Source organism: Syngnathus floridae, unplaced genomic scaffold (assembly GCF_059516105.1).
Source record: "Syngnathus floridae isolate MCC-2025c unplaced genomic scaffold, RoL_Sflo_1.0 HiC_scaffold_42, whole genome shotgun sequence".
NCBI lineage: Eukaryota > Metazoa > Chordata > Actinopteri > Syngnathiformes > Syngnathidae > Syngnathus > Syngnathus floridae.
Window position 1 is genome coordinate 65,038 of NW_028284071.1, and position 144,179 is coordinate 209,216.

Here is a 144,179-nt window from a genome sequence, read left to right on the forward strand (position 1 = left end):
TGTTGATTAAAAAAGAAAACTTGATGTAACTCTACTTTTAACTGCCGTTTCAGATAGATTTGGAATTGCATCACATCCAATTTTGCCTAGAGCGTACACGGTAAGTAACACTCGTTGTGTTTAAGGAGATTTACGTTTGTAATAGCAGAAGTGTAGCCGCGTTGCGTTGTACGTGTGAATGTTGGTCCAGGCGAAATGTTAATGTTTAATTTCATTCCTTTAGGTTCCACGGTGTTTGTTGGCTGCAAGTTTTCCACTGCAAGAAGAGGCTCATATCATTGACCAGGAGCGAGCTACAATGGTGAGTAGCCATAACATTTATGTTAAACACTTCCTATTTCATGTCTAACAGTACTTGATTTAACAAATAACCATAAATAAATACAGTGTGGGCACTGAAGTTAACATATGTGATTATACTGCCTAATCTGTCACCGAGTAGATTGTTGCAAAGTAATATAAGATCCAAAGTTGTAATTCAGAATAGTTTTCAAAAGAAGGCCATTAGAATTATATACAAGTCTGATTACCCTGAACAAGCTATTAATTAAATCACAAATTCTTCAATTCAAAGATTTGGTAGATTATCAGACAAATAATGTCTAACAGTAATTGATTTAACACATCACGATAAGTAGATTGAGTGTGGGCACTCTCAAGTTAACATATATGATTATACTGCCTAATCTGTTACAGAGTATGTTGTTGCCAAGTAATGTAGAATAGATCCAAAGTAGTAATCCAGAATAGTTTTGAAGAGGCCATTAGAATAATAAACAAATCTGATTACCTTGAACATAATAACAAGCTAAGTGTTTAATATGTCCTATGAAGTCAAAATTGGGCACCATCATGTGGTGAAATTTGGAATTGCATCACATCCAATTTTGCCTGGGAACAAACAGATTAAATAAATCTTAGTTTTGAATAAGCCACTCCTTCTCAAACAAGTAAACTCTGCCCATTTCGCGCAGTAGATGTTCTGTTAATATCTAGTATTTATACAAAGTCATAATTTAAATTGCTTTCAACCTTCATTCATCGGTTCAACCAACATTACTCGCTCTTATTACCAACTTGTATTGATTTAACTAAGCATTTAATACTTCCTATCAGGTCTCAAATCGAGATTTGGCAAAATACAATTTCAGTAAATCCAATTTTGCCAGGGAACAAAAATAGATTAAATAAACTAAATAAGTCCTCTTCCCATTAAATAAATCAGAAAAGTCTGTCTTGTAACCAGTCCTCTTCAAACAAGTAAAGTCTGCCCATTTTGTGCCGTAGATTTTGTGTCTATGCCTAGTATTTAAACAAAATCATAATTTAAACGACTTCTTTCCTTCATTCACTTTGGAAATTTGGAATTGCAGCAAATCGAATTTTGCCAGGGAACAAAAATAGATCAATTAAACTAAATAAGTCTTCTTCCCATTAAATAAATTAAAAAAGTCTGTCTTGTAACCAGTCCTTTTCAAACAAGTAAAGTCTGCCCATTTTGTGCCGTCGATTTTGTGTTTATGCCTAGTATTTATACAAAATCATAATTTAAAGGACTTCATTCCTTCATTCACTTTGGAAATTTGGAATTGCAGCACATCAAATTTTGCCTGGGAAGAAAAGTAGATTAAATAAATTTAATAAGTCTTACTACTTCCCATTAAATAAATTAAATACGTCTTACTTGTTTCCACTCCTTTTCAAAACAGTAGTTTAAAACGAGGGCCCTTCACTCAATCTTTAACCTCAACCCCGCACGTTGTGTTGTATCTGTGAATGTTGGTTGTGGCCAAATGATAGTTTTCTTTCATTCGTTTAGGTTCCAAGAAAACTTGATGTAACTCTACTTTTAACTGCCGTTTCAGATAAGCGGGTATTACGTCGCAGTCATGTGCCGCGGATATGACGTAATTGCCGGAACCTCCGCCAAAATTCAAATCTGTTGGCGCGATGGCCGTGAGCCACTGAGCAGCGACGATTATCAACAGAAATATCTTTATTTTCTGCTTGCAACTGGACCGTCTAGAGCGTACACGGTAAGTAACACTCATTGTGTTTAAGGAGATTTACGTTTGTAATAGCAGAAGTGTAGCCGCGTTGCGTTGTACGTGTGAAAATTGGTCGAGGCGAAATGTTAATGTTTAATTTCATTCCTTTAGGTTCCACGGTGTTTGTTGGCTGCAAGTTTTCCACTGCAAGAAGAGGCTCGTATCATTGACCAGGAGCGAGCTACAATGGTGAGTAGCCATAACATTTATGTTAAACACTTCCTATTTCATGTCTAACAGTACTTGATTTAACAAATAACCATAAATAAATACAGTGTGGGCACTGAAGTTAACATATGTGATTATACTGCCTAATCTGTCACCGAGTAGATTGTTGCAAAGTAATATAAGATCCAAAGTTGTAATTCAGAATAGTTTTCAAAAGAAGGCCATTAGAATTATATACAAGTCTGATTACCCTGAACAAGCTATTAATTAAATCACAAATTCTTCAATTCAAAGATTTGGTAGATTATCAGACAAATAATGTCTAACAGTAATTGATTTAACACATCACGATAAGTAGATTGAGTGTGGGCACTCTCAAGTTAACATATGTGATTATACTGCCTAATCTGTTACAGAGTATGTTGTTGCCAAGTAATGTAGAATAGATCCAAAGTAGTAATCCAGAATAGTTTTGAAGAGGCCATTAGAATGATAAACAAATCTGATTACCTTGAACATAATAACAAGCTAAGTGTTTAATATGTCCTATGAAGTCAAAATTGGGCACCATCATGTGGTGAAATTTGGAATGGCATCACATCCAATTTTGCCTGGGAACAAACAGATTACATAAATCTTAGTTTTGAATAAGCCACTCCTTCTCAAACAAGTAAACTCTGCCCATTTTGCGCAGTAGATGTTCTGTTAATATCTAGTATTTATACAAAGTCATAATTTAAATTGCTTTCAACCTTCATTCATCGGTTCAACCAACATTACTCGCTCTTATTACCAACTTGTATTGATTTAACTAAGCGTTTAATACTTCCTATCAGGTCTCAAATCGAGATTTGGCAAAATACAATTTCAGCAAATCCAATTTTGCCAGGGAACAAAAATAGATTAAATAAACTAAATAAGTCTTCTTCCCATTAAATAAATCAGAAAAGTCTGTCTTGTAACCAGTCCTCTTCAAACAAGTAAAGTCTGCCCATTTTGTGCCGTAGATTTTGTGTCTATGCCTAGTATTTAAACAAAATCATAATTTAAACGACTTCTTTCCTTCATTCACTTTGGAAATTTGGAATTGCAGCAAATCGAATTTTGCCAGGGAACAAAAATAGATCAATTAAACTAAATAAGTCTTCTTCCCATTAAATAAATTAAAAAAGTCTGTCTTGTAACCAGTCCTTTTCAAACAAGTAAAGTCTGCCCATTTTGTGCCGTCGATTTTGTGTTTATGCCTAGTATTTATACAAAATGATAATTTAAAGGACTTCATTCCTTCATTCACTTTGGAAATTTGGAATTGCAGCACATCAAATTTTGCCTGGGAAGAAAAGTAGATTAAATAAATTTAATAAGTCTTACTACTTCCCATTAAATAAATTAAATACGTCTTGTTTCCACTCCTTTTCAAAACAGTAGTTTAAAACGAGGGCCCTTCACTCAATCTTTAACCTCAACCCCGCACGTTGTGTTGTATCTGTGAATGTTGGTTGTGGCCAAATGATAGTTTTCTTTCATTCGTTTAGGTTCCAAGAAAACTTGATGTAACTCTACTTTTAACTGCCGTTTCAGATAAGCGGGTATTACGTCGCAGTCATGTGCCGCGGATATGACGTAATTGCCGGAACCTCCGCCAAAATTCAAATCTGTTGGCGCGATGGCCGTGAGCCACTGAGCAGCGACGATTATCAACAGAAATATCTTTATTTTCTGCTTGCAACTGGACCGTCTAGAGCGTACACGGTAAGTAACACTCATTGTGTTTAAGGAGATTTACGTTTGTAATAGCAGAAGTGTAGCCGCGTTGCGTTGTACGTGTGAAAATTGGTCGAGGCGAAATGTTAATGTTTAATTTCATTCCTTTAGGTTCCACGGTGTTTGTTGGCTGCAAGTTTTCCACTGCAAGAAGAGGCTCGTATCATTGACCAGGAGCGAGCTACAATGGTGAGTAGCCATAACATTTATGTTAAACACTTCCTATTTCATGTCTAACAGTACTTGATTTAACAAATAACCATAAATAAATACAGTGTGGGCACTGAAGTTAACATATGTGATTATACTGCCTAATCTGTCACCGAGTAGATTGTTGCAAAGTAATATAAGATCCAAAGTTGTAATTCAGAATAGTTTTCAAAAGAAGGCCATTAGAATTATATACAAGTCTGATTACCCTTAACATAACAACAAGCTATTAATTAAATCACAAATTCTTCAATTCAAAGATTTGGTAGATTATCAGACAAATAATGTCTAACAGTAATTGATTTAACACATCACGATAAGTAGATTGAGTGTGGGCACTCTCAAGTTAACAGATATGATTATACTGCCTAATCTGTTACAGAGTATGTTGTTGCCAAGTAATGTAGAATAGATCCAAAGTAGTAATCCAGAATAGTTTTGAAGAGGCCATTAGAATAATAAACAAATCTGATTACCTTGAACATAATAACAAGCTAAGTGTTTAATATGTCCTATGAAGTCAAAATTGGGCACCATAATGTGGTGAAATTTGGAATTGCATCACATCCAATTTTGCCTGGGAACAAACAGATTAAATAAATCTTTGTTTTGAATAAGCCACTCCTTCTCAAACAAGTAAACTCTGCCCATTTCGCGCAGTAGATGTTCTGTTAATATCTAGTATTTATACAAAGTCATAATTTAAATTGCTTTCAACCTTCATTCATCGGTTCAACCAACATTACTCGCTCTTATTACCAACTTGTATTGATTTAACTAAGCGTTTAATACTTCCTATCAGGTCTCAAGGCAAGATTTGGCAAAATACAATTTCAGCAAATCCAATTTTGCCAGGGAACAAAAATAGATTAAATAAACTAAATAAGTCTCCTTCCCATTAAATAAATCAGAAAAGTCTGTCTTGTAACCAGTCCTCTTCAAACAAGTAAAGTCTGCCCATTTTGTGCCGTAGATTTTGTGTCTATGCCTAGTATTTAAGCAAAATCATAATTTAAACGACTTCTTTCCTTCATTCACTTTGGAAATTTGGAATTGCAGCAAATCGAATTTTGCCAGGGAACAAAAATAGATCAATTAAACTAAAGTCTTCTTCCCATTAAATAAATTAAAAAAGTCTGTCTTCTAACCAGTCCTTTTCAAACAAGTAAAGTCTGCCCATTTTGTGCCGTCGATTTTGTGTTAATGCCTAGTATTTATACAAAATCATAATTTAAAGGACTTCATTCCTTCATTCACTTTGGAAATTTGGAATTGCAGCACATCAAATTTTGCCTGGGAAGAAAAGTAGATTAAATAAATTTAATAAGTCTTACTACTTCCCATTAAATAAATTAAATACGTCTTACTTGTTCCCACTCCTTTTCAAAAAAGTAGTTTAAAACGAGGTCCCTTCACTCAACCTTTAACCCTATTTATTCACCTTCTAGGCTAAGTGTTAAAGGCTAAGTGTTAAAGGCTAAGTGTTAAAGGCTAAGTGTTAAAGGCTAAGTGTTAGAGGCTAAGTGCCAGAGGCTAGGCGCCAGAGGCGAGTTTTTGTGGGCTGAAGTTTTAGTGGGGTTAGTGTGAATACAATCCAAAAGAATACAACAGAATACAATACAATAGAATATAATACATAGATTAAATTCAATAGCTCTTACTACTTCCCATTAAATAAATTAAATACGTCTTACTTGTTCCCAATCCTTTTCAAAAAAGTAGTTTAAAACGAGGGCCCTTCACTCAACCTTTAACCTCAACCCCGCACGTCACATTGTGTTGTATCTGTGAATGTTGGTTGTGGCCAAATGATAGTTTTCTTTCATTCGTTTAGGTTCCACGGTGTTTGTTGGCTATGTTTTCCACTGTCAGAAAGATGAAAATACAAAGTACAACGCTTGGACGTGGGCGAAGACGTCACCGGTGAGTCCTTCCTTCCTATTTATTTACCTTCTAGATGCTAGAGGCTAAGTGTTAGAGGCTAAGTGTTAGAGGCTAAGTGTTAAAGGCAACACAATACGAACAACACAACACAATACGAACAACTCAACACAATATGAACAACACAATATGAACAACACAACACAATACGAACAACACAACACAATACGAACAACACAACACAATACGAACAACACAACACATTACGAACAACACAACACAATACGAACAACACAACGATACTGCACTGAACAACACGATACCGCACTGAGAAACACGATACCGCACTGAACAACACGATACCGCACTGAACAACACCATGCCGCACTGAACACCATGCCACACTGAAAGACACCATGCCGCACTGAACGACACCATGCCGCACTGAAAGACACCATCCCGCACTGAACACCATGCCGCACTGAACAACACCATCCTGCACTGAACAACACCATCCCGCACTGAACAACACCATGCCGCACTGAACAACATTATGCCGCACTGAACATTATGCCGCACTGAACAACACCATGCCGCACTGAACAACACCATGCCGCACTGAACAACATTATGCCGCACTGAACAACACCATGCCGCACTGAACAACACCATCCTGCACTGAACAACACCATTCCGCATTGAACACCATGCCGCACTGAACAACACCATCCCGCACTGAACAACACCATCCCGCACTGAACAACACCATGCCGCACTGAACAACATTATGCCGCACTGAACAACATTATGCCGCACTGAACAACACCATGCCACACTGAACAACACCATGCCGCACTGAACAACACCATGCCGCACTGAACATTATAACGCACTGAACAACACCATCCCGCACTGAACAACACCATGCCGCACTAAACAACATTATGCCGCACTGAACAACATTATGCCGAAATGAACAACACCATGCCGCACTGAACAACACCATGCCGCACTGAACAACACCATCCCGCACTGAACAACACCATGCCGCACTGAACAACACCATGCCGCAATGAACACCATCCCGCACTGAACAACATTATGCCGCACTGAACAACATTATGCCGCACTGAACAACATTATGCCGCACTGAACAACATTATGCCGCACTGAACAACATTATGCCGCACTGAACAACATTATGCCGCACTGAACAACACCATGCCGCACTGAACAACACCATGCCGCACTGAACAACACCATGCCGCACTGAACAACACCATGCCGCACTGAACAACACCATGCCGCACTGAACAACACGATCCCGCATTGAACAACACCATGCCGCACTGACCAACACCATCCTGCACTGAACAACACCATCCCGCACTGAACAACATTATGGCGCACTGAACAACATTATGCCGCACTGAACAACACCATGCCGCACTGAACAACACCATGCCGCACTGAACAACACCATGCCGCAATGAACAACACCATCCCGCAATGAACAACACCATGCCGCACTGAGCAACACCATGCCGCACTGAACAACACCATGCCGCACTGAACAACACCATTCCGCACTGAACAACACCATGCCGCACTGAACAACATTACGCTGCACTGAACAACACCATGCCGCACTGAACAACACCATGCCGCACTGAACAACACCATGCCGCACTGAACAACACCATGCCGCATTGAACAACACCACGCCGCATTGAACAACACCATGCCGCACTGAACAACACCATCCTGCACTGAACAACACCATGCCGCATTGAACAACACCATGCCGCACTGAACAACACCATCCTGCACTGAACAACACCATCCCGCACTGAACAACACCATCCCGCATTGAACAACACCATCCTGCACTGAACAACACCATGCCGCACTGAACAACACCATGCCGCACTGAACAACACCATTCCGCACTGAACAACACCATGCCGCACTGAACAACACCATCCTGCACTGAACAACACCATCCCGCACTGAACAACACCATCCCGCATTGAACAACACCATCCTGCACTGAACAACACCATTCCGCACTGAACAACACCATGCCGCACTGAACAACACCATCCTGCACTGAACAACACCATCCCGCACTGAACAACACCATCCCGCATTGAACAACACCATCCTGCACTGAACAACACCATCCTGCACTGAACAACACCATGCCGCACTGAACAACACCATGCCGCACTGAACAACACCATGCCGCACTGAACAACACCATGCCGCACTGAACAACATTATGCCGCACTGAACAACATTATGCCGCACTGAACAACATTATGCCGCACTGAACAACACCATGCCGCACTGAACAACACCATGCTGCACTGAACAACATTATGCCGCACTGAACAACACGATCCCGCATTGAACAACACCATCCCGCACTGAACAACACCATGCCGCATTGAACAACACCATGCCGCACTGAACAACATTATGCCGCACTGAACAACATTATGCCGCACTGAACAACATTATGCCGCACTGAACAACATTATGCCGCACTGAACAACATTATGCCGCACTGAACAACATTATGCCGCACTGAACAACATTATGCCGCACTGAACAACATTATGCCGCACTGAACAACATTATGCCGCACTGAACAACACCATGCCGCACTGAACAACACCATGCCGCACTGAACAACACCATGCCGCACTGAACAACACCATGCCGCACTGAACAACACCATGCCGCACTGAACAACACGATCCCGCATTGAACAACACCATGCCGCACTGACCAACACCATCCTGCACTGAACAACACCATCCCGCACTGAACAACATTATGCCGCACTGAGCAACACCATGCCGCACTGAACAACACCATGCCGCACTGAACAACACCATTCCGCACTGAACAACACCATGCCGCACTGAACAACATTACGCTGCACTGAACAACACCATGCCGCACTGAACAACACCATGCCGCACTGAACAACACCATGCCGCACTGAACAACACCATGCCGCATTGAACAACACCACGCCGCATTGAACAACACCATGCCGCACTGAACAACACCATCCTGCACTGAACAACACCATGCCGCATTGAACAACACCATGCCGCACTGAACAACACCATCCTGCACTGAACAACACCATCCCGCACTGAACAACACCATCCCGCATTGAACAACACCATCCTGCACTGAACAACACCATGCCGCACTGAACAACACCATGCCGCACTGAACAACACCATTCCGCACTGAACAACACCATGCCGCACTGAACAACACCATCCTGCACTGAACAACACCATCCCGCACTGAACAACACCATCCCGCATTGAACAACACCATCCTGCACTGAACAACACCATCCTGCACTGAACAACACCATGCCGCACTGAACAACACCATGCCGCACTGAACAACACCATGCCGCACTGAACAACACCATGCCGCACTGAACAACATTATGCCGCACTGAACAACATTATGCCGCACTGAACAACATTATGCCGCACTGAACAACACCATGCCGCACTGAACAACACCATGCTGCACTGAACAACATTATGCCGCACTGAACAACACGATCCCGCATTGAACAACACCATCCCGCACTGAACAACACCATGCCGCATTGAACAACACCATGCCGCACTGAACAACATTATGCCGCACTGAACAACATTATGCCGCACTGAACAACATTATGCCGCACTGAACAACATTATGCCGCACTGAACAACACCATGCCGCACTGAACAACACCATGCCGCACTGAACAACACCATGCCGCACTGAACAACACCATGCCGCACTGAACAACACGATCCCGCATTGAACAACACCATGCCGCACTGAACAACACCATCCTGCACTGAACAACACCATCCCGCACTGAACAACACCATGCCGCACTGAACAACATTATGCCGCACTGAACAACATTATGCCGCACTGAACAACACCATGCCGCACTGAACAACACCATGCCGCACTGAACAACACCATCCCGCACTGAACAACACCATGCCGCATTGAACAACACCATGCCGCACTGAACAACACCATCCTGCACTGAACAACACCATCCCGCACTGAACAACACCATGCCGCACTGAACAACATTATGGCGCACTGAACAACATTATGCCGCACTGAACAACACCATGCCGCACTGAACAACACCATGCCGCACTGAACAACACCATGCCGCACTGAACAACATTATGCCGCACTGAACAACATTATGCCACACTGAACAACACCATGCCGCACTGAACAACACCATGCCGCACTGAACAACACCATGCCGCACTGAACAACACGACGTCGCACTGAACAACACGACGCCGCACAGAACAACACGACGCCGCACAGAATAACACAATACCGCACAGAACAACACAATACCGCACAAACAGTTTTAGATATTACGTCGCAGTCATGTGACGCGGACATGACGTCAATAGGCGGAACTCACGGCAAAATTATAATCCGTGGGCGTGGCTTGCAACAGGAAGTAGGAAAGCGGCAATTCTGGCAAACAAGACACAGCGGTTAGTAACACGATGACTAACAAGGCAAATATTTTTGTTTTCAGCTTGCAACTTGACCGTCTAGAGCGTACAAGGTAATTACAACTGGGTTTTTTTAGCCCTGAAAAGCGAGGGAGTGTGGCGTTTGGGAGGAATGTCGAACTCGGCGTCTGCTTCCAGCCACAGACGCCAAATTTCGACGATTATTTCGACTGGTCAACGGTTGTAAATTATTGCGTTGACTAAAAACTTTATTTAACTCTACTCTTAACTTTGCCGTTTCAGATATGCGGGTATTACACCGCGGAAATGACGTCAATAGGCTGAACTCTCGCCAAAATTCAAATCTGTGGGCGCAATGGCCTTGAGCGAGACACCGGATACAAACACGACGATTATCAACAGAAATATCTTTATTTTCTGCTTGCCAGTGGACCGTCTAGAGCGTACACGGTAAGTACAACTCATTGTGTTTAAAAAGATTTACGTTTGTGTAGTTTGCGTTGCGTTGTATCTGTGAATGTTGGTTGAGGCTAAATGTTAATATTTAATTTCATTCCTTTAGGTTCCACGGTGTTTGTTGGCTGTATGTTTTCCACTGCAAGAAGAGGCTCGTATCATTGACCAGCAGGAGCTACAATGGTGAGTACCCCTTTCGTCTTCCATTTATGTTAAACACTTCCTATTTCATGTCTAACAGTACTCGATTTAACAAATAACCATAAATAAATACAGTGTGGGCAGTCAAGTTAACATATGTGATTATCCTGCCTAATATGTTTATCACAAATATGTCACTAATCACTAATATGTTTATTTGTTTATCACAACACCTTTGGACCTTCAGCAATCGATTATTTCCCTTCATCTACATAGAGACAGAACGATGGTGTCTTAAACATCTCATTCATTTCACCAAATAACTTCACGCAGGTGGATAACGGCCGTCTCGGTCACGCTATGTTGCGTGATGCAGTTTTGAGGAACCAAATGCATTTATTCAATGAATAAGTCAAGCTAGTTCTATGTTTATGATGTTGTAAGTTACGGTACCGATTGAAGTTGAGTTCGAAGCCAGTGGAAAACAGCGCTGCGTTTGTGCTCTCCAGGTACAAATGTTGTGATCTCTGACTGACGACCGGGCGAGACTCGAGTAAGAGATGTCCAAACGAGCTCCGGCAGGGCGGGCCAAGGCGGAGCGAACGGACGCCCTTCAGGCCGCCAATGACGAGCTGAGAACCAAACTGATGGACGTCCAGTTAGAACTTCAGCAGGAGAAGAACAAGGTGAAAACCTCAACAGACAGACACTGCCTGCCTCCCTGCCTGCCTCCCTGCCTGCCTCCCTGCCTGCCTCCCTCCCTCCCAGTTTTCCCGATGTAGATTAGACATGCGTGTGCCATGACTGTGTCAGCCTACATCAACAAATGCACCGAGGACGTCAGCACCACTAAGAATATCATCACCCGGGGCAACCAACGACCCTGGATGACTGAGGAGGTACGTCAAACGCTACGAGCGCGGAACTCTGCCTTCAAGTCTGGCGACAAGGAGACACTGAGGACAGCGAGAGCCAACTTGAACCGTGCCATCAGGATAGCGAAGCGAGACCGCAGTCGAAAATTTCAGGATCGTTTCCACGACGTCAAAAACATCAGGAGTATGTGGCAAGGCATACGGGCGATTACAGACTACAACTCACCCTCCCCCCCCCCGGTGGGTGTAGTTGATGCTGACTTTCTAAATGGTCTAAATAACTTCTTTGGGAGGTTCGAGGCACTAAACGGCACTCCAGCAGTTAAAACTGTCCCCCATCAGGAAGAGGAGGTACTCTGCCTTGACTCCGCCGATGTGTTGAAGACCCTGAGGAGAGTCAACCCCTGTAAGGCCCCTGGCCCCGACAACATTCCTGGGCGTGTGTTCAGGGAATGTGCAAGTCATCTGGCTGGGGTCATCACAGACATTTTTAACACCTCGCTGGGCCAAGCCACAGTGCCGGCGTGCTTTAAGACTGCCTCCATCATTCCGGTGCCGAAGAAACCTCAAATCACCTCATTTAATGATTACCGGCCTGTTGCACTGACTCCGGTTATGATGAAGTGCTTCGAAAGGCTGCTTAAAGGTCACATCGTTTCCAGACTCCCCCTATTATTTGACCCGTTCCAGTTTGCCGACCGGCAAAACCGCTCCACTCAGGACGCCATCTCCTCCGTTCTTCACCTGAGCCTGGCTCACCTGGAGGAGAAGAACACCCATGTGCGGAGGCTGTTCCTGGACTTCAGCTCAGCGTTTAACACCATCATCCCACAGCATCTGGTAGGAAAATTGGAACACCTGGGCTTCAACACCCCCCTTCGCAACTGGCTGCTAGACTTCCTCACCAACAGACCTCAGTCAGTCCGGGTCGGACAGAACACCTCTGATGTCATCACCCTCAGCACAGGCTCCCTTCAGGGCTGCGTCCTGAGCCCCCTGCTGTGCACCCTGATGACACACGACTGCGTCCTCAGGTTCACCACCAATCACATCGTGAAGTCAGCAGACGACACAACGGTGGTGGGGCTCATCAGAGACAACAACGACCTGGACTACAGAGAGGAGGTGGAGCAGCTGGTGGGCTGGTGCAGAGAAAACAGCCTGATCCTGAATGAGGAGAAGATGAAGGAGATCATCGTCGACTTCAGGAAAAAACAGCCTCACCACGCTCCACTGATCATCAACAGCTCAGCTGTGGAGGTGGTCAGCACCACCAAATTCCTGGGGGTCCACATCACAGAAGACCTCACCTGGACTATGAACACTACGGCACTGGTCAAGAGGGCACAGAAGCGCTTGTACTTCCTGCGGAGGATGAGGAGAGCCCACCTGCCCCCACCCATCATGAGGACGTTCTACAGGAGCACCATAGAGAGCATTCTGACAAGCTGTCTCTCTGTGTGGTGTGGAGGCTGCACCGCCTCCGATTGGAAGAACGTGAGGAGAGTGGTGAGGACAGCAGAGAGGATCATAGGGGCTCCTCTTCCCTCCATTCAGGACATTTCATCTCAGCGCTGCATGTCCCGTGCCCGTAACATCATCAATGACCCATCACACCCCCACCATGGACTGTTCTCCCTGCTGCCCTCTGGGAAGAGGTTTGCAGCATCCGCTGCAGGTCCACCAGGTTCTGCAACAGCTTTTTCCCTGCTGTCATCAGACTGTTGAACACTAGAACTGTTGAGCTCTAAACTGAACTCTGCATCACACATTCACAGAACTGTACTTTATGACACTACGGACCTCTATCTTGCACTATCTCGCACTACCAACTTTACTGAACTTGTATAAACCCTTTAAATAGAAGTTTAATACATGGTTTAGCATTCCTCTGCACACTCTTGAATACTGTTTTGCCTACTTGCACTATTGCATAATTATCACTGCTGCACTTTATACTTATTTTTAATATATATATATATATATATATATATAGTATATATGTATATATATATATTTTCATAGGATATGTTACTTCTATTCAACTGCAATATCACTACTTTGTTGTAAGACGTATGCAACGGAATTTCGTTTTGTATGCACCATGTGCAGACAAGATGACAATAAAGTTTGTCTAAGTCTAAGTCTAAGTCATGTCAGGTCAGCTGTCTGGAGAGAGAGAGAAGTCAGGACCTGCGGGCGGAGCACCACCGTGCCACCGCCGCCATGACGGAACTCAAAAGCAAACTCCATGAGGAGAAGCAGAAAGAGTTAGCCATTACCAGGGAGACATTACTGCGGCAGCATGAAATGGAGCTGATGAGAGTGATCAAAATCAAAGATGGAGAGATCCAGCGACTGAATGCCTTGGTCCTCAGCCTGAGGGACGGCTCCATGGACAAGGTGATCCGCTCTATCCGTGTCTGACTATCCGCACGCCACGTCGGGCTTCGATGCGGCCGCTACCGTATTGTGTAGCTTGTCCCCAGTAAGCGTCGCGGCGCTCCGTTGCGGTCTCAACGGCCCGGTGTGGCGCAATGTCTGCTCAGGTGAGGAGGGGGGGCGCTTTGCTGGCGGAGGTGGAGGAGACGCGGCGGTGTCGGGAGACCGAGCGGTGTCGCCTCCACCAGGAGCGCGGAAGAAGCCCTGGCAGCGGCCCAGCAGGCCTGGCAGTCCCGAGCGGCCGAGCTCCGATCGGCTCATCACCAGCATCGGGAGGAGCTGAGCCGAACCAAGAGAGACTGCGAGAGGGAGATCCGCCGACTGGTAGGACTGATCAGATGCGCGGTGCGTGGCTATGTTCCCAATTTCGTTGTATACCTGCAGTGCAATGACACCTAAGGCATTCTATTCTATTTCACAAGAAGAAAATGTCCGGTTGCTCGCTTCGCTTTTGTCACAGCAAAGGTGTTCTAGTCGATTCAAGAAAAAAATTGGCCGGTTGCTCTCTTTGTTTTTGTCACAATTCTGGCAAATGAGTTTGCCCGCCTGCCTGAGCGCTCCCCGTTTGTACATCCAGACGGATGAGATCAAGCTGAAAGACAGAGCGGTTAGTGTTTTGGATGAAGCCCTGGGGCCGGCCACGTCCACCGCCTTCAGCTGCAGACTCAGGCTGCCGAGCAGCAGATCGCTGCCCTGAGGGATTCCCAAAGGGCGGGCCTAAACTACCCTGGAAGTGGGGTCAACGCCGCTACTAGCAATCCTCTTCATTGCGTAAGCCACCTCATCACACACTTGCAGTACGCATGACTTAGTTCGTTGCTGGAGGAAGGTAGCACAAAAACAGTTTTGAACTTTGAACGAGTGCTTGTGTGTGTGTGTTGCGGGGCGTTTTCAGTCTCAGGAGGATCGGGACACGCGACGGTTTCATCTGAAAATCGCTGAGCTCAGCGCAGTCATCAGGAAACTGGAGGATCGAAACGCCCTGCTTTCTGAAGAGCGCAATGAACTGGTAATTTATTGACGGCACGCTTGAAGGTTTGCGCTACGTTTGATGCGCGCCATCCAGCGAGGCACCCATTGCGCTTGCTTATTAGTTGAGCGGCGCGGCGAGTCGGTTGCCTGGTAGATGTCTTTTATTGGGAGCCAAAGCCACGATTCCGTTCAAACCGATGCAAAAGGAATGGATACGTTCTGGCCCGCGTGTTGTGCGTCTTTCACATCCCGCACTTCATGCTTGCAGCTAAAGCGACTGAGAGAAACAGAAAGCCAGTTTCTGCCACTCCTGTACAAAAACAAACGCCTGAGCAGGAAGAATGAAGAACTCTCGCTGGTGCTGTGTCGCCTTGAAAACAAAGTGCGCTTTGTCACCCAGGAGAACGAGGAGATGGCAAGCTTGGTAAGTCGACGCGGACAACGGCGGCGTGCCAACAGAGTCCACTGCATTTGTGTTCCACAGAGAAGGCCTAGTTCGCTCAATGACCTGGACCGCGGTTGCGGCCAGCAGGACGGTGAAATGGAGTTCCTTCAAGTTGTGGAGCAGCGGCACATCATCGACGACTTGTCCAAGGTCTTCAGGCAGGCGACTCGGTGCACGTACGGCAGCGCCGCGCTCGCTCGCTGTCGCCAGGAAACCTTTTCCGTCCAAAGCTTGGCCGGCGGCCGCCATCCAAAAAATTGGCCCCTTAAATTCCGACCTTTCAAGCAGGAGCATTGTGCGCACGCGTTTGAACACGCTTTAGACTTGTTTTGCCGTTTTCAGCGGCTCAAAGCTCCCGTTTTGTCAGCGCCTTTGCCACTCGCTGTGCGCTGAAAACGACGGACTTGCCCGGCTGCTCAGCCCGTCAACCATGAGCCGCGAGCGCGACGTCATTGTCCGTAGGCAGCTAGTGGCAAAATGCACCCTGTTAGAGTTGCGCTCGCTCCAACTTATTTTGCAAGAACCACACGGGAGACAAGTAAGTTCTTTTGGACACCTGCAGGTGGAGAGTCCATCCGTTGTACGAATGAAGTCTGACTCTCGGCTCCTGCACGAGCATTTTAATTAAGAGAAACAGGGTGGGTGTAAGAGTGGATTGAATAGAGGAAGCCCTTGACCTCTAGTCAAAACATAGCAAGGGGTGTTTTACGACTTTGTGTAGGAAGGGATAAGCGATAGGGATAAATAAGGGATAAATAATATTATTTATTACAGGTCGCAGTCAAAGTCAAAGCAACACAATGATACGATAAAGATAATCTGGAAAACCCTGACACACCCTGTAGTTGTCACTTTTGGAAAAGACGAGCGTCCCTCCAATCATCGCCGGTGACGTGTTTTTCAGGCTCTGGAGACAGGAGCTCATGTCAGAAATGTCATTGTGAGTCGCGTTTGTTTCTGCGCCGGAGCCGTTCGTTCCCTTTGCATCCAAAGAATCTCAAAGGCGGATTATTTGTGTCGACAGGAGAGAGATTTGCTGCTACGATACCGACGTCGAGAATCTCTGAGGAGGAACAAAGCGTGAGGTCCTGCAAGGTGAGTCTGTTTGTTTGCGGCTGCTTGGTGTTGCGCAAGATGAAATGGCCTTTTTCTCGCTATCGTTCCTCTCGTCGATTCATCGTGAGGTGTCGCTTCAGTTTGTTCAGAGAGATGTTTGCTTCCGCGCCCGCAGGTCATCGAAACATTTTACGGCTACGACGAAGACGTGTTGGTGGACTCGGACGGATCGTCCTTGTCTTTTCACACCGACAGAACCCCCGACACGGAACCCGAAGAGGTAGCCCGCCATTTCTGCCAGCGTATTGGCACCAAACATTCCTCTTCAGCCTGGAATCGGACTCGTCTTTGCGTCGCGGGTGCTTTGTCGCCGGTCTGACTGATTCTGGTACTAGTGCTGTGTTGCATTGGTGTGTGCATGAAGAGGCGGAGCTTCGCTACCGCCAGCTGACGCAAGAATATCAAGCGCTGCAACGAGCCTACGCTCTGCTAGCCCAGACCAGCGAAAGGGGACTACGACGCCGAGAAGGAGATCAAGGTGGCGCCCCTTCCCGCAACCCCCGGCCGGGTCGCAGCCTCCCCGTTCTCACCCAGCCTCGGGTGTTCTCTGGTCTGAAAGGAGGAGGAGGAGCCTCCCTCCTCCTCCTTTCAGACCAGAGAAAAGCTGATGGTAGAAATGGGTCACTATCAAAGCAGAGTAGCAGATCTGGAGTCAGCGCTGAAGCAACAAGGACAGGTAAGCTCATCAATGAGCACACCTTTTTCTCAGACAAAATAGCTACATTCTTCAGTCACTCATCCGTCTGGCATTACTGGACCAACCCCCCCCCCGAACGTGGCTGGGAAAATGCGGAGAAAAGCAAATGTCATTTTCCAGTCAACCAAAGAATTTGTGGATGAAAATGACACAACATTCCAAAGCTGTCCACGCGTTTGTCTCTTCTAGAATGTCAAGTGGGTGGAGGAGAAGCAGCTGCTGCGTCAGAGCAATCAGCAGTTGGCCGAAAAGGTGACGGAAAGAAAGGCGCTGGGCGGAGTCGCTTGGCGTCACACCTGTCGGGAAGCCCCGCAGATGAGGTCTGACTGTCTTTTCAGGTCAGGCGGATGGAGGCGGAAGAAGCGCGTCTGAAAGAGCACATCCAGGATATCCGAGACCAAAACGAACTGCTTGAGTTCCGCATCCTGGAGCTGGAGGTGGGAAGACTCGCACAAGCGTGTTGAGGCCAGAGATGTGACGGACGGACGGACGGACGGACGGACGGATGCATGCCTCTGCCTTTCAGGAGAGGGAGTGGCGCTCCCCCGTCTTGAAGTTTCTGCAAGTCCGTTTCCCAGACGGCCTCAGCCCTTTGCAGATCTACTGCGAGGCCGAGGGCGTGAGCGTACGTAAGGCGTCCCTCGCAACCCTAACCTTAACCCGAGGTCCCAGAACACCTTACATTGCTCCTTGCGCCTTTCCCCCGGACATCGTCATCAGTGATCTGATGAAGAAGCTGGACATCCTGGGCTATAACGCCGTAAGTGTATGTCGAACTCCTTATGTTCGCACTCCACGAGACTCGGCGGCTCAAATGTGACTTTTGGAAGGCTTTGCGCTGAAAGAAGCTTGTTGACGCTGTGCCTTTGGGCTCTTGCAGAATCTCACCAACGAGGAGCAGGTGGTCGTGATTCACGCCAGGACCCTTCTCACCCTAGCCGAGAAGGTAACGCGCACGTCCACGCACGCTCTCGCATTCTGCTTATGTGACAGCAGCCTTTCCTCAGTGGTTAGAATACATCAAAGTGACCAAGTCAGCACTTCAACAGAAGATGTTGGACATTGAAAGTGAGAAGGTAGACAGACACGCGACATCAGCCAAGGGGAACTCCGGCAATGTGCCCCAACAATTCTGACCTTGAGCTGTGCTAGGATATGTTCTGCAAGCAGAAGGGCTACCTGGATGAAGAGTTGGACTTCAGGAAGTGTTCCATGGACCAGGCTCATAAGGTAAGCCGCCCTCAAATCTCCCGCCGGACCACTGATGGACGAGGATTGCGGCCCAGAGGATCCTGGAGCTGGAGGCCATGTTGTACGAGGCGCTACCGCAGCGGGACTGCCCCGCCACGGACGGCGAAAAAGCCAGCCACGCTGGCGTGAATGACGTGCTGACGGCGGATCAGAGAGAAGAGCTTAGGAGCGCCGTGGACCAATGGAAGCGAGCCCTGATGTGCGAGTTGAGGGAGCGCGACGCTTGCATCCTCCAAGAGAGAATGGATCTGCTGCACAGCGCGCAACAGGTAAGGGCCCAAAGCCAGCCCGGCACTTACTTGCACGCTTACTGGCTTTTGAATGCCACTTTCCATTTGTCCGTCCTAGAGGAACAAAGAGCTGAAAGAATTCATCGAAGCTCAGAAGAGACAAATCAAACAATTGGAGGAGAAGTTTCTGTTTCTCTTTCTATTCTTCTCCTTGGCCTTCATTCTGTGGCCCTAACACCAGCTGGTGAGTGAGCTCCAGCGGCACCGCACTCGACACCTCCGATACACTGCCAGCCGGTCTCAGACGTTGGCAGACGCTCCGATGCCAACGTATACCCCCCGCCACGGTGACAGAGGCACCGCGTCACACCGGCGCTCATCCAATCAGAAGGCAGGAAAAGCAAATTCACATGCAGGGCACTTTTGAACCAGAAGAGAGCGCCACAAAAAACGGTTGTTGCCCCAAACGCGCACTAAAAAGGGTCAGAATAACAAGAGTCCCACTGGCCAGCCGGGGCCACCCGTCCAGCTGTTTCTTCAGGGGGGAAAAAAATTGGAGTCACCGGTGAGTACATTTTGCATTTAGTTCTGCTTTTCTGCTTCTGTCTTCAAGTGTGTGGCATCCTGCGATCAAAGAGTCAGCCAACCCCAAAGCGGTTGACCTCAACGTCCCACCACCATGCCTACCAGAGCAGGTGACGTGATGCTTTGGACATCCTTCCGTCTCAGATGCCCAAAAGTACTCTTTGCCACATCTGCGGCAATACGGTGTCTTTTCAAAGGTGCAAATAAATCCAGCGTGGGCGGAACACGCACGTCTTCGGTTTTTCCCGCTTTGTTTGTGTGACAGCTGTTGTGAAAATTTTATACAAATAAAGTTGTATAGTACAGGTTTGGCCAAGCCGCAACTCCCGAACCGCATGCGGCTCTTTTATGTTCATATCAACATTTGTGTGTGTGTGTGTGTGTGTGTGGGGCGGGGGGGGTTGTGCGTGTTGTGCGTGTTGGCTTCACTTGAGTTCAATTTGGTATTTTGGTCAAAAGCGCATGTGGTGAAATTCCACAAAGTAGGATGGGCAAACACATTTCTTTAAACTATGAGTGTCAATTGGGCTCTCGAAATGGCAGGGAAAAGATGCACAGCAAAACGAAAATACGTAGATGAACACAGGACGTTTTAATCAGAGTGGGAAAGTTTCTATTTTTTGTTGAACGTGATGGCAAACCATTCTGCCTGATATGTCAGACCTCAGCGCATTTCAAAGATTCAAATCTTCAGCGCCATGCACTTCAGCTCACTCCATGCTAACATTGATCAGGCGTCGAACCCGCATCATCATGCTTAAGAGGTGGCCATGCTAACCAGTGCGCCATTATGTCAACGCATAATAACTAAGTCTACTGGTCAAAACAGCGGTTACTATATGACGTCGCTACGTCGTGGTCACGTGACGCAGACAAGACGTCAATGGACGTGGGCAGAGTTAACTTGTTTAAAAGGGAGTAGGCAGAAGAAATATTTAATTTATTTAAATCTATTTTGAGTGCACACCATTATGCCAATGCATAACAACTGTAAATCTACTAAACAAAACAGCGGTTGCTATATGACATCTGCCACGTCGTGGTCACGTGACATACGTGACGTCGATGGGCGTAACTTTCGCCGGAATTCAAATCCGCGGGGAGAGTTAACTTGTTTAAAAGAGAGTGGGCAGAAGAATTATTTAATTTATTTAAATCTATTTGGTGTGTGCGCCATTATGTCAATGCATAACAACTGTAAGTCTACTAAACAAATCAGCGGTTGCTATTTGACGTCTGCCACGTCGTGGTCACGTGACGCGGACGTGACGTCGACGCCTACTTTACATCCCACCGATCACAGGACTCCTCGGCTGCATAACCGTGCCCCCTTCCCAACCAATCGGATTTGCTATACGCGAAAACGACGCCAATGGAAAGAGCTTCCGCCCAAATTTAAATCCGTGGGCGTGGCTCGCAGCGGGAAGTAGGAAAATGGCGGCGATGTTGACAAAGACACAGCGGATGGTAACATACGACTAACAAGAGAAATATTTTTATTTTCTGCTTGCAACTGGACCGTCCAGAGCGTACACGGTAAGTACAACTCATCGTTTTTAAAAAGAAGTACTTTTGTTGCCCTGAAAAGCGAGTGAGCGTGGCGTTTGTGGGGGACGTCGAATTTCGACGATTCTTTCTGGTCAACGGTTGTAAATGATTGTGTTGATTAAAAAAGAAAACTTGATGTAACTCTACTTTTAACTGCCGTTTCAGATAGATTTGGAATTGCATCACATCCAATTTTGCCTAGAGCGTACACGGTAAGTAACACTCGTTGTGTTTAAGGAGATTTACGTTTGTAATAGCAGAAGTGTAGCCGCGTTGCGTTGTACGTGTGAATGTTGGTCCGGGCGAAATGTTAATGTTTAATTTCATTCCTTTAGGTTCCACGGTGTTTGTTGGCTGCAAGTTTTCCACTGCAAGAAGAGGCTCATATCATTGACCAGGAGCGAGCTACAATGGTGAGTAGCCATAACATTTATGTTAAACACTTCCTATTTCATGTCTAACAGTACTTGATTTAACAAATAACCATAAATAAATACAGTGTGGGCACTGAAGTTAACATATGTGATTATACTGCCTAATCTGTCACCGAGTAGATTGTTGCAAAGTAATATAAGATCCAAAGTTGTAATTCAGAATAGTTTTCAAAAGAAGGTCATTAGAATTATATACAAGTCTGATTACCCTGAACAAGCTATTAATTAAATCACAAATTCTTCAATTCAAAGATTTGGTAGATTATCAGACAAATAATGTCTAACAGTAATTGATTTAACACATCACGATAAGTAGATTGAGTGTGGGCACTCTCAAGTTAACATATGTGATTATACTGCCTAATCTGTTACAGAGTATGTTGTTGCCAAGTAATGTAGAATAGATCCAAAGTAGTAATCCAGAATAGTTTTGAAGAGGCCATTAGAATGATAAACAAATCTGATTACCTTGAACATAATAACAAGCTAAGTGTTTAATATGTCCTATGAAGTCAAAATTGGGCACCATCATATGGTGAAATTTGGAATTGCATCACATCCAATTTTGCCTGGGAACAAACAGATTACATAAATCTTAGTTTTGAATAAGCCACTCCTTCTCAAACAAGTAAACTCTGCCCATTTTGCGCAGTAGATGTTCTTTTAATATCTAGTATTTATACAAAGTCATAATTTAAATTGCTTTCAACCTTCATTCATCGGTTCAACCAACATTACTCGCTCTTATTACCAACTTGTATTGATTTAACTAAGCGTTTAATACTTCCTATCAGGTCTCAAATCGAGATTTGGCAAAATACAATTTCAGCAAATCCAATTTTGCCAGGGAACAAAAATAGATTAAATAAACTAAATAAGTCCTCTTCCCATTAAATAAATCAGAAAAGTCTGTCTTGTAACCAGTCCTCTTCAAACAAGTAAAGTCTGCCCATTTTGTGCCGTAGATTTTGTGTCTATGCCTAGTATTTAAACAAAATCATAATTTAAACGACTTCTTTCCTTCATTCACTTTGGAAATTTGGAATTGCAGCAAATCGAATTTTGCCAGGGAACAAAAATAGATCAATTAAACTAAATAAGTCTTCTTCCCATTAAATAAATTAAAAAAGTCTGTCTTGTAACCAGTCCTTTTCAAACAAGTAAAGTCTGCCCATTTTGTGCCGTCGATTTTGTGTTTATGCCTAGTATTTATACAAAATCATAATTTAAAGGACTTCATTCCTTCATTCACTTTGGAAATTTGGAATTGCAGCACATCAAATTTTGCCTGGGAAGAAAAGTAGATTAAATAAATTTAATAAGTCTTACTACTTCCCATTAAATAAATGAAATACGTCTTACTTGTTTCCACTCCTTTTCAAAACAGTAGTTTAAAACGAGGGCCCTTCACTCAATCTTTAACCTCAACCCCGCACGTTGTGTTGTATCTGTGAATGTTGGTTGTGGCCAAATGATAGTTTTCTTTCATTCGTTTAGGTTCCAAGAAAACTTGATGTAACTCTACTTTTAACTGCCGTTTCAGATAAGCGGGTATTACGTCGCAGTCATGTGCCGCGGATATGACGTAATTGCCCGAACCTCCGCCAAAATTCAAATCTGTTGGCGCGATGGCCGTGAGCCACTGAGCAGCGACGATTATCAACGGAAATATCTTTATTTTCTGCTTGCAACTGGACCGTCTAGAGCGTACACGGTAAGTAACACTCATTGTGTTTAAGGAGATTTACGTTTGTAATAGCAGAAGTGTAGCCGCGTTGCGTTGTACGTGTGAAAATTGGTCGAGGCGAAATGTTAATGTGTAATTTCATTCCTTTAGGTTCCACGGTGTTTGTTGGCTGCAAGTTTTCCACTGCAAGAAGAGGCTCGTATCATTGACCAGGAGCGAGCTACAATGGTGAGTAGCCATAACATTTATGTTAAACACTTCCTATTTCATGTGTAACAGTACTTGATTTAACAAATAACCATAAATAAATACAGTGTGGGCACTGAAGTTAACATATGTGATTATACTGCCTAATCTGTCACCGAGTAGATTGTTGCAAAGTAATATAAGATCCAAAGTTGTAATTCAGAATAGTTTTCAAAAGAAGGCCATTAGAATTATATACAAGTCTGATTACCCTGAACAAGCTATTAATTAAATCACAAATTCTTCAATTCAAAGATTTGGTAGATTATCAGACAAATAATGTCTAACAGTAATTGATTTAACACATCACGATAAGTAGATTGAGTGTGGGCACTCTCAAGTTAACATATATGATTATACTGCCTAATCTGTTACAGAGTATGTTGTTGCCAAGTAATGTAGAATAGATCCAAAGTAGTAATCCAGAATAGTTTTGAAGAGGCCATTAGAATAATAAACAAATCTGATTACCTTGAACATAATAACAAGCTAAGTGTTTAATATGTCCTATGAAGTCAAAATTGGGCACCATCATGTGGTGAAATTTGGAATTGCATCACATCCAATTTTGCCTGGGAACAAACAGATTAAATAAATCTTAGTTTTGAATAAGCCACTCCTTCTCAAACAAGTAAACTCTGCCCATTTCGCGCAGTAGATGTTCTGTTAATATCTAGTATTTATACAAAGTCATCATTTAAATTGCTTTCAACCTTCATTCATCGGTTCAACCAACATTACTCGCTCTTATTACCAACTTGTATTGATTTAACTAAGCGTTTAATACTTCCTATCAGGTCTCAAGGCAAGATTTGGCAAAATACAGTTTCAGCAAATCCAATTTTGCCAGGGAACAAAAATAGATTAAATAAACTAAATAAGTCTTCTTCCCATTAAATAAATCAGAAAAGTCTGTCTTGTAACCAGTCCTCTTCAAACAAGTAAAGTCTGCCCATTTTGTGCCGTAGATTTTGTGTCTATGCCTAGTATTTAAACAAAATCATAATTTAAACGACTTCTTTCCTTCATTCACTTTGGAAATTTGGAATTGCAGCAAATCGAATTTTGCCAGGGAACAAAAATAGATCAATTAAACTAAATAAGTCTTCTTCCCATTAAATAAATTAAAAAAGTCTGTCTTGTAACCAGTCCTTTTCAAACAAGTAAAGTCTGCCCATTTTGTGCCGTCGATTTTGTGTTAATGCCTAGTATTTATACAAAATCATAATTTAAAGGACTTCATTCCTTCATTCACTTTGGAAATTTGGAATTGCAGCACATCAAATTTTGCCTGGGAAGAAAAGTAGATTAAATAAATTTAATAAGTCTTACTACTTCCCATTAAATAAATTAAATACGTCTTACTTGTTCCCACTCCTTTTCAAAACAGTAGTTTAAAACGAGGGCCCTTCACTCAATCTTTAACCTCAACCCCGCACGTTGTGTTGTATCTGTGAATGTTGGTTGTGGCCAAATGATAGTTTTCTTTCATTCGTTTAGGTTCCAAGAAAACTTGATGTAACTCTACTTTTAACTGCCGTTTCAGATAAGCGGGTATTACGTCGCAGTCATGTGCCGCGGATATGACGTAATTGCCCGAACCTCCGCCAAAATTCAAATCTGTTGGCGCGATGGCCGTGAGCCACTGAGCAGCGACGATTATCAACGGAAATATCTTTATTTTCTGCTTGCAACTGGACCGTCTAGAGCGTACACGGTAAGTAACACTCATTGTGTTTAAGGAGATTTACGTTTGTAATAGCAGAAGTGTAGCCGCGTTGCGTTGTACGTGTGAAAATTGGTCGAGGCGAAATGTTAATGTTTAATTTCATTCCTTTAGGTTCCACGGTGTTTGTTGGCTGCAAGTTTTCCACTGCAAGAAGAGGCTCGTATCATTGACCAGGAGCGAGCTACAATGGTGAGTAGCCATAACATTTATGTTAAACACTTCCTATTTCATGTCTAACAGTACTTGATTTAACAAATAACCATAAATAAATACAGTGTGGGCACTGAAGTTAACATATGTGATTATACTGCCTAATCTGTCACGGAGTAGATTGTTGCAAAGTAATATAAGATCCAAAGTTGTAATTCAGAATAGTTTTCAAAAGAAGGCCATTAGAATTATATACAAGTCTGATTACCCTTAACATAACAACAAGCTATTAATTAAATCACAAATTCTTCAATTCAAAGATTTGGTAGATTATCAGACAAATAATGTCTAACAGTAATTGATTTAACACATCACGATAAGTAGATTGAGTGTGGGCACTCTCAAGTTAACAGATATGATTATACTGCCTAATCTGTTACAGAGTATGTTGTTGCCAAGTAATGTAGAATAGATCCAAAGTAGTAATCCAGAATAGTTTTGAAGAGGCCATTAGAATAATAAACAAATCTGATTACCTTGAACATAATAACAAGCTAAGTGTTTAATATGTCCTATGAAGTCAAAATTGGGCACCATCATGTGGTGAAATTTGGAATTGCATCACATCCAATTTTGCCTGGGAACAAACAGATTAAATAAATCTTAGTTTTGAATAAGCCACTCCTTCTCAAACAAGTAAACTCTGCCCATTTCGCGCAGTAGATGTTCTGTTAATATCTAGTATTTATACAAAGTCATAATTTAAATTGCTTTCAACCTTCATTCATCGGTTCAACCAACATTACTCGCTCTTATTACCAACTTGTATTGATTTAACTAAGCGTTTAATACTTCCTATCAGGTCTCAAGGCAAGATTTGGCAAAATACAATTTCAGCAAATCCAATTTTGCCAGGGAACAAAAATAGATTAAATAAACTAAATAAGTCTTCTTCCCATTAAATAAATCAGAAAAGTCTGTCTTGTAACCAGTCCTCTTCAAACAAGTAAAGTCTGCCCATTTTGTGCCGTAGATTTTGTGTCTATGCCTAGTATTTAAACAAAATCATAATTTAAACGACTTCTTTCCTTCATTCACTTTGGAAATTTGGAATTGCAGCAAATCGAATTTTGCCAGGGAACAAAAATAGATCAATTAAACTAAATAAGTCTTCTTCCCATTAAATAAATTAAAAAAGTCTGTCTTGTAACCAGTCCTTTTCAAACAAGTAAAGTCTGCCCATTTTGTGCCGTCGATTTTGTGTTAATGCCTAGTATTTATACAAAATCATAATTTAAAGGACTTCATTCCTTCATTCACTTTGGAAATTTGGAATTGCAGCACATCAAATTTTGCCTGGGAAGAAAAGTAGATTAAATAAATTTAATAAGTCTTACTACTTCCCATTAAATAAATTAAATACGTCTTACTTGTTCCCACTCCTTTACAAAAAAGTAGTTTAAAACGAGGTCCCTTCACTCAACCTTTAACCCTATTTATTCACCTTCTAGGCTAAGTGTTAAAGGCTAAGTGTTAAAGGCTAAGTGTTAAAGGCTAAGTGTTAGAGGCTAAGTGCCAGAGGCTAGGCGCCAGAGGCGAGTTTTTGTGGGCTGAAGTTTTAGTGGGGTTAGTGTGAATACAATCCAAAAGAATACAACAGAATACAATACAATAGAATATAATACATAGATTAAATTCAATAGCTCTTACTACTTCCCATTAAATAAATTAAATACGTCTTACTTGTTCCCAATCCTTTTCAAAAAAGTAGTTTAAAACGAGGGCCCTTCACTCAACCTTTAACCTCAACCCCGCACGTCACATTGTGTTGTATCTGTGAATGTTGGTTGTGGCCAAATGATAGTTTTCTTTCATTCGTTTAGGTTCCACGGTGTTTGTTGGCTATGTTTTCCACTGTCAGAAGGATGAAAATACAAAGTACAACGCTTGGACGTGGGCGAAGACGTCACCGGTGAGTCCTTCCTTCCTATTTATTTACCTTCTAGATGCTAGAGGCTAAGTGTTAGAGGCTAAGTGTTAGAGGCTAAGTGTTAAACACAATACGAACAACACAACGATACTGCACTGAACAACACGATACCGCACTGAGAAACACGATACCGCACTGAACAACACGATACCGCACTGAACAACACCATGCCGCACTGAACACCATGCCACACTGAACAACACCATCCCGCACTGAACAACACCATGCCGCACTAAACAACACCATGCCGCACTGAACAACACCATGCCTCACTGAACGACACCATGCCGCACTGAAAGACACCATGCCGCACTGAACGACACCATGCCGCACTGAAAGACACCATCCCGCACTGAACACCATGCCGCACTGAACAACACCATCCTGCACTGAACAACACCATCCCGCACTGAACAACACCATCCCGCACTGAACAACACCATGCCGCACTGAACAACATTATGCCGCACTGAACATTATGCCGCACTGAACAACACCATGCCGCACTGAACAACACCATGCCGCACTGAACAACATTATGCCGCACTGAACAACACCATGCCGCACTGAACAACACCATGCCGCACTGAACAACACCATGCCGCACTGAACAACATTATGCCGCACTGAACAACACCATGCCGCACTGAACAACACCATCCTGCACTGAACAACACCATGCCGCACTGAACAACACCATGCCGCACTGAACAACACCATGCCGCAATGAACAACACCATCCCGCACTGAACAACACCATGCCGCACTGAGCAACACCATGCCGCACTGAACAACACCATCCTGCACTGAACAACACCATGCCGCACTGAACAACACCATTCCGCACTGAACAACACCATGCCGCACTGAACAACATTACGCTGCACTGAACAACACCATGCCGCACTGAACAACACCATGCCGCACTGAACAACACCATGCCGCATTGAACAACACCATGCCGCATTGAACAACACCATGCCGCACTGAACAACACCATCCTGCACTGAACAACACCATGCCGCATTGAACAACACCATGCCGCACTGAACAACACCATCCTGCACTGAACAACACCATCCCGCACTGAACAACACCATCCCGCATTGAACAACACCATCCTGCACTGAACAACACCATGCCGAGCTGAACAACACCATGCCGCACTGAACAACACCATTCCGCACTGAACAACACCATTCCGCACTGAACAACACCATCCTGCACTGAACAACACCATCCCGCACTGAACAACACCATGCCGCATTGAACAACACCATCCTGCACTGAACAACACCATCCTGCACTGAACAACACCATGCCGCACTGAACAACACCATGCCGCACTGAACAACACCATGCCGCACTGAACAACACCATGCCGCACTGAACAACATTATGCCGCACTGAACAACATTATGTCGCACTGAACAACACCATGCCGCACTGAACAACACCATGCCGCACTGAACAACATTATGCCGCACTGAACAACACCATGCCGCACTGAACAACACCATCCCGCACTGAACAACACCATGCCGCATTGAACAACACCATGCCGCATTGAACAACACCATGCTGCACTGAACAACATTATGCTGCACTGAACAACACGATCCTGCATTGAACAACACCATGCCGCACTGAACAACACCATCCTGCACTGAACAACACCAACCTGCACTGAACAACACCACCCCGCACTGAACAACACCACCCCGCATTGAACACCATCCCGCACTGAACAACACCATGCCGCACTGAACAACACCATTCCGCACTGAACAACACCATTCCGCACTGAACAACACCATGCCGCACTGAACAACACCATGCCGCACTGAACAACACCATGCCGCACTGAACAACATTATGCCGCACTGAACAACACCATGCCGCACTGAACAACACCATCCCGCACTGAACAACACCATGCCGCATTGAACAACACCATGCCGCACTGAACAACACCATCCTGCACTGAACAACACCATCCCGCACTAAACAACACCATGCCGCACTGAACAACATTATGGCGCACTGGACAACATTATGCCGCACTGAACAACACCATGCCGCACTGAACAACACCATGCCGCACTGAACAACACCATGCCGCACTGAACAACACCATGCCGCACTGAACAACACCATGCCGCACTGAACAACACCATGCCGCACTGAACAACACCATGCCGCACTGAACAACACGATCCCGCATTGAACAACACCATCCTGCACTGAACAACACCATGCCGCACTGAACAACACCATGCCGCACTGAACAACACCATTCCGCACTGAACAACACCATGCCGCACTGAACAACACCATCCTGCACTGAACAACACCATCCCGCACTGAACAACACCATGCCGCATTGAACAACACCATGCCGCACTGAACAACACCATCCTGCACTGAACAACACCATGCCGCACTGAACAACACCATGCCGCACTGAACAACACCATGCCGCACTGAACAACACCATGCCGCACTGAACAACACCATGCTGCACTGAACAACATTATGCCGCACTGAACAACACGATCCCGCATTGAACAACACCATCCCGCAGTGAACAACACCATGCCGCATTGAACAACACCATGCCGCACTGAACAACACCATGCTGCACTGAACAACATTATGCTGCACTGAACAACACGATCCTGCATTGAACAACACCATGCCGCACTGAACAACACCATGCCGCACTGAACAACACCATCCTGCACTGAACAACACCTTTCCACACTGAACAACATTATGCCGCACTGAACAACACCATGCCGCACTGAACAACACCATGCCGCACTGAACAACACCATGCCGCACTGAACAACACCATGCCGCACTGAACAACACCATGCCGCAATGAACAACACCATCCCGCACTGAACAACACCATGCCGCACTGAACAACACCATCCCGCACTGAACAACACCATCCCGCACTGAACAACACCACCCCGCACTGAACAACACGATCCCGCATTGAACAACACCATGCCGCACTGAACAACACCATTCCGCACTGAACAACACCATGCCGCACTGAACAACACCATGCCGCACTGAACAACACCATGCCGCACTGAACAACACCATGCCGCACTGAACAACATTATGCCGCACTGAACAACATTATGCCGCACTGAACAACACCATGCCGCACTGAACAACACCATGCCGCATTGAACAACACCATGCCGCACTGAACAACACCATCCTGCACTGAACAACACCATCCCGCACTGAACAACACCATGCCGCACTGAACAACATTATGGCGCACTGAACAACATTATGCCGCACTGAACAACACCATGCCGCACTGAACAACACCATGCCGCACTGAACAACACCATGCCGCACTGAACAACATTATGCCGCACTGAACAACATTATGCCGCACTGAACAACACCATGCCGCACTGAACAACACCATGCCGCACTGAACAACACCATGCCGCACTGAACAACACGACGTCGCACTGAACAACACGACGCCGCACAGAACAACACGACGCCGCACAGAATAACACAATACCGCACAGAACAACACAATACCGCACAAACAGTTTTAGATAATATTACGTCGCAGTCATGTGACGCGGACATGACGTCAATAGGCGGAACTCACGGCAAAATTATAATCCGTGGGCGTGGCTTGCAACAGGAAGTAGGAAAGCGGCAGTTCTGGCAAACAAGACACAGCTGTTAGTAACACGATGACTAACAAGGCAAATATTTTTGTTTTCAGCTTGCAACTTGACCGTCTAGAGCGTACAAGGTAATTACAACTGTTTTTTTTTAGCCCTGAAAAGCAAGGGAGTGTGGCGTTTGGGAGGAATGTCGAACTCGGCGTCTGCTTCCAGCCACAGACGCCAAATTTCGACGATTATTTCGACTGGTCAACGGTTGTAAATTATTGCGTTGACTAAAAACTTTATTTAACTCTACTCTTAACTTTGCCGTTTCAGATATGCGGGTATTACACCGCGGAAATGACGTCAATAGGCTGAACTCTCGCCAAAATTCAAATCTGTGGGCGCAATGGCCTTGAGCGAGACACCGGATACAAACACGACGATTATCAACAGAAATATCTTTATTTTCCGCTTGCAAGTGGACCGTCTAGAGCGTACACGGTAAGTACAACTCATTGTGTTTAAAAAGATTTACGTTTGTGTAGTTTGCGTTGCGTTGTATCTGTGAATGTTGGTTGAGGCTAAATGTTAATGTTTAATTTCATTCCTTTAGGTTCCACGGTGTTTGTTGGCTGTATGTTTTCCACTGCAAGAAGAGGCTCGTATCATTGACCAGCAGGAGCTACAATGGTGAGTACCCCTTTCGTCTTCCATTTATGTTAAACACTTCCTATTTCATGTCTAACAGTACTCGATTTAACAAATAACCATAAATAAATACAGTGTGGGCAGTCACGTTAACATATGTGATTATCCTGCCTAATATGTTTATCACAAATATGTCACTAATCACTAATATGTTTATTTGTTTATCACAACACCTTTGGACCTTCAGCAATCGATTATTTACCTTCATCTACATAGAGACAGAACGATGGTGTCTTAAACATCTCATTCATTTCACCAAATAACTTCACGCAGGTGGATAACGGCCGTCTCGGTCACGCTATGTTGCGTGATGCAGTTTTGAAGAACCAAATGCATTTATTCAATGAATAAGTCAAGCTAGTTCTATGTTTATGATGTTGTAAGTTACGGTACCGATTGAAGTTGAGTTCGAAGCCAGTGGAAAACAGCGCTGCGTTTGTGCTCTCCAGGTACAAATGTTGTGATCTCTGACTGACGACCGGGCGAGACTCGAGTAAGAGATGTCCAAACGAGCTCCGGCAGGGCGGGCCAAGGCGGAGCGAACGGACGCCCTTCAGGCCGCCAATGACGAGCTGAGAACCAAACTGATGGACGTCCAGTTAGAACTTCAGCAGGAGAAGAACAAGGTGAAAACCTCAACAGACAGACACTGCCTGCCTCCCTGCCTGCCTCCCTGCCTGCCTCCCTGCCTGCCTCCCTCCCTCCCAGTTTTCCCGATGTAGATTAGACATGCGTGTGCCATGACTGTGTCAGCCTACATCAACAAATGCACCGAGGACGTCAGCACCACTAAGAATATCATCACCCGGGGCAACCAACGACCCTGGATGACTGAGGAGGTACGTCAAACGCTACGAGCGCGGAACTCTGCCTTCAAGTCTGGCGACAAGGAGACACTGAGGACAGCGAGAGCCAACTTGAACCGTGCCATCAGGATAGCGAAGCGAGACCGCAGTCGAAAATTTCAGGATCGTTTCCACGACGTCAAAAACATCAGGAGTATGTGGCAAGGCATACGGGCGATTACAGACTACAACTCACCCTCCCCCCCCCCGGTGGGTGTAGTTGATGCTGACTTTCTAAATGGTCTAAATAACTTCTTTGGGAGGTTCGAGGCACTAAACGGCACTCCAGCAGTTAAAACTGTCCCCCATCAGGAAGAGGAGGTACTCTGCCTTGACTCCGCCGATGTGTTGAAGACCCTGAGGAGAGTCAACCCCTGTAAGGCCCCTGGCCCCGACAACATTCCTGGGCGTGTGTTCAGGGAATGTGCAAGTCATCTGGCTGGGGTCATCACAGACATTTTTAACACCTCGCTGGGCCAAGCCACAGTGCCGGCGTGCTTTAAGACTGCCTCCATCATTCCGGTGCCGAAGAAACCTCAAATCACCTCATTTAATGATTACCGGCCTGTTGCACTGACTCCGGTTATGATGAAGTGCTTCGAAAGGCTGCTTAAAGGTCACATCGTTTCCAGACTCCCCCTATTATTTGACCCGTTCCAGTTTGCCGACCGGCAAAACCGCTCCACTCAGGACGCCATCTCCTCCGTTCTTCACCTGAGCCTGGCTCACCTGGAGGAGAAGAACACCCATGTGCGGAGGCTGTTCCTGGACTTCAGCTCAGCGTTTAACACCATCATCCCACAGCATCTGGTAGGAAAATTGGAACACCTGGGCTTCAACACCCCCCTTCGCAACTGGCTGCTAGACTTCCTCACCAACAGACCTCAGTCAGTCCGGGTCGGACAGAACACCTCTGATGTCATCACCCTCAGCACAGGCTCCCTTCAGGGCTGCGTCCTGAGCCCCCTGCTGTGCACCCTGATGACACACGACTGCGTCCTCAGGTTCACCACCAATCACATCGTGAAGTCAGCAGACGACACAACGGTGGTGGGGCTCATCAGAGACAACAACGACCTGGACTACAGAGAGGAGGTGGAGCAGCTGGTGGGCTGGTGCAGAGAAAACAGCCTGATCCTGAATGAGGAGAAGATGAAGGAGATCATCGTCGACTTCAGGAAAAAACAGCCTCACCACGCTCCACTGATCATCAACAGCTCAGCTGTGGAGGTGGTCAGCACCACCAAATTCCTGGGGGTCCACATCACAGAAGACCTCACCTGGACTATGAACACTACGGCACTGGTCAAGAGGGCACAGAAGCGCTTGTACTTCCTGCGGAGGATGAGGAGAGCCCACCTGCCCCCACCCATCATGAGGACGTTCTACAGGAGCACCATAGAGAGCATTCTGACAAGCTGTCTCTCTGTGTGGTGTGGAGGCTGCACCGCCTCCGATTGGAAGAACGTGAGGAGAGTGGTGAGGACAGCAGAGAGGATCATAGGGGCTCCTCTTCCCTCCATTCAGGACATTTCATCTCAGCGCTGCATGTCCCGTGCCCGTAACATCATCAATGACCCATCACACCCCCACCATGGACTGTTCTCCCTGCTGCCCTCTGGGAAGAGGTTTGCAGCATCCGCTGCAGGTCCACCAGGTTCTGCAACAGCTTTTTCCCTGCTGTCATCAGACTGTTGAACACTAGAACTGTTGAGCTCTAAACTGAACTCTGCATCACACATTCACAGAACTGTACTTTATGACACTACGGACCTCTATCTTGCACTATCTCGCACTACCAACTTTACTGAACTTGTATAAACCCTTTAAATAGAAGTTTAATACATGGTTTAGCATTCCTCTGCACACTCTTGAATACTGTTTTGCCTACTTGCACTATTGCATAATTATCACTGCTGCACTTTATACTTATTTTTAATATATATATATATATATATATATATAGTATATATGTATATATATATATTTTCATAGGATATGTTACTTCTATTCAACTGCAATATCACTACTTTGTTGTAAGACGTATGCAACGGAATTTCGTTTTGTATGCACCATGTGCAGACAAGATGACAATAAAGTTTGTCTAAGTCTAAGTCTAAGTCATGTCAGGTCAGCTGTCTGGAGAGAGAGAGAAGTCAGGACCTGCGGGCGGAGCACCACCGTGCCACCGCCGCCATGACGGAACTCAAAAGCAAACTCCATGAGGAGAAGCAGAAAGAGTTAGCCATTACCAGGGAGACATTACTGCGGCAGCATGAAATGGAGCTGATGAGAGTGATCAAAATCAAAGATGGAGAGATCCAGCGACTGAATGCCTTGGTCCTCAGCCTGAGGGACGGCTCCATGGACAAGGTGATCCGCTCTATCCGTGTCTGACTATCCGCACGCCACGTCGGGCTTCGATGCGGCCGCTACCGTATTGTGTAGCTTGTCCCCAGTAAGCGTCGCGGCGCTCCGTTGCGGTCTCAACGGCCCGGTGTGGCGCAATGTCTGCTCAGGTGAGGAGGGGGGGCGCTTTGCTGGCGGAGGTGGAGGAGACGCGGCGGTGTCGGGAGACCGAGCGGTGTCGCCTCCACCAGGAGCGCGGAAGAAGCCCTGGCAGCGGCCCAGCAGGCCTGGCAGTCCCGAGCGGCCGAGCTCCGATCGGCTCATCACCAGCATCGGGAGGAGCTGAGCCGAACCAAGAGAGACTGCGAGAGGGAGATCCGCCGACTGGTAGGACTGATCAGATGCGCGGTGCGTGGCTATGTTCCCAATTTCGTTGTATACCTGCAGTGCAATGACACCTAAGGCATTCTATTCTATTCTATTTCACAAGAAGAAAATGTCCGGTTGCTCGCTTCGCTTTTGTCACAGCAAAGGTGTTCTAGTCGATTCAAGAAAAAAATTGGCCGGTTGCTCTCTTTGTTTTTGTCACAATTCTGGCAAATGAGTTTGCCCGCCTGCCTGAGCGCTCCCCGTTTGTACATCCAGACGGATGAGATCAAGCTGAAAGACAGAGCGGTTAGTGTTTTGGATGAAGCCCTGGGGCCGGCCACGTCCACCGCCTTCAGCTGCAGACTCAGGCTGCCGAGCAGCAGATCGCTGCCCTGAGGGATTCCCAAAGGGCGGGCCTAAACTACCCTGGAAGTGGGGTCAACGCCGCTACTAGCAATCCTCTTCATTGCGTAAGCCACCTCATCACACACTTGCAGTACGCATGACTTAGTTCGTTGCTGGAGGAAGGTAGCACAAAAACAGTTTTGAACTTTGAACGAGTGCTTGTGTGTGTGTGTTGCGGGGCGTTTTCAGTCTCAGGAGGATCGGGACACGCGACGGTTTCATCTGAAAATCGCTGAGCTCAGCGCAGTCATCAGGAAACTGGAGGATCGAAACGCCCTGCTTTCTGAAGAGCGCAATGAACTGGTAATTTATTGACGGCACGCTTGAAGGTTTGCGCTACGTTTGATGCGCGCCATCCAGCGAGGCACCCATTGCGCTTGCTTATTAGTTGAGCGGCGCGGCGAGTCGGTTGCCTGGTAGATGTCTTTTATTGGGAGCCAAAGCCACGATTCCGTTCAAACCGATGCAAAAGGAATGGATACGTTCTGGCCCGCGTGTTGTGCGTCTTTCACATCCCGCACTTCATGCTTGCAGCTAAAGCGACTGAGAGAAACAGAAAGCCAGTTTCTGCCACTCCTGTACAAAAACAAACGCCTGAGCAGGAAGAATGAAGAACTCTCGCTGGTGCTGTGTCGCCTTGAAAACAAAGTGCGCTTTGTCACCCAGGAGAACGAGGAGATGGCAAGCTTGGTAAGTCGACGCGGACAACGGCGGCGTGCCAACAGAGTCCACTGCATTTGTGTTCCACAGAGAAGGCCTAGTTCGCTCAATGACCTGGACCGCGGTTGCGGCCAGCAGGACGGTGAAATGGAGTTCCTTCAAGTTGTGGAGCAGCGGCACATCATCGACGACTTGTCCAAGGTCTTCAGGCAGGCGACTCGGTGCACGTACGGCAGCGCCGCGCTCGCTCGCTGTCGCCAGGAAACCTTTTCCGTCCAAAGCTTGGCCGGCGGCCGCCATCCAAAAAATTGGCCCCTTAAATTCCGACCTTTCAAGCAGGAGCATTGTGCGCACGCGTTTGAACACGCTTTAGACTTGTTTTGCCGTTTTCAGCGGCTCAAAGCTCCCGTTTTGTCAGCGCCTTTGCCACTCGCTGTGCGCTGAAAACGACGGACTTGCCCGGCTGCTCAGCCCGTCAACCATGAGCCGCGAGCGCGACGTCATTGTCCGTAGGCAGCTAGTGGCAAAATGCACCCTGTTAGAGTTGCGCTCGCTCCAACTTATTTTGCAAGAACCACACGGGAGACAAGTAAGTTCTTTTGGACACCTGCAGGTGGAGAGTCCATCCGTTGTACGAATGAAGTCTGACTCTCGGCTCCTGCACGAGCATTTTAATTAAGAGAAACAGGGTGGGTGTAAGAGTGGATTGAATAGAGGAAGCCCTTGACCTCTAGTCAAAACATAGCAAGGGGTGTTTTACGACTTTGTGTAGGAAGGGATAAGCGATAGGGATAAATAAGGGATAAATAATATTATTTATTACAGGTCGCAGTCAAAGTCAAAGCAACACAATGATACGATAAAGATAATCTGGAAAACCCTGACACACCCTGTAGTTGTCACTTTTGGAAAAGACGAGCGTCCCTCCAATCATCGCCGGTGACGTGTTTTTCAGGCTCTGGAGACAGGAGCTCATGTCAGAAATGTCATTGTGAGTCGCGTTTGTTTCTGCGCCGGAGCCGTTCGTTCCCTTTGCATCCAAAGAATCTCAAAGGCGGATTATTTGTGTCGACAGGAGAGAGATTTGCTGCTACGATACCGACGTCGAGAATCTCTGAGGAGGAACAAAGCGTGAGGTCCTGCAAGGTGAGTCTGTTTGTTTGCGGCTGCTTGGTGTTGCGCAAGATGAAATGGCCTTTTTCTCGCTATCGTTCCTCTCGTCGATTCATCGTGAGGTGTCGCTTCAGTTTGTTCAGAGAGATGTTTGCTTCCGCGCCCGCAGGTCATCGAAACATTTTACGGCTACGACGAAGACGTGTTGGTGGACTCGGACGGATCGTCCTTGTCTTTTCACACCGACAGAACCCCCGACACGGAACCCGAAGAGGTAGCCCGCCATTTCTGCCAGCGTATTGGCACCAAACATTCCTCTTCAGCCTGGAATCGGACTCGTCTTTGCGTCGCGGGTGCTTTGTCGCCGGTCTGACTGATTCTGGTACTAGTGCTGTGTTGCATTGGTGTGTGCATGAAGAGGCGGAGCTTCGCTACCGCCAGCTGACGCAAGAATATCAAGCGCTGCAACGAGCCTACGCTCTGCTAGCCCAGACCAGCGAAAGGGGACTACGACGCCGAGAAGGAGATCAAGGTGGCGCCCCTTCCCGCAACCCCCGGCCGGGTCGCAGCCTCCCCGTTCTCACCCAGCCTCGGGTGTTCTCTGGTCTGAAAGGAGGAGGAGGAGCCTCCCTCCTCCTCCTTTCAGACCAGAGAAAAGCTGATGGTAGAAATGGGTCACTATCAAAGCAGAGTAGCAGATCTGGAGTCAGCGCTGAAGCAACAAGGACAGGTAAGCTCATCAATGAGCACACCTTTTTCTCAGACAAAATAGCTACATTCTTCAGTCACTCATCCGTCTGGCATTACTGGACCAACCCCCCCCCCCCCCCCCCCCGAACGTGGCTGGGAAAATGCGGAGAAAAGCAAATGTCATTTTCCAGTCAACCAAAGAATTTGTGGATGAAAATGACACAACATTCCAAAGCTGTCCACGCGTTTGTCTCTTCTAGAATGTCAAGTGGGTGGAGGAGAAGCAGCTGCTGCGTCAGAGCAATCAGCAGTTGGCCGAAAAGGTGACGGAAAGAAAGGCGCTGGGCGGAGTCGCTTGGCGTCACACCTGTCGGGAAGCCCCGCAGATGAGGTCTGACTGTCTTTTCAGGTCAGGCGGATGGAGGCGGAAGAAGCGCGTCTGAAAGAGCACATCCAGGATATCCGAGACCAAAACGAACTGCTTGAGTTCCGCATCCTGGAGCTGGAGGTGGGAAGACTCGCACAAGCGTGTTGAGGCCAGAGATGTGACGGACGGACGGACGGACGGACGGACGGATGCATGCCTCTGCCTTTCAGGAGAGGGAGTGGCGCTCCCCCGTCTTGAAGTTTCTGCAAGTCCGTTTCCCAGACGGCCTCAGCCCTTTGCAGATCTACTGCGAGGCCGAGGGCGTGAGCGTACGTAAGGCGTCCCTCGCAACCCTAACCTTAACCCGAGGTCCCAGAACACCTTACATTGCTCCTTGCGCCTTTCCCCCGGACATCGTCATCAGTGATCTGATGAAGAAGCTGGACATCCTGGGCTATAACGCCGTAAGTGTATGTCGAACTCCTTATGTTCGCACTCCACGAGACTCGGCGGCTCAAATGTGACTTTTGGAAGGCTTTGCGCTGAAAGAAGCTTGTTGACGCTGTGCCTTTGGGCTCTTGCAGAATCTCACCAACGAGGAGCAGGTGGTCGTGATTCACGCCAGGACCCTTCTCACCCTAGCCGAGAAGGTAACGCGCACGTCCACGCACGCTCTCGCATTCTGCTTATGTGACAGCAGCCTTTCCTCAGTGGTTAGAATACATCAAAGTGACCAAGTCAGCACTTCAACAGAAGATGTTGGACATTGAAAGTGAGAAGGTAGACAGACACGCGACATCAGCCAAGGGGAACTCCGGCAATGTGCCCCAACAATTCTGACCTTGAGCTGTGCTAGGATATGTTCTGCAAGCAGAAGGGCTACCTGGATGAAGAGTTGGACTTCAGGAAGTGTTCCATGGACCAGGCTCATAAGGTAAGCCGCCCTCAAATCTCCCGCCGGACCACTGATGGACGAGGATTGCGGCCCAGAGGATCCTGGAGCTGGAGGCCATGTTGTACGAGGCGCTACCGCAGCGGGACTGCCCCGCCACGGACGGCGAAAAAGCCAGCCACGCTGGCGTGAATGACGTGCTGACGGCGGATCAGAGAGAAGAGCTTAGGAGCGCCGTGGACCAATGGAAGCGAGCCCTGATGTGCGAGTTGAGGGAGCGCGACGCTTGCATCCTCCAAGAGAGAATGGATCTGCTGCACAGCGCGCAACAGGTAAGGGCCCAAAGCCAGCCCGGCACTTACTTGCACGCTTACTGGCTTTTGAATGCCACTTTCCATTTGTCCGTCCTAGAGGAACAAAGAGCTGAAAGAATTCATCGAAGCTCAGAAGAGACAAATCAAACAATTGGAGGAGAAGTTTCTGTTTCTCTTTCTATTCTTCTCCTTGGCCTTCATTCTGTGGCCCTAACACCAGCTGGTGAGTGAGCTCCAGCGGCACCGCACTCGACACCTCCGATACACTGCCAGCCGGTCTCAGACGTTGGCAGACGCTCCGATGCCAACGTATACCCCCCGCCACGGTGACAGAGGCACCGCGTCACACCGGCGCTCATCCAATCAGAAGGCAGGAAAAGCAAATTCACATGCAGGGCACTTTTGAACCAGAAGAGAGCGCCACAAAAAACGGTTGTTGCCCCAAACGCGCACTAAAAAGGGTCAGAATAACAAGAGTCCCACTGGCCAGCCGGGGCCACCCGTCCAGCTGTTTCTTCAGGGGGGAAAAAAATTGGAGTCACCGGTGAGTACATTTTGCATTTAGTTCTGCTTTTCTGCTTCTGTCTTCAAGTGTGTGGCATCCTGCGATCAAAGAGTCAGCCAACCCCAAAGCGGTTGACCTCAACGTCCCACCACCATGCCTACCAGAGCAGGTGACGTGATGCTTTGGACATCCTTCCGTCTCAGATGCCCAAAAGTACTCTTTGCCACATCTGCGGCAATACGGTGTCTTTTCAAAGGTGCAAATAAATCCAGCGTGGGCGGAACACGCACGTCTTCGGTTTTTCCCGCTTTGTTTGTGTGACAGCTGTTGTGAAAATTTTATACAAATAAAGTTGTATAGTACAGGTTTGGCCAAGCCGCAACTCCCGAACCGCATGCGGCTCTTTTATGTTCATATCAACATTTGTGTGTGTGTGTGTGTGTGTGTGTGTGTGGGGGGGGGGGGGTTGTGCGTGTTGTGCGTGTTGGCTTCACTTGAGTTCAATTTGGTATTTTGGTCAAAAGCGCATGTGGTGAAATTCCACAAAGTAGGATGGGCAAACACATTTCTTTAAACTATGAGTGTCAATTGGGCTCTCGAAATGGCAGGGAAAAGATGCACAGCAAAACGAAAATACGTAGATGAACACAGGACGTTTTAATCAGAGTGGGAAAGTTTCTATTTTTTGTTGAACGTGATGGCAAACCATTCTGCCTGATATGTCAGACCTCAGCGCATTTCAAAGATTCAAATCTTCAGCGCCATGCACTTCAGCTCACTCCATGCTAACATTGATCAGGCGTCGAACCCGCATCATCATGCTTAAGAGGTGGCCATGCTAACCAGTGCGCCATTATGTCAACGCATAATAACTAAGTCTACTGGTCAAAACAGCGGTTACTATATGACGTCGCTACGTCGTGGTCACGTGACGCAGACAAGACGTCAATGGACGTGGGCAGAGTTAACTTGTTTAAAAGGGAGTAGGCAGAAGAAATATTTAATTTATTTAAATCTATTTTGAGTGCACACCATTATGCCAATGCATAACAACTGTAAATCTACTAAACAAAACAGCGGTTGCTATATGACATCTGCCACGTCGTGGTCACGTGACATACGTGACGTCGATGGGCGTAACTTTCGCCGGAATTCAAATCCGCGGGGAGAGTTAACTTGTTTAAAAGAGAGTGGGCAGAAGAATTATTTAATTTATTTAAATCTATTTGGTGTGTGCGCCATTATGTCAATGCATAACAACTGTAAGTCTACTAAACAAATCAGCGGTTGCTATTTGACGTCTGCCACGTCGTGGTCACGTGACGCGGACGTGACGTCGACGCCTACTTTACATCCCACCGATCACAGGACTCCTCGGCTGCATAACCGTGCCCCCTTCCCAACCAATCGGATTTGCTATACGCGAAAACGACGCCAATGGAAAGAGCTTCCGCCCAAATTTAAATCCGTGGGCGTGGCTCGCAGCAGGAAGTAGGAAAATGGCGGCGATGTTGACAAAGACACAGCGGATGGTAACATACGACTAACAAGAGAAATATTTTTATTTTCTGCTTGCAACTGGACCGTCCAGAGCGTACACGGTAAGTACAACTCATCGTTTTTAAAAAGAAGTACTTTTGTTGCCCTGAAAAGCGAGTGAGCGTGGCGTTTGTGGGGGACGTCGAATTTCGACGATTCTTTCTGGTCAACGGTTGTAAATGATTGTGTTGATTAAAAAAGAAAACTTGATGTAACTCTACTTTTAACTGCCGTTTCAGATAGATTTGGAATTGCATCACATCCAATTTTGCCTAGAGCGTACACGGTAAGTAACACTCGTTGTGTTTAAGGAGATTTACGTTTGTAATAGCAGAAGTGTAGCCGCGTTGCGTTGTACGTGTGAATGTTGGTCCGGGCGAAATGTTAATGTTTAATTTCATTCCTTTAGGTTCCACGGTGTTTGTTGGCTGCAAGTTTTCCACTGCAAGAAGAGGCTCATATCATTGACCAGGAGCGAGCTACAATGGTGAGTAGCCATAACATTTATGTTAAACACTTCCTATTTCATGTCTAACAGTACTTGATTTAACAAATAACCATAAATAAATACAGTGTGGGCACTGAAGTTAACATATGTGATTATACTGCCTAATCTGTCACCGAGTAGATTGTTGCAAAGTAATATAAGATCCAAAGTTGTAATTCAGAATAGTTTTCAAAAGAAGGTCATTAGAATTATATACAAGTCTGATTACCCTGAACAAGCTATTAATTAAATCACAAATTCTTCAATTCAAAGATTTGGTAGATTATCAGACAAATAATGTCTAACAGTAATTGATTTAACACATCACGATAAGTAGATTGAGTGTGGGCACTCTCAAGTTAACATATGTGATTATACTGCCTAATCTGTTACAGAGTATGTTGTTGCCAAGTAATGTAGAATAGATCCAAAGTAGTAATCCAGAATAGTTTTGAAGAGGCCATTAGAATGATAAACAAATCTGATTACCTTGAACATAATAACAAGCTAAGTGTTTAATATGTCCTATGAAGTCAAAATTGGGCACCATCATATGGTGAAATTTGGAATTGCATCACATCCAATTTTGCCTGGGAACAAACAGATTACATAAATCTTAGTTTTGAATAAGCCACTCCTTCTCAAACAAGTAAACTCTGCCCATTTTGCGCAGTAGATGTTCTTTTAATATCTAGTATTTATACAAAGTCATAATTTAAATTGCTTTCAACCTTCATTCATCGGTTCAACCAACATTACTCGCTCTTATTACCAACTTGTATTGATTTAACTAAGCGTTTAATACTTCCTATCAGGTCTCAAATCGAGATTTGGCAAAATACAATTTCAGCAAATCCAATTTTGCCAGGGAACAAAAATAGATTAAATAAACTAAATAAGTCCTCTTCCCATTAAATAAATCAGAAAAGTCTGTCTTGTAACCAGTCCTCTTCAAACAAGTAAAGTCTGCCCATTTTGTGCCGTAGATTTTGTGTCTATGCCTAGTATTTAAACAAAATCATAATTTAAACGACTTCTTTCCTTCATTCACTTTGGAAATTTGGAATTGCAGCAAATCGAATTTTGCCAGGGAACAAAAATAGATCAATTAAACTAAATAAGTCTTCTTCCCATTAAATAAATTAAAAAAGTCTGTCTTGTAACCAGTCCTTTTCAAACAAGTAAAGTCTGCCCATTTTGTGCCGTCGATTTTGTGTTTATGCCTAGTATTTATACAAAATCATAATTTAAAGGACTTCATTCCTTCATTCACTTTGGAAATTTGGAATTGCAGCACATCAAATTTTGCCTGGGAAGAAAAGTAGATTAAATAAATTTAATAAGTCTTACTACTTCCCATTAAATAAATGAAATACGTCTTACTTGTTTCCACTCCTTTTCAAAACAGTAGTTTAAAACGAGGGCCCTTCACTCAATCTTTAACCTCAACCCCGCACGTTGTGTTGTATTTGTGAATGTTGGTTGTGGCCAAATGATAGTTTTCTTTCATTCGTTTAGGTTCCAAGAAAACTTGATGTAACTCTACTTTTAACTGCCGTTTCAGATAAGCGGGTATTACGTCGCAGTCATGTGCCGCGGATATGACGTAATTGCCCGAACCTCCGCCAAAATTCAAATCTGTTGGCGCGATGGCCGTGAGCCACTGAGCAGCGACGATTATCAACGGAAATATCTTTATTTTCTGCTTGCAACTGGACCGTCTAGAGCGTACACGGTAAGTAACACTCATTGTGTTTAAGGAGATTTACGTTTGTAATAGCAGAAGTGTAGCCGCGTTGCGTTGTACGTGTGAAAATTGGTCGAGGCGAAATGTTAATGTGTAATTTCATTCCTTTAGGTTCCACGGTGTTTGTTGGCTGCAAGTTTTCCACTGCAAGAAGAGGCTCGTATCATTGACCAGGAGCGAGCTACAATGGTGAGTAGCCATAACATTTATGTTAAACACTTCCTATTTCATGTGTAACAGTACTTGATTTAACAAATAACCATAAATAAATACAGTGTGGGCACTGAAGTTAACATATGTGATTATACTGCCTAATCTGTCACCGAGTAGATTGTTGCAAAGTAATATAAGATCCAAAGTTGTAATTCAGAATAGTTTTCAAAAGAAGGCCATTAGAATTATATACAAGTCTGATTACCCTGAACAAGCTATTAATTAAATCACAAATTCTTCAATTCAAAGATTTGGTAGATTATCAGACAAATAATGTCTAACAGTAATTGATTTAACACATCACGATAAGTAGATTGAGTGTGGGCACTCTCAAGTTAACATATATGATTATACTGCCTAATCTGTTACAGAGTATGTTGTTGCCAAGTAATGTAGAATAGATCCAAAGTAGTAATCCAGAATAGTTTTGAAGAGGCCATTAGAATAATAAACAAATCTGATTACCTTGAACATAATAACAAGCTAAGTGTTTAATATGTCCTATGAAGTCAAAATTGGGCACCATCATGTGGTGAAATTTGGAATTGCATCACATCCAATTTTGCCTGGGAACAAACAGATTAAATAAATCTTAGTTTTGAATAAGCCACTCCTTCTCAAACAAGTAAACTCTGCCCATTTCGCGCAGTAGATGTTCTGTTAATATCTAGTATTTATACAAAGTCATCATTTAAATTGCTTTCAACCTTCATTCATCGGTTCAACCAACATTACTCGCTCTTATTACCAACTTGTATTGATTTAACTAAGCGTTTAATACTTCCTATCAGGTCTCAAGGCAAGATTTGGCAAAATACAGTTTCAGCAAATCCAATTTTGCCAGGGAACAAAAATAGATTAAATAAACTAAATAAGTCTTCTTCCCATTAAATAAATCAGAAAAGTCTGTCTTGTAACCAGTCCTCTTCAAACAAGTAAAGTCTGCCCATTTTGTGCCGTAGATTTTGTGTCTATGCCTAGTATTTAAACAAAATCATAATTTAAACGACTTCTTTCCTTCATTCACTTTGGAAATTTGGAATTGCAGCAAATCGAATTTTGCCAGGGAACAAAAATAGATCAATTAAACTAAATAAGTCTTCTTCCCATTAAATAAATTAAAAAAGTCTGTCTTGTAACCAGTCCTTTTCAAACAAGTAAAGTCTGCCCATTTTGTGCCGTCGATTTTGTGTTAATGCCTAGTATTTATACAAAATCATAATTTAAAGGACTTCATTCCTTCATTCACTTTGGAAATTTGGAATTGCAGCACATCAAATTTTGCCTGGGAAGAAAAGTAGATTAAATAAATTTAATAAGTCTTACTACTTCCCATTAAATAAATTAAATACGTCTTACTTGTTCCCACTCCTTTTCAAAACAGTAGTTTAAAACGAGGGCCCTTCACTCAATCTTTAACCTCAACCCCGCACGTTGTGTTGTATCTGTGAATGTTGGTTGTGGCCAAATGATAGTTTTCTTTCATTCGTTTAGGTTCCAAGAAAACTTGATGTAACTCTACTTTTAACTGCCGTTTCAGATAAGCGGGTATTACGTCGCAGTCATGTGCCGCGGATATGACGTAATTGCCCGAACCTCCGCCAAAATTCAAATCTGTTGGCGCGATGGCCGTGAGCCACTGAGCAGCGACGATTATCAACGGAAATATCTTTATTTTCTGCTTGCAACTGGACCGTCTAGAGCGTACACGGTAAGTAACACTCATTGTGTTTAAGGAGATTTACGTTTGTAATAGCAGAAGTGTAGCCGCGTTGCGTTGTACGTGTGAAAATTGGTCGAGGCGAAATGTTAATGTTTAATTTCATTCCTTTAGGTTCCACGGTGTTTGTTGGCTGCAAGTTTTCCACTGCAAAAAGAGGCTCGTATCATTGACCAGGAGCGAGCTACAATGGTGAGTAGCCATAACATTTATGTTAAACACTTCCTATTTCATGTCTAACAGTACTTGATTTAACAAATAACCATAAATAAATACAGTGTGGGCACTGAAGTTAACATATGTGATTATACTGCCTAATCTGTCACGGAGTAGATTGTTGCAAAGTAATATAAGATCCAAAGTTGTAATTCAGAATAGTTTTCAAAAGAAGGCCATTAGAATTATATACAAGTCTGATTACCCTTAACATAACAACAAGCTATTAATTAAATCACAAATTCTTCAATTCAAAGATTTGGTAGATTATCAGACAAATAATGTCTAACAGTAATTGATTTAACACATCACGATAAGTAGATTGAGTGTGGGCACTCTCAAGTTAACAGATATGATTATACTGCCTAATCTGTTACAGAGTATGTTGTTGCCAAGTAATGTAGAATAGATCCAAAGTAGTAATCCAGAATAGTTTTGAAGAGGCCATTAGAATAATAAACAAATCTGATTACCTTGAACATAATAACAAGCTAAGTGTTTAATATGTCCTATGAAGTCAAAATTGGGCACCATCATGTGGTGAAATTTGGAATTGCATCACATCCAATTTTGCCTGGGAACAAACAGATTAAATAAATCTTAGTTTTGAATAAGCCACTCCTTCTCAAACAAGTAAACTCTGCCCATTTCGCGCAGTAGATGTTCTGTTAATATCTAGTATTTATACAAAGTCATAATTTAAATTGCTTTCAACCTTCATTCATCGGTTCAACCAACATTACTCGCTCTTATTACCAACTTGTATTGATTTAACTAAGCGTTTAATACTTCCTATCAGGTCTCAAGGCAAGATTTGGCAAAATACAATTTCAGCAAATCCAATTTTGCCAGGGAACAAAAATAGATTAAATAAACTAAATAAGTCTTCTTCCCATTAAATAAATCAGAAAAGTCTGTCTTGTAACCAGTCCTCTTCAAACAAGTAAAGTCTGCCCATTTTGTGCCGTAGATTTTGTGTCTATGCCTAGTATTTAAACAAAATCATAATTTAAACGACTTCTTTCCTTCATTCACTTTGGAAATTTGGAATTGCAGCAAATCGAATTTTGCCAGGGAACAAAAATAGATCAATTAAACTAAATAAGTCTTCTTCCCATTAAATAAATTAAAAAAGTCTGTCTTGTAACCAGTCCTTTTCAAACAAGTAAAGTCTGCCCATTTTGTGCCGTCGATTTTGTGTTAATGCCTAGTATTTATACAAAATCATAATTTAAAGGACTTCATTCCTTCATTCACTTTGGAAATTTGGAATTGCAGCACATCAAATTTTGCCTGGGAAGAAAAGTAGATTAAATAAATTTAATAAGTCTTACTACTTCCCATTAAATAAATTAAATACGTCTTACTTGTTCCCACTCCTTTACAAAAAAGTAGTTTAAAACGAGGTCCCTTCACTCAACCTTTAACCCTATTTATTCACCTTCTAGGCTAAGTGTTAAAGGCTAAGTGTTAAAGGCTAAGTGTTAAAGGCTAAGTGTTAGAGGCTAAGTGCCAGAGGCTAGGCGCCAGAGGCGAGTTTTTGTGGGCTGAAGTTTTAGTGGGGTTAGTGTGAATACAATCCAAAAGAATACAACAGAATACAATACAATAGAATATAATACATAGATTAAATTCAATAGCTCTTACTACTTCCCATTAAATAAATTAAATACGTCTTACTTGTTCCCAATCCTTTTCAAAAAAGTAGTTTAAAACGAGGGCCCTTCACTCAACCTTTAACCTCAACCCCGCACGTCACATTGTGTTGTATCTGTGAATGTTGGTTGTGGCCAAATGATAGTTTTCTTTCATTCGTTTAGGTTCCACGGTGTTTGTTGGCTATGTTTTCCACTGTCAGAAGGATGAAAATACAAAGTACAACGCTTGGACGTGGGCGAAGACGTCACCGGTGAGTCCTTCCTTCCTATTTATTTACCTTCTAGATGCTAGAGGCTAAGTGTTAGAGGCTAAGTGTTAGAGGCTAAGTGTTAAACACAATACGAACAACACAACGATACTGCACTGAACAACACGATACCGCACTGAGAAACACGATACCGCACTGAACAACACGATACCGCACTGAACAACACCATGCCGCAGTGAACACCATGCCACACTGAACAACACCATCCCGCACTGAACAACACCATGCCGCACTAAACAACACCATGCCGCACTGAACAACACCATGCCTCACTGAACGACACCATGCCGCACTGAAAGACACCATGCCGCACTGAACGACACCATGCCGCACTGAAAGACACCATCCCGCACTGAACACCATGCCGCACTGAACAACACCATCCTGCACTGAACAACACCATCCCGCACTGAACAACACCATGCCGCACTGAACAACATTATGCCGCACTGAACATTATGCCGCACTGAACAACACCATGCCGCACTGAACAACACCATGCCGCACTGAACAACATTATGCCGCACTGAACAACACCATGCCGCACTGAACAACACCATGCCGCACTGAACAACACCATGCCGCACTGAACAACATTATGCCGCACTGAACAACACCATGCCGCACTGAACAACACCATCCTGCACTGAACAACACCATTCCGCATTGAACACCATGCCGCACTGAACAACACCATCCCGCACTGAACAACACCATCCCGCACTGAACAACACCATGCCGCACTGAACAACATTATGCCGCACTGAACAACATTATGCCGCACTGAACAACACCATGCCGCACTGAACAACACCATGCCGCACTGAACAACACCATGCCGCACTGAACAACATTATAACGCACTGAACAACACCATCCCGCACTGAACAACACCATGCCGCACTAAACAACATTATGCCGCACTGAACAACATTATGCCGAAATGAACAACACCATGCCGCACTGAACAACACCATGCCGCACTGAACAACACCATCCTGCACTGAACAACACCATCCCGCACTGAACAACACCATGCCGCACTGAACAACACCATGCCGCACTGAACAACACCATGCCGCAATGAACAACACCATCCCGCACTGAACAACATTATGCCGCACTGAACAACATTATGCCGCACTGAACAACACCATGCCGCACTGAACAACACCATGCCGCACTGAACAACACCATCCTGCACTGAACAACACCATCCCGCACTGAACAACACCATGCCGCACTGAACAACATTATGGCGCACTGAACAACATTATGCCGCACTGAACAACACCATGCCGCACTGAACAACACCATGCCGCACTGAACAACACCATGCCGCAATGAACAACACCATCCCGCACTGAACAACACCATGCCGCACTGAGCAACACCATGCCGCACTGAACAACACCATCCTGCACTGAACAACACCATGCCGCACTGAACAACACCATTCCGCACTGAACAACACCATGCCGCACTGAACAACATTACGCTGCACTGAACAACACCATGCCGCACTGAACAACACCATGCCGCACTGAACAACACCATGCCGCATTGAACAACACCATGCCGCATTGAACAACACCATGCCGCACTGAACAACACCATCCTGCACTGAACAACACCATGCCGCATTGAACAACACCATGCCGCACTGAACAACACCATCCTGCACTGAACAACACCATCCCGCACTGAACAACACCATCCCGCATTGAACAACACCATCCTGCACTGAACAACACCATGCCGCACTGAACAACACCATGCCGCACTGAACAACACCATGCCGCACTGAACAACACCATGCCGCACTGAACAACATTATGCCGCACTGAACAACACCATGCCGCACTGAACAACACCATGCCGCACTGAACAACACGATCCCGCATTGAACAACACCATCCTGCACTGAACAACACCATGCCGCACTGAACAACACCATGCCGCACTGAACAACACCATGCCGCACTGAACAACACCATTCCGCACTGAACAACACCATGCCGCACTGAACAACACCATCCCGCACTGAACAACACCATCCCGCACTGAACAACACCATGCCGCATTGAACAACACCATGCCGCACTGAACAACACCATCCTGCACTGAACAACACCATGCCGCACTGAACAACACCATGCCGCACTGAACAACACCATGCCGCACTGAACAACATTATGCCGCACTGAACAACATTATGCCGCACTAAACAACATTATGTCGCACTGAACAACACCATGCCGCACTGAACAACACCATGCTGCACTGAACAACATTATGCCGCACTGAACAACACGATCCCGCATTGAACAACACCATCCCGCAGTGAACAACACCATGCCGCATTGAACAACACCATGCCGCACTGAACAACACCATGCTGCACTGAACAACATTATGCTGCACTGAACAACACGATCCTGCATTGAACAACACCATGCCGCACTGAACAACACCATCCTGCACTGAACAACACCTTTCCACACTGAACAACACCATGCCGCACTGAACAACATTATGCCGCACTGAACAACACCATGCCGCACTGAACAACACCATGCCGCACTGAACAACACCATGCCGCACTGAACAACACCATGCCGCAATGAACAACACCATCCCGCACTGAACAACACCATGCCGCATTGAACAACACCATGCCGCACTGAACAACACCATCCCGCACTGAACAACACCACCCCGCACTGAACAACACGATCCCGCATTGAACAACACCATCCCGGACTGAACAACACCATGCCGCACTGAACAACACCATTCCGCACTGAACAACACCATGCCGCACTGAACAACACCATGCCGCACTGAACAACACCATGCCGCACTGAACAACACCATGCCGCACTGAACAACATTATGCCGCACTGAACAACACCATGCCGCACTGAACAACACCATCCCGCACTGAACAACACCATGCCGCATTGAACAACACCATGCCGCACTGAACAACACCATCCTGCACTGAACAACACCATCCCGCACTGAACAACACCATGCCGCACTGAACAACATTATGGCGCACTGAACAACATTATGCCGCACTGAACAACACCATGCCGCACTGAACAACACCATGCCGCACTGAACAACACCATGCCGCACTGAACAACATTATGCCGCACTGAACAACATTATGCCGCACTGAACAACACCATGCCGCACTGAACAACACCATGCCGCACTGAACAACACCATGCCGCACTGAACAACACGACGTCGCACTGAACAACACGACGCCGCACAGAACAACACGACGCCGCACAGAATAACACAATACCGCACAGAACAACACAATACCGCACAAACAGTTTTAGATAATATTACGTCGCAGTCATGTGACGCGGACATGACGTCAATAGGCGGAACTCACGGCAAAATTATAATCCGTGGGCGTGGCTTGCAACAGGAAGTAGGAAAGCGGCAGTTCTGGCAAACAAGACACAGCTGTTAGTAACACGATGACTAACAAGGCAAATATTTTTGTTTTCAGCTTGCAACTTGACCGTCTAGAGCGTACAAGGTAATTACAACTGTTTTTTTTTAGCCCTGAAAAGCAAGGGAGTGTGGCGTTTGGGAGGAATGTCGAACTCGGCGTCTGCTTCCAGCCACAGACGCCAAATTTCGACGATTATTTCGACTGGTCAACGGTTGTAAATTATTGCGTTGACTAAAAACTTTATTTAACTCTACTCTTAACTTTGCCGTTTCAGATATGCGGGTATTACACCGCGGAAATGACGTCAATAGGCTGAACTCTCGCCAAAATTCAAATCTGTGGGCGCAATGGCCTTGAGCGAGACACCGGATACAAACACGACGATTATCAACAGAAATATCTTTATTTTCCGCTTGCAAGTGGACCGTCTAGAGCGTACACGGTAAGTACAACTCATTGTGTTTAAAAAGATTTACGTTTGTGTAGTTTGCGTTGCGTTGTATCTGTGAATGTTGGTTGAGGCTAAATGTTAATGTTTAATTTCATTCCTTTAGGTTCCACGGTGTTTGTTGGCTGTATGTTTTCCACTGCAAGAAGAGGCTCGTATCATTGACCAGCAGGAGCTACAATGGTGAGTACCCCTTTCGTCTTCCATTTATGTTAAACACTTCCTATTTCATGTCTAACAGTACTCGATTTAACAAATAACCATAAATAAATATAGTGTGGGCAGTCACGTTAACATATGTGATTATCCTGCCTAATATGTTTATCACAAATATGTCACTAATCACTAATATGTTTATTTGTTTATCACAACACCTTTGGACCTTCAGCAATCGATTATTTACCTTCATCTACATAGAGACAGAACGATGGTGTCTTAAACATCTCATTCATTTCACCAAATAACTTCACGCAGGTGGATAACGGCCGTCTCGGTCACGCTATGTTGCGTGATGCAGTTTTGAAGAACCAAATGCATTTATTCAATGAATAAGTCAAGCTAGTTCTATGTTTATGATGTTGTAAGTTACGGTACCGATTGAAGTTGAGTTCGAAGCCAGTGGAAAACAGCGCTGCGTTTGTGCTCTCCAGGTACAAATGTTGTGATCTCTGACTGACGACCGGGCGAGACTCGAGTAAGAGATGTCCAAACGAGCTCCGGCAGGGCGGGCCAAGGCGGAGCGAACGGACGCCCTTCAGGCCGCCAATGACGAGCTGAGAACCAAACTGATGGACGTCCAGTTAGAACTTCAGCAGGAGAAGAACAAGGTGAAAACCTCAACAGACAGACACTGCCTGCCTCCCTGCCTGCCTCCCTGCCTGCCTCCCTGCCTGCCTCCCTCCCTCCCAGTTTTCCCGATGTAGATTAGACATGCGTGTGCCATGACTGTGTCAGCCTACATCAACAAATGCACCGAGGACGTCAGCACCACTAAGAATATCATCACCCGGGGCAACCAACGACCCTGGATGACTGAGGAGGTACGTCAAACGCTACGAGCGCGGAACTCTGCCTTCAAGTCTGGCGACAAGGAGACACTGAGGACAGCGAGAGCCAACTTGAACCGTGCCATCAGGATAGCGAAGCGAGACCGCAGTCGAAAATTTCAGGATCGTTTCCACGACGTCAAAAACATCAGGAGTATGTGGCAAGGCATACGGGCGATTACAGACTACAACTCACCCTCCCCCCCCCCGGTGGGTGTAGTTGATGCTGACTTTCTAAATGGTCTAAATAACTTCTTTGGGAGGTTCGAGGCACTAAACGGCACTCCAGCAGTTAAAACTGTCCCCCATCAGGAAGAGGAGGTACTCTGCCTTGACTCCGCCGATGTGTTGAAGACCCTGAGGAGAGTCAACCCCTGTAAGGCCCCTGGCCCCGACAACATTCCTGGGCGTGTGTTCAGGGAATGTGCAAGTCATCTGGCTGGGGTCATCACAGACATTTTTAACACCTCGCTGGGCCAAGCCACAGTGCCGGCGTGCTTTAAGACTGCCTCCATCATTCCGGTGCCGAAGAAACCTCAAATCACCTCATTTAATGATTACCGGCCTGTTGCACTGACTCCGGTTATGATGAAGTGCTTCGAAAGGCTGCTTAAAGGTCACATCGTTTCCAGACTCCCCCTATTATTTGACCCGTTCCAGTTTGCCGACCGGCAAAACCGCTTCACTCAGGACGCCATCTCCTCCGTTCTTCACCTGAGCCTGGCTCACCTGGAGGAGAAGAACACCCATGTGCGGAGGCTGTTCCTGGACTTCAGCTCAGCGTTTAACACCATCATCCCACAGCATCTGGTAGGAAAATTGGAACACCTGGGCTTCAACACCCCCCTTCGCAACTGGCTGCTAGACTTCCTCACCAACAGACCTCAGTCAGTCCGGGTCGGACAGAACACCTCTGATGTCATCACCCTCAGCACAGGCTCCCTTCAGGGCTGCGTCCTGAGCCCCCTGCTGTGCACCCTGATGACACACGACTGCGTCCTCAGGTTCACCACCAATCACATCGTGAAGTCAGCAGACGACACAACGGTGGTGGGGCTCATCAGAGACAACAACGACCTGGACTACAGAGAGGAGGTGGAGCAGCTGGTGGGCTGGTGCAGAGAAAACAGCCTGATCCTGAATGAGGAGAAGATGAAGGAGATCATCGTCGACTTCAGGAAAAAACAGCCTCACCACGCTCCACTGATCATCAACAGCTCAGCTGTGGAGGTGGTCAGCACCACCAAATTCCTGGGGGTCCACATCACAGAAGACCTCACCTGGACTATGAACACTACGGCACTGGTCAAGAGGGCACAGAAGCGCTTGTACTTCCTGCGGAGGATGAGGAGAGCCCACCTGCCCCCACCCATCATGAGGACGTTCTACAGGAGCACCATAGAGAGCATTCTGACAAGCTGTCTCTCTGTGTGGTGTGGAGGCTGCACCGCCTCCGATTGGAAGAACGTGAGGAGAGTGGTGAGGACAGCAGAGAGGATCATAGGGGCTCCTCTTCCCTCCATTCAGGACATTTCATCTCAGCGCTGCATGTCCCGTGCCCGTAACATCATCAATGACCCATCACACCCCCACCATGGACTGTTCTCCCTGCTGCCCTCTGGGAAGAGGTTTGCAGCATCCGCTGCAGGTCCACCAGGTTCTGCAACAGCTTTTTCCCTGCTGTCATCAGACTGTTGAACACTAGAACTGTTGAGCTCTAAACTGAACTCTGCATCACACATTCACAGAACTGTACTTTATGACACTACGGACCTCTATCTTGCACTATCTCGCACTACCAACTTTACTGAACTTGTATAAACCCTTTAAATAGAAGTTTAATACATGGTTTAGCATTCCTCTGCACACTCTTGAATACTGTTTTGCCTACTTGCACTATTGCATAATTATCACTGCTGCACTTTATACTTATTTTTAATATATATATATATATATATATAGTATATATGTATATATATATATTTTCATAGGATATGTTACTTCTATTCAACTGCAATATCACTACTTTGTTGTAAGACGTATGCAACGGAATTTCGTTTTGTATGCACCATGTGCAGACAAGATGACAATAAAGTTTGTCTAAGTCTAAGTCTAAGTCATGTCAGGTCAGCTGTCTGGAGAGAGAGAGAAGTCAGGACCTGCGGGCGGAGCACCACCGTGCCACCGCCGCCATGACGGAACTCAAAAGCAAACTCCATGAGGAGAAGCAGAAAGAGTTAGCCATTACCAGGGAGACATTACTGCGGCAGCATGAAATGGAGCTGATGAGAGTGATCAAAATCAAAGATGGAGAGATCCAGCGACTGAATGCCTTGGTCCTCAGCCTGAGGGACGGCTCCATGGACAAGGTGATCCGCTCTATCCGTGTCTGACTATCCGCACGCCACGTCGGGCTTCGATGCGGCCGCTACCGTATTGTGTAGCTTGTCCCCAGTAAGCGTCGCGGCGCTCCGTTGCGGTCTCAACGGCCCGGTGTGGCGCAATGTCTGCTCAGGTGAGGAGGGGGGGCGCTTTGCTGGCGGAGGTGGAGGAGACGCGGCGGTGTCGGGAGACCGAGCGGTGTCGCCTCCACCAGGAGCGCGGAAGAAGCCCTGGCAGCGGCCCAGCAGGCCTGGCAGTCCCGAGCGGCCGAGCTCCGATCGGCTCATCACCAGCATCGGGAGGAGCTGAGCCGAACCAAGAGAGACTGCGAGAGGGAGATCCGCCGACTGGTAGGACTGATCAGATGCGCGGTGCGTGGCTATGTTCCCAATTTCGTTGTATACCTGCAGTGCAATGACACCTAAGGCATTCTATTCTATTCTATTTCACAAGAAGAAAATGTCCGGTTGCTCGCTTCGCTTTTGTCACAGCAAAGGTGTTCTAGTCGATTCAAGAAAAAAATTGGCCGGTTGCTCTCTTTGTTTTTGTCACAATTCTGGCAAATGAGTTTGCCCGCCTGCCTGAGCGCTCCCCGTTTGTACATCCAGACGGATGAGATCAAGCTGAAAGACAGAGCGGTTAGTGTTTTGGATGAAGCCCTGGGGCCGGCCACGTCCACCGCCTTCAGCTGCAGACTCAGGCTGCCGAGCAGCAGATCGCTGCCCTGAGGGATTCCCAAAGGGCGGGCCTAAACTACCCTGGAAGTGGGGTCAACGCCGCTACTAGCAATCCTCTTCATTGCGTAAGCCACCTCATCACACACTTGCAGTACGCATGACTTAGTTCGTTGCTGGAGGAAGGTAGCACAAAAACAGTTTTGAACTTTGAACGAGTGCTTGTGTGTGTGTGTTGCGGGGCGTTTTCAGTCTCAGGAGGATCGGGACACGCGACGGTTTCATCTGAAAATCGCTGAGCTCAGCGCAGTCATCAGGAAACTGGAGGATCGAAACGCCCTGCTTTCTGAAGAGCGCAATGAACTGGTAATTTATTGACGGCACGCTTGAAGGTTTGCGCTACGTTTGATGCGCGCCATCCAGCGAGGCACCCATTGCGCTTGCTTATTAGTTGAGCGGCGCGGCGAGTCGGTTGCCTGGTAGATGTCTTTTATTGGGAGCCAAAGCCACGATTCCGTTCAAACCGATGCAAAAGGAATGGATACGTTCTGGCCCGCGTGTTGTGCGTCTTTCACATCCCGCACTTCATGCTTGCAGCTAAAGCGACTGAGAGAAACAGAAAGCCAGTTTCTGCCACTCCTGTACAAAAACAAACGCCTGAGCAGGAAGAATGAAGAACTCTCGCTGGTGCTGTGTCGCCTTGAAAACAAAGTGCGCTTTGTCACCCAGGAGAACGAGGAGATGGCAAGCTTGGTAAGTCGACGCGGACAACGGCGGCGTGCCAACAGAGTCCACTGCATTTGTGTTCCACAGAGAAGGCCTAGTTCGCTCAATGACCTGGACCGCGGTTGCGGCCAGCAGGACGGTGAAATGGAGTTCCTTCAAGTTGTGGAGCAGCGGCACATCATCGACGACTTGTCCAAGGTCTTCAGGCAGGCGACTCGGTGCACGTACGGCAGCGCCGCGCTCGCTCGCTGTCGCCAGGAAACCTTTTCCGTCCAAAGCTTGGCCGGCGGCCGCCATCCAAAAAATTGGCCCCTTAAATTCCGACCTTTCAAGCAGGAGCATTGTGCGCACGCGTTTGAACACGCTTTAGACTTGTTTTGCCGTTTTCAGCAGCTCAAAGCTCCCGTTTTGTCAGCGCCTTTGCCACTCGCTGTGCGCTGAAAACGACGGACTTGCCCGGCTGCTCAGCCCGTCAACCATGAGCCGCGAGCGCGACGTCATTGTCCGTAGGCAGCTAGTGGCAAAATGCACCCTGTTAGAGTTGCGCTCGCTCCAACTTATTTTGCAAGAACCACACGGGAGACAAGTAAGTTCTTTTGGACACCTGCAGGTGGAGAGTCCATCCGTTGTACGAATGAAGTCTGACTCTCGGCTCCTGCACGAGCATTTTAATTAAGAGAAACAGGGTGGGTGTAAGAGTGGATTGAATAGAGGAAGCCCTTGACCTCTAGTCAAAACATAGCAAGGGGTGTTTTACGACTTTGTGTAGGAAGGGATAAGCGATAGGGATAAATAAGGGATAAATAATATTATTTATTACAGGTCGCAGTCAAAGTCAAAGCAACACAATGATACGATAAAGATAATCTGGAAAACCCTGACACACCCTGTAGTTGTCACTTTTGGAAAAGACGAGCGTCCCTCCAATCATCGCCGGTGACGTGTTTTTCAGGCTCTGGAGACAGGAGCTCATGTCAGAAATGTCATTGTGAGTCGCGTTTGTTTCTGCGCCGGAGCCGTTCGTTCCCTTTGCATCCAAAGAATCTCAAAGGCGGATTATTTGTGTCGACAGGAGAGAGATTTGCTGCTACGATACCGACGTCGAGAATCTCTGAGGAGGAACAAAGCGTGAGGTCCTGCAAGGTGAGTCTGTTTGTTTGCGGCTGCTTGGTGTTGCGCAAGATGAAATGGCCTTTTTCTCGCTATCGTTCCTCTCGTCGATTCATCGTGAGGTGTCGCTTCAGTTTGTTCAGAGAGATGTTTGCTTCCGCGCCCGCAGGTCATCGAAACATTTTACGGCTACGACGAAGACGTGTTGGTGGACTCGGACGGATCGTCCTTGTCTTTTCACACCGACAGAACCCCCGACACGGAACCCGAAGAGGTAGCCCGCCATTTCTGCCAGCGTATTGGCACCAAACATTCCTCTTCAGCCTGGAATCGGACTCGTCTTTGCGTCGCGGGTGCTTTGTCGCCGGTCTGACTGATTCTGGTACTAGTGCTGTGTTGCATTGGTGTGTGCATGAAGAGGCGGAGCTTCGCTACCGCCAGCTGACGCAAGAATATCAAGCGCTGCAACGAGCCTACGCTCTGCTAGCCCAGACCAGCGAAAGGGGACTACGACGCCGAGAAGGAGATCAAGGTGGCGCCCCTTCCCGCAACCCCCGGCCGGGTCGCAGCCTCCCCGTTCTCACCCAGCCTCGGGTGTTCTCTGGTCTGAAAGGAGGAGGAGGAGCCTCCCTCCTCCTCCTTTCAGACCAGAGAAAAGCTGATGGTAGAAATGGGTCACTATCAAAGCAGAGTAGCAGATCTGGAGTCAGCGCTGAAGCAACAAGGACAGGTAAGCTCATCAATGAGCACACCTTTTTCTCAGACAAAATAGCTACATTCTTCAGTCACTCATCCGTCTGGCATTACTGGACCAACCCCCCCCCCCCCCCCCCCCCCCGAACGTGGCTGGGAAAATGCGGAGAAAAGCAAATGTCATTTTCCAGTCAACCAAAGAATTTGTGGATGAAAATGACACAACATTCCAAAGCTGTCCACGCGTTTGTCTCTTCTAGAATGTCAAGTGGGTGGAGGAGAAGCAGCTGCTGCGTCAGAGCAATCAGCAGTTGGCCGAAAAGGTGACGGAAAGAAAGGCGCTGGGCGGAGTCGCTTGGCGTCACACCTGTCGGGAAGCCCCGCAGATGAGGTCTGACTGTCTTTTCAGGTCAGGCGGATGGAGGCGGAAGAAGCGCGTCTGAAAGAGCACATCCAGGATATCCGAGACCAAAACGAACTGCTTGAGTTCCGCATCCTGGAGCTGGAGGTGGGAAGACTCGCACAAGCGTGTTGAGGCCAGAGATGTGACGGACGGACGGACGGACGGACGGACGGATGCATGCCTCTGCCTTTCAGGAGAGGGAGTGGCGCTCCCCCGTCTTGAAGTTTCTGCAAGTCCGTTTCCCAGACGGCCTCAGCCCTTTGCAGATCTACTGCGAGGCCGAGGGCGTGAGCGTACGTAAGGCGTCCCTCGCAACCCTAACCTTAACCCGAGGTCCCAGAACACCTTACATTGCTCCTTGCGCCTTTCCCCCGGACATCGTCATCAGTGATCTGATGAAGAAGCTGGACATCCTGGGCTATAACGCCGTAAGTGTATGTCGAACTCCTTATGTTCGCACTCCACGAGACTCGGCGGCTCAAATGTGACTTTTGGAAGGCTTTGCGCTGAAAGAAGCTTGTTGACGCTGTGCCTTTGGGCTCTTGCAGAATCTCACCAACGAGGAGCAGGTGGTCGTGATTCACGCCAGGACCCTTCTCACCCTAGCCGAGAAGGTAACGCGCACGTCCACGCACGCTCTCGCATTCTGCTTATGTGACAGCAGCCTTTCCTCAGTGGTTAGAATACATCAAAGTGACCAAGTCAGCACTTCAACAGAAGATGTTGGACATTGAAAGTGAGAAGGTAGACAGACACGCGACATCAGCCAAGGGGAACTCCGGCAATGTGCCCCAACAATTCTGACCTTGAGCTGTGCTAGGATATGTTCTGCAAGCAGAAGGGCTACCTGGATGAAGAGTTGGACTTCAGGAAGTGTTCCATGGACCAGGCTCATAAGGTAAGCCGCCCTCAAATCTCCCGCCGGACCACTGATGGACGAGGATTGCGGCCCAGAGGATCCTGGAGCTGGAGGCCATGTTGTACGAGGCGCTACCGCAGCGGGACTGCCCCGCCACGGACGGCGAAAAAGCCAGCCACGCTGGCGTGAATGACGTGCTGACGGCGGATCAGAGAGAAGAGCTTAGGAGCGCCGTGGACCAATGGAAGCGAGCCCTGATGTGCGAGTTGAGGGAGCGCGACGCTTGCATCCTCCAAGAGAGAATGGATCTGCTGCACAGCGCGCAACAGGTAAGGGCCCAAAGCCAGCCCGGCACTTACTTGCACGCTTACTGGCTTTTGAATGCCACTTTCCATTTGTCCGTCCTAGAGGAACAAAGAGCTGAAAGAATTCATCGAAGCTCAGAAGAGACAAATCAAACAATTGGAGGAGAAGTTTCTGTTTCTCTTTCTATTCTTCTCCTTGGCCTTCATTCTGTGGCCCTAACACCAGCTGGTGAGTGAGCTCCATCGGCACCGCACTCGACACCTCCGATACACTGCCAGCCGGTCTCAGACGTTGGCAGACGCTCCGATGCCAACGTATACCCCCCGCCACGGTGACAGAGGCACCGCGTCACACCGGCGCTCATCCAATCAGAAGGCAGGAAAAGCAAATTCACATGCAGGGCACTTTTGAACCAGAAGAGAGCGCCACAAAAAACGGTTGTTGCCCCAAACGCGCACTAAAAAGGGTCAGAATAACAAGAGTCCCACTGGCCAGCCGGGGCCACCCGTCCAGCTGTTTCTTCAGGGGGGAAAAAAATTGGAGTCACCGGTGAGTACATTTTGCATTTAGTTCTGCTTTTCTGCTTCTGTCTTCAAGTGTGTGGCATCCTGCGATCAAAGAGTCAGCCAACCCCAAAGCGGTTGACCTCAACGTCCCACCACCATGCCTACCAGAGCAGGTGACGTGATGCTTTGGACATCCTTCCGTCTCAGATGCCCAAAAGTACTCTTTGCCACATCTGCGGCAATACGGTGTCTTTTCAAAGGTGCAAATAAATCCAGCGTGGGCGGAACACGCACGTCTTCGGTTTTTCCCGCTTTGTTTGTGTGACAGCTGTTGTGAAAATTTTATACAAATAAAGTTGTATAGTACAGGTTTGGCCAAGCCGCAACTCCCGAACCGCATGCGGCTCTTTTATGTTCATATCAACATTTGTGTGTGTGTGTGTGTGTGTGTGTGTGGGGGGGGGGGGGGGGTTGTGCGTGTTGTGCGTGTTGGCTTCACTTGAGTTCAATTTGGTATTTTGGTCAAAAGCGCATGTGGTGAAATTCCACAAAGTAGGATGGGCAAACACATTTCTTTAAACTATGAGTGTCAATTGGGCTCTCGAAATGGCAGGGAAAAGATGCACAGCAAAACGAAAATACGTAGATGAACACAGGACGTTTTAATCAGAGTGGGAAAGTTTCTATTTTTTGTTGAACGTGATGGCAAACCATTCTGCCTGATATGTCAGACCTCAGCGCATTTCAAAGATTCAAATCTTCAGCGCCATGCACTTCAGCTCACTCCATGCTAACATTGATCAGGCGTCGAACCCGCATCATCATGCTTAAGAGGTGGCCATGCTAACCAGTGCGCCATTATGTCAACGCATAATAACTAAGTCTACTGGTCAAAACAGCGGTTACTATATGACGTCGCTACGTCGTGGTCACGTGACGCAGACAAGACGTCAATGGACGTGGGCAGAGTTAACTTGTTTAAAAGGGAGTAGGCAGAAGAAATATTTAATTTATTTAAATCTATTTTGAGTGCACACCATTATGCCAATGCATAACAACTGTAAATCTACTAAACAAAACAGCGGTTGCTATATGACATCTGCCACGTCGTGGTCACGTGACATACGTGACGTCGATGGGCGTAACTTTCGCCGGAATTCAAATCCGCGGGGAGAGTTAACTTGTTTAAAAGAGAGTGGGCAGAAGAATTATTTAATTTATTTAAATCTATTTGGTGTGTGCGCCATTATGTCAATGCATAACAACTGTAAGTCTACTAAACAAATCAGCGGTTGCTATTTGACGTCTGCCACGTCGTGGTCACGTGACGCGGACGTGACGTCGACGCCTACTTTACATCCCACCGATCACAGGACTCCTCGGCTGCATAACCGGCCCCCTTCCCAACCAATCGGATTTGCTATACGCGAAAACGACGCCAATGGAAAGAGCTTCCGCCCAAATTTAAATCCGTGGGCGTGGCTCGCAGCAGGAAGTAGGAAAATGGCGGCGATGTTGACAAAGACACAGCGGATGGTAACATACGACTAACAAGAGAAATATTTTTATTTTCTGCTTGCAACTGGACCGTCCAGAGCGTACACGGTAAGTACAACTCATCGTTTTTAAAAAGAAGTACTTTTGTTGCCCTGAAAAGCGAGTGAGCGTGGCGTTTGTGGGGGACGTCGAATTTCGACGATTCTTTCTGGTCAACGGTTGTAAATGATTGTGTTGATTAAAAAAGAAAACTTGATGTAACTCTACTTTTAACTGCCGTTTCAGATAGATTTGGAATTGCATCACATCCAATTTTGCCTAGAGCGTACACGGTAAGTAACACTCGTTGTGTTTAAGGAGATTTACGTTTGTAATAGCAGAAGTGTAGCCGCGTTGCGTTGTACGTGTGAATGTTGGTCCGGGCGAAATGTTAATGTTTAATTTCATTCCTTTAGGTTCCACGGTGTTTGTTGGCTGCAAGTTTTCCACTGCAAGAAGAGGCTCATATCATTGACCAGGAGCGAGCTACAATGGTGAGTAGCCATAACATTTATGTTAAACACTTCCTATTTCATGTCTAACAGTACTTGATTTAACAAATAACCATAAATAAATACAGTGTGGGCACTGAAGTTAACATATGTGATTATACTGCCTAATCTGTCACCGAGTAGATTGTTGCAAAGTAATATAAGATCCAAAGTTGTAATTCAGAATAGTTTTCAAAAGAAGGCCATTAGAATTATATACAAGTCTGATTACCCTGAACAAGCTATTAATTAAATCACAAATTCTTCAATTCAAAGATTTGGTAGATTATCAGACAAATAATGTCTAACAGTAATTGATTTAACACATCACGATAAGTAGATTGAGTGTGGGCACTCTCAAGTTAACATATGTGATTATACTGCCTAATCTGTTACAGAGTATGTTGTTGCCAAGTAATGTAGAACAGATCCAAAGTAGTAATCCAGAATAGTTTTGAAGAGGCCATTAGAATGATAAACAAATCTGATTACCTTGAACATAATAACAAGCTAAGTGTTTAATATGTCCTATGAAGTCAAAATTGGGCACCATCATGTGGTGAAATTTGGAATTGCATCACATCCAATTTTGCCTGGGAACAAACAGATTACATAAATCTTAGTTTTGAATAAGCCACTCCTTCTCAAACAAGTAAACTCTGCCCATTTTGCGCAGTAGATGTTCTGTTAATATCTAGTATTTATACAAAGTCATAATTTAAATTGCTTTCAACCTTCATTCATCGGTTCAACCAACATTACTCGCTCTTATTACCAACTTGTATTGATTTAACTAAGCGTTTAATACTTCCTATCAGGTCTCAAATCGAGATTTGGCAAAATACAATTTCAGCAAATCCAATTTTGCCAGGGAACAAAAATAGATTAAATAAACTAAATAAGTCCTCTTCCCATTAAATAAATCAGAAAAGTCTGTCTTGTAACCAGTCCTCTTCAAACAAGTAAAGTCTGCCCATTTTGTGCCGTAGATTTTGTGTCTATGCCTAGTATTTAAACAAAATCATAATTTAAACGACTTCTTTCCTTCATTCACTTTGGAAATTTGGAATTGCAGCAAATCGAATTTTGGCAGGGAACAAAAATAGATCAATTAAACTAAATAAGTCTTCTTCCCATTAAATAAATTAAAAAAGTCTGTCTTGTAACCAGTCCTTTTCAAACAAGTAAAGTCTGCCCATTTTGTGCCGTCGATTTTGTGTTAATGCCTAGTATTTATACAAAATCATAATTTAAAGGACTTCATTCCTTCATTCACTTTGGAAATTTGGAATTGCAGCACATCAAATTTTGCCTGGGAAGAAAAGTAGATTAAATAAATTTAATAAGTCTTACTACTTCCCATTAAATAAATTAAATACGTCTTACTTGTTCCCACTCCTTTTCAAAACAGTAGTTTAAAACGAGGGCCCTTCACTCAATCTTTAACCCCAACCCCGCACGTTGTGTTGTATCTGTGAATGTTGGTTGTGGCCAAATGATAGTTTTCTTTCATTCGTTTAGGTTCCAAGAAAACTTGATGTAACTCTACTTTTAACTGCCGTTTCAGATAAGCGGGTATTACGTCGCAGTCATGTGCCGTGGATATGACGTAATTGCCCGAACCTCCGCCAAAATTCAAATCTGTTGGCGCGATGGCCGTGAGCCACTGAGCAGCGACGATTATCAACAGAAATATCTTTATTTTCTGCTTGCAACTGGACCGTCTAGAGCGTACACGGTAAGTAACACTCATTGTGTTTAAGGAGATTTACGTTTGTAATAGCAGAAGTGTAGCCGCGTTGCGTTGTACGTGTGAAAATTGGTCGAGGCGAAATGTTAATGTTTAATTTCATTCCTTTAGGTTCCACGGTGTTTGTTGGCTGCAAGTTTTCCACTGCAAGAAGAGGCTCGTATCATTGACCAGGAGCGAGCTACAATGGTGAGTAGCCATAACATTTATGTTAAACACTTCCTATTTCATGTCTAACAGTACTTGATTTAACAAATAACCATAAATAAATACAGTGTGGGCACTGAAGTTAACATATGTGATTATACTGCCTAATCTGTCACGGAGTAGATTGTTGCAAAGTAATATAAGATCCAAAGTTGTAATTCAGAATAGTTTTCAAAAGAAGGCCATTAGAATTATATACAAGTCTGATTACCCTTAACATAACAACAAGCTATTAATTAAATCACAAATTCTTCAATTCAAAGATTTGGTAGATTATCAGACAAATAATGTCTAACAGTAATTGATTTAACACATCACGATAAGTAGATTGAGTGTGGGCACTCTCAAGTTAACAGATATGATTATACTGCCTAATCTGTTACAGAGTATGTTGTTGCCAAGTAATGTAGAATAGATCCAAAGTAGTAATCCAGAATAGTTTTGAAGAGGCCATTAGAATAATAAACAAATCTGATTACCTTGAACATAATAACAAGCTAAGTGTTTAATATGTCCTATGAAGTCAAAATTGGGCACCATCATGTGGTGAAATTTGGAATTGCATCACATCCAATTTTGCCTGGGAACAAACAGATTAAATAAATCTTAGTTTTGAATAAGCCACTCCTTCTCAAACAAGTAAACTCTGCCCATTTCGCGCAGTAGATGTTCTGTTAATATCTAGTATTTATACAAAGTCATAATTTAAATTGCTTTCAACCTTCATTCATCGGTTCAACCAACATTACTCGCTCTTATTACCAACTTGTATTGATTTAACTAAGCGTTTAATACTTCCTATCAGGTCTCAAGGCAAGATTTGGCAAAATACAATTTCAGCAAATCCAATTTTGCCAGGGAACAAAAATAGATTAAATAAACTAAATAAGTCTTCTTCCCATTAAATAAATCAGAAAAGTCTGTCTTGTAACCAGTCCTCTTCAAACAAGTAAAGTCTGCCCATTTTGTGCCGTAGATTTTGTGTCTATGCCTAGTATTTAAACAAAATCATAATTTAAACGACTTCTTTCCTTCATTCACTTTGGAAATTTGGAATTGCAGCAAATCGAATTTTGCCAGGGAACAAAAATAGATCAATTAAACTAAATAAGTCTTCTTCCCATTAAATAAATTAAAAAAGTCTGTCTTGTAACCAGTCCTTTTCAAACAAGTAAAGTCTGCCCATTTTGTGCCGTCGATTTTGTGTTAATGCCTAGTATTTATACAAAATCATAATTTAAAGGACTTCATTCCTTCATTCACTTTGGAAATTTGGAATTGCAGCACATCAAATTTTGCCTGGGAAGAAAAGTAGATTAAATAAATTTAATAAGTCTTACTACTTCCCATTAAATAAATTAAATACGTCTTACTTGTTCCCACTCCTTTACAAAAAAGTAGTTTAAAACGAGGTCCCTTCACTCAACCTTTAACCCTATTTATTCACCTTCTAGGCTAAGTGTTAAAGGCTAAGTGTTAAAGGCTAAGTGTTAAAGGCTAAGTGTTAGAGGCTAAGTGCCAGAGGCTAGGCGCCAGAGGCGAGTTTTTGTGGGCTGAAGTTTTAGTGGGGTTAGTGTGAATACAATCCAAAAGAATACAACAGAATACAATACAATAGAATATAATACATAGATTAAATTCAATAGCTCTTACTACTTCCCATTAAATAAATTAAATACGTCTTACTTGTTCCCAATCCTTTTCAAAAAAGTAGTTTAAAACGAGGGCCCTTCACTCAACCTTTAACCTCAACCCCGCACGTCACATTGTGTTGTATCTGTGAATGTTGGTTGTGGCCAAATGATAGTTTTCTTTCATTCGTTTAGGTTCCACGGTGTTTGTTGGCTATGTTTTCCACTGTCAGAAGGATGAAAATACAAAGTACAACGCTTGGACGTGGGCGAAGACGTCACCGGTGAGTCCTTCCTTCCTATTTATTTACCTTCTAGATGCTAGAGGCTAAGTGTTAGAGGCTAAGTGTTAGAGGCTAAGTGTTAAACACAATACGAACAACACAACGATACTGCACTGAACAACACGATACCGCACTGAGAAACACGATACCGCACTGAACAACACGATACCGCACTGAACAACACCATGCCGCACTGAACACCATGCCACACTGAACAACACCATCCCGCACTGAACAACACCATGCCGCACTAAACAACACCATGCCGCACTGAACAGCACCATGCCTCACTGAACGACACCATGCCGCACTGAAAGACACCATGCCGCACTGAACGACACCATGCCGCACTGAAAGACACCATCCCGCACTGAACACCATGCCGCACTGAACAACACCATCCTGCACTGAACAACACCATCCCGCACTGAACAACACCATGCCGCACTGAACAACATTATGCCGCACTGAACATTATGCCGCACTGAACAACACCATGCCGCACTGAACAACACCATGCCGCACTGAACAACATTATGCCGCACTGAACAACACCATGCCGCACTGAACAACACCATGCCGCACTGAACAACACCATGCCGCACTGAACAACATTATGCCGCACTGAACAACACCATGCCGCACTGAACAACACCATCCTGCACTGAACAACACCATTCCGCATTGAACACCATGCCGCACTGAACAACACCATCCCGCACTGAACAACACCATCCCGCACTGAACAACACCATGCCGCACTGAACAACATTATGCCGCACTGAACAACATTATGCCGCACTGAACAACACCATGCCGCACTGAACAACACCATGCCGCACTGAACAACACCATGCCGCACTGAACAACATTATAACGCACTGAACAACACCATCCCGCACTGAACAACACCATGCCGCACTAAACAACATTATGCCGCACTGAACAACATTATGCCGAAATGAACAACACCATGCCGCACTGAACAACACCATGCCGCACTGAACAACACCATCCTGCACTGAACAACACCATCCCGCACTGAACAACACCATGCCGCACTGAACAACACCATGCCGCACTGAACAACACCATGCCGCAATGAACAACACCATCCCGCACTGAACAACACCATCCCGCACTGAACAACACCATGCCGCACTGAACAACACCATGCCGCACTGAACAACACCATCCTGCACTGAACAACACCATGCCGCACTGAACAACACCATGCCGCACTGAACAACACCATGCCGCACTGAACAACATTATGCCGCACTGAACAACATTATGCCGCACTAAACAACACCATGCCGCACTGAACAACACCATCCTGCACTGAACAACACCATTCCGCATTGAACACCATGCCGCACTGAACAACACCATCCCGCACTGAACAACACCATCCCGCACTGAACAACACCATGCCGCACTGAACAACATTATGCCGCACTGAACAACATTATGCCGCACTGAACAACACCATGCCGCACTGAACAACACCATGCCGCACTGAACAACACCATGCCGCACTGAACAACATTATAACGCACTGAACAACACCATCCCGCACTGAACAACACCATGCCGCACTAAACAACATTATGCCGCACTGAACAACATTATGCCGAAATGAACAACACCATGCCGCACTGAACAACACCATGCCGCACTGAACAACACCATCCTGCACTGAACAACACCATCCCGCACTGAACAACACCATGCCGCACTGAACAACACCATGCCGCACTGAACAACACCATGCCGCAATGAACAACACCATCCCGCACTGAACAACATTATGCCGCACTGAACAACATTATGCCGCACTGAACAACATTATGCCGCACTGAACAACACCATGCCGCACTGAACAACACCATCCTGCACTGAACAACACCATCCCGCACAGAACAACACCATGCCGCACTGAACAACATTATGGCGCACTGAACAACATTATGGCGCACTGAACAACACCATGCCGCACTGAACAACACCATGCCGCACTGAACAACACCATGCCGCAATGAACAACACCATCCCGCACTGAACAACACCATGCCGCACTGAGCAACACCATGCCGCACTGAACAACACCATCCTGCACTGAACAACACCATGCCGCACTGAACAACACCATTCCGCACTGAACAACACCATGCCGCACTGAACAACATTACGCTGCACTGAACAACACCATGCCGCACTGAACAACACCATGCCGCACTGAACAACACCATGCCGCATTGAACAACACCATGCCGCATTGAACAACACCATGCCGCACTGAACAACACCATCCTGCACTGAACAACACCATGCCGCATTGAACAACACCATGCCGCACTGAACAACACCATCCTGCACTGAACAACACCATCCCGCACTGAACAACACCATCCCGCATTGAACAACACCATCCTGCACTGAACAACACCATGCCGCACTGAACAACACCATGCCGCACTGAACAACACCATGCCGCACTGAACAACACCATGCCGCACTGAACAACATTATGCCGCACTGAACAACACCATGCCGCACTGAACAACACCATGCCGCACTGAACAACACCATGCCGCACTGAACAACACGATCCCGCATTGAACAACACCATCCTGCACTGAACAACACCATGCCGCACTGAACAACACCATGCCGCACTGAACAACACCATTCCGCACTGAACAACACCATGCCGCACTGAACAACACCATCCTGCACTGAACAACACCATCCCGCACTGAACAACACCATGCCGCATTGAACAACACCATGCCGCACTGAACAACACCATCCTGCACTGAACAACACCATGCCGCACTGAACAACACCATGCCGCACTGAACAACACCATGCCGCACTGAACAACATTATGCCGCACTGAACAACATTATGCCGCACTAAACAACATTATGTCGCACTGAACAACACCATGCCGCACTGAACAACACCATGCTGCACTGAACAACATTATGCCGCACTGAACAACACGATCCCGCATTGAACAACACCATCCCGCAGTGAACAACACCATGCCGCATTGAACAACACCATGCCGCACTGAACAACACCATGCTGCACTGAACAACATTATGCTGCACTGAACAACACGATCCTGCATTGAACAACACCATGCCGCACTGAACAACACCATCCTGCACTGAACAACACCTTTCCACACTGAACAACACCATGCCGCACTGAACAACATTATGCCGCACTGAACAACACCATGCCGCACTGAACAACACCATGCCGCACTGAACAACACCATGCCGCACTGAACAACACCATGCCGCAATGAACAACACCATCCCGCACTGAACAACACCATGCCGCATTGAACAACACCATGCCGCACTGAACAACACCATCCCGCACTGAACAACACCACCCCGCACTGAACAACACGATCCCGCATTGAACAACACCATCCCGGACTGAACAACACCATGCCGCACTGAACAACACCATTCCGCACTGAACAACACCATGCCGCACTGAACAACACCATGCCGCACTGAACAACACCATGCCGCACTGAACAACACCATGCCGCACTGAACAACATTATGCCGCACTGAACAACACCATGCCGCACTGAACAACACCATCCCGCACTGAACAACACCATGCCGCATTGAACAACACCATGCCGCACTGAACAACACCATCCTGCACTGAACAACACCATCCCGCACTGAACAACACCATGCCGCACTGAACAACATTATGGCGCACTGAACAACATTATGCCGCACTGAACAACACCATGCCGCACTGAACAACACCATGCCGCACTGAACAACACCATGCCGCACTGAACAACATTATGCCGCACTGAACAACATTATGCCGCACTGAACAACACCATGCCGCACTGAACAACACCATGCCGCACTGAACAACACCATGCCGCACTGAACAACACGACGTCGCACTGAACAACACGACGCCGCACAGAACAACACGACGCCGCACAGAATAACACAATACCGCACAGAACAACACAATACCGCACAAACAGTTTTAGATAATATTACGTCGCAGTCATGTGACGCGGACATGACGTCAATAGGCGGAACTCACGGCAAAATTATAATCCGTGGGCGTGGCTTGCAACAGGAAGTAGGAAAGCGGCAGTTCTGGCAAACAAGACACAGCTGTTAGTAACACGATGACTAACAAGGCAAATATTTTTGTTTTCAGCTTGCAACTTGACCGTCTAGAGCGTACAAGGTAATTACAACTGTTTTTTTTTAGCCCTGAAAAGCAAGGGAGTGTGGCGTTTGGGAGGAATGTCGAACTCGGCGTCTGCTTCCAGCCACAGACGCCAAATTTCGACGATTATTTCGACTGGTCAACGGTTGTAAATTATTGCGTTGACTAAAAACTTTATTTAACTCTACTCTTAACTTTGCCGTTTCAGATATGCGGGTATTACACCGCGGAAATGACGTCAATAGGCTGAACTCTCGCCAAAATTCAAATCTGTGGGCGCAATGGCCTTGAGCGAGACACCGGATACAAACACGACGATTATCAACAGAAATATCTTTATTTTCCGCTTGCAAGTGGACCGTCTAGAGCGTACACGGTAAGTACAACTCATTGTGTTTAAAAAGATTTACGTTTGTGTAGTTTGCGTTGCGTTGTATCTGTGAATGTTGGTTGAGGCTAAATGTTAATGTTTAATTTCATTCCTTTAGGTTCCACGGTGTTTGTTGGCTGTATGTTTTCCACTGCAAGAAGAGGCTCGTATCATTGACCAGCAGGAGCTACAATGGTGAGTACCCCTTTCGTCTTCCATTTATGTTAAACACTTCCTATTTCATGTCTAACAGTACTCGATTTAACAAATAACCATAAATAAATACAGTGTGGGCAGTCACGTTAACATATGTGATTATCCTGCCTAATATGTTTATCACAAATATGTCACTAATCACTAATATGTTTATTTGTTTATCACAACACCTTTGGACCTTCAGCAATCGATTATTTACCTTCATCTACATAGAGACAGAACGATGGTGTCTTAAACATCTCATTCATTTCACCAAATAACTTCACGCAGGTGGATAACGGCCGTCTCGGTCACGCTATGTTGCGTGATGCAGTTTTGAAGAACCAAATGCATTTATTCAATGAATAAGTCAAGCTAGTTCTATGTTTATGATGTTGTAAGTTACGGTACCGATTGAAGTTGAGTTCGAAGCCAGTGGAAAACAGCGCTGCGTTTGTGCTCTCCAGGTACAAATGTTGTGATCTCTGACTGACGACCGGGCGAGACTCGAGTAAGAGATGTCCAAACGAGCTCCGGCAGGGCGGGCCAAGGCGGAGCGAACGGACGCCCTTCAGGCCGCCAATGACGAGCTGAGAACCAAACTGATGGACGTCCAGTTAGAACTTCAGCAGGAGAAGAACAAGGTGAAAACCTCAACAGACAGACACTGCCTGCCTCCCTGCCTGCCTCCCTGCCTGCCTCCCTGCCTGCCTCCCTCCCTCCCAGTTTTCCCGATGTAGATTAGACATGCGTGTGCCATGACTGTGTCAGCCTACATCAACAAATGCACCGAGGACGTCAGCACCACTAAGAATATCATCACCCGGGGCAACCAACGACCCTGGATGACTGAGGAGGTACGTCAAACGCTACGAGCGCGGAACTCTGCCTTCAAGTCTGGCGACAAGGAGACACTGAGGACAGCGAGAGCCAACTTGAACCGTGCCATCAGGATAGCGAAGCGAGACCGCAGTCGAAAATTTCAGGATCGTTTCCACGACGTCAAAAACATCAGGAGTATGTGGCAAGGCATACGGGCGATTACAGACTACAACTCACCCTCCCCCCCCCCGGTGGGTGTAGTTGATGCTGACTTTCTAAATGGTCTAAATAACTTCTTTGGGAGGTTCGAGGCACTAAACGGCACTCCAGCAGTTAAAACTGTCCCCCATCAGGAAGAGGAGGTACTCTGCCTTGACTCCGCCGATGTGTTGAAGACCCTGAGGAGAGTCAACCCCTGTAAGGCCCCTGGCCCCGACAACATTCCTGGGCGTGTGTTCAGGGAATGTGCAAGTCATCTGGCTGGGGTCATCACAGACATTTTTAACACCTCGCTGGGCCAAGCCACAGTGCCGGCGTGCTTTAAGACTGCCTCCATCATTCCGGTGCCGAAGAAACCTCAAATCACCTCATTTAATGATTACCGGCCTGTTGCACTGACTCCGGTTATGATGAAGTGCTTCGAAAGGCTGCTTAAAGGTCACATCGTTTCCAGACTCCCCCTATTATTTGACCCGTTCCAGTTTGCCGACCGGCAAAACCGCTCCACTCAGGACGCCATCTCCTCCGTTCTTCACCTGAGCCTGGCTCACCTGGAGGAGAAGAACACCCATGTGCGGAGGCTGTTCCTGGACTTCAGCTCAGCGTTTAACACCATCATCCCACAGCATCTGGTAGGAAAATTGGAACACCTGGGCTTCAACACCCCCCTTCGCAACTGGCTGCTAGACTTCCTCACCAACAGACCTCAGTCAGTCCGGGTCGGACAGAACACCTCTGATGTCATCACCCTCAGCACAGGCTCCCTTCAGGGCTGCGTCCTGAGCCCCCTGCTGTGCACCCTGATGACACACGACTGCGTCCTCAGGTTCACCACCAATCACATCGTGAAGTCAGCAGACGACACAACGGTGGTGGGGCTCATCAGAGACAACAACGACCTGGACTACAGAGAGGAGGTGGAGCAGCTGGTGGGCTGGTGCAGAGAAAACAGCCTGATCCTGAATGAGGAGAAGATGAAGGAGATCATCGTCGACTTCAGGAAAAAACAGCCTCACCACGCTCCACTGATCATCAACAGCTCAGCTGTGGAGGTGGTCAGCACCACCAAATTCCTGGGGGTCCACATCACAGAAGACCTCACCTGGACTATGAACACTACGGCACTGGTCAAGAGGGCACAGAAGCGCTTGTACTTCCTGCGGAGGATGAGGAGAGCCCACCTGCCCCCACCCATCATGAGGACGTTCTACAGGAGCACCATAGAGAGCATTCTGACAAGCTGTCTCTCTGTGTGGTGTGGAGGCTGCACCGCCTCCGATTGGAAGAACGTGAGGAGAGTGGTGAGGACAGCAGAGAGGATCATAGGGGCTCCTCTTCCCTCCATTCAGGACATTTCATCTCAGCGCTGCATGTCCCGTGCCCGTAACATCATCAATGACCCATCACACCCCCACCATGGACTGTTCTCCCTGCTGCCCTCTGGGAAGAGGTTTGCAGCATCCGCTGCAGGTCCACCAGGTTCTGCAACAGCTTTTTCCCTGCTGTCATCAGACTGTTGAACACTAGAACTGTTGAGCTCTAAACTGAACTCTGCATCACACATTCACAGAACTGTACTTTATGACACTACGGACCTCTATCTTGCACTATCTCGCACTACCAACTTTACTGAACTTGTATAAACCCTTTAAATAGAAGTTTAATACATGGTTTAGCATTCCTCTGCACACTCTTGAATACTGTTTTGCCTACTTGCACTATTGCATAATTATCACTGCTGCACTTTATACTTATTTTTAATATATATATATATATATATATATATAGTATATATGTATATATATATATTTTCATAGGATATGTTACTTCTATTCAACTGCAATATCACTACTTTGTTGTAAGACGTATGCAACGGAATTTCGTTTTGTATGCACCATGTGCAGACAAGATGACAATAAAGTTTGTCTAAGTCTAAGTCTAAGTCATGTCAGGTCAGCTGTCTGGAGAGAGAGAGAAGTCAGGACCTGCGGGCGGAGCACCACCGTGCCACCGCCGCCATGACGGAACTCAAAAGCAAACTCCATGAGGAGAAGCAGAAAGAGTTAGCCATTACCAGGGAGACATTACTGCGGCAGCATGAAATGGAGCTGATGAGAGTGATCAAAATCAAAGATGGAGAGATCCAGCGACTGAATGCCTTGGTCCTCAGCCTGAGGGACGGCTCCATGGACAAGGTGATCCGCTCTATCCGTGTCTGACTATCCGCACGCCACGTCGGGCTTCGATGCGGCCGCTACCGTATTGTGTAGCTTGTCCCCAGTAAGCGTCGCGGCGCTCCGTTGCGGTCTCAACGGCCCGGTGTGGCGCAATGTCTGCTCAGGTGAGGAGGGGGGGCGCTTTGCTGGCGGAGGTGGAGGAGACGCGGCGGTGTCGGGAGACCGAGCGGTGTCGCCTCCACCAGGAGCGCGGAAGAAGCCCTGGCAGCGGCCCAGCAGGCCTGGCAGTCCCGAGCGGCCGAGCTCCGATCGGCTCATCACCAGCATCGGGAGGAGCTGAGCCGAACCAAGAGAGACTGCGAGAGGGAGATCCGCCGACTGGTAGGACTGATCAGATGCGCGGTGCGTGGCTATGTTCCCAATTTCGTTGTATACCTGCAGTGCAATGACACCTAAGGCATTCTATTCTATTCTATTTCACAAGAAGAAAATGTCCGGTTGCTCGCTTCGCTTTTGTCACAGCAAAGGTGTTCTAGTCGATTCAAGAAAAAAATTGGCCGGTTGCTCTCTTTGTTTTTGTCACAATTCTGGCAAATGAGTTTGCCCGCCTGCCTGAGCGCTCCCCGTTTGTACATCCAGACGGATGAGATCAAGCTGAAAGACAGAGCGGTTAGTGTTTTGGATGAAGCCCTGGGGCCGGCCACGTCCACCGCCTTCAGCTGCAGACTCAGGCTGCCGAGCAGCAGATCGCTGCCCTGAGGGATTCCCAAAGGGCGGGCCTAAACTACCCTGGAAGTGGGGTCAACGCCGCTACTAGCAATCCTCTTCATTGCGTAAGCCACCTCATCACACACTTGCAGTACGCATGACTTAGTTCGTTGCTGGAGGAAGGTAGCACAAAAACAGTTTTGAACTTTGAACGAGTGCTTGTGTGTGTGTGTTGCGGGGCGTTTTCAGTCTCAGGAGGATCGGGACACGCGACGGTTTCATCTGAAAATCGCTGAGCTCAGCGCAGTCATCAGGAAACTGGAGGATCGAAACGCCCTGCTTTCTGAAGAGCGCAATGAACTGGTAATTTATTGACGGCACGCTTGAAGGTTTGCGCTACGTTTGATGCGCGCCATCCAGCGAGGCACCCATTGCGCTTGCTTATTAGTTGAGCGGCGCGGCGAGTCGGTTGCCTGGTAGATGTCTTTTATTGGGAGCCAAAGCCACGATTCCGTTCAAACCGATGCAAAAGGAATGGATACGTTCTGGCCCGCGTGTTGTGCGTCTTTCACATCCCGCACTTCATGCTTGCAGCTAAAGCGACTGAGAGAAACAGAAAGCCAGTTTCTGCCACTCCTGTACAAAAACAAACGCCTGAGCAGGAAGAATGAAGAACTCTCGCTGGTGCTGTGTCGCCTTGAAAACAAAGTGCGCTTTGTCACCCAGGAGAACGAGGAGATGGCAAGCTTGGTAAGTCGACGCGGACAACGGCGGCGTGCCAACAGAGTCCACTGCATTTGTGTTCCACAGAGAAGGCCTAGTTCGCTCAATGACCTGGACCGCGGTTGCGGCCAGCAGGACGGTGAAATGGAGTTCCTTCAAGTTGTGGAGCAGCGGCACATCATCGACGACTTGTCCAAGGTCTTCAGGCAGGCGACTCGGTGCACGTACGGCAGCGCCGCGCTCGCTCGCTGTCGCCAGGAAACCTTTTCCGTCCAAAGCTTGGCCGGCGGCCGCCATCCAAAAAATTGGCCCCTTAAATTCCGACCTTTCAAGCAGGAGCATTGTGCGCACGCGTTTGAACACGCTTTAGACTTGTTTTGCCGTTTTCAGCAGCTCAAAGCTCCCGTTTTGTCAGCGCCTTTGCCACTCGCTGTGCGCTGAAAACGACGGACTTGCCCGGCTGCTCAGCCCGTCAACCATGAGCCGCGAGCGCGACGTCATTGTCCGTAGGCAGCTAGTGGCAAAATGCACCCTGTTAGAGTTGCGCTCGCTCCAACTTATTTTGCAAGAACCACACGGGAGACAAGTAAGTTCTTTTGGACACCTGCAGGTGGAGAGTCCATCCGTTGTACGAATGAAGTCTGACTCTCGGCTCCTGCACGAGCATTTTAATTAAGAGAAACAGGGTGGGTGTAAGAGTGGATTGAATAGAGGAAGCCCTTGACCTCTAGTCAAAACATAGCAAGGGGTGTTTTACGACTTTGTGTAGGAAGGGATAAGCGATAGGGATAAATAAGGGATAAATAATATTATTTATTACAGGTCGCAGTCAAAGTCAAAGCAACACAATGATACGATAAAGATAATCTGGAAAACCCTGACACACCCTGTAGTTGTCACTTTTGGAAAAGACGAGCGTCCCTCCAATCATCGCCGGTGACGTGTTTTTCAGGCTCTGGAGACAGGAGCTCATGTCAGAAATGTCATTGTGAGTCGCGTTTGTTTCTGCGCCGGAGCCGTTCGTTCCCTTTGCATCCAAAGAATCTCAAAGGCGGATTATTTGTGTCGACAGGAGAGAGATTTGCTGCTACGATACCGACGTCGAGAATCTCTGAGGAGGAACAAAGCGTGAGGTCCTGCAAGGTGAGTCTGTTTGTTTGCGGCTGCTTGGTGTTGCGCAAGATGAAATGGCCTTTTTCTCGCTATCGTTCCTCTCGTCGATTCATCGTGAGGTGTCGCTTCAGTTTGTTCAGAGAGATGTTTGCTTCCGCGCCCGCAGGTCATCGAAACATTTTACGGCTACGACGAAGACGTGTTGGTGGACTCGGACGGATCGTCCTTGTCTTTTCACACCGACAGAACCCCCGACACGGAACCCGAAGAGGTAGCCCGCCATTTCTGCCAGCGTATTGGCACCAAACATTCCTCTTCAGCCTGGAATCGGACTCGTCTTTGCGTCGCGGGTGCTTTGTCGCCGGTCTGACTGATTCTGGTACTAGTGCTGTGTTGCATTGGTGTGTGCATGAAGAGGCGGAGCTTCGCTACCGCCAGCTGACGCAAGAATATCAAGCGCTGCAACGAGCCTACGCTCTGCTAGCCCAGACCAGCGAAAGGGGACTACGACGCCGAGAAGGAGATCAAGGTGGCGCCCCTTCCCGCAACCCCCGGCCGGGTCGCAGCCTCCCCGTTCTCACCCAGCCTCGGGTGTTCTCTGGTCTGAAAGGAGGAGGAGGAGCCTCCCTCCTCCTCCTTTCAGACCAGAGAAAAGCTGATGGTAGAAATGGGTCACTATCAAAGCAGAGTAGCAGATCTGGAGTCAGCGCTGAAGCAACAAGGACAGGTAAGCTCATCAATGAGCACACCTTTTTCTCAGACAAAATAGCTACATTCTTCAGTCACTCATCCGTCTGGCATTACTGGACCAACCCCCCCCCCCGAACGTGGCTGGGAAAATGCGGAGAAAAGCAAATGTCATTTTCCAGTCAACCAAAGAATTTGTGGATGAAAATGACACAACATTCCAAAGCTGTCCACGCGTTTGTCTCTTCTAGAATGTCAAGTGGGTGGAGGAGAAGCAGCTGCTGCGTCAGAGCAATCAGCAGTTGGCCGAAAAGGTGACGGAAAGAAAGGCGCTGGGCGGAGTCGCTTGGCGTCACACCTGTCGGGAAGCCCCGCAGATGAGGTCTGACTGTCTTTTCAGGTCAGGCGGATGGAGGCGGAAGAAGCGCGTCTGAAAGAGCACATCCAGGATATCCGAGACCAAAACGAACTGCTTGAGTTCCGCATCCTGGAGCTGGAGGTGGGAAGACTCGCACAAGCGTGTTGAGGCCAGAGATGTGACGGACGGACGGACGGACGGACGGACGGATGCATGCCTCTGCCTTTCAGGAGAGGGAGTGGCGCTCCCCCGTCTTGAAGTTTCTGCAAGTCCGTTTCCCAGACGGCCTCAGCCCTTTGCAGATCTACTGCGAGGCCGAGGGCGTGAGCGTACGTAAGGCGTCCCTCGCAACCCTAACCTTAACCCGAGGTCCCAGAACACCTTACATTGCTCCTTGCGCCTTTCCCCCGGACATCGTCATCAGTGATCTGATGAAGAAGCTGGACATCCTGGGCTATAACGCCGTAAGTGTATGTCGAACTCCTTATGTTCGCACTCCACGAGACTCGGCGGCTCAAATGTGACTTTTGGAAGGCTTTGCGCTGAAAGAAGCTTGTTGACGCTGTGCCTTTGGGCTCTTGCAGAATCTCACCAACGAGGAGCAGGTGGTCGTGATTCACGCCAGGACCCTTCTCACCCTAGCCGAGAAGGTAACGCGCACGTCCACGCACGCTCTCGCATTCTGCTTATGTGACAGCAGCCTTTCCTCAGTGGTTAGAATACATCAAAGTGACCAAGTCAGCACTTCAACAGAAGATGTTGGACATTGAAAGTGAGAAGGTAGACAGACACGCGACATCAGCCAAGGGGAACTCCGGCAATGTGCCCCAACAATTCTGACCTTGAGCTGTGCTAGGATATGTTCTGCAAGCAGAAGGGCTACCTGGATGAAGAGTTGGACTTCAGGAAGTGTTCCATGGACCAGGCTCATAAGGTAAGCCGCCCTCAAATCTCCCGCCGGACCACTGATGGACGAGGATTGCGGCCCAGAGGATCCTGGAGCTGGAGGCCATGTTGTACGAGGCGCTACCGCAGCGGGACTGCCCCGCCACGGACGGCGAAAAAGCCAGCCACGCTGGCGTGAATGACGTGCTGACGGCGGATCAGAGAGAAGAGCTTAGGAGCGCCGTGGACCAATGGAAGCGAGCCCTGATGTGCGAGTTGAGGGAGCGCGACGCTTGCATCCTCCAAGAGAGAATGGATCTGCTGCACAGCGCGCAACAGGTAAGGGCCCAAAGCCAGCCCGGCACTTACTTGCACGCTTACTGGCTTTTGAATGCCACTTTCCATTTGTCCGTCCTAGAGGAACAAAGAGCTGAAAGAATTCATCGAAGCTCAGAAGAGACAAATCAAACAATTGGAGGAGAAGTTTCTGTTTCTCTTTCTATTCTTCTCCTTGGCCTTCATTCTGTGGCCCTAACACCAGCTGGTGAGTGAGCTCCAGCGGCACCGCACTCGACACCTCCGATACACTGCCAGCCGGTCTCAGACGTTGGCAGACGCTCCGATGCCAACGTATACCCCCCGCCACGGTGACAGAGGCACCGCGTCACACCGGCGCTCATCCAATCAGAAGGCAGGAAAAGCAAATTCACATGCAGGGCACTTTTGAACCAGAAGAGAGCGCCACAAAAAACGGTTGTTGCCCCAAACGCGCACTAAAAAGGGTCAGAATAACAAGAGTCCCACTGGCCAGCCGGGGCCACCCGTCCAGCTGTTTCTTCAGGGGGGAAAAAAATTGGAGTCACCGGTGAGTACATTTTGCATTTAGTTCTGCTTTTCTGCTTCTGTCTTCAAGTGTGTGGCATCCTGCGATCAAAGAGTCAGCCAACCCCAAAGCGGTTGACCTCAACGTCCCACCACCATGCCTACCAGAGCAGGTGACGTGATGCTTTGGACATCCTTCCGTCTCAGATGCCCAAAAGTACTCTTTGCCACATCTGCGGCAATACGGTGTCTTTTCAAAGGTGCAAATAAATCCAGCGTGGGCGGAACACGCACGTCTTCGGTTTTTCCCGCTTTGTTTGTGTGACAGCTGTTGTGAAAATTTTATACAAATAAAGTTGTATAGTACAGGTTTGGCCAAGCCGCAACTCCCGAACCGCATGCGGCTCTTTTATGTTCATATCAACATTTGTGTGTGTGTGTGTGTGTGTGTGGGGCGGGGGGGGTTGTGCGTGTTGTGCGTGTTGGCTTCACTTGAGTTCAATTTGGTATTTTGGTCAAAAGCGCATGTGGTGAAATTCCACAAAGTAGGATGGGCAAACACATTTCTTTAAACTATGAGTGTCAATTGGGCTCTCGAAATGGCAGGGAAAAGATGCACAGCAAAACGAAAATACGTAGATGAACACAGGACGTTTTAATCAGAGTGGGAAAGTTTCTATTTTTTGTTGAACGTGATGGCAAACCATTCTGCCTGATATGTCAGACCTCAGCGCATTTCAAAGATTCAAATCTTCAGCGCCATGCACTTCAGCTCACTCCATGCTAACATTGATCAGGCGTCGAACCCGCATCATCATGCTTAAGAGGTGGCCATGCTAACCAGTGCGCCATTATGTCAACGCATAATAACTAAGTCTACTGGTCAAAACAGCGGTTACTATATGACGTCGCTACGTCGTGGTCACGTGACGCAGACAAGACGTCAATGGACGTGGGCAGAGTTAACTTGTTTAAAAGGGAGTAGGCAGAAGAAATATTTAATTTATTTAAATCTATTTTGAGTGCACACCATTATGCCAATGCATAACAACTGTAAATCTACTAAACAAAACAGCGGTTGCTATATGACATCTGCCACGTCGTGGTCACGTGACATACGTGACGTCGATGGGCGTAACTTTCGCCGGAATTCAAATCCGCGGGGAGAGTTAACTTGTTTAAAAGAGAGTGGGCAGAAGAATTATTTAATTTATTTAAATCTATTTGGTGTGTGCGCCATTATGTCAATGCATAACAACTGTAAGTCTACTAAACAAATCAGCGGTTGCTATTTGACGTCTGCCACGTCGTGGTCACGTGACGCGGACGTGACGTCGACGCCTACTTTACATCCCACCGATCACAGGACTCCTCGGCTGCATAACCGTGCCCCCTTCCCAACCAATCGGATTTGCTATACGCGAAAACGACGCCAATGGAAAGAGCTTCCGCCCAAATTTAAATCCGTGGGCGTGGCTCGCAGCAGGAAGTAGGAAAATGGCGGCGATGTTGACAAAGACACAGCGGATGGTAACATACGACTAACAAGAGAAATATTTTTATTTTCTGCTTGCAACTGGACCGTCCAGAGCGTACACGGTAAGTACAACTCATCGTTTTTAAAAAGAAGTACTTTTGTTGCCCTGAAAAGCGAGTGAGCGTGGCGTTTGTGGGGGACGTCGAATTTCGACGATTCTTTCTGGTCAACGGTTGTAAATGATTGTGTTGATTAAAAAAGAAAACTTGATGTAACTCTACTTTTAACTGCCGTTTCAGATAGATTTGGAATTGCATCACATCCAATTTTGCCTAGAGCGTACACGGTAAGTAACACTCGTTGTGTTTAAGGAGATTTACGTTTGTAATAGCAGAAGTGTAGCCGCGTTGCGTTGTACGTGTGAATGTTGGTCCGGGCGAAATGTTAATGTTTAATTTCATTCCTTTAGGTTCCACGGTGTTTGTTGGCTGCAAGTTTTCCACTGCAAGAAGAGGCTCATATCATTGACCAGGAGCGAGCTACAATGGTGAGTAGCCATAACATTTATGTTAAACACTTCCTATTTCATGTCTAACAGTACTTGATTTAACAAATAACCATAAATAAATACAGTGTGGGCACTGAAGTTAACATATGTGATTATACTGCCTAATCTGTCACCGAGTAGATTGTTGCAAAGTAATATAAGATCCAAAGTTGTAATTCAGAATAGTTTTCAAAAGAAGGCCATTAGAATTATATACAAGTCTGATTACCCTGAACAAGCTATTAATTAAATCACAAATTCTTCAATTCAAAGATTTGGTAGATTATCAGACAAATAATGTCTAACAGTAATTGATTTAACACATCACGATAAGTAGATTGAGTGTGGGCACTCTCAAGTTAACATATGTGATTATACTGCCTAATCTGTTACAGAGTATGTTGTTGCCAAGTAATGTAGAATAGATCCAAAGTAGTAATCCAGAATAGTTTTGAAGAGGCCATTAGAATGATAAACAAATCTGATTACCTTGAACATAATAACAAGCTAAGTGTTTAATATGTCCTATGAAGTCAAAATTGGGCACCATCATGTGGTGAAATTTGGAATTGCATCACATCCAATTTTGCCTGGGAACAAACAGATTACATAAATCTTAGTTTTGAATAAGCCACTCCTTCTCAAACAAGTAAACTCTGCCCATTTTGCGCAGTAGATGTTCTGTTAATATCTAGTATTTATACAAAGTCATAATTTAAATTGCTTTCAACCTTCATTCATCGGTTCAACCAACATTACTCGCTCTTATTACCAACTTGTATTGATTTAACTAAGCGTTTAATACTTCCTATCAGGTCTCAAATCGAGATTTGGCAAAATACAATTTCAGCAAATCCAATTTTGCCAGGGAACAAAAATAGATTAAATAAACTAAATAAGTCCTCTTCCCATTAAATAAATCAGAAAAGTCTGTCTTGTAACCAGTCCTCTTCAAACAAGTAAAGTCTGCCCATTTTGTGCCGTAGATTTTGTGTCTATGCCTAGTATTTAAACAAAATCATAATTTAAACGACTTCTTTCCTTCATTCACTTTGGAAATTTGGAATTGCAGCAAATCGAATTTTGGCAGGGAACAAAAATAGATCAATTAAACTAAATAAGTCTTCTTCCCATTAAATAAATTAAAAAAGTCTGTCTTGTAACCAGTCCTTTTCAAACAAGTAAAGTCTGCCCATTTTGTGCCGTCGATTTTGTGTTAATGCCTAGTATTTATACAAAATCATAATTTAAAGGACTTCATTCCTTCATTCACTTTGGAAATTTGGAATTGCAGCACATCAAATTTTGCCTGGGAAGAAAAGTAGATTAAATAAATTTAATAAGTCTTACTACTTCCCATTAAATAAATTAAATACGTCTTACTTGTTCCCACTCCTTTTCAAAACAGTAGTTTAAAACGAGGGCCCTTCACTCAATCTTTAACCTCAACCCCGCACGTTGTGTTGTATCTGTGAATGTTGGTTGTGGCCAAATGATAGTTTTCTTTCATTCGTTTAGGTTCCAAGAAAACTTGATGTAACTCTACTTTTAACTGCCGTTTCAGATAAGCGGGTATTACGTCGCAGTCAAGTGCCGCGGATATGACGTAATTGCCCGAACCTCCGCCAAAATTCAAATCTGTTGGCGCGATGGCCGTGAGCCACTGAGCAGCGACGATTATCAACAGAAATATCTTTATTTTCTGCTTGCAACTGGACCGTCTAGAGCGTACACGGTAAGTAACACTCATTGTGTTTAAGGAGATTTACGTTTGTAATAGCAGAAGTGTAGCCGCGTTGCGTTGTACGTGTGAAAATTGGTCGAGGCGAAATGTTAATGTTTAATTTCATTCCTTTAGGTTCCACGGTGTTTGTTGGCTGCAAGTTTTCCACTGCAAGAAGAGGCTCGTATCATTGACCAGGAGCGAGCTACAATGGTGAGTAGCCATAACATTTATGTTAAACACTTCCTATTTCATGTCTAACAGTACTTGATTTAACAAATAACCATAAATAAATACAGTGTGGGCACTGAAGTTAACATATGTGATTATACTGCCTAATCTGTCACGGAGTAGATTGTTGCAAAGTAATATAAGATCCAAAGTTGTAATTCAGAATAGTTTTCAAAAGAAGGCCATTAGAATTATATACAAGTCTGATTACCCTGAACAAGCTATTAATTAAATCACAAATTCTTCAATTCAAAGATTTGGTAGATTATCAGACAAATAATGTCTAACAGTAATTGATTTAACACATCACGATAAGTAGATTGAGTGTGGGCACTCTCAAGTTAACATATGTGATTATACTGCCTAATCTGTTACAGAGTATGTTGTTGCCAAGTAATGTAGAATAGATCCAAAGTAGTAATCCAGAATAGTTTTGAAGAGGCCATTAGAATGATAAACAAATCTGATTACCTTGAACATAATAACAAGCTAAGTGTTTAATATGTCCTATGAAGTCAAAATTGGGCACCATCATGTGGTGAAATTTGGAATTGCATCACATCCAATTTTGCCTGGGAACAAACAGATTACATAAATCTTAGTTTTGAATAAGCCACTCCTTCTCAAACAAGTAAACTCTGCCCATTTTGCGCAGTAGATGTTCTGTTAATATCTAGTATTTATACAAAGTCATAATTTAAATTGCTTTCAACCTTCATTCATCGGTTCAACCAACATTACTCGCTCTTATTACCAACTTGTATTGATTTAACTAAGCGTTTAATACTTCCTATCAGGTCTCAAATCGAGATTTGGCAAAATACAATTTCAGCAAATCCAATTTTGCCAGGGAACAAAAATAGATTAAATAAACTAAATAAGTCCTCTTCCCATTAAATAAATCAGAAAAGTCTGTCTTGTAACCAGTCCTCTTCAAACAAGTAAAGTCTGCCCATTTTGTGCCGTAGATTTTGTGTCTATGCCTAGTATTTAAACAAAATCATAATTTAAACGACTTCTTTCCTTCATTCACTTTGGAAATTTGGAATTGCAGCAAATCGAATTTTGGCAGGGAACAAAAATAGATCAATTAAACTAAATAAGTCTTCTTCCCATTAAATAAATTAAAAAAGTCTGTCTTGTAACCAGTCCTTTTCAAACAAGTAAAGTCTGCCCATTTTGTGCCGTCGATTTTGTGTTAATGCCTAGTATTTATACAAAATCATAATTTAAAGGACTTCATTCCTTCATTCACTTTGGAAATTTGGAATTGCAGCACATCAAATTTTGCCTGGGAAGAAAAGTAGATTAAATAAATTTAATAAGTCTTACTACTTCCCATTAAATAAATTAAATACGTCTTACTTGTTCCCACTCCTTTTCAAAACAGTAGTTTAAAACGAGGGCCCTTCACTCAATCTTTAACCCCAACCCCGCACGTTGTGTTGTATCTGTGAATGTTGGTTGTGGCCAAATGATAGTTTTCTTTCATTCGTTTAGGTTCCAAGAAAACTTGATGTAACTCTACTTTTAACTGCCGTTTCAGATAAGCGGGTATTACGTCGCAGTCATGTGCCGTGGATATGACGTAATTGCCCGAACCTCCGCCAAAATTCAAATCTGTTGGCGCGATGGCCGTGAGCCACTGAGCAGCGACGATTATCAACAGAAATATCTTTATTTTCTGCTTGCAACTGGACCGTCTAGAGCGTACACGGTAAGTAACACTCATTGTGTTTAAGGAGATTTACGTTTGTAATAGCAGAAGTGTAGCCGCGTTGCGTTGTACGTGTGAAAATTGGTCGAGGCGAAATGTTAATGTTTAATTTCATTCCTTTAGGTTCCACGGTGTTTGTTGGCTGCAAGTTTTCCACTGCAAGAAGAGGCTCGTATCATTGACCAGGAGCGAGCTACAATGGTGAGTAGCCATAACATTTATGTTAAACACTTCCTATTTCATGTCTAACAGTACTTGATTTAACAAATAACCATAAATAAATACAGTGTGGGCACTGAAGTTAACATATGTGATTATACTGCCTAATCTGTCACGGAGTAGATTGTTGCAAAGTAATATAAGATCCAAAGTTGTAATTCAGAATAGTTTTCAAAAGAAGGCCATTAGAATTATATACAAGTCTGATTACCCTTAACATAACAACAAGCTATTAATTAAATCACAAATTCTTCAATTCAAAGATTTGGTAGATTATCAGACAAATAATGTCTAACAGTAATTGATTTAACACATCACGATAAGTAGATTGAGTGTGGGCACTCTCAAGTTAACAGATATGATTATACTGCCTAATCTGTTACAGAGTATGTTGTTGCCAAGTAATGTAGAATAGATCCAAAGTAGTAATCCAGAATAGTTTTGAAGAGGCCATTAGAATAATAAACAAATCTGATTACCTTGAACATAATAACAAGCTAAGTGTTTAATATGTCCTATGAAGTCAAAATTGGGCACCATCATGTGGTGAAATTTGGAATTGCATCACATCCAATTTTGCCTGGGAACAAACAGATTAAATAAATCTTAGTTTTGAATAAGCCACTCCTTCTCAAACAAGTAAACTCTGCCCATTTCGCGCAGTAGATGTTCTGTTAATATCTAGTATTTATACAAAGTCATAATTTAAATTGCTTTCAACCTTCATTCATCGGTTCAACCAACATTACTCGCTCTTATTACCAACTTGTATTGATTTAACTAAGCGTTTAATACTTCCTATCAGGTCTCAAGGCAAGATTTGGCAAAATACAATTTCAGCAAATCCAATTTTGCCAGGGAACAAAAATAGATTAAATAAACTAAATAAGTCTTCTTCCCATTAAATAAATCAGAAAAGTCTGTCTTGTAACCAGTCCTCTTCAAACAAGTAAAGTCTGCCCATTTTGTGCCGTAGATTTTGTGTCTATGCCTAGTATTTAAACAAAATCATAATTTAAACGACTTCTTTCCTTCATTCACTTTGGAAATTTGGAATTGCAGCAAATCGAATTTTGCCAGGGAACAAAAATAGATCAATTAAACTAAATAAGTCTTCTTCCCATTAAATAAATTAAAAAAGTCTGTCTTGTAACCAGTCCTTTTCAAACAAGTAAAGTCTGCCCATTTTGTGCCGTCGATTTTGTGTTAATGCCTAGTATTTATACAAAATCATAATTTAAAGGACTTCATTCCTTCATTCACTTTGGAAATTTGGAATTGCAGCACATCAAATTTTGCCTGGGAAGAAAAGTAGATTAAATAAATTTAATAAGTCTTACTACTTCCCATTAAATAAATTAAATACGTCTTACTTGTTCCCACTCCTTTACAAAAAAGTAGTTTAAAACGAGGTCCCTTCACTCAACCTTTAACCCTATTTATTCACCTTCTAGGCTAAGTGTTAAAGGCTAAGTGTTAAAGGCTAAGTGTTAAAGGCTAAGTGTTAGAGGCTAAGTGCCAGAGGCTAGGCGCCAGAGGCGAGTTTTTGTGGGCTGAAGTTTTAGTGGGGTTAGTGTGAATACAATCCAAAAGAATACAACAGAATACAATACAATAGAATATAATACATAGATTAAATTCAATAGCTCTTACTACTTCCCATTAAATAAATTAAATACGTCTTACTTGTTCCCAATCCTTTTCAAAAAAGTAGTTTAAAACGAGGGCCCTTCACTCAACCTTTAACCTCAACCCCGCACGTCACATTGTGTTGTATCTGTGAATGTTGGTTGTGGCCAAATGATAGTTTTCTTTCATTCGTTTAGGTTCCACGGTGTTTGTTGGCTATGTTTTCCACTGTCAGAAGGATGAAAATACAAAGTACAACGCTTGGACGTGGGCGAAGACGTCACCGGTGAGTCCTTCCTTCCTATTTATTTACCTTCTAGATGCTAGAGGCTAAGTGTTAGAGGCTAAGTGTTAGAGGCTAAGTGTTAAACACAATACGAACAACACAACGATACTGCACTGAACAACACGATACCGCACTGAGAAACACGATACCGCACTGAACAACACGATACCGCACTGAACAACACCATGCCGCACTGAACACCATGCCACACTGAACAACACCATCCCGCACTGAACAACACCATGCCGCACTAAACAACACCATGCCGCACTGAACAACACCATGCCTCACTGAACGACACCATGCCGCACTGAAAGACACCATGCCGCACTGAACGACACCATGCCGCACTGAAAGACACCATCCCGCACTGAACACCATGCCGCACTGAACAACACCATCCTGCACTGAACAACACCATCCCGCACTGAACAACACCATGCCGCACTGAACAACATTATGCCGCACTGAACATTATGCCGCACTGAACAACACCATGCCGCACTGAACAACACCATGCCGCACTGAACAACATTATGCCGCACTGAACAACACCATGCCGCACTGAACAACACCATGCCGCACTGAACAACACCATGCCGCACTGAACAACATTATGCCGCACTGAACAACACCATGCCGCACTGAACAACACCATCCTGCACTGAACAACACCATTCCGCATTGAACACCATGCCGCACTGAACAACACCATCCCGCACTGAACAACACCATCCCGCACTGAACAACACCATGCCGCACTGAACAACATTATGCCGCACTGAACAACATTATGCCGCACTGAACAACACCATGCCGCACTGAACAACACCATGCCGCACTGAACAACACCATGCCGCACTGAACAACATTATAACGCACTGAACAACACCATCCCGCACTGAACAACACCATGCCGCACTAAACAACATTATGCCGCACTGAACAACATTATGCCGAAATGAACAACACCATGCCGCACTGAACAACACCATGCCGCACTGAACAACACCATCCTGCACTGAACAACACCATCCCGCACTGAACAACACCATGCCGCACTGAACAACACCATGCCGCACTGAACAACACCATGCCGCAATGAACAACACCATCCCGCACTGAACAACATTATGCCGCACTGAACAACATTATGCCGCACTGAACAACATTATGCTGCACTGAACAACACCATGCCGCACTGAACAACACCATCCTGCACTGAACAACACCATCCCGCACTGAACAACACCATGCCGCACTGAACAACATTATGGCGCACTGAACAACATTATGCCGCACTGAACAACACCATGCCGCACTGAACAACACCATGCAGCACTGAACAACACCATGCCGCAATGAACAACACCATCCCGCACTGAACAACACCATGCCGCACTGAGCAACACCATGCCGCACTGAACAACACCATCCTGCACTGAACAACACCATGCCGCACTGAACAACACCATTCCGCACTGAACAACACCATGCCGCACTGAACAACATTACGCTGCACTGAACAACACCATGCCGCACTGAACAACACCATGCCGCACTGAACAACACCATGCCGCATTGAACAACACCATGCCGCATTGAACAACACCATGCCGCACTGAACAACACCATCCTGCACTGAACAACACCATGCCGCATTGAACAACACCATGCCGCACTGAACAACACCATCCTGCACTGAACAACACCATCCCGCACTGAACAACACCATCCCGCATTGAACAACACCATCCTGCACTGAACAACACCATGCCGCACTGAACAACACCATGCCGCACTGAACAACACCATGCCGCACTGAACAACACCATGCCGCACTGAACAACATTATGCCGCACTGAACAACACCATGCCGCACTGAACAACACCATGCCGCACTGAACAACACGATCCCGCATTGAACAACACCATCCTGCACTGAACAACACCATGCCGCACTGAACAACACCATGCCGCACTGAACAACACCATTCCGCACTGAACAACACCATGCCACACTGAACAACACCATCCTGCACTGAACAACACCATCCCGCACTGAACAACACCATGCCGCATTGAACAACACCATGCCGCACTGAACAACACCATCCTGCACTGAACAACACCATGCCGCACTGAACAACACCATGCCGCACTGAACAACACCATGCCGCACTGAACATTATGCCGCACTGAAACACATTATGCCGCACTAAACAACATTATGTCGCACTGAACAACACCATGCCGCACTGAACAACACCATGCTGCACTGAACAACATTATGCCGCACTGAACAACACGATCCCGCATTGAACAACACCATCCCGCAGTGAACAACACCATGCCGCATTGAACAACACCATGCCGCACTGAACAACACCATGCTGCACTGAACAACATTATGCTGCACTGAACAACACGATCCTGCATTGAACAACACCATGCCGCACTGAACAACACCATCCTGCACTGAACAACACCTTTCCACACTGAACAACACCATGCCGCACTGAACAACATTATGCCGCACTGAACAACACCATGCCGCACTGAACAACACCATGCCGCACTGAACAACACCATGCCGCACTGAACAACACCATGCCGCAATGAACAACACCATCCCGCACTGAACAACACCATGCCGCATTGAACAACACCATGCCGCACTGAACAACACCATCCCGCACTGAACAACACCACCCCGCACTGAACAACACGATCCCGCATTGAACAACACCATCCCGGACTGAACAACACCATGCCGCACTGAACAACACCATTCCGCACTGAAAAACACCATGCCGCACTGAACAACACCATGCCGCACTGAACAACACCATGCCGCACTGAACAACACCATGCCGCACTGAACAACATTATACCGCACTGAACAACACCATGCCGCACTGAACAACACCATCCCGCACTGAACAACACCATGCCGCATTGAACAACACCATGCCGCACTGAACAACACCATCCTGCACTGAACAACACCATCCCGCACTGAACAACACCATGCCGCACTGAACAACATTATGGCGCACTGAACAACATTATGCCGCACTGAACAACACCATGCCGCACTGAACAACACCATGCCGCACTGAACAACACCATGCCGCACTGAACAACATTATGCCGCACTGAACAACATTATGCCGCACTGAACAACACCATGCCGCACTGAACAACACCATGCCGCACTGAACAACACCATGCCGCACTGAACAACACGACGTCGCACTGAACAACACGACGCCGCACAGAACAACACGACGCCGCACAGAATAACACAATACCGCACAGAACAACACAATACCGCACAAACAGTTTTAGATAATATTACGTCGCAGTCATGTGACGCGGACATGACGTCAATAGGCGGAACTCACGGCAAAATTATAATCCGTGGGCGTGGCTTGCAACAGGAAGTAGGAAAGCGGCAGTTCTGGCAAACAAGACACAGCTGTTAGTAACACGATGACTAACAAGGCAAATATTTTTGTTTTCAGCTTGCAACTTGACCGTCTAGAGCGTACAAGGTAATTACAACTGTTTTTTTTTAGCCCTGAAAAGCAAGGGAGTGTGGCGTTTGGGAGGAATGTCGAACTCGGCGTCTGCTTCCAGCCACAGACGCCAAATTTCGACGATTATTTCGACTGGTCAACGGTTGTAAATTATTGCGTTGACTAAAAACTTTATTTAACTCTACTCTTAACTTTGCCGTTTCAGATATGCGGGTATTACACCGCGGAAATGACGTCAATAGGCTGAACTCTCGCCAAAATTCAAATCTGTGGGCGCAATGGCCTTGAGCGAGACACCGGATACAAACACGACGATTATCAACAGAAATATCTTTATTTTCCGCTTGCAAGTGGACCGTCTAGAGCGTACACGGTAAGTACAACTCATTGTGTTTAAAAAGATTTACGTTTGTGTAGTTTGCGTTGCGTTGTATCTGTGAATGTTGGTTGAGGCTAAATGTTAATGTTTAATTTCATTCCTTTAGGTTCCACGGTGTTTGTTGGCTGTATGTTTTCCACTGCAAGAAGAGGCTCGTATCATTGACCAGCAGGAGCTACAATGGTGAGTACCCCTTTCGTCTTCCATTTATGTTAAACACTTCCTATTTCATGTCTAACAGTACTCGATTTAACAAATAACCATAAATAAATACAGTGTGGGCAGTCACGTTAACATATGTGATTATCCTGCCTAATATGTTTATCACAAATATGTCACTAATCACTAATATGTTTATTTGTTTATCACAACACCTTTGGACCTTCAGCAATCGATTATTTCCCTTCATCTACATAGAGACAGAACGATGGTGTCTTAAACATCTCATTCATTTCACCAAATAACTTCACGCAGGTGGATAACGGCCGTCTCGGTCACGCTATGTTGCGTGATGCAGTTTTGAAGAACCAAATGCATTTATTCAATGAATAAGTCAAGCTAGTTCTATGTTTATGATGTTGTAAGTTACGGTACCGATTGAAGTTGAGTTCGAAGCCAGTGGAAAACAGCGCTGCGTTTGTGCTCTCCAGGTACAAATGTTGTGATCTCTGACTGACGACCGGGCGAGACTCGAGTAAGAGATGTCCAAACGAGCTCCGGCAGGGCGGGCCAAGGCGGAGCGAACGGACGCCCTTCAGGCCGCCAATGACGAGCTGAGAACCAAACTGATGGACGTCCAGTTAGAACTTCAGCAGGAGAAGAACAAGGTGAAAACCTCAACAGACAGACACTGCCTGCCTCCCTGCCTGCCTCCCTGCCTGCCTCCCTGCCTGCCTCCCTCCCTCCCAGTTTTCCCGATGTAGATTAGACATGCGTGTGCCATGACTGTGTCAGCCTACATCAACAAATGCACCGAGGACGTCAGCACCACTAAGAATATCATCACCCGGGGCAACCAACGACCCTGGATGACTGAGGAGGTACGTCAAACGCTACGAGCGCGGAACTCTGCCTTCAAGTCTGGCGACAAGGAGACACTGAGGACAGCGAGAGCCAACTTGAACCGTGCCATCAGGATAGCGAAGCGAGACCGCAGTCGAAAATTTCAGGATCGTTTCCACGACGTCAAAAACATCAGGAGTATGTGGCAAGGCATACGGGCGATTACAGACTACAACTCACCCTCCCCCCCCCCGGTGGGTGTAGTTGATGCTGACTTTCTAAATGGTCTAAATAACTTCTTTGGGAGGTTCGAGGCACTAAACGGCACTCCAGCAGTTAAAACTGTCCCCCATCAGGAAGAGGAGGTACTCTGCCTTGACTCCGCCGATGTGTTGAAGACCCTGAGGAGAGTCAACCCCTGTAAGGCCCCTGGCCCCGACAACATTCCTGGGCGTGTGTTCAGGGAATGTGCAAGTCATCTGGCTGGGGTCATCACAGACATTTTTAACACCTCGCTGGGCCAAGCCACAGTGCCGGCGTGCTTTAAGACTGCCTCCATCATTCCGGTGCCGAAGAAACCTCAAATCACCTCATTTAATGATTACCGGCCTGTTGCACTGACTCCGGTTATGATGAAGTGCTTCGAAAGGCTGCTTAAAGGTCACATCGTTTCCAGACTCCCCCTATTATTTGACCCGTTCCAGTTTGCCGACCGGCAAAACCGCTCCACTCAGGACGCCATCTCCTCCGTTCTTCACCTGAGCCTGGCTCACCTGGAGGAGAAGAACACCCATGTGCGGAGGCTGTTCCTGGACTTCAGCTCAGCGTTTAACACCATCATCCCACAGCATCTGGTAGGAAAATTGGAACACCTGGGCTTCAACACCCCCCTTCGCAACTGGCTGCTAGACTTCCTCACCAACAGACCTCAGTCAGTCCGGGTCGGACAGAACACCTCTGATGTCATCACCCTCAGCACAGGCTCCCTTCAGGGCTGCGTCCTGAGCCCCCTGCTGTGCACCCTGATGACACACGACTGCGTCCTCAGGTTCACCACCAATCACATCGTGAAGTCAGCAGACGACACAACGGTGGTGGGGCTCATCAGAGACAACAACGACCTGGACTACAGAGAGGAGGTGGAGCAGCTGGTGGGCTGGTGCAGAGAAAACAGCCTGATCCTGAATGAGGAGAAGATGAAGGAGATCATCGTCGACTTCAGGAAAAAACAGCCTCACCACGCTCCACTGATCATCAACAGCTCAGCTGTGGAGGTGGTCAGCACCACCAAATTCCTGGGGGTCCACATCACAGAAGACCTCACCTGGACTATGAACACTACGGCACTGGTCAAGAGGGCACAGAAGCGCTTGTACTTCCTGCGGAGGATGAGGAGAGCCCACCTGCCCCCACCCATCATGAGGACGTTCTACAGGAGCACCATAGAGAGCATTCTGACAAGCTGTCTCTCTGTGTGGTGTGGAGGCTGCACCGCCTCCGATTGGAAGAACGTGAGGAGAGTGGTGAGGACAGCAGAGAGGATCATAGGGGCTCCTCTTCCCTCCATTCAGGACATTTCATCTCAGCGCTGCATGTCCCGTGCCCGTAACATCATCAATGACCCATCACACCCCCACCATGGACTGTTCTCCCTGCTGCCCTCTGGGAAGAGGTTTGCAGCATCCGCTGCAGGTCCACCAGGTTCTGCAACAGCTTTTTCCCTGCTGTCATCAGACTGTTGAACACTAGAACTGTTGAGCTCTAAACTGAACTCTGCATCACACATTCACAGAACTGTACTTTATGACACTACGGACCTCTATCTTGCACTATCTCGCACTACCAACTTTACTGAACTTGTATAAACCCTTTAAATAGAAGTTTAATACATGGTTTAGCATTCCTCTGCACACTCTTGAATACTGTTTTGCCTACTTGCACTATTGCATAATTATCACTGCTGCACTTTATACTTATTTTTAATATATATATATATATATATATATATAGTATATATGTATATATATATATTTTCATAGGATATGTTACTTCTATTCAACTGCAATATCACTACTTTGTTGTAAGACGTATGCAACGGAATTTCGTTTTGTATGCACCATGTGCAGACAAGATGACAATAAAGTTTGTCTAAGTCTAAGTCTAAGTCATGTCAGGTCAGCTGTCTGGAGAGAGAGAGAAGTCAGGACCTGCGGGCGGAGCACCACCGTGCCACCGCCGCCATGACGGAACTCAAAAGCAAACTCCATGAGGAGAAGCAGAAAGAGTTAGCCATTACCAGGGAGACATTACTGCGGCAGCATGAAATGGAGCTGATGAGAGTGATCAAAATCAAAGATGGAGAGATCCAGCGACTGAATGCCTTGGTCCTCAGCCTGAGGGACGGCTCCATGGACAAGGTGATCCGCTCTATCCGTGTCTGACTATCCGCACGCCACGTCGGGCTTCGATGCGGCCGCTACCGTATTGTGTAGCTTGTCCCCAGTAAGCGTCGCGGCGCTCCGTTGCGGTCTCAACGGCCCGGTGTGGCGCAATGTCTGCTCAGGTGAGGAGGGGGGGCGCTTTGCTGGCGGAGGTGGAGGAGACGCGGCGGTGTCGGGAGACCGAGCGGTGTCGCCTCCACCAGGAGCGCGGAAGAAGCCCTGGCAGCGGCCCAGCAGGCCTGGCAGTCCCGAGCGGCCGAGCTCCGATCGGCTCATCACCAGCATCGGGAGGAGCTGAGCCGAACCAAGAGAGACTGCGAGAGGGAGATCCGCCGACTGGTAGGACTGATCAGATGCGCGGTGCGTGGCTATGTTCCCAATTTCGTTGTATACCTGCAGTGCAATGACACCTAAGGCATTCTATTCTATTCTATTTCACAAGAAGAAAATGTCCGGTTGCTCGCTTCGCTTTTGTCACAGCAAAGGTGTTCTAGTCGATTCAAGAAAAAAATTGGCCGGTTGCTCTCTTTGTTTTTGTCACAATTCTGGCAAATGAGTTTGCCCGCCTGCCTGAGCGCTCCCCGTTTGTACATCCAGACGGATGAGATCAAGCTGAAAGACAGAGCGGTTAGTGTTTTGGATGAAGCCCTGGGGCCGGCCACGTCCACCGCCTTCAGCTGCAGACTCAGGCTGCCGAGCAGCAGATCGCTGCCCTGAGGGATTCCCAAAGGGCGGGCCTAAACTACCCTGGAAGTGGGGTCAACGCCGCTACTAGCAATCCTCTTCATTGCGTAAGCCACCTCATCACACACTTGCAGTACGCATGACTTAGTTCGTTGCTGGAGGAAGGTAGCACAAAAACAGTTTTGAACTTTGAACGAGTGCTTGTGTGTGTGTGTTGCGGGGCGTTTTCAGTCTCAGGAGGATCGGGACACGCGACGGTTTCATCTGAAAATCGCTGAGCTCAGTGCAGTCATCAGGAAACTGGAGGATCGAAACGCCCTGCTTTCTGAAGAGCGCAATGAACTGGTAATTTATTGACGGCACGCTTGAAGGTTTGCGCTACGTTTGATGCGCGCCATCCAGCGAGGCACCCATTGCGCTTGCTTATTAGTTGAGCGGCGCGGCGAGTCGGTTGCCTGGTAGATGTCTTTTATTGGGAGCCAAAGCCACGATTCCGTTCAAACCGATGCAAAAGGAATGGATACGTTCTGGCCCGCGTGTTGTGCGTCTTTCACATCCCGCACTTCATGCTTGCAGCTAAAGCGACTGAGAGAAACAGAAAGCCAGTTTCTGCCACTCCTGTACAAAAACAAACGCCTGAGCAGGAAGAATGAAGAACTCTCGCTGGTGCTGTGTCGCCTTGAAAACAAAGTGCGCTTTGTCACCCAGGAGAACGAGGAGATGGCAAGCTTGGTAAGTCGACGCGGACAACGGCGGCGTGCCAACAGAGTCCACTGCATTTGTGTTCCACAGAGAAGGCCTAGTTCGCTCAATGACCTGGACCGCGGTTGCGGCCAGCAGGACGGTGAAATGGAGTTCCTTCAAGTTGTGGAGCAGCGGCACATCATCGACGACTTGTCCAAGGTCTTCAGGCAGGCGACTCGGTGCACGTACGGCAGCGCCGCGCTCGCTCGCTGTCGCCAGGAAACCTTTTCCGTCCAAAGCTTGGCCGGCGGCCGCCATCCAAAAAATTGGCCCCTTAAATTCCGACCTTTCAAGCAGGAGCATTGTGCGCACGCGTTTGAACACGCTTTAGACTTGTTTTGCCGTTTTCAGCAGCTCAAAGCTCCCGTTTTGTCAGCGCCTTTGCCACTCGCTGTGCGCTGAAAACGACGGACTTGCCCGGCTGCTCAGCCCGTCAACCATGAGCCGCGAGCGCGACGTCATTGTCCGTAGGCAGCTAGTGGCAAAATGCACCCTGTTAGAGTTGCGCTCGCTCCAACTTATTTTGCAAGAACCACACGGGAGACAAGTAAGTTCTTTTGGACACCTGCAGGTGGAGAGTCCATCCGTTGTACGAATGAAGTCTGACTCTCGGCTCCTGCACGAGCATTTTAATTAAGAGAAACAGGGTGGGTGTAAGAGTGGATTGAATAGAGGAAGCCCTTGACCTCTAGTCAAAACATAGCAAGGGGTGTTTTACGACTTTGTGTAGGAAGGGATAAGCGATAGGGATAAATAAGGGATAAATAATATTATTTATTACAGGTCGCAGTCAAAGTCAAAGCAACACAATGATACGATAAAGATAATCTGGAAAACCCTGACACACCCTGTAGTTGTCACTTTTGGAAAAGACGAGCGTCCCTCCAATCATCGCCGGTGACGTGTTTTTCAGGCTCTGGAGACAGGAGCTCATGTCAGAAATGTCATTGTGAGTCGCGTTTGTTTCTGCGCCGGAGCCGTTCGTTCCCTTTGCATCCAAAGAATCTCAAAGGCGGATTATTTGTGTCGACAGGAGAGAGATTTGCTGCTACGATACCGACGTCGAGAATCTCTGAGGAGGAACAAAGCGTGAGGTCCTGCAAGGTGAGTCTGTTTGTTTGCGGCTGCTTGGTGTTGCGCAAGATGAAATGGCCTTTTTCTCGCTATCGTTCCTCTCGTCGATTCATCGTGAGGTGTCGCTTCAGTTTGTTCAGAGAGATGTTTGCTTCCGCGCCCGCAGGTCATCGAAACATTTTACGGCTACGACGAAGACGTGTTGGTGGACTCGGACGGATCGTCCTTGTCTTTTCACACCGACAGAACCCCCGACACGGAACCCGAAGAGGTAGCCCGCCATTTCTGCCAGCGTATTGGCACCAAACATTCCTCTTCAGCCTGGAATCGGACTCGTCTTTGCGTCGCGGGTGCTTTGTCGCCGGTCTGACTGATTCTGGTACTAGTGCTGTGTTGCATTGGTGTGTGCATGAAGAGGCGGAGCTTCGCTACCGCCAGCTGACGCAAGAATATCAAGCGCTGCAACGAGCCTACGCTCTGCTAGCCCAGACCAGCGAAAGGGGACTACGACGCCGAGAAGGAGATCAAGGTGGCGCCCCTTCCCGCAACCCCCGGCCGGGTCGCAGCCTCCCCGTTCTCACCCAGCCTCGGGTGTTCTCTGGTCTGAAAGGAGGAGGAGGAGCCTCCCTCCTCCTCCTTTCAGACCAGAGAAAAGCTGATGGTAGAAATGGGTCACTATCAAAGCAGAGTAGCAGATCTGGAGTCAGCGCTGAAGCAACAAGGACAGGTAAGCTCATCAATGAGCACACCTTTTTCTCAGACAAAATAGCTACATTCTTCAGTCACTCATCCGTCTGGCATTACTGGACCAACCCCCCCCCCGAACGTGGCTGGGAAAATGCGGAGAAAAGCAAATGTCATTTTCCAGTCAACCAAAGAATTTGTGGATGAAAATGACACAACATTCCAAAGCTGTCCACGCGTTTGTCTCTTCTAGAATGTCAAGTGGGTGGAGGAGAAGCAGCTGCTGCGTCAGAGCAATCAGCAGTTGGCCGAAAAGGTGACGGAAAGAAAGGCGCTGGGCGGAGTCGCTTGGCGTCACACCTGTCGGGAAGCCCCGCAGATGAGGTCTGACTGTCTTTTCAGGTCAGGCGGATGGAGGCGGAAGAAGCGCGTCTGAAAGAGCACATCCAGGATATCCGAGACCAAAACGAACTGCTTGAGTTCCGCATCCTGGAGCTGGAGGTGGGAAGACTCGCACAAGCGTGTTGAGGCCAGAGATGTGACGGACGGACGGACGGACGGACGGACGGATGCATGCCTCTGCCTTTCAGGAGAGGGAGTGGCGCTCCCCCGTCTTGAAGTTTCTGCAAGTCCGTTTCCCAGACGGCCTCAGCCCTTTGCAGATCTACTGCGAGGCCGAGGGCGTGAGCGTACGTAAGGCGTCCCTCGCAACCCTAACCTTAACCCGAGGTCCCAGAACACCTTACATTGCTCCTTGCGCCTTTCCCCCGGACATCGTCATCAGTGATCTGATGAAGAAGCTGGACATCCTGGGCTATAACGCCGTAAGTGTATGTCGAACTCCTTATGTTCGCACTCCACGAGACTCGGCGGCTCAAATGTGACTTTTGGAAGGCTTTGCGCTGAAAGAAGCTTGTTGACGCTGTGCCTTTGGGCTCTTGCAGAATCTCACCAACGAGGAGCAGGTGGTCGTGATTCACGCCAGGACCCTTCTCACCCTAGCCGAGAAGGTAACGCGCACGTCCACGCACGCTCTCGCATTCTCTTTATGTGACAGCAGCCTTTCCTCAGTGGTTAGAATACATCAAAGTGACCAAGTCAGCACTTCAACAGAAGATGTTGGACATTGAAAGTGAGAAGGTAGACAGACACGCGACATCAGCCAAGGGGAACTCCGGCAATGTGCCCCAACAATTCTGACCTTGAGCTGTGCTAGGATATGTTCTGCAAGCAGAAGGGCTACCTGGATGAAGAGTTGGACTTCAGGAAGTGTTCCATGGACCAGGCTCATAAGGTAAGCCGCCCTCAAATCTCCCGCCGGACCACTGATGGACGAGGATTGCGGCCCAGAGGATCCTGGAGCTGGAGGCCATGTTGTACGAGGCGCTACCGCAGCGGGACTGCCCCGCCACGGACGGCGAAAAAGCCAGCCACGCTGGCGTGAATGACGTGCTGACGGCGGATCAGAGAGAAGAGCTTAGGAGCGCCGTGGACCAATGGAAGCGAGCCCTGATGTGCGAGTTGAGGGAGCGCGACGCTTGCATCCTCCAAGAGAGAATGGATCTGCTGCACAGCGCGCAACAGGTAAGGGCCCAAAGCCAGCCCGGCACTTACTTGCACGCTTACTGGCTTTTGAATGCCACTTTCCATTTGTCCGTCCTAGAGGAACAAAGAGCTGAAAGAATTCATCGAAGCTCAGAAGAGACAAATCAAACAATTGGAGGAGAAGTTTCTGTTTCTCTTTCTATTCTTCTCCTTGGCCTTCATTCTGTGGCCCTAACACCAGCTGGTGAGTGAGCTCCAGCGGCACCGCACTCGACACCTCCGATACACTGCCAGCCGGTCTCAGACGTTGGCAGACGCTCCGATGCCAACGTATACCCCCCGCCACGGTGACAGAGGCACCGCGTCACACCGGCGCTCATCCAATCAGAAGGCAGGAAAAGCAAATTCACATGCAGGGCACTTTTGAACCAGAAGAGAGCGCCACAAAAAACGGTTGTTGCCCCAAACGCGCACTAAAAAGGGTCAGAATAACAAGAGTCCCACTGGCCAGCCGGGGCCACCCGTCCAGCTGTTTCTTCAGGGGGGAAAAAAATTGGAGTCACCGGTGAGTACATTTTGCATTTAGTTCTGCTTTTCTGCTTCTGTCTTCAAGTGTGTGGCATCCTGCGATCAAAGAGTCAGCCAACCCCAAAGCGGTTGACCTCAACGTCCCACCACCATGCCTACCAGAGCAGGTGACGTGATGCTTTGGACATCCTTCCGTCTCAGATGCCCAAAAGTACTCTTTGCCACATCTGCGGCAATACGGTGTCTTTTCAAAGGTGCAAATAAATCCAGCGTGGGCGGAACACGCACGTCTTCGGTTTTTCCCGCTTTGTTTGTGTGACAGCTGTTGTGAAAATTTTATACAAATAAAGTTGTATAGTACAGGTTTGGCCAAGCCGCAACTCCCGAACCGCATGCGGCTCTTTTATGTTCATATCAACATTTGTGTGTGTGTGTGTGTGTGTGTGGGGGGGGGGGGGTTGTGCGTGTTGTGCGTGTTGGCTTCACTTGAGTTCAATTTGGTATTTTGGTCAAAAGCGCATGTGGTGAAATTCCACAAAGTAGGATGGGCAAACACATTTCTTTAAACTATGAGTGTCAATTGGGCTCTCGAAATGGCAGGGAAAAGATGCACAGCAAAACGAAAATACGTAGATGAACACAGGACGTTTTAATCAGAGTGGGAAAGTTTCTATTTTTTGTTGAACGTGATGGCAAACCATTCTGCCTGATATGTCAGACCTCAGCGCATTTCAAAGATTCAAATCTTCAGCGCCATGCACTTCAGCTCACTCCATGCTAACATTGATCAGGCGTCGAACCCGCATCATCATGCTTAAGAGGTGGCCATGCTAACCAGTGCGCCATTATGTCAACGCATAATAACTAAGTCTACTGGTCAAAACAGCGGTTACTATATGACGTCGCTACGTCGTGGTCACGTGACGCAGACAAGACGTCAATGGACGTGGGCAGAGTTAACTTGTTTAAAAGGGAGTAGGCAGAAGAAATATTTAATTTATTTAAATCTATTTTGAGTGCACACCATTATGCCAATGCATAACAACTGTAAATCTACTAAACAAAACAGCGGTTGCTATATGACATCTGCCACGTCGTGGTCACGTGACATACGTGACGTCGATGGGCGTAACTTTCGCCGGAATTCAAATCCGCGGGGAGAGTTAACTTGTTTAAAAGAGAGTGGGCAGAAGAATTATTTAATTTATTTAAATCTATTTGGTGTGTGCGCCATTATGTCAATGCATAACAACTGTAAGTCTACTAAACAAATCAGCGGTTGCTATTTGACGTCTGCCACGTCGTGGTCACGTGACGCGGACGTGACGTCGACGCCTACTTTACATCCCACCGATCACAGGACTCCTCGGCTGCATAACCGTGCCCCCTTCCCAACCAATCGGATTTGCTATACGCGAAAACGACGCCAATGGAAAGAGCTTCCGCCCAAATTTAAATCCGTGGGCGTGGCTCGCAGCAGGAAGTAGGAAAATGGCGGCGATGTTGACAAAGACACAGCGGATGGTAACATACGACTAACAAGAGAAATATTTTTATTTTCTGCTTGCAACTGGACCGTCCAGAGCGTACACGGTAAGTACAACTCATCGTTTTTAAAAAGAAGTACTTTTGTTGCCCTGAAAAGCGAGTGAGCGTGGCGTTTGTGGGGGACGTCGAATTTCGACGATTCTTTCTGGTCAACGGTTGTAAATGATTGTGTTGATTAAAAAAGAAAACTTGATGTAACTCTACTTTTAACTGCCGTTTCAGATAGATTTGGAATTGCATCACATCCAATTTTGCCTAGAGCGTACACGGTAAGTAACACTCGTTGTGTTTAAGGAGATTTACGTTTGTAATAGCAGAAGTGTAGCCGCGTTGCGTTGTACGTGTGAATGTTGGTCCGGGCGAAATGTTAATGTTTAATTTCATTCCTTTAGGTTCCACGGTGTTTGTTGGCTGCAAGTTTTCCACTGCAAGAAGAGGCTCATATCATTGACCAGGAGCGAGCTACAATGGTGAGTAGCCATAACATTTATGTTAAACACTTCCTATTTCATGTCTAACAGTACTTGATTTAACAAATAACCATAAATAAATACAGTGTGGGCACTGAAGTTAACATATGTGATTATACTGCCTAATCTGTCACCGAGTAGATTGTTGCAAAGTAATATAAGATCCAAAGTTGTAATTCAGAATAGTTTTCAAAAGAAGGCCATTAGAATTATATACAAGTCTGATTACCCTGAACAAGCTATTAATTAAATCACAAATTCTTCAATTCAAAGATTTGGTAGATTATCAGACAAATAATGTCTAACAGTAATTGATTTAACACATCACGATAAGTAGATTGAGTGTGGGCACTCTCAAGTTAACATATGTGATTATACTGCCTAATCTGTTACAGAGTATGTTGTTGCCAAGTAATGTAGAATAGATCCAAAGTAGTAATCCAGAATAGTTTTGAAGAGGCCATTAGAATGATAAACAAATCTGATTACCTTGAACATAATAACAAGCTAAGTGTTTAATATGTCCTATGAAGTCAAAATTGGGCACCATCATGTGGTGAAATTTGGAATTGCATCACATCCAATTTTGCCTGGGAACAAACAGATTACATAAATCTTAGTTTTGAATAAGCCACTCCTTCTCAAACAAGTAAACTCTGCCCATTTTGCGCAGTAGATGTTCTGTTAATATCTAGTATTTATACAAAGTCATAATTTAAATTGCTTTCAACCTTCATTCATCGGTTCAACCAACATTACTCGCTCTTATTACCAACTTGTATTGATTTAACTAAGCGTTTAATACTTCCTATCAGGTCTCAAATCGAGATTTGGCAAAATACAATTTCAGCAAATCCAATTTTGCCAGGGAACAAAAATAGATTAAATAAACTAAATAAGTCCTCTTCCCATTAAATAAATCAGAAAAGTCTGTCTTGTAACCAGTCCTCTTCAAACAAGTAAAGTCTGCCCATTTTGTGCCGTAGATTTTGTGTCTATGCCTAGTATTTAAACAAAATCATAATTTAAACGACTTCTTTCCTTCATTCACTTTGGAAATTTGGAATTGCAGCAAATCGAATTTTGGCAGGGAACAAAAATAGATCAATTAAACTAAATAAGTCTTCTTCCCATTAAATAAATTAAAAAAGTCTGTCTTGTAACCAGTCCTTTTCAAACAAGTAAAGTCTGCCCATTTTGTGCCGTCGATTTTGTGTTAATGCCTAGTATTTATACAAAATCATAATTTAAAGGACTTCATTCCTTCATTCACTTTGGAAATTTGGAATTGCAGCACATCAAATTTTGCCTGGGAAGAAAAGTAGATTAAATAAATTTAATAAGTCTTACTACTTCCCATTAAATAAATTAAATACGTCTTACTTGTTCCCACTCCTTTTCAAAACAGTAGTTTAAAACGAGGGCCCTTCACTCAATCTTTAACCTCAACCCCGCACGTTGTGTTGTATCTGTGAATGTTGGTTGTGGCCAAATGATAGTTTTCTTTCATTCGTTTAGGTTCCAAGAAAACTTGATGTAACTCTACTTTTAACTGCCGTTTCAGATAAGCGGGTATTACGTCGCAGTCAAGTGCCGCGGATATGACGTAATTGCCCGAACCTCCGCCAAAATTCAAATCTGTTGGCGCGATGGCCGTGAGCCACTGAGCAGCGACGATTATCAACAGAAATATCTTTATTTTCTGCTTGCAACTGGACCGTCTAGAGCGTACACGGTAAGTAACACTCATTGTGTTTAAGGAGATTTACGTTTGTAATAGCAGAAGTGTAGCCGCGTTGCGTTGTACGTGTGAAAATTGGTCGAGGCGAAATGTTAATGTTTAATTTCATTCCTTTAGGTTCCACGGTGTTTGTTGGCTGCAAGTTTTCCACTGCAAGAAGAGGCTCGTATCATTGACCAGGAGCGAGCTACAATGGTGAGTAGCCATAACATTTATGTTAAACACTTCCTATTTCATGTCTAACAGTACTTGATTTAACAAATAACCATAAATAAATACAGTGTGGGCACTGAAGTTAACATATGTGATTATACTGCCTAATCTGTCACGGAGTAGATTGTTGCAAAGTAATATAAGATCCAAAGTTGTAATTCAGAATAGTTTTCAAAAGAAGGCCATTAGAATTATATACAAGTCTGATTACCCTGAACAAGCTATTAATTAAATCACAAATTCTTCAATTCAAAGATTTGGTAGATTATCAGACAAATAATGTCTAACAGTAATTGATTTAACACATCACGATAAGTAGATTGAGTGTGGGCACTCTCAAGTTAACATATGTGATTATACTGCCTAATCTGTTACAGAGTATGTTGTTGCCAAGTAATGTAGAATAGATCCAAAGTAGTAATCCAGAATAGTTTTGAAGAGGCCATTAGAATGATAAACAAATCTGATTACCTTGAACATAATAACAAGCTAAGTGTTTAATATGTCCTATGAAGTCAAAATTGGGCACCATCATGTGGTGAAATTTGGAATTGCATCACATCCAATTTTGCCTGGGAACAAACAGATTACATAAATCTTAGTTTTGAATAAGCCACTCCTTCTCAAACAAGTAAACTCTGCCCATTTTGCGCAGTAGATGTTCTGTTAATATCTAGTATTTATACAAAGTCATAATTTAAATTGCTTTCAACCTTCATTCATCGGTTCAACCAACATTACTCGCTCTTATTACCAACTTGTATTGATTTAACTAAGCGTTTAATACTTCCTATCAGGTCTCAAATCGAGATTTGGCAAAATACAATTTCAGCAAATCCAATTTTGCCAGGGAACAAAAATAGATTAAATAAACTAAATAAGTCCTCTTCCCATTAAATAAATCAGAAAAGTCTGTCTTGTAACCAGTCCTCTTCAAACAAGTAAAGTCTGCCCATTTTGTGCAGTAGATTTTGTGTCTATGCCTAGTATTTAAACAAAATCATAATTTAAACGACTTCTTTCCTTCATTCACTTTGGAAATTTGGAATTGCAGCAAATCGAATTTTGGCAGGGAACAAAAATAGATCAATTAAACTAAATAAGTCTTCTTCCCATTAAATAAATTAAAAAAGTCTGTCTTGTAACCAGTCCTTTTCAAACAAGTAAAGTCTGCCCATTTTGTGCCGTCGATTTTGTGTTAATGCCTAGTATTTATACAAAATCATAATTTAAAGGACTTCATTCCTTCATTCACTTTGGAAATTTGGAATTGCAGCACATCAAATTTTGCCTGGGAAGAAAAGTAGATTAAATAAATTTAATAAGTCTTACTACTTCCCATTAAATAAATTAAATACGTCTTACTTGTTCCCACTCCTTTTCAAAACAGTAGTTTAAAACGAGGGCCCTTCACTCAATCTTTAACCCCAACCCCGCACGTTGTGTTGTATCTGTGAATGTTGGTTGTGGCCAAATGATAGTTTTCTTTCATTCGTTTAGGTTCCAAGAAAACTTGATGTAACTCTACTTTTAACTGCCGTTTCAGATAAGCGGGTATTACGTCGCAGTCATGTGCCGTGGATATGACGTAATTGCCCGAACCTCCGCCAAAATTCAAATCTGTTGGCGCGATGGCCGTGAGCCACTGAGCAGCGACGATTATCAACAGAAATATCTTTATTTTCTGCTTGCAACTGGACCGTCTAGAGCGTACACGGTAAGTAACACTCATTGTGTTTAAGGAGATTTACGTTTGTAATAGCAGAAGTGTAGCCGCGTTGCGTTGTACGTGTGAAAATTGGTCGAGGCGAAATGTTAATGTTTAATTTCATTCCTTTAGGTTCCACGGTGTTTGTTGGCTGCAAGTTTTCCACTGCAAGAAGAGGCTCGTATCATTGACCAGGAGCGAGCTACAATGGTGAGTAGCCATAACATTTATGTTAAACACTTCCTATTTCATGTCTAACAGTACTTGATTTAACAAATAACCATAAATAAATACAGTGTGGGCACTGAAGTTAACATATGTGATTATACTGCCTAATCTGTCACGGAGTAGATTGTTGCAAAGTAATATAAGATCCAAAGTTGTAATTCAGAATAGTTTTCAAAAGAAGGCCATTAGAATTATATACAAGTCTGATTACCCTGAACAAGCTATTAATTAAATCACAAATTCTTCAATTCAAAGATTTGGTAGATTATCAGACAAATAATGTCTAACAGTAATTGATTTAACACATCACGATAAGTAGATTGAGTGTGGGCACTCTCAAGTTAACATATGTGATTATACTGCCTAATCTGTTACAGAGTATGTTGTTGCCAAGTAATGTAGAATAGATCCAAAGTAGTAATCCAGAATAGTTTTGAAGAGGCCATTAGAATGATAAACAAATCTGATTACCTTGAACATAATAACAAGCTAAGTGTTTAATATGTCCTATGAAGTCAAAATTGGGCACCATCATGTGGTGAAATTTGGAATTGCATCACATCCAATTTTGCCTGGGAACAAACAGATTACATAAATCTTAGTTTTGAATAAGCCACTCCTTCTCAAACAAGTAAACTCTGCCCATTTTGCGCAGTAGATGTTCTGTTAATATCTAGTATTTATACAAAGTCATAATTTAAATTGCTTTCAACCTTCATTCATCGGTTCAACCAACATTACTCGCTCTTATTACCAACTTGTATTGATTTAACTAAGCGTTTAATACTTCCTATCAGGTCTCAAATCGAGATTTGGCAAAATACAATTTCAGCAAATCCAATTTTGCCAGGGAACAAAAATAGATTAAATAAACTAAATAAGTCCTCTTCCCATTAAATAAATCAGAAAAGTCTGTCTTGTAACCAGTCCTCTTCAAACAAGTAAAGTCTGCCCATTTTGTGCAGTAGATTTTGTGTCTATGCCTAGTATTTAAACAAAATCATAATTTAAACGACTTCTTTCCTTCATTCACTTTGGAAATTTGGAATTGCAGCAAATCGAATTTTGGCAGGGAACAAAAATAGATCAATTAAACTAAATAAGTCTTCTTCCCATTAAATAAATTAAAAAAGTCTGTCTTGTAACCAGTCCTTTTCAAACAAGTAAAGTCTGCCCATTTTGTGCCGTCGATTTTGTGTTAATGCCTAGTATTTATACAAAATCATAATTTAAAGGACTTCATTCCTTCATTCACTTTGGAAATTTGGAATTGCAGCACATCAAATTTTGCCTGGGAAGAAAAGTAGATTAAATAAATTTAATAAGTCTTACTACTTCCCATTAAATAAATTAAATACGTCTTACTTGTTCCCACTCCTTTTCAAAACAGTAGTTTAAAACGAGGGCCCTTCACTCAATCTTTAACCCCAACCCCGCACGTTGTGTTGTATCTGTGAATGTTGGTTGTGGCCAAATGATAGTTTTCTTTCATTCGTTTAGGTTCCAAGAAAACTTGATGTAACTCTACTTTTAACTGCCGTTTCAGATAAGCGGGTATTACGTCGCAGTCATGTGCCGTGGATATGACGTAATTGCCCGAACCTCCGCCAAAATTCAAATCTGTTGGCGCGATGGCCGTGAGCCACTGAGCAGCGACGATTATCAACAGAAATATCTTTATTTTCTGCTTGCAACTGGACCGTCTAGAGCGTACACGGTAAGTAACACTCATTGTGTTTAAGGAGATTTACGTTTGTAATAGCAGAAGTGTAGCCGCGTTGCGTTGTACGTGTGAAAATTGGTCGAGGCGAAATGTTAATGTTTAATTTCATTCCTTTAGGTTCCACGGTGTTTGTTGGCTGCAAGTTTTCCACTGCAAGAAGAGGCTCGTATCATTGACCAGGAGCGAGCTACAATGGTGAGTAGCCATAACATTTATGTTAAACACTTCCTATTTCATGTCTAACAGTACTTGATTTAACAAATAACCATAAATAAATACAGTGTGGGCACTGAAGTTAACATATGTGATTATACTGCCTAATCTGTCACGGAGTAGATTGTTGCAAAGTAATATAAGATCCAAAGTTGTAATTCAGAATAGTTTTCAAAAGAAGGCCATTAGAATTATATACAAGTCTGATTACCCTTAACATAACAACAAGCTATTAATTAAATCACAAATTCTTCAATTCAAAGATTTGGTAGATTATCAGACAAATAATGTCTAACAGTAATTGATTTAACACATCACGATAAGTAGATTGAGTGTGGGCACTCTCAAGTTAACAGATATGATTATACTGCCTAATCTGTTACAGAGTATGTTGTTGCCAAGTAATGTAGAATAGATCCAAAGTAGTAATCCAGAATAGTTTTGAAGAGGCCATTAGAATAATAAACAAATCTGATTACCTTGAACATAATAACAAGCTAAGTGTTTAATATGTCCTATGAAGTCAAAATTGGGCACCATCATGTGGTGAAATTTGGAATTGCATCACATCCAATTTTGCCTGGGAACAAACAGATTAAATAAATCTTAGTTTTGAATAAGCCACTCCTTCTCAAACAAGTAAACTCTGCCCATTTCGCGCAGTAGATGTTCTGTTAATATCTAGTATTTATACAAAGTCATAATTTAAATTGCTTTCAACCTTCATTCATCGGTTCAACCAACATTACTCGCTCTTATTACCAACTTGTATTGATTTAACTAAGCGTTTAATACTTCCTATCAGGTCTCAAGGCAAGATTTGGCAAAATACAATTTCAGCAAATACAATTTTGCCAGGGAACAAAAATAGATTAAATAAACTAAATAAGTCTTCTTCCCATTAAATAAATCAGAAAAGTCTGTCTTGTAACCAGTCCTCTTCAAACAAGTAAAGTCTGCCCATTTTGTGCCGTAGATTTTGTGTCTATGCCTAGTATTTAAACAAAATCATAATTTAAACGACTTCTTTCCTTCATTCACTTTGGAAATTTGGAATTGCAGCAAATCGAATTTTGCCAGGGAACAAAAATAGATCAATTAAACTAAATAAGTCTTCTTCCCATTAAATAAATTAAAAAAGTCTGTCTTGTAACCAGTCCTTTTCAAACAAGTAAAGTCTGCCCATTTTGTGCCGTCGATTTTGTGTTAATGCCTAGTATTTATACAAAATCATAATTTAAAGGACTTCATTCCTTCATTCACTTTGGAAATTTGGAATTGCAGCACATCAAATTTTGCCTGGGAAGAAAAGTAGATTAAATAAATTTAATAAGTCTTACTACTTCCCATTAAATAAATTAAATACGTCTTACTTGTTCCCACTCCTTTACAAAAAAGTAGTTTAAAACGAGGTCCCTTCACTCAACCTTTAACCCTATTTATTCACCTTCTAGGCTAAGTGTTAAAGGCTAAGTGTTAAAGGCTAAGTGTTAAAGGCTAAGTGTTAGAGGCTAAGTGCCAGAGGCTAGGCGCCAGAGGCGAGTTTTTGTGGGCTGAAGTTTTAGTGGGGTTAGTGTGAATACAATCCAAAAGAATACAACAGAATACAATACAATAGAATATAATACATAGATTAAATTCAATAGCTCTTACTACTTCCCATTAAATAAATTAAATACGTCTTACTTGTTCCCAATCCTTTTCAAAAAAGTAGTTTAAAACGAGGGCCCTTCACTCAACCTTTAACCTCAACCCCGCACGTCACATTGTGTTGTATCTGTGAATGTTGGTTGTGGCCAAATGATAGTTTTCTTTCATTCGTTTAGGTTCCACGGTGTTTGTTGGCTATGTTTTCCACTGTCAGAAGGATGAAAATACAAAGTACAACGCTTGGACGTGGGCGAAGACGTCACCGGTGAGTCCTTCCTTCCTATTTATTTACCTTCTAGATGCTAGAGGCTAAGTGTTAGAGGCTAAGTGTTAGAGGCTAAGTGTTAAACACAATACGAACAACACAACGATACTGCACTGAACAACACGATACCGCACTGAGAAACACGATACCGCACTGAACAACACGATACCGCACTGAACAACACCATGCCGCACTGAACACCATGCCACACTGAACAACACCATCCCGCACTGAACAACACCATGCCGCACTAAACAACACCATGCCGCACTGAACAACACCATGCCTCACTGAACGACACCATGCCGCACTGAAAGACACCATGCCGCACTGAACGACACCATGCCGCACTGAAAGACACCATCCCGCACTGAACACCATGCCGCACTGAACAACACCATCCTGCACTGAACAACACCATCCCGCACTGAACAACACCATGCCGCACTGAACAACATTATGCCGCACTGAACATTATGCCGCACTGAACAACACCATGCCGCACTGAACAACACCATGCCGCACTGAACAACATTATGCCGCACTGAACAACACCATGCCGCACTGAACAACACCATGCCGCACTGAACAACACCATGCCGCACTGAACAACATTATGCCGCACTGAACAACACCATGCCGCACTGAACAACACCATCCTGCACTGAACAACACCATTCCGCATTGAACACCATGCCGCACTGAACAACACCATCCCGCACTGAACAACACCATCCCGCACTGAACAACACCATGCCGCACTGAACAACATTATGCCGCACTGAACAACATTATGCCGCACTGAACAACACCATGCCGCACTGAACAACACCATGCCGCACTGAACAACACCATGCCGCACTGAACAACATTATAACGCACTGAACAACACCATCCCGCACTGAACAACACCATGCCGCACTAAACAACATTATGCCGCACTGAACAACATTATGCCGAAATGAACAACACCATGCCGCACTGAACAACACCATGCCGCACTGAACAACACCATCCTGCACTGAACAACACCATCCCGCACTGAACAACACCATGCCGCACTGAACAACACCATGCCGCACTGAACAACACCATGCCGCAATGAACAACACCATCCCGCACTGAACAACATTATGCCGCACTGAACAACATTATGCCGCACTGAACAACATTATGCCGCACTGAACAACATTATGCCGCACTGAACAACACCATGCCGCACTGAACAACACCATCCTGCACTGAACAACACCATGCCGCACTGAACAACACCATGCCGCACTGAACAACATTATGGCGCACTGAACAACATTATGCCGCACTGAACAACACCATGCCGCACTGAACAACACCATGCCGCACTGAACAACACCATGCCGCAATGAACAACACCATCCCGCACTGAACAACACCATGCCGCACTGAGCAACACCATGCCGCACTGAACAACACCATCCTGCACTGAACAACACCATGCCGCACTGAACAACACCATTCCGCACTGAACAACACCATGCCGCACTGAACAACATTACGCTGCACTGAACAACACCATGCCGCACTGAACAACACCATGCCGCACTGAACAACACCATGCCGCATTGAACAACACCATGCCGCATTGAACAACACCATGCCGCACTGAACAACACCATCCTGCACTGAACAACACCATGCCGCATTGAACAACACCATGCCGCACTGAACAACACCATCCTGCACTGAACAACACCATCCCGCACTGAACAACACCATCCCGCATTGAACAACACCATCCTGCACTGAACAACACCATGCCGCACTGAACAACACCATGCCGCACTGAACAACACCATGCCGCACTGAACAACACCATGCCGCACTGAACAACATTATGCCGCACTGAACAACACCATGCCGCACTGAACAACACCATGCCGCACTGAACAACACGATCCCGCATTGAACAACACCATCCTGCACTGAACAACACCATGCCGCACTGAACAACACCATGCCGCACTGAACAACACCATTCCGCACTGAACAACACCATGCCACACTGAACAACACCATCCTGCACTGAACAACACCATCCCGCACTGAACAACACCATGCCGCATTGAACAACACCATGCCGCACTGAACAACACCATCCTGCACTGAACAACACCATGCCGCACTGAACAACACCATGCCGCACTGAACAACACCATGCCGCACTGAACATTATGCCGCACTGAACAACATTATGCCGCACTAAACAACATTATGTCGCACTGAACAACACCATGCCGCACTGAACAACACCATGCTGCACTGAACAACATTATGCCGCACTGAACAACACGATCCCGCATTGAACAACACCATCCCGCAGTGAACAACACCATGCCGCATTGAACAACACCATGCCGCACTGAACAACACCATGCTGCACTGAACAACATTATGCTGCACTGAACAACACGATCCTGCATTGAACAACACCATGCCGCACTGAACAACACCATCCTGCACTGAACAACACCTTTCCACACTGAACAACACCATGCCGCACTGAACAACATTATGCCGCACTGAACAACACCATGCCGCACTGAACAACACCATGCCGCACTGAACAACACCATGCCGCACTGAACAACACCATGCCGCAATGAACAACACCATCCCGCACTGAACAACACCATGCCGCATTGAACAACACCATGCCGCACTGAACAACACCATCCCGCACTGAACAACACCACCCCGCACTGAACAACACGATCCCGCATTGAACAACACCATCCCGGACTGAACAACACCATGCCGCACTGAACAACACCATTCCGCACTGAACAACACCATGCCGCACTGAACAACACCATGCCGCACTGAACAACACCATGCCGCACTGAACAACACCATGCCGCACTGAACAACATTATGCCGCACTGAACAACACCATGCCGCACTGAACAACACCATCCCGCACTGAACAACACCATGCCGCATTGAACAACACCATGCCGCACTGAACAACACCATCCTGCACTGAACAACACCATCCCGCACTGAACAACACCATGCCGCACTGAACAACATTATGGCGCACTGAACAACATTATGCCGCACTGAACAACACCATGCCGCACTGATCAACACCATGCCGCACTGAACAACACCATGCCGCACTGAACAACATTATGCCGCACTGAACAACATTATGCCGCACTGAACAACACCATGCCGCACTGAACAACACCATGCCGCACTGAACAACACCATGCCGCACTGAACAACACGACGTCGCACTGAACAACACGACGCCGCACAGAACAACACGACGCCGCACAGAATAACACAATACCGCACAGAACAACACAATACCGCACAAACAGTTTTAGATAATATTACGTCGCAGTCATGTGACGCGGACATGACGTCAATAGGCGGAACTCACGGCAAAATTATAATCCGTGGGCGTGGCTTGCAACAGGAAGTAGGAAAGCGGCAGTTCTGGCAAACAAGACACAGCTGTTAGTAACACGATGACTAACAAGGCAAATATTTTTGTTTTCAGCTTGCAACTTGACCGTCTAGAGCGTACAAGGTAATTACAACTGTTTTTTTTTAGCCCTGAAAAGCAAGGGAGTGTGGCGTTTGGGAGGAATGTCGAACTCGGCGTCTGCTTCCAGCCACAGACGCCAAATTTCGACGATTATTTCGACTGGTCAACGGTTGTAAATTATTGCGTTGACTAAAAACTTTATTTAACTCTACTCTTAACTTTGCCGTTTCAGATATGCGGGTATTACACCGCGGAAATGACGTCAATAGGCTGAACTCTCGCCAAAATTCAAATCTGTGGGCGCAATGGCCTTGAGCGAGACACCGGATACAAACACGACGATTATCAACAGAAATATCTTTATTTTCCGCTTGCAAGTGGACCGTCTAGAGCGTACACGGTAAGTACAACTCATTGTGTTTAAAAAGATTTACGTTTGTGTAGTTTGCGTTGCGTTGTATCTGTGAATGTTGGTTGAGGCTAAATGTTAATGTTTAATTTCATTCCTTTAGGTTCCACGGTGTTTGTTGGCTGTATGTTTTCCACTGCAAGAAGAGGCTCGTATCATTGACCAGCAGGAGCTACAATGGTGAGTACCCCTTTCGTCTTCCATTTATGTTAAACACTTCCTATTTCATGTCTAACAGTACTCGATTTAACAAATAACCATAAATAAATACAGTGTGGGCAGTCACGTTAACATATGTGATTATCCTGCCTAATATGTTTATCACAAATATGTCACTAATCACTAATATGTTTATTTGTTTATCACAACACCTTTGGACCTTCAGCAATCGATTATTTCCCTTCATCTACATAGAGACAGAACGATGGTGTCTTAAACATCTCATTCATTTCACCAAATAACTTCACGCAGGTGGATAACGGCCGTCTCGGTCACGCTATGTTGCGTGATGCAGTTTTGAAGAACCAAATGCATTTATTCAATGAATAAGTCAAGCTAGTTCTATGTTTATGATGTTGTAAGTTACGGTACCGATTGAAGTTGAGTTCGAAGCCAGTGGAAAACAGCGCTGCGTTTGTGCTCTCCAGGTACAAATGTTGTGATCTCTGACTGACGACCGGGCGAGACTCGAGTAAGAGATGTCCAAACGAGCTCCGGCAGGGCGGGCCAAGGCGGAGCGAACGGACGCCCTTCAGGCCGCCAATGACGAGCTGAGAACCAAACTGATGGACGTCCAGTTAGAACTTCAGCAGGAGAAGAACAAGGTGAAAACCTCAACAGACAGACACTGCCTGCCTCCCTGCCTGCCTCCCTGCCTGCCTCCCTGCCTGCCTCCCTCCCTCCCAGTTTTCCCGATGTAGATTAGACATGCGTGTGCCATGACTGTGTCAGCCTACATCAACAAATGCACCGAGGACGTCAGCACCACTAAGAATATCATCACCCGGGGCAACCAACGACCCTGGATGACTGAGGAGGTACGTCAAACGCTACGAGCGCGGAACTCTGCCTTCAAGTCTGGCGACAAGGAGACACTGAGGACAGCGAGAGCCAACTTGAACCGTGCCATCAGGATAGCGAAGCGAGACCGCAGTCGAAAATTTCAGGATCGTTTCCACGACGTCAAAAACATCAGGAGTATGTGGCAAGGCATACGGGCGATTACAGACTACAACTCACCCTCCCCCCCCCCGGTGGGTGTAGTTGATGCTGACTTTCTAAATGGTCTAAATAACTTCTTTGGGAGGTTCGAGGCACTAAACGGCACTCCAGCAGTTAAAACTGTCCCCCATCAGGAAGAGGAGGTACTCTGCCTTGACTCCGCCGATGTGTTGAAGACCCTGAGGAGAGTCAACCCCTGTAAGGCCCCTGGCCCCGACAACATTCCTGGGCGTGTGTTCAGGGAATGTGCAAGTCATCTGGCTGGGGTCATCACAGACATTTTTAACACCTCGCTGGGCCAAGCCACAGTGCCGGCGTGCTTTAAGACTGCCTCCATCATTCCGGTGCCGAAGAAACCTCAAATCACCTCATTTAATGATTACCGGCCTGTTGCACTGACTCCGGTTATGATGAAGTGCTTCGAAAGGCTGCTTAAAGGTCACATCGTTTCCAGACTCCCCCTATTATTTGACCCGTTCCAGTTTGCCGACCGGCAAAACCGCTCCACTCAGGACGCCATCTCCTCCGTTCTTCACCTGAGCCTGGCTCACCTGGAGGAGAAGAACACCCATGTGCGGAGGCTGTTCCTGGACTTCAGCTCAGCGTTTAACACCATCATCCCACAGCATCTGGTAGGAAAATTGGAACACCTGGGCTTCAACACCCCCCTTCGCAACTGGCTGCTAGACTTCCTCACCAACAGACCTCAGTCAGTCCGGGTCGGACAGAACACCTCTGATGTCATCACCCTCAGCACAGGCTCCCTTCAGGGCTGCGTCCTGAGCCCCCTGCTGTGCACCCTGATGACACACGACTGCGTCCTCAGGTTCACCACCAATCACATCGTGAAGTCAGCAGACGACACAACGGTGGTGGGGCTCATCAGAGACAACAACGACCTGGACTACAGAGAGGAGGTGGAGCAGCTGGTGGGCTGGTGCAGAGAAAACAGCCTGATCCTGAATGAGGAGAAGATGAAGGAGATCATCGTCGACTTCAGGAAAAAACAGCCTCACCACGCTCCACTGATCATCAACAGCTCAGCTGTGGAGGTGGTCAGCACCACCAAATTCCTGGGGGTCCACATCACAGAAGACCTCACCTGGACTATGAACACTACGGCACTGGTCAAGAGGGCACAGAAGCGCTTGTACTTCCTGCGGAGGATGAGGAGAGCCCACCTGCCCCCACCCATCATGAGGACGTTCTACAGGAGCACCATAGAGAGCATTCTGACAAGCTGTCTCTCTGTGTGGTGTGGAGGCTGCACCGCCTCCGATTGGAAGAACGTGAGGAGAGTGGTGAGGACAGCAGAGAGGATCATAGGGGCTCCTCTTCCCTCCATTCAGGACATTTCATCTCAGCGCTGCATGTCCCGTGCCCGTAACATCATCAATGACCCATCACACCCCCACCATGGACTGTTCTCCCTGCTGCCCTCTGGGAAGAGGTTTGCAGCATCCGCTGCAGGTCCACCAGGTTCTGCAACAGCTTTTTCCCTGCTGTCATCAGACTGTTGAACACTAGAACTGTTGAGCTCTAAACTGAACTCTGCATCACACATTCACAGAACTGTACTTTATGACACTACGGACCTCTATCTTGCACTATCTCGCACTACCAACTTTACTGAACTTGTATAAACCCTTTAAATAGAAGTTTAATACATGGTTTAGCATTCCTCTGCACACTCTTGAATACTGTTTTGCCTACTTGCACTATTGCATAATTATCACTGCTGCACTTTATACTTATTTTTAATATATATATATATATATATATATATAGTATATATGTATATATATATATTTTCATAGGATATGTTACTTCTATTCAACTGCAATATCACTACTTTGTTGTAAGACGTATGCAACGGAATTTCGTTTTGTATGCACCATGTGCAGACAAGATGACAATAAAGTTTGTCTAAGTCTAAGTCTAAGTCATGTCAGGTCAGCTGTCTGGAGAGAGAGAGAAGTCAGGACCTGCGGGCGGAGCACCACCGTGCCACCGCCGCCATGACGGAACTCAAAAGCAAACTCCATGAGGAGAAGCAGAAAGAGTTAGCCATTACCAGGGAGACATTACTGCGGCAGCATGAAATGGAGCTGATGAGAGTGATCAAAATCAAAGATGGAGAGATCCAGCGACTGAATGCCTTGGTCCTCAGCCTGAGGGACGGCTCCATGGACAAGGTGATCCGCTCTATCCGTGTCTGACTATCCGCACGCCACGTCGGGCTTCGATGCGGCCGCTACCGTATTGTGTAGCTTGTCCCCAGTAAGCGTCGCGGCGCTCCGTTGCGGTCTCAACGGCCCGGTGTGGCGCAATGTCTGCTCAGGTGAGGAGGGGGGGCGCTTTGCTGGCGGAGGTGGAGGAGACGCGGCGGTGTCGGGAGACCGAGCGGTGTCGCCTCCACCAGGAGCGCGGAAGAAGCCCTGGCAGCGGCCCAGCAGGCCTGGCAGTCCCGAGCGGCCGAGCTCCGATCGGCTCATCACCAGCATCGGGAGGAGCTGAGCCGAACCAAGAGAGACTGCGAGAGGGAGATCCGCCGACTGGTAGGACTGATCAGATGCGCGGTGCGTGGCTATGTTCCCAATTTCGTTGTATACCTGCAGTGCAATGACACCTAAGGCATTCTATTCTATTCTATTTCACAAGAAGAAAATGTCCGGTTGCTCGCTTCGCTTTTGTCACAGCAAAGGTGTTCTAGTCGATTCAAGAAAAAAATTGGCCGGTTGCTCTCTTTGTTTTTGTCACAATTCTGGCAAATGAGTTTGCCCGCCTGCCTGAGCGCTCCCCGTTTGTACATCCAGACGGATGAGATCAAGCTGAAAGACAGAGCGGTTAGTGTTTTGGATGAAGCCCTGGGGCCGGCCACGTCCACCGCCTTCAGCTGCAGACTCAGGCTGCCGAGCAGCAGATCGCTGCCCTGAGGGATTCCCAAAGGGCGGGCCTAAACTACCCTGGAAGTGGGGTCAACGCCGCTACTAGCAATCCTCTTCATTGCGTAAGCCACCTCATCACACACTTGCAGTACGCATGACTTAGTTCGTTGCTGGAGGAAGGTAGCACAAAAACAGTTTTGAACTTTGAACGAGTGCTTGTGTGTGTGTGTTGCGGGGCGTTTTCAGTCTCAGGAGGATCGGGACACGCGACGGTTTCATCTGAAAATCGCTGAGCTCAGCGCAGTCATCAGGAAACTGGAGGATCGAAACGCCCTGCTTTCTGAAGAGCGCAATGAACTGGTAATTTATTGACGGCACGCTTGAAGGTTTGCGCTACGTTTGATGCGCGCCATCCAGCGAGGCACCCATTGCGCTTGCTTATTAGTTGAGCGGCGCGGCGAGTCGGTTGCCTGGTAGATGTCTTTTATTGGGAGCCAAAGCCACGATTCCGTTCAAACCGATGCAAAAGGAATGGATACGTTCTGGCCCGCGTGTTGTGCGTCTTTCACATCCCGCACTTCATGCTTGCAGCTAAAGCGACTGAGAGAAACAGAAAGCCAGTTTCTGCCACTCCTGTACAAAAACAAACGCCTGAGCAGGAAGAATGAAGAACTCTCGCTGGTGCTGTGTCGCCTTGAAAACAAAGTGCGCTTTGTCACCCAGGAGAACGAGGAGATGGCAAGCTTGGTAAGTCGACGCGGACAACGGCGGCGTGCCAACAGAGTCCACTGCATTTGTGTTCCACAGAGAAGGCCTAGTTCGCTCAATGACCTGGACCGCGGTTGCGGCCAGCAGGACGGTGAAATGGAGTTCCTTCAAGTTGTGGAGCAGCGGCACATCATCGACGACTTGTCCAAGGTCTTCAGGCAGGCGACTCGGTGCACGTACGGCAGCGCCGCGCTCGCTCGCTGTCGCCAGGAAACCTTTTCCGTCCAAAGCTTGGCCGGCGGCCGCCATCCAAAAAATTGGCCCCTTAAATTCCGACCTTTCAAGCAGGAGCATTGTGCGCACGCGTTTGAACACGCTTTAGACTTGTTTTGCCGTTTTCAGCAGCTCAAAGCTCCCGTTTTGTCAGCGCCTTTGCCACTCGCTGTGCGCTGAAAACGACGGACTTGCCCGGCTGCTCAGCCCGTCAACCATGAGCCGCGAGCGCGACGTCATTGTCCGTAGGCAGCTAGTGGCAAAATGCACCCTGTTAGAGTTGCGCTCGCTCCAACTTATTTTGCAAGAACCACACGGGAGACAAGTAAGTTCTTTTGGACACCTGCAGGTGGAGAGTCCATCCGTTGTACGAATGAAGTCTGACTCTCGGCTCCTGCACGAGCATTTTAATTAAGAGAAACAGGGTGGGTGTAAGAGTGGATTGAATAGAGGAAGCCCTTGACCTCTAGTCAAAACATAGCAAGGGGTGTTTTACGACTTTGTGTAGGAAGGGATAAGCGATAGGGATAAATAAGGGATAAATAATATTATTTATTACAGGTCGCAGTCAAAGTCAAAGCAACACAATGATACGATAAAGATAATCTGGAAAACCCTGACACACCCTGTAGTTGTCACTTTTGGAAAAGACGAGCGTCCCTCCAATCATCGCCGGTGACGTGTTTTTCAGGCTCTGGAGACAGGAGCTCATGTCAGAAATGTCATTGTGAGTCGCGTTTGTTTCTGCGCCGGAGCCGTTCGTTCCCTTTGCATCCAAAGAATCTCAAAGGCGGATTATTTGTGTCGACAGGAGAGAGATTTGCTGCTACGATACCGACGTCGAGAATCTCTGAGGAGGAACAAAGCGTGAGGTCCTGCAAGGTGAGTCTGTTTGTTTGCGGCTGCTTGGTGTTGCGCAAGATGAAATGGCCTTTTTCTCGCTATCGTTCCTCTCGTCGATTCATCGTGAGGTGTCGCTTCAGTTTGTTCAGAGAGATGTTTGCTTCCGCGCCCGCAGGTCATCGAAACATTTTACGGCTACGACGAAGACGTGTTGGTGGACTCGGACGGATCGTCCTTGTCTTTTCACACCGACAGAACCCCCGACACGGAACCCGAAGAGGTAGCCCGCCATTTCTGCCAGCGTATTGGCACCAAACATTCCTCTTCAGCCTGGAATCGGACTCGTCTTTGCGTCGCGGGTGCTTTGTCGCCGGTCTGACTGATTCTGGTACTAGTGCTGTGTTGCATTGGTGTGTGCATGAAGAGGCGGAGCTTCGCTACCGCCAGCTGACGCAAGAATATCAAGCGCTGCAACGAGCCTACGCTCTGCTAGCCCAGACCAGCGAAAGGGGACTACGACGCCGAGAAGGAGATCAAGGTGGCGCCCCTTCCCGCAACCCCCGGCCGGGTCGCAGCCTCCCCGTTCTCACCCAGCCTCGGGTGTTCTCTGGTCTGAAAGGAGGAGGAGGAGCCTCCCTCCTCCTCCTTTCAGACCAGAGAAAAGCTGATGGTAGAAATGGGTCACTATCAAAGCAGAGTAGCAGATCTGGAGTCAGCGCTGAAGCAACAAGGACAGGTAAGCTCATCAATGAGCACACCTTTTTCTCAGACAAAATAGCTACATTCTTCAGTCACTCATCCGTCTGGCATTACTGGACCAACCCCCCCCCCGAACGTGGCTGGGAAAATGCGGAGAAAAGCAAATGTCATTTTCCAGTCAACCAAAGAATTTGTGGATGAAAATGACACAACATTCCAAAGCTGTCCACGCGTTTGTCTCTTCTAGAATGTCAAGTGGGTGGAGGAGAAGCAGCTGCTGCGTCAGAGCAATCAGCAGTTGGCCGAAAAGGTGACGGAAAGAAAGGCGCTGGGCGGAGTCGCTTGGCGTCACACCTGTCGGGAAGCCCCGCAGATGAGGTCTGACTGTCTTTTCAGGTCAGGCGGATGGAGGCGGAAGAAGCGCGTCTGAAAGAGCACATCCAGGATATCCGAGACCAAAACGAACTGCTTGAGTTCCGCATCCTGGAGCTGGAGGTGGGAAGACTCGCACAAGCGTGTTGAGGCCAGAGATGTGACGGACGGACGGACGGACGGACGGACGGATGCATGCCTCTGCCTTTCAGGAGAGGGAGTGGCGCTCCCCCGTCTTGAAGTTTCTGCAAGTCCGTTTCCCAGACGGCCTCAGCCCTTTGCAGATCTACTGCGAGGCCGAGGGCGTGAGCGTACGTAAGGCGTCCCTCGCAACCCTAACCTTAACCCGAGGTCCCAGAACACCTTACATTGCTCCTTGCGCCTTTCCCCCGGACATCGTCATCAGTGATCTGATGAAGAAGCTGGACATCCTGGGCTATAACGCCGTAAGTGTATGTCGAACTCCTTATGTTCGCACTCCACGAGACTCGGCGGCTCAAATGTGACTTTTGGAAGGCTTTGCGCTGAAAGAAGCTTGTTGACGCTGTGCCTTTGGGCTCTTGCAGAATCTCACCAACGAGGAGCAGGTGGTCGTGATTCACGCCAGGACCCTTCTCACCCTAGCCGAGAAGGTAACGCGCACGTCCACGCACGCTCTCGCATTCTGCTTATGTGACAGCAGCCTTTCCTCAGTGGTTAGAATACATCAAAGTGACCAAGTCAGCACTTCAACAGAAGATGTTGGACATTGAAAGTGAGAAGGTAGACAGACACGCGACATCAGCCAAGGGGAACTCCGGCAATGTGCCCCAACAATTCTGACCTTGAGCTGTGCTAGGATATGTTCTGCAAGCAGAAGGGCTACCTGGATGAAGAGTTGGACTTCAGGAAGTGTTCCATGGACCAGGCTCATAAGGTAAGCCGCCCTCAAATCTCCCGCCGGACCACTGATGGACGAGGATTGCGGCCCAGAGGATCCTGGAGCTGGAGGCCATGTTGTACGAGGCGCTACCGCAGCGGGACTGCCCCGCCACGGACGGCGAAAAAGCCAGCCACGCTGGCGTGAATGACGTGCTGACGGCGGATCAGAGAGAAGAGCTTAGGAGCGCCGTGGACCAATGGAAGCGAGCCCTGATGTGCGAGTTGAGGGAGCGCGACGCTTGCATCCTCCAAGAGAGAATGGATCTGCTGCACAGCGCGCAACAGGTAAGGGCCCAAAGCCAGCCCGGCACTTACTTGCACGCTTACTGGCTTTTGAATGCCACTTTCCATTTGTCCGTCCTAGAGGAACAAAGAGCTGAAAGAATTCATCGAAGCTCAGAAGAGACAAATCAAACAATTGGAGGAGAAGTTTCTGTTTCTCTTTCTATTCTTCTCCTTGGCCTTCATTCTGTGGCCCTAACACCAGCTGGTGAGTGAGCTCCAGCGGCACCGCACTCGACACCTCCGATACACTGCCAGCCGGTCTCAGACGTTGGCAGACGCTCCGATGCCAACGTATACCCCCCGCCACGGTGACAGAGGCACCGCGTCACACCGGCGCTCATCCAATCAGAAGGCAGGAAAAGCAAATTCACATGCAGGGCACTTTTGAACCAGAAGAGAGCGCCACAAAAAACGGTTGTTGCCCCAAACGCGCACTAAAAAGGGTCAGAATAACAAGAGTCCCACTGGCCAGCCGGGGCCACCCGTCCAGCTGTTTCTTCAGGGGGGAAAAAAATTGGAGTCACCGGTGAGTACATTTTGCATTTAGCTCTGCTTTTCTGCTTCTGTCTTCAAGTGTGTGGCATCCTGCGATCAAAGAGTCAGCCAACCCCAAAGCGGTTGACCTCAACGTCCCACCACCATGCCTACCAGAGCAGGTGACGTGATGCTTTGGACATCCTTCCGTCTCAGATGCCCAAAAGTACTCTTTGCCACATCTGCGGCAATACGGTGTCTTTTCAAAGGTGCAAATAAATCCAGCGTGGGCGGAACACGCACGTCTTCGGTTTTTCCCGCTTTGTTTGTGTGACAGCTGTTGTGAAAATTTTATACAAATAAAGTTGTATAGTACAGGTTTGGCCAAGCCGCAACTCCCGAACCGCATGCGGCTCTTTTATGTTCATATCAACATTTGTGTGTGTGTGTGTGTGGGGGGGGGGGGTTGTGCGTGTTGGCTTCACTTGAGTTCAATTTGGTATTTTGGTCAAAAGCGCATGTGGTGAAATTCCACAAAGTAGGATGGGCAAACACATTTCTTTAAACTATGAGTGTCAATTGGGCTCTCGAAATGGCAGGGAAAAGATGCACAGCAAAACGAAAATACGTAGATGAACACAGGACGTTTTAATCAGAGTGGGAAAGTTTCTATTTTTTGTTGAACGTGATGGCAAACCATTCTGCCTGATATGTCAGACCTCAGCGCATTTCAAAGATTCAAATCTTCAGCGCCATGCACTTCAGCTCACTCCATGCTAACATTGATCAGGCGTCGAACCCGCATCATCATGCTTAAGAGGTGGCCATGCTAACCAGTGCGCCATTATGTCAACGCATAATAACTAAGTCTACTGGTCAAAACAGCGGTTACTATATGACGTCGCTACGTCGTGGTCACGTGACGCAGACAAGACGTCAATGGACGTGGGCAGAGTTAACTTGTTTAAAAGGGAGTAGGCAGAAGAAATATTTAATTTATTTAAATCTATTTTGAGTGCACACCATTATGCCAATGCATAACAACTGTAAATCTACTAAACAAAACAGCGGTTGCTATATGACATCTGCCACGTCGTGGTCACGTGACATACGTGACGTCGATGGGCGTAACTTTCGCCGGAATTCAAATCCGCGGGGAGAGTTAACTTGTTTAAAAGAGAGTGGGCAGAAGAATTATTTAATTTATTTAAATCTATTTGGTGTGTGCGCCATTATGTCAATGCATAACAACTGTAAGTCTACTAAACAAATCAGCGGTTGCTATTTGACGTCTGCCACGTCGTGGTCACGTGACGCGGACGTGACGTCGACGCCTACTTTACATCCCACCGATCACAGGACTCCTCGGCTGCATAACCGTGCCCCCTTCCCAACCAATCGGATTTGCTATACGCGAAAACGACGCCAATGGAAAGAGCTTCCGCCCAAATTTAAATCCGTGGGCGTGGCTCGCAGCAGGAAGTAGGAAAATGGCGGCGATGTTGACAAAGACACAGCGGATGGTAACATACGACTAACAAGAGAAATATTTTTATTTTCTGCTTGCAACTGGACCGTCCAGAGCGTACACGGTAAGTACAACTCATCGTTTTTAAAAAGAAGTACTTTTGTTGCCCTGAAAAGCGAGTGAGCGTGGCGTTTGTGGGGGACGTCGAATTTCGACGATTCTTTCTGGTCAACGGTTGTAAATGATTGTGTTGATTAAAAAAGAAAACTTGATGTAACTCTACTTTTAACTGCCGTTTCAGATAGATTTGGAATTGCATCACATCCAATTTTGCCTAGAGCGTACACAGGAAGTAACACTCGTTGTGTTTAAGGAGATTTACGTTTGTAATAGCAGAAGTGTAGCCGCGTTGCGTTGTACGTGTGAATGTTGGTCCGGGCGAAATGTTAATGTTTAATTTCATTCCTTTAGGTTCCACGGTGTTTGTTGGCTGCAAGTTTTCCACTGCAAGAAGAGGCTCATATCATTGACCAGGAGCGAGCTACAATGGTGAGTAGCCATAACATTTATGTTAAACACTTCCTATTTCATGTCTAACAGTACTTGATTTAACAAATAACCATAAATAAATACAGTGTGGGCACTGAAGTTAACATATGTGATTATACTGCCTAATCTGTCACCGAGTAGATTGTTGCAAAGTAATATAAGATCCAAAGTTGTAATTCAGAATAGTTTTCAAAAGAAGGCCATTAGAATTATATACAAGTCTGATTACCCTGAACAAGCTATTAATTAAATCACAAATTCTTCAATTCAAAGATTTGGTAGATTATCAGACAAATAATGTCTAACAGTAATTGATTTAACACATCACGATAAGTAGATTGAGTGTGGGCACTCTCAAGTTAACATATGTGATTATACTGCCTAATCTGTTACAGAGTATGTTGTTGCCAAGTAATGTAGAATAGATCCAAAGTAGTAATCCAGAATAGTTTTGAAGAGGCCATTAGAATGATAAACAAATCTGATTACCTTGAACATAATAACAAGCTAAGTGTTTAATATGTCCTATGAAGTCAAAATTGGGCACCATCATGTGGTGAAATTTGGAATTGCATCACATCCAATTTTGCCTGGGAACAAACAGATTACATAAATCTTAGTTTTGAATAAGCCACTCCTTCTCAAACAAGTAAACTCTGCCCATTTTGCGCAGTAGATGTTCTGTTAATATCTAGTATTTATACAAAGTCATAATTTAAATTGCTTTCAACCTTCATTCATCGGTTCAACCAACATTACTCGCTCTTATTACCAACTTGTATTGATTTAACTAAGCGTTTAATACTTCCTATCAGGTCTCAAATCGAGATTTGGCAAAATACAATTTCAGCAAATCCAATTTTGCCAGGGAACAAAAATAGATTAAATAAACTAAATAAGTCCTCTTCCCATTAAATAAATCAGAAAAGTCTGTCTTGTAACCAGTCCTCTTCAAACAAGTAAAGTCTGCCCATTTTGTGCAGTAGATTTTGTGTCTATGCCTAGTATTTAAACAAAATCATAATTTAAACGACTTCTTTCCTTCATTCACTTTGGAAATTTGGAATTGCAGCAAATCGAATTTTGGCAGGGAACAAAAATAGATCAATTAAACTAAATAAGTCTTCTTCCCATTAAATAAATTAAAAAAGTCTGTCTTGTAACCAGTCCTTTTCAAACAAGTAAAGTCTGCCCATTTTGTGCCGTCGATTTTGTGTTAATGCCTAGTATTTATACAAAATCATAATTTAAAGGACTTCATTCCTTCATTCACTTTGGAAATTTGGAATTGCAGCACATCAAATTTTGCCTGGGAAGAAAAGTAGATTAAATAAATTTAATAAGTCTTACTACTTCCCATTAAATAAATTAAATACGTCTTACTTGTTCCCACTCCTTTTCAAAACAGTAGTTTAAAACGAGGGCCCTTCACTCAATCTTTAACCCCAACCCCGCACGTTGTGTTGTATCTGTGAATGTTGGTTGTGGCCAAATGATAGTTTTCTTTCATTCGTTTAGGTTCCAAGAAAACTTGATGTAACTCTACTTTTAACTGCCGTTTCAGATAAGCGGGTATTACGTCGCAGTCATGTGCCGTGGATATGACGTAATTGCCCGAACCTCCGCCAAAATTCAAATCTGTTGGCGCGATGGCCGTGAGCCACTGAGCAGCGACGATTATCAACAGAAATATCTTTATTTTCTGCTTGCAACTGGACCGTCTAGAGCGTACACGGTAAGTAACACTCATTGTGTTTAAGGAGATTTACGTTTGTAATAGCAGAAGTGTAGCCGCGTTGCGTTGTACGTGTGAAAATTGGTCGAGGCGAAATGTTAATGTTTAATTTCATTCCTTTAGGTTCCACGGTGTTTGTTGGCTGCAAGTTTTCCACTGCAAGAAGAGGCTCGTATCATTGACCAGGAGCGAGCTACAATGGTGAGTAGCCATAACATTTATGTTAAACACTTCCTATTTCATGTCTAACAGTACTTGATTTAACAAATAACCATAAATAAATACAGTGTGGGCACTGAAGTTAACATATGTGATTATACTGCCTAATCTGTCACGGAGTAGATTGTTGCAAAGTAATATAAGATCCAAAGTTGTAATTCAGAATAGTTTTCAAAAGAAGGCCATTAGAATTATATACAAGTCTGATTACCCTTAACATAACAACAAGCTATTAATTAAATCACAAATTCTTCAATTCAAAGATTTGGTAGATTATCAGACAAATAATGTCTAACAGTAATTGATTTAACACATCACGATAAGTAGATTGAGTGTGGGCACTCTCAAGTTAACAGATATGATTATACTGCCTAATCTGTTACAGAGTATGTTGTTGCCAAGTAATGTAGAATAGATCCAAAGTAGTAATCCAGAATAGTTTTGAAGAGGCCATTAGAATAATAAACAAATCTGATTACCTTGAACATAATAACAAGCTAAGTGTTTAATATGTCCTATGAAGTCAAAATTGGGCACCATCATGTGGTGAAATTTGGAATTGCATCACATCCAATTTTGCCTGGGAACAAACAGATTAAATAAATCTTAGTTTTGAATAAGCCACTCCTTCTCAAACAAGTAAACTCTGCCCATTTCGCGCAGTAGATGTTCTGTTAATATCTAGTATTTATACAAAGTCATAATTTAAATTGCTTTCAACCTTCATTCATCGGTTCAACCAACATTACTCGCTCTTATTACCAACTTGTATTGATTTAACTAAGCGTTTAATACTTCCTATCAGGTCTCAAGGCAAGATTTGGCAAAATACAATTTCAGCAAATACAATTTTGCCAGGGAACAAAAATAGATTAAATAAACTAAATAAGTCTTCTTCCCATTAAATAAATCAGAAAAGTCTGTCTTGTAACCAGTCCTCTTCAAACAAGTAAAGTCTGCCCATTTTGTGCCGTAGATTTTGTGTCTATGCCTAGTATTTAAACAAAATCATAATTTAAACGACTTCTTTCCTTCATTCACTTTGGAAATTTGGAATTGCAGCAAATCGAATTTTGCCAGGGAACAAAAATAGATCAATTAAACTAAATAAGTCTTCTTCCCATTAAATAAATTAAAAAAGTCTGTCTTGTAACCAGTCCTTTTCAAACAAGTAAAGTCTGCCCATTTTGTGCCGTCGATTTTGTGTTAATGCCTAGTATTTATACAAAATCATAATTTAAAGGACTTCATTCCTTCATTCACTTTGGAAATTTGGAATTGCAGCACATCAAATTTTGCCTGGGAAGAAAAGTAGATTAAATAAATTTAATAAGTCTTACTACTTCCCATTAAATAAATTAAATACGTCTTACTTGTTCCCACTCCTTTACAAAAAAGTAGTTTAAAACGAGGTCCCTTCACTCAACCTTTAACCCTATTTATTCACCTTCTAGGCTAAGTGTTAAAGGCTAAGTGTTAAAGGCTAAGTGTTAAAGGCTAAGTGTTAGAGGCTAAGTGCCAGAGGCTAGGCGCCAGAGGCGAGTTTTTGTGGGCTGAAGTTTTAGTGGGGTTAGTGTGAATACAATCCAAAAGAATACAACAGAATACAATACAATAGAATATAATACATAGATTAAATTCAATAGCTCTTACTACTTCCCATTAAATAAATTAAATACGTCTTACTTGTTCCCAATCCTTTTCAAAAAAGTAGTTTAAAACGAGGGCCCTTCACTCAACCTTTAACCTCAACCCCGCACGTCACATTGTGTTGTATCTGTGAATGTTGGTTGTGGCCAAATGATAGTTTTCTTTCATTCGTTTAGGTTCCACGGTGTTTGTTGGCTATGTTTTCCACTGTCAGAAGGATGAAAATACAAAGTACAACGCTTGGACGTGGGCGAAGACGTCACCGGTGAGTCCTTCCTTCCTATTTATTTACCTTCTAGATGCTAGAGGCTAAGTGTTAGAGGCTAAGTGTTAGAGGCTAAGTGTTAAACACAATACGAACAACACAACGATACTGCACTGAACAACACGATACCGCACTGAGAAACACGATACCGCACTGAACAACACGATACCGCACTGAACAACACCATGCCGCACTGAACACCATGCCACACTGAACAACACCATCCCGCACTGAACAACACCATGCCGCACTAAACAACACCATGCCGCACTGAACAGCACCATGCCTCACTGAACGACACCATGCCGCACTGAAAGACACCATGCCGCACTGAACGACACCATGCCGCACTGAAAGACACCATCCCGCACTGAACACCATGCCGCACTGAACAACACCATCCTGCACTGAACAACACCATCCCGCACTGAACAACACCATGCCGCACTGAACAACATTATGCCGCACTGAACATTATGCCGCACTGAACAACACCATGCCGCACTGAACAACACCATGCCGCACTGAACAACATTATGCCGCACTGAACAACACCATGCCGCACTGAACAACACCATGCCGCACTGAACAACACCATGCCGCACTGAACAACATTATGCCGCACTGAACAACACCATGCCGCACTGAACAACACCATCCTGCACTGAACAACACCATTCCGCATTGAACACCATGCCGCACTGAACAACACCATCCCGCACTGAACAACACCATCCCGCACTGAACAACACCATGCCGCACTGAACAACATTATGCCGCACTGAACAACATTATGCCGCACTGAACAACACCATGCCGCACTGAACAACACCATGCCGCACTGAACAACACCATGCCGCACTGAACAACATTATAACGCACTGAACAACACCATCCCGCACTGAACAACACCATGCCGCACTAAACAACATTATGCCGCACTGAACAACATTATGCCGAAATGAACAACACCATGCCGCACTGAACAACACCATGCCGGTGAGTACATTTTGCATTTAGCTCTGCTTTTCTGCTTCTGTCTTCAAGTGTGTGGCATCCTGCGATCAAAGAGTCAGCCAACCCCAAAGCGGTTGACCTCAACGTCCCACCACCATGCCTACCAGAGCAGGTGACGTGATGCTTTGGACATCCTTCCGTCTCAGATGCCCAAAAGTACTCTTTGCCACATCTGCGGCAATACGGTGTCTTTTCAAAGGTGCAAATAAATCCAGCGTGGGCGGAACACGCACGTCTTCGGTTTTTCCCGCTTTGTTTGTGTGACAGCTGTTGTGAAAATTTTATACAAATAAAGTTGTATAGTACAGGTTTGGCCAAGCCGCAACTCCCGAACCGCATGCGGCTCTTTTATGTTCATATCAACATTTGTGTGTGTGTGTGTGTGGGGGGGGGGGGTTGTGCGTGTTGGCTTCACTTGAGTTCAATTTGGTATTTTGGTCAAAAGCGCATGTGGTGAAATTCCACAAAGTAGGATGGGCAAACACATTTCTTTAAACTATGAGTGTCAATTGGGCTCTCGAAATGGCAGGGAAAAGATGCACAGCAAAACGAAAATACGTAGATGAACACAGGACGTTTTAATCAGAGTGGGAAAGTTTCTATTTTTTGTTGAACGTGATGGCAAACCATTCTGCCTGATATGTCAGACCTCAGCGCATTTCAAAGATTCAAATCTTCAGCGCCATGCACTTCAGCTCACTCCATGCTAACATTGATCAGGCGTCGAACCCGCATCATCATGCTTAAGAGGTGGCCATGCTAACCAGTGCGCCATTATGTCAACGCATAATAACTAAGTCTACTGGTCAAAACAGCGGTTACTATATGACGTCGCTACGTCGTGGTCACGTGACGCAGACAAGACGTCAATGGACGTGGGCAGAGTTAACTTGTTTAAAAGGGAGTAGGCAGAAGAAATATTTAATTTATTTAAATCTATTTTGAGTGCACACCATTATGCCAATGCATAACAACTGTAAATCTACTAAACAAAACAGCGGTTGCTATATGACATCTGCCACGTCGTGGTCACGTGACATACGTGACGTCGATGGGCGTAACTTTCGCCGGAATTCAAATCCGCGGGGAGAGTTAACTTGTTTAAAAGAGAGTGGGCAGAAGAATTATTTAATTTATTTAAATCTATTTGGTGTGTGCGCCATTATGTCAATGCATAACAACTGTAAGTCTACTAAACAAATCAGCGGTTGCTATTTGACGTCTGCCACGTCGTGGTCACGTGACGCGGACGTGACGTCGACGCCTACTTTACATCCCACCGATCACAGGACTCCTCGGCTGCATAACCGTGCCCCCTTCCCAACCAATCGGATTTGCTATACGCGAAAACGACGCCAATGGAAAGAGCTTCCGCCCAAATTTAAATCCGTGGGCGTGGCTCGCAGCAGGAAGTAGGAAAATGGCGGCGATGTTGACAAAGACACAGCGGATGGTAACATACGACTAACAAGAGAAATATTTTTATTTTCTGCTTGCAACTGGACCGTCCAGAGCGTACACGGTAAGTACAACTCATCGTTTTTAAAAAGAAGTACTTTTGTTGCCCTGAAAAGCGAGTGAGCGTGGCGTTTGTGGGGGACGTCGAATTTCGACGATTCTTTCTGGTCAACGGTTGTAAATGATTGTGTTGATTAAAAAAGAAAACTTGATGTAACTCTACTTTTAACTGCCGTTTCAGATAGATTTGGAATTGCATCACATCCAATTTTGCCTAGAGCGTACACAGGAAGTAACACTCGTTGTGTTTAAGGAGATTTACGTTTGTAATAGCAGAAGTGTAGCCGCGTTGCGTTGTACGTGTGAATGTTGGTCCGGGCGAAATGTTAATGTTTAATTTCATTCCTTTAGGTTCCACGGTGTTTGTTGGCTGCAAGTTTTCCACTGCAAGAAGAGGCTCATATCATTGACCAGGAGCGAGCTACAATGGTGAGTAGCCATAACATTTATGTTAAACACTTCCTATTTCATGTCTAACAGTACTTGATTTAACAAATAACCATAAATAAATACAGTGTGGGCACTGAAGTTAACATATGTGATTATACTGCCTAATCTGTCACCGAGTAGATTGTTGCAAAGTAATATAAGATCCAAAGTTGTAATTCAGAATAGTTTTCAAAAGAAGGCCATTAGAATTATATACAAGTCTGATTACCCTGAACAAGCTATTAATTAAATCACAAATTCTTCAATTCAAAGATTTGGTAGATTATCAGACAAATAATGTCTAACAGTAATTGATTTAACACATCACGATAAGTAGATTGAGTGTGGGCACTCTCAAGTTAACATATGTGATTATACTGCCTAATCTGTTACAGAGTATGTTGTTGCCAAGTAATGTAGAATAGATCCAAAGTAGTAATCCAGAATAGTTTTGAAGAGGCCATTAGAATGATAAACAAATCTGATTACCTTGAACATAATAACAAGCTAAGTGTTTAATATGTCCTATGAAGTCAAAATTGGGCACCATCATGTGGTGAAATTTGGAATTGCATCACATCCAATTTTGCCTGGGAACAAACAGATTACATAAATCTTAGTTTTGAATAAGCCACTCCTTCTCAAACAAGTAAACTCTGCCCATTTTGCGCAGTAGATGTTCTGTTAATATCTAGTATTTATACAAAGTCATAATTTAAATTGCTTTCAACCTTCATTCATCGGTTCAACCAACATTACTCGCTCTTATTACCAACTTGTATTGATTTAACTAAGCGTTTAATACTTCCTATCAGGTCTCAAATCGAGATTTGGCAAAATACAATTTCAGCAAATCCAATTTTGCCAGGGAACAAAAATAGATTAAATAAACTAAATAAGTCCTCTTCCCATTAAATAAATCAGAAAAGTCTGTCTTGTAACCAGTCCTCTTCAAACAAGTAAAGTCTGCCCATTTTGTGCAGTAGATTTTGTGTCTATGCCTAGTATTTAAACAAAATCATAATTTAAACGACTTCTTTCCTTCATTCACTTTGGAAATTTGGAATTGCAGCAAATCGAATTTTGGCAGGGAACAAAAATAGATCAATTAAACTAAATAAGTCTTCTTCCCATTAAATAAATTTAAAAAGTCTGTCTTGTAACCAGTCCTTTTCAAACAAGTAAAGTCTGCCCATTTTGTGCCGTCGATTTTGTGTTAATGCCTAGTATTTATACAAAATCATAATTTAAAGGACTTCATTCCTTCATTCACTTTGGAAATTTGGAATTGCAGCACATCAAATTTTGCCTGGGAAGAAAAGTAGATTAAATAAATTTAATAAGTCTTACTACTTCCCATTAAATAAATTAAATACGTCTTACTTGTTCCCACTCCTTTTCAAAACAGTAGTTTAAAACGAGGGCCCTTCACTCAATCTTTAACCCCAACCCCGCACGTTGTGTTGTATCTGTGAATGTTGGTTGTGGCCAAATGATAGTTTTCTTTCATTCGTTTAGGTTCCAAGAAAACTTGATGTAACTCTACTTTTAACTGCCGTTTCAGATAAGCGGGTATTACGTCGCAGTCATGTGCCGTGGATATGACGTAATTGCCCGAACCTCCGCCAAAATTCAAATCTGTTGGCGCGATGGCCGTGAGCCACTGAGCAGCGACGATTATCAACAGAAATATCTTTATTTTCTGCTTGCAACTGGACCGTCTAGAGCGTACACGGTAAGTAACACTCATTGTGTTTAAGGAGATTTACGTTTGTAATAGCAGAAGTGTAGCCGCGTTGCGTTGTACGTGTGAAAATTGGTCGAGGCGAAATGTTAATGTTTAATTTCATTCCTTTAGGTTCCACGGTGTTTGTTGGCTGCAAGTTTTCCACTGCAAGAAGAGGCTCGTATCATTGACCAGGAGCGAGCTACAATGGTGAGTAGCCATAACATTTATGTTAAACACTTCCTATTTCATGTCTAACAGTACTTGATTTAACAAATAACCATAAATAAATACAGTGTGGGCACTGAAGTTAACATATGTGATTATACTGCCTAATCTGTCACGGAGTAGATTGTTGCAAAGTAATATAAGATCCAAAGTTGTAATTCAGAATAGTTTTCAAAAGAAGGCCATTAGAATTATATACAAGTCTGATTACCCTTAACATAACAACAAGCTATTAATTAAATCACAAATTCTTCAATTCAAAGATTTGGTAGATTATCAGACAAATAATGTCTAACAGTAATTGATTTAACACATCACGATAAGTAGATTGAGTGTGGGCACTCTCAAGTTAACAGATATGATTATACTGCCTAATCTGTTACAGAGTATGTTGTTGCCAAGTAATGTAGAATAGATCCAAAGTAGTAATCCAGAATAGTTTTGAAGAGGCCATTAGAATAATAAACAAATCTGATTACCTTGAACATAATAACAAGCTAAGTGTTTAATATGTCCTATGAAGTCAAAATTGGGCACCATCATGTGGTGAAATTTGGAATTGCATCACATCCAATTTTGCCTGGGAACAAACAGATTAAATAAATCTTAGTTTTGAATAAGCCACTCCTTCTCAAACAAGTAAACTCTGCCCATTTCGCGCAGTAGATGTTCTGTTAATATCTAGTATTTATACAAAGTCATAATTTAAATTGCTTTCAACCTTCATTCATCGGTTCAACCAACATTACTCGCTCTTATTACCAACTTGTATTGATTTAACTAAGCGTTTAATACTTCCTATCAGGTCTCAAGGCAAGATTTGGCAAAATACAATTTCAGCAAATACAATTTTGCCAGGGAACAAAAATAGATTAAATAAACTAAATAAGTCTTCTTCCCATTAAATAAATCAGAAAAGTCTGTCTTGTAACCAGTCCTCTTCAAACAAGTAAAGTCTGCCCATTTTGTGCCGTAGATTTTGTGTCTATGCCTAGTATTTAAACAAAATCATAATTTAAACGACTTCTTTCCTTCATTCACTTTGGAAATTTGGAATTGCAGCAAATCGAATTTTGCCAGGGAACAAAAATAGATCAATTAAACTAAATAAGTCTTCTTCCCATTAAATAAATTAAAAAAGTCTGTCTTGTAACCAGTCCTTTTCAAACAAGTAAAGTCTGCCCATTTTGTGCCGTCGATTTTGTGTTAATGCCTAGTATTTATACAAAATCATAATTTAAAGGACTTCATTCCTTCATTCACTTTGGAAATTTGGAATTGCAGCACATCAAATTTTGCCTGGGAAGAAAAGTAGATTAAATAAATTTAATAAGTCTTACTACTTCCCATTAAATAAATTAAATACGTCTTACTTGTTCCCACTCCTTTACAAAAAAGTAGTTTAAAACGAGGTCCCTTCACTCAACCTTTAACCCTATTTATTCACCTTCTAGGCTAAGTGTTAAAGGCTAAGTGTTAAAGGCTAAGTGTTAAAGGCTAAGTGTTAGAGGCTAAGTGCCAGAGGCTAGGCGCCAGAGGCGAGTTTTTGTGGGCTGAAGTTTTAGTGGGGTTAGTGTGAATACAATCCAAAAGAATACAACAGAATACAATACAATAGAATATAATACATAGATTAAATTCAATAGCTCTTACTACTTCCCATTAAATAAATTAAATACGTCTTACTTGTTCCCAATCCTTTTCAAAAAAGTAGTTTAAAACGAGGGCCCTTCACTCAACCTTTAACCTCAACCCCGCACGTCACATTGTGTTGTATCTGTGAATGTTGGTTGTGGCCAAATGATAGTTTTCTTTCATTCGTTTAGGTTCCACGGTGTTTGTTGGCTATGTTTTCCACTGTCAGAAGGATGAAAATACAAAGTACAACGCTTGGACGTGGGCGAAGACGTCACCGGTGAGTCCTTCCTTCCTATTTATTTACCTTCTAGATGCTAGAGGCTAAGTGTTAGAGGCTAAGTGTTAGAGGCTAAGTGTTAAACACAATACGAACAACACAACGATACTGCACTGAACAACACGATACCGCACTGAGAAACACGATACCGCACTGAACAACACGATACCGCACTGAACAACACCATGCCGCACTGAACACCATGCCACACTGAACAACACCATCCCGCACTGAACAACACCATGCCGCACTAAACAACACCATGCCGCACTGAACAACACCATGCCTCACTGAACGACACCATGCCGCACTGAAAGACACCATGCCGCACTGAACGACACCATGCCGCACTGAAAGACACCATCCCGCACTGAACACCATGCCGCACTGAACAACACCATCCTGCACTGAACAACACCATCCCGCACTGAACAACACCATGCCGCACTGAACAACATTATGCCGCACTGAACATTATGCCGCACTGAACAACACCATGCCGCACTGAACAACACCATGCCGCACTGAACAACATTATGCCGCACTGAACAACACCATGCCGCACTGAACAACACCATGCCGCACTGAACAACACCATGCCGCACTGAACAACATTATGCCGCACTGAACAACACCATGCCGCACTGAACAACACCATCCTGCACTGAACAACACCATTCCGCATTGAACACCATGCCGCACTGAACAACACCATCCCGCACTGAACAACACCATCCCGCACTGAACAACACCATGCCGCACTGAACAACATTATGCCGCACTGAACAACATTATGCCGCACTGAACAACACCATGCCGCACTGAACAACACCATGCCGCACTGAACAACACCATGCCGCACTGAACAACATTATAACGCACTGAACAACACCATCCCGCACTGAACAACACCATGCCGCACTAAACAACATTATGCCGCACTGAACAACATTATGCCGAAATGAACAACACCATGCCGCACTGAACAACACCATGCCGCACTGAACAACACCATCCTGCACTGAACAACACCATCCCGCACTGAACAACACCATGCCGCACTGAACAACACCATGCCGCACTGAACAACACCATGCCGCAATGAACAACACCATCCCGCACTGAACAACATTATGCCGCACTGAACAACATTATGCCGCACTGAACAACACCATGCCGCACTGAACAACACCATGCCGCACTGAACAACACCATCCTGCACTGAACAACACCATCCCGCACTGAACAACACCATGCCGCACTGAACAACATTATGGCGCACTGAACAACATTATGCCGCACTGAACAACACCATGCCGCACTGAACAACACCATGCCGCACTGAACAACACCATGCCGCAATGAACAACACCATCCCGTACTGAACAACACCATGCCGCACTGAGCAACACCATGCCGCACTGAACAACACCATCCTGCACTGAACAACACCATGCCGCACTGAACAACACCATTCCGCACTGAACAACACCATGCCGCACTGAACAACATTACGCTGCACTGAACAACACCATGCCGCACTGAACAACACCATGCCGCACTGAACAACACCATGCCGCATTGAACAACACCATGCCGCATTGAACAACACCATGCCGCACTGAACAACACCATCCTGCACTGAACAACACCATGCCGCATTGAACAACACCATGCCGCACTGAACAACACCATCCTGCACTGAACAACACCATCCCGCACTGAACAACACCATCCCGCATTGAACAACACCATCCTGCACTGAACAACACCATGCCGCACTGAACAACACCATGCCGCACTGAACAACACCATTCCGCACTGAACAACACCATGCCGCACTGAACAACACCATCCTGCACTGAACAACACCATCCCGCACTGAACAACACCATGCCGCATTGAACAACACCATCCTGCACTGAACAACACCATCCTGCACTGAACAACACCATGCCGCACTGAACAACACCATGCCGCACTGAACAACACCATGCCGCACTGAACAACACCATGCCGCACTGAACAACATTATGCCGCACTGAACAACATTATGTCGCACTGAACAACACCATGCCGCACTGAACAACACCATGCCGCACTGAACAACATTATGCCGCACTGAAAAACACCATGCCGCACTGAACAACACCATCCCGCACTGAACAACACCATGCCGCATTGAACAACACCATGCCGCACTGAACAACACCATGCTGCACTGAACAACATTATGCTGCACTGAACAACACGATCCTGCATTGAACAACACCATGCCGCACTGAACAACACCATCCTGCACTGAACAACACCATCCTGCACTGAACAACACCACCCCGCACTGAACAACACGATCCCGCATTGAACACCATCCTGCACTGAACAACACCATGCCGCACTGAACAACACCATTCCGCACTGAACAACACCATGCCGCACTGAACAACACCATGCCGCACTGAACAACACCATGCCGCACTGAACAACACCATGCCGCACTGAACAACATTATGCCGCACTGAACAACACCATGCCGCACTGAACAACACCATCCCGCACTGAACAACACCATGCCGCATTGAACAACACCATGCCGCACTGAACAACACCATCCTGCACTGAACAACACCATCCCGCACTAAACAACACCATGCCGCACTGAACAACATTATGGCGCACTGGACAACATTATGCCGCACTGAACAACACCATGCCGCACTGAACAACACCATGCCGCACTGAACAACACCATGCCGCACTGAACAACACCATGCCGCACTGAACAACATTATGCCGCACTGAACAACACCATGCCGCACTGAACAACACCATGCCGCACTGAACAACACGATCCCGCATTGAACAACACCATCCTGCACTGAACAACACCATGCCGCACTGAACAACACCATGCCGCACTGAACAACACCATTCCGCACTGAACAACACCATGCCGCACTGAACGACACCATCCTGCACTGAACAACACCATCCCGCACTGAACAACACCATGCCGCATTAAACAACACCATGCCGCACTGAACAACACCATCCTGCACTGAACAACACCATGCCGCACTGAACAACACCATGCCGCACTGAACAACACCATGCCGCACTGAACAACATTATGCCGCACTGAACATTATGCCGCACTAAACAACATTATGTCGCACTGAACAACACCATGCCGCACTGAACAACACCATGCTGCACTGAACAACATTATGCCGCACTGAACAACACGATCCCGCATTGAACAACACCATCCCGCAGTGAACAACACCATGCCGCATTGAACAACACCATGCCGCACTGAACAACACCATGCTGCACTGAACAACATTATGCTGCACTGAACAACACGATCCTGCATTGAACAACACCATGCCGCACTGAACAACACCATCCTGCACTGAACAACACCATGCCGCACTGAACAACACCATGCCGCACTGAACAACATTATGCCGCACTGAAAAACACCATGCCGCACTGAACAACACCATCCCGCACTGAACAACACCATGCCGCATTGAACAACACCATGCCGCACTGAACAACACCATGCTGCACTGAACATTATGCTGCACTGAACAACACGATCCTGCATTGAACAACACCATGCCGCACTGAACAACACCATCCTGCACTGAACAACACCATCCTGCACTGAACAACACCACCCCGCACTGAACAACACGATCCCGCATTGAACAACACCATCCCGCACTGAACAACACCATGCCGCACTGAACAACACCATTCCGCACTGAACAACACCATGCCGCACTGAACAACACCATGCCGCACTGAACAACACCATGCCGCACTGAACAACACCATGCCGCACTGAACAACATTATGCCGCACTGAACAACACCATGCCGCACTGAACAACACCATCCCGCACTGAACAACACCATGCCGCATTGAACAACACCATGCCGCACTGAACAACACCATCCTGCACTGAACAACACCATCCCGCACTAAACAACACCATGCCGCACTGAACAACATTATGGCGCACTGGACAACATTATGCCGCACTGAACAACACCATGCCGCACTGAACAACACCATGCCGCACTGAACAACACCATGCCGCACTGAACAACACCATGCCGCACTGAACAACATTATGCCGCACTGAACAACACCATGCCGCACTGAACAACACCATGCCGCACTGAACAACACGATCCCGCATTGAACAACACCATCCTGCACTGAACAACACCATGCCGCACTGAACAACACCATGCCGCACTGAACAACACCATTCCGCACTGAACAACACCATGCCGCACTGAACAACACCATCCTGCACTGAACAACACCATCCCGCACTGAACAACACCATGCCGCATTGAACAACACCATGCCGCACTGAACAACACCATCCTGCACTGAACAACACCATGCCGCACTGAACAACACCATGCCGCACTGAACAACACCATGCCGCACTGAACAACATTATGCCGCACTGAACACCATGCCGCACTGAACAACACCATGCTGCACTGAACAACATTATGCTGCACTGAACAACACGATCCTGCATTGAACAACACCATGCCGCACTGAACAACACCATCCTGCACTGAACAACACCTTTCCACACTGAACAACACCATGCCGCACTGAACAACATTATGCCGCACTGAACAACACCATGCCGCACTGAACAACACCATGCCGCACTGAACAACACCATGCCGCACTGAACAACACCATGCCGCAATGAACAACACCATCCCGCACTGAACAACACCATGCCGCATTGAACAACACCATGCCGCACTGAACAACACCATCCCGCACTGAACAACACCACCCCGCACTGAACAACACGATCCCGCATTGAACAACACCATCCCGGACTGAACAACACCATGCCGCACTGAACAACACCATTCCGCACTGAACAACACCATGCCGCACTGAACAACACCATGCCGCACTGAACAACACCATGCCGCACTGAACAACACCATGCCGCACTGAACAACATTATGCCGCACTGAACAACACCATGCCGCACTGAACAACACCATCCCGCACTGAACAACACCATGCCGCATTGAACAACACCGTGCCGCACTGAACAACACCATCCTGCACTGAACAACACCATCCCGCACTGAACAACACCATGCCGCACTGAACAACATTATGGCGCACTGAACAACATTATGCCGCACTGAACAACACCATGCCGCACTGAACAACACCATGCCGCACTGAACAACACCATGCCGCACTGAACAACATTATGCCGCACTGAACAACATTATGCCGCACTGAACAACACCATGCCGCACTGAACAACACCATGCCGCACTGAACAACACCATGCCGCACTGAACAACACGACGTCGCACTAACAACACGACGCCGCACAGAACAACACGACGCCGCACAGAATAACACAATACCGCACAGAACAACACAATACCGCACAAACAGTTTTAGATAATATTACGTCGCAGTCATGTGACGCGGACATGACGTCAATAGGCGGAACTCACGGCAAAATTATAATCCGTGGGCGTGGCTTGCAACAGGAAGTAGGAAAGCGGCAGTTCTGGCAAACAAGACACAGCTGTTAGTAACACGATGACTAACAAGGCAAATATTTTTGTTTTCAGCTTGCAACTTGACCGTCTAGAGCGTACAAGGTAATTACAACTGTTTTTTTTTAGCCCTGAAAAGCAAGGGAGTGTGGCGTTTGGGAGGAATGTCGAACTCGGCGTCTGCTTCCAGCCACAGACGCCAAATTTCGACGATTATTTCGACTGGTCAACGGTTGTAAATTATTGCGTTGACTAAAAACTTTATTTAACTCTACTCTTAACTTTGCCGTTTCAGATATGCGGGTATTACACCGCGGAAATGACGTCAATAGGCTGAACTCTCGCCAAAATTCAAATCTGTGGGCGCAATGGCCTTGAGCGAGACACCGGATACAAACACGACGATTATCAACAGAAATATCTTTATTTTCCGCTTGCAAGTGGACCGTCTAGAGCGTACACGGTAAGTACAACTCATTGTGTTTAAAAAGATTTACGTTTGTGTAGTTTGCGTTGCGTTGTATCTGTGAATGTTGGTTGAGGCTAAATGTTAATGTTTAATTTCATTCCTTTAGGTTCCACGGTGTTTGTTGGCTGTATGTTTTCCACTGCAAGAAGAGGCTCGTATCATTGACCAGCAGGAGCTACAATGGTGAGTACCCCTTTCGTCTTCCATTTATGTTAAACACTTCCTATTTCATGTCTAACAGTACTCGATTTAACAAATAACCATAAATAAATACAGTGTGGGCAGTCACGTTAACATATGTGATTATCCTGCCTAATATGTTTATCACAAATATGTCACTAATCACTAATATGTTTATTTGTTTATCACAACACCTTTGGACCTTCAGCAATCGATTATTTACCTTCATCTACATAGAGACAGAACGATGGTGTCTTAAACATCTCATTCATTTCACCAAATAACTTCACGCAGGTGGATAACGGCCGTCTCGGTCACGCTATGTTGCGTGATGCAGTTTTGAAGAACCAAATGCATTTATTCAATGAATAAGTCAAGCTAGTTCTATGTTTATGATGTTGTAAGTTACGGTACCGATTGAAGTTGAGTTCGAAGCCAGTGGAAAACAGCGCTGCGTTTGTGCTCTCCAGGTACAAATGTTGTGATCTCTGACTGACGACCGGGCGAGACTCGAGTAAGAGATGCCCAAACGAGCTCCGGCAGGGCGGGCCAAGGCGGAGCGAACGGACGCCCTTCAGGCCGCCAATGACGAGCTGAGAACCAAACTGATGGACGTCCAGTTAGAACTTCAGCAGGAGAAGAACAAGGTGAAAACCTCAACAGACAGACACTGCCTGCCTGCCTCCCTGCCTGCCTCCCTGCCTGCCTCCCTCCCTCCCAGTTTTCCCGATGTAGATTAGACATGCGTGTGCCATGACTGTGTCAGCCTACATCAACAAATGCACCGAGGACGTCAGCACCACTAAGAATATCATCACCCGGAGCAACCAACGACCCTGGATGACTGAGGAGGTACGTCAAACGCTACGAGCGCGGAACTCTGCCTTCAAGTCTGGCGACAAGGAGACACTGAGGACAGCGAGAGCCAACTTGAACCGTGCCATCAGGATAGCGAAGCGAGACCGCAGTCGAAAATTTCAGGATCGTTTCCACGACGTCAAAAACATCAGGAGTATGTGGCAAGGCATACGGGCGATTACAGACTACAACTCACCCTCCCCCCCCCCGGTGGGTGTAGTTGATGCTGACTTTCTAAATGGTCTAAATAACTTCTTTGGGAGGTTCGAGGCACTAAACGGCACTCCAGCAGTTAAAACTGTCCCCCATCAGGAAGAGGAGGTACTCTGCCTTGACTCCGCCGATGTGTTGAAGACCCTGAGGAGAGTCAACCCCTGTAAGGCCCCTGGCCCCGACAACATTCCTGGGCGTGTGTTCAGGGAATGTGCAAGTCATCTGGCTGGGGTCATCACAGACATTTTTAACACCTCGCTGGGCCAAGCCACAGTGCCGGCGTGCTTTAAGACTGCCTCCATCATTCCGGTGCCGAAGAAACCTCAAATCACCTCATTTAATGATTACCGGCCTGTTGCACTGACTCCGGTTATGATGAAGTGCTTCGAAAGGCTGCTTAAAGGTCACATCGTTTCCAGACTCCCCCTATTATTTGACCCGTTCCAGTTTGCCGACCGGCAAAACCGCTCCACTCAGGACGCCATCTCCTCCGTTCTTCACCTGAGCCTGGCTCACCTGGAGGAGAAGAACACCCATGTGCGGAGGCTGTTCCTGGACTTCAGCTCAGCGTTTAACACCATCATCCCACAGCATCTGGTAGGAAAATTGGAACACCTGGGCTTCAACACCCCCCTTCGCAACTGGCTGCTAGACTTCCTCACCAACAGACCTCAGTCAGTCCGGGTCGGACAGAACACCTCTGATGTCATCACCCTCAGCACAGGCTCCCTTCAGGGCTGCGTCCTGAGCCCCCTGCTGTGCACCCTGATGACACACGACTGCGTCCTCAGGTTCACCACCAATCACATCGTGAAGTCAGCAGACGACACAACGGTGGTGGGGCTCATCAGAGACAACAACGACCTGGACTACAGAGAGGAGGTGGAGCAGCTGGTGGGCTGGTGCAGAGAAAACAGCCTGATCCTGAATGAGGAGAAGATGAAGGAGATCATCGTCGACTTCAGGAAAAAACAGCCTCACCACGCTCCACTGATCATCAACAGCTCAGCTGTGGAGGTGGTCAGCACCACCAAATTCCTGGGGGTCCACATCACAGAAGACCTCACCTGGACTATGAACACTACGGCACTGGTCAAGAGGGCACAGAAGCGCTTGTACTTCCTGCGG

At 45.9% G+C, this 144,179-nt stretch overlaps 3 protein-coding genes and 7 long non-coding RNA genes across 11 annotated transcripts; all 10 read left to right on the top strand.

Moving 5' to 3' along the window:
- Positions 1 to 3,894: 3,894 nt before the first annotated feature.
- On the top strand, positions 3,895 to 48,309 carry LOC148378461 (uncharacterized). Of its 2 annotated transcripts, none has more exons than XR_015855866.1 (3): positions 3,895 to 3,968; positions 46,315 to 46,392; positions 48,237 to 48,309. It is a non-coding gene; the product is annotated as an uncharacterized LOC148378461 (long non-coding RNA). The 2 variants fall into 2 exon arrangements; XR_015855867.1 differs by lacking the exon at positions 3,895 to 3,968 and adding an exon at positions 46,026 to 46,191.
- LOC148378462 (uncharacterized) lies at positions 17,677 to 18,522 on the top strand. Its single transcript, XR_015855864.1, has 3 exons — positions 17,677 to 18,020; positions 18,107 to 18,205; positions 18,295 to 18,522. It is a non-coding gene; the product is annotated as an uncharacterized LOC148378462 (long non-coding RNA).
- On the top strand, positions 38,549 to 39,241 carry LOC148378463 (uncharacterized). Its single transcript, XR_015855863.1, has 3 exons — positions 38,549 to 38,739; positions 38,826 to 38,924; positions 39,014 to 39,241. It is a non-coding gene; the product is annotated as an uncharacterized LOC148378463 (long non-coding RNA).
- On the top strand, positions 39,374 to 42,624 carry LOC148378464 (janus kinase and microtubule-interacting protein 3-like). The gene is made up of 5 exons (XM_088367885.1): positions 39,374 to 39,433; positions 39,495 to 39,563; positions 39,640 to 39,717; positions 39,774 to 40,075; positions 42,621 to 42,624. Exons 2-5 carry the CDS (start codon positions 39,540 to 39,542, stop codon positions 42,622 to 42,624), a joined length of 408 nt encoding a protein of 135 aa, XP_088224011.1. The 5' UTR covers positions 39,374 to 39,433; positions 39,495 to 39,539.
- Positions 48,310 to 59,027: 10,718 nt separating the features above from the next.
- Positions 59,028 to 59,725, top strand: LOC148378465 (uncharacterized). Its single transcript, XR_015855862.1, has 3 exons — positions 59,028 to 59,223; positions 59,310 to 59,408; positions 59,498 to 59,725. It is a non-coding gene; the product is annotated as an uncharacterized LOC148378465 (long non-coding RNA).
- A 132-nt stretch (positions 59,726 to 59,857) lies between these two features.
- On the top strand, positions 59,858 to 71,478 carry LOC148378466 (janus kinase and microtubule-interacting protein 3-like). The gene is made up of 5 exons (XM_088367874.1): positions 59,858 to 59,917; positions 59,979 to 60,047; positions 60,124 to 60,201; positions 60,258 to 60,491; positions 71,467 to 71,478. Exons 2-5 carry the CDS (start codon positions 60,024 to 60,026, stop codon positions 71,476 to 71,478), a joined length of 348 nt encoding a protein of 115 aa, XP_088224000.1. The 5' UTR covers positions 59,858 to 59,917; positions 59,979 to 60,023.
- Positions 71,479 to 78,095: 6,617 nt separating this feature from the next.
- Positions 78,096 to 78,942, top strand: LOC148378467 (uncharacterized). Its single transcript, XR_015855858.1, has 3 exons — positions 78,096 to 78,440; positions 78,527 to 78,625; positions 78,715 to 78,942. It is a non-coding gene; the product is annotated as an uncharacterized LOC148378467 (long non-coding RNA).
- Positions 78,943 to 98,542: 19,600 nt separating this feature from the next.
- Positions 98,543 to 99,388, top strand: LOC148378468 (uncharacterized). The gene is made up of 3 exons (XR_015855861.1): positions 98,543 to 98,886; positions 98,973 to 99,071; positions 99,161 to 99,388. It is a non-coding gene; the product is annotated as an uncharacterized LOC148378468 (long non-coding RNA).
- A 21,556-nt stretch (positions 99,389 to 120,944) lies between these two features.
- Positions 120,945 to 121,790, top strand: LOC148378469 (uncharacterized). Its single transcript, XR_015855860.1, has 3 exons — positions 120,945 to 121,288; positions 121,375 to 121,473; positions 121,563 to 121,790. It is a non-coding gene; the product is annotated as an uncharacterized LOC148378469 (long non-coding RNA).
- A 132-nt stretch (positions 121,791 to 121,922) lies between these two features.
- On the top strand, positions 121,923 to 136,123 carry LOC148378470 (janus kinase and microtubule-interacting protein 3-like). The gene is made up of 5 exons (XM_088367875.1): positions 121,923 to 121,982; positions 122,044 to 122,112; positions 122,189 to 122,266; positions 122,323 to 122,569; positions 136,107 to 136,123. Exons 2-5 carry the CDS (start codon positions 122,089 to 122,091, stop codon positions 136,121 to 136,123), a joined length of 366 nt encoding a protein of 121 aa, XP_088224001.1. The 5' UTR covers positions 121,923 to 121,982; positions 122,044 to 122,088.
- The last annotated feature ends 8,056 nt before the right edge of the window (positions 136,124 to 144,179 follow it).

Coding starts and splice junctions, on each gene's coding strand:
- LOC148378464 (XM_088367885.1), top strand. CDS start 39,540: ATGTTGGACATTGAAAGTGAGAAG. Junction 39,564..39,639: donor TGGACATTGAAAGTGAGAAG/GTAGACAGACAC, acceptor GAGCTGTGCTAG/GATATGTTCTGCAAGCAGAA. Junction 39,718..39,773: donor CCATGGACCAGGCTCATAAG/GTAAGCCGCCCT, acceptor ATTGCGGCCCAG/AGGATCCTGGAGCTGGAGGC.
- LOC148378466 (XM_088367874.1), top strand. CDS start 60,024: ATGTTGGACATTGAAAGTGAGAAG. Junction 60,048..60,123: donor TGGACATTGAAAGTGAGAAG/GTAGACAGACAC, acceptor GAGCTGTGCTAG/GATATGTTCTGCAAGCAGAA. Junction 60,202..60,257: donor CCATGGACCAGGCTCATAAG/GTAAGCCGCCCT, acceptor ATTGCGGCCCAG/AGGATCCTGGAGCTGGAGGC.
- LOC148378470 (XM_088367875.1), top strand. CDS start 122,089: ATGTTGGACATTGAAAGTGAGAAG. Junction 122,113..122,188: donor TGGACATTGAAAGTGAGAAG/GTAGACAGACAC, acceptor GAGCTGTGCTAG/GATATGTTCTGCAAGCAGAA. Junction 122,267..122,322: donor CCATGGACCAGGCTCATAAG/GTAAGCCGCCCT, acceptor ATTGCGGCCCAG/AGGATCCTGGAGCTGGAGGC.